This window comes from Oncorhynchus gorbuscha, linkage group LG20 (assembly GCF_021184085.1).
Source record: "Oncorhynchus gorbuscha isolate QuinsamMale2020 ecotype Even-year linkage group LG20, OgorEven_v1.0, whole genome shotgun sequence".
Lineage (NCBI taxonomy): Eukaryota > Metazoa > Chordata > Actinopteri > Salmoniformes > Salmonidae > Oncorhynchus > Oncorhynchus gorbuscha.
The window spans coordinates 21,019,501-21,163,679 of NC_060192.1; the positions used below are offsets into that span (position 1 = coordinate 21,019,501).

Consider the following 144,179-nt stretch of genomic DNA (forward strand, 5'->3'; position numbering starts at 1 on the left):
CATCAGTAATCTGCACACCTGTCCTGATCATCACCTCTCCCTTTCAAAAGCTCTGACCTGACATCCATTCCCTGCCGGATCGTTAGCCATGAACAGTATGTTGTGCCATAGTATCAGCCTGAAGTTGGATAGAATTTGTTTTGTTGTTTTTACGTATTGCTTGCCTTAAACTTACCTCCGTTTGTTCTGTCTTCAGTTACTCACCTGGATCATTTACCCCATTCCCGCCTGGTCGTCGGAGGATTCCGCTACCCCATTGGATCCACCTATTTACTCCCATCAACTCACCACCGCTGCCCGCTACGCCACCTGGATATAGCTACCCATTCACATTCACTTGTAAATAAATACTCACCTTCTTCCTACTCTCCTTGTCCTGGTCTGCTTCTGGGTTTGATTTTGAAAGAACGTGACAGAACGATCCGGCCAAGGATGAACCCAGCGGACCTGGACTCCGTTTGCCATGCCATTACCCAGCAGGGGAAGACATTGGGACAACATAAGACGGCGCTACAGGAGATAACGGGTTCAATCCAGAACTTATCTGCTAGCTTGACACAAATCCAGGATCAGCTCAGTTTGCTGGCGATTCATTCACCATCTGTTTCACCCATCTCACCTGCCATGTCTGGTGCGGTTTCCTTCCGTGAACCCAAGGTACCGACGCCTGATAAATATAAAGGGGATTTGGGAAGATGCTGTTCTTTTCTTATGCAGTGTGGGTTAGTGTTTGATCTGCAGCCCCATTCTTACGCCACTGACAAGGCTAGGATAGCCTTTGTTATTGAACTGCTGCGTGGAAGAGCTCTGGAATGGGCTTCAGCCGTTTGGGAACGACAGGAGACCTGCATGGCTTCATACCAGGAGTTCACGGGAGAGATGAGAAAGCTTTTTGACCATCCAGTCCGAGGTAAGGACGCAGCTAAACGTTTGTTCACTCTTCGCCAAGGAGCTCGCAGTGTGGCAGACTTTATGATCGAGTTCAGGACATTGTCTGTGGAGAGTGGTTGGAATGAGGAGTCACTACAAGCGGCTTTTTACCAGGGGTTGTCGGAGCAACTCAAGGACGAGCTGATCTCCTATCCAGAGCCTAGTGACCTAGACAGCTTGGTCACTTTATCTATGCGGGTAGATAAGAGAGTCCGAGAGAGGAGGGAGAAGCAGTGGGGTCCATCTAATCAATCTGAGACTCGGTTACCATTCGGGTCAGGAAGTGGACCAGAACGGGTTGATCATTTTCCCTCACACGGGATTAGTGGAGGAGTCCTGCCGCCTGATCCTGAACCTATGCAAGTGGGGTGGCACGGGTTAACTAAGGACGAGCGCCAACGTAGACGTGAGACCAACAGCTGCCTCTACTATGGTAGCTCGGGACATTACATCTCCGGTTGTCCTCAGCGCCCGTTAAACTGCTCGGCTCGTTAAGTTTGGGAGGTTTGTTAGCGAGCCAGTTTCAACCTCTCAAGAGCCCTGTCAGACCTCATTTTCCTGCTACCCTCATAAATAAGAATCAGAGTTTAGCGATTAACGCTTTCATCGATTCAGGTGCCGATGACAGCTTCATTGATGCCGACTTAGTGGAACAGCTGGGGCTTTCCAAGGAGCAATTACCGGAAGCTATTGAAGCAACCACTCTGAACGGCAGTAGTCTGGCACGGATCACTATGAGGACTGAACCGGTTAAGATGTTGTTGTCGGGGAATCATTCAGAGGTTATTTCTTTTTTCATTTTGCCTTCCCCCCATGTTCCTCTGGTTCATGGATACCCCTGGCTAAGAGAACACAATCCTTCGTTCGATTGGGTGACTAGTAAGGTAACTAGTTGGATCATTGAGTGCCATGCTAACTGCCTCAGGACTGCCTGTTCTCATGCTGTCCCCAGTCGGGTCAGTGAGTCTGCTCCTCCTGATTTGTCCCTGGTTCCTGAAAGTTGGGTGAGGGTGAGGGTGTACAGTAAGCAGAAAGCTCAGTCACTTCCTCCCCACCGACCTTATGATTATACAATTCAGCTGTTCCCTGGAGCTGCCTTTCTCAATGGACGGTTATACAGTATTTCTCGACCTGAGCGGGAAGCCCTGGAGACATACATAAAGGAGTCTCTTGCTGCAGGCCTCATTCGTCCCTCGTCATCACCCCTGGGAGCTGGATTTTTTTTTTGTGAGTAAGAAGGATGGCTCTCTTCGACCGTGTATTGATTATCGGGGGTTGAATGATATTATGGTCATGAACAAGTACCCCTTGCCCTTGATGAGCTCCGCTTTCGATTCTTTACAGGGTGCTACTGTGTTTACGAAGCTTGATCTACGAAATGCGTATCATCTGGTTCGGATCAAAGAGGGGGACGAGTGGTTGACTGGATTCAATACACCTATGGGACATTTCGAGTACCAGGTGATGCCGTTTGGACTTTCCAACGCTCCAGCAGTGTTCCAAAGTTTGGTGAATGACATGCTGAGGGATGTGATCGGTCTGTTTGTGTTCGTTTACCTGGATGACATCATGATTTTCTCCAAGGAGCTTTCCAGCCACATCCAGCATGTTAAGCAGGTCCTGCAACGGTTATTGGAGAACCGTCTGTTTGTGAAGGCAGAGAAGTGTGATTTTCACACCCACACTACATCCTTCCTCGGGTACATCATCTCCAGGGGTGAGATCAAGATGGACCAAGAGAAGGTTCGGGCGGTTCGGGATTGGGCCCGGCCCGGTACGAGATTGCAGCTCCAGAGATTCCTGGGATTTGCGAACTTCTATCGGAGGTTTATCCGTGATTACAGCTGGGTGGCCGCCCCTTTAACTGCTCTGACGTCTTGCACCAGAATTTTCTGTTGGACTCCTGAGGCAGACCGAGCATTTCTGAACTTGAAGAGCCGATTCACTAACGCGCCGATTCTCTCTCAACCTGACACTTCCCGTCAGTTTGTTGTTGAGGTGGACGCGTCTGATGTGGGGTTGGGCGCAATCCTGTCCCAGCGTAGCTCCACTGACGGTAAACTCCATCCCTGCGCCTTCTACTCTTGTCGTCTTTCACCAGCTGAGAAACTACGATGTGGGTAAACGGGAGCTTCTCGCTGTGAAGCTTGCCTTGGAGGAATGACGTCACTGGTTGGAGGGAGCGGAGCAACCGTTTGTAGTCTGGACTGACCACAAGAATCTGGCTTACGTGCAATCGGCTAAACGTCTCAACTCCCGTCAGGCCAGGTGGGCTTTGTTTTTTGGACGCTTCAATTTTTCCCTGACGTTCCGACCTGGGTCGAAGAACGGCAAAGCGGACGCCTTGTCCCGGATGTTCTCCAAGACGGATGAGATTGGGGCCAAGACTGAGACGATTCTTCCCCAGAACCTTGTCGTGGGAGCCGTTACATGGAAGATTGAGGAGGATGTGATTGCGGCCCTTCGGACGCAGCCCGGCCCCAGTAACGGTCCACCCGGTCGGTTGTTCGTGCCTGAGTTGGTCCATTCTGCTGTTCTTCAGTGGTCCCACGCCAGCAAGATAGCTTGTCACCCTGGCGTTGCTCGGACTATGGCGCTACTGCGCAGATGATTTTGGTGGCCTGCCATGGGAGAAGATACCCGGAGGTTTGTTGCCGCATGTCCTGTTTGTGCTCAGAACAAAAGTACCAATCGGCCCAGCTCTGGGCTTCTTCACCCCCTACCTATTCCTCGGCGACCTTGGTCGCATCTGGCCCTGGATTTTGTCACGGGATTCCCCCCTTCTGTTGGGAACACGGTCATTCTGACCATTGTGGACAGATTCAGCAAGTTTGCTCATTTTGTCCCTCTCTCCAAGCTTCCATCTGCCACGGAGACGTCCGAGATCCTGGTTAGGGAGGTTTTCAGGGTCCACGGATTGCCCAGTGACATTGTTTCTGACCGTGTTCCTCAGTTTACCTCTGCTGTCTGGAAATCGTTCTGTTTGGCCATTGGAGCTACAGTCAGTCTCACATCTGGATTTCACCCCCAATCTAATGGTCAGGCGGAGAGAGCCAACCAGAAGATGGAGTCCACGTTGCGCTGTCTTGTTTCCTCTGATCCCACCTCTTGGTCTTCTCAATTACCCTGGGTCGAGTATGCTCATAATACTCTCCCTTCATCTGCCACTGGGATGTCTCCCTTCCATGCCTGTACGGTTACCAACCTCCTTTGTTTCCTTCTCAGGAGCGGGATCTCTCGGTTCCTTCTGTCCAGACCCACATTCGTCGTTGCCACCGCAACTGGCATCGGGCCAGGAAGGTCCTCCTTAGAGTTTCTGACCGGTATCAGATCCAGGCGAATCGTCGCCGTATTCCTGTTCCCGCTTATACCATCGGAGATAAGGTTTGGTTGGCTACACGGGATCTTCCTCTACGGACTGAGTCGAGGAAACTGTCACCAAAGTTCATTGGTCCGTTTGTGGTGGAGAGAATCATTAACCTGTTAGTCCTACCAACACCGTATTCGGTAGCGTAATCATAGCCTCAAGCTCATTACCATAACGCAACGTTAGCGATTTCTAAAAATCGCAAATGAAATTAAATAAATATGCCTATCCTCAAGCTTATCCTTTTCTTAACAATCCTGTCGTCTCAGATTTTCAAAATATGCTTTAGAACCAGAGAAAATCAATAATTTGTGTAAGAGTGGTGATAGCTAGCTTAGCATTTAGCGTTAGCATTTAGCACGCAACATATTCACAAAAACCAGCAAAGGGATCAAATAAAATAATTTACCTTTGAAGAACTTCAGATGTTTCAATGAGGAGACTCTCAGTTACATAGCAGATGTCCAGTTTTTCCTGAAAGATGCTTGTGTAGGACACAACGTTCCGTTTTGTTACTATGCATTTGGCTACCGAAACTAACCGAAAATTCAGTCACCTACACGTCAAACTTTTTTCCAAATTAACTCCATAATATCGACTGAAACATGGAAAACGTTGTTTGAATCCATCCTCAAGGTGTTTTGTCATATATCTCTTCATTGAAATGCCATTCCTGGAAGCCTGCATTGTTCTCAGATTCGGATGGAAAAATACTGGTAGGTGACTTTTGCGCACCAATTTCCACGCAGACACCGTGCGGGACCCCTGGTAAATGTAGTCTCTTATGGTCAATCTTCCAATGATATGCCTACAAATACGTCACAATGCTGCAGACACCTTGGGGAAACGATAGGAAGTGTCCGTTCATTCCTGTCGCATTCACAGCCATATAAGGCGATCATGGAAAACGTGCCATCAGAAATCCTGTTGATTTCCTGGTCGCTCAAACATCTTGGTTTTGCCTGTAGGTTATGTTTTAAGGCACTCACAGTAAAAATCTTTGCAGTTCTGGAAACGTCAGAGTGTCTTCTTTCCAAAACTATCAATTCCAAGCATAGTCGAGCATCTTTTCGTGACAAAATATTGCGCTAAAAACGGGCACGTCTTTTTATCCAAAAATGAAATACTGCCCCTAGAGTCTTAACCGGTTAACCCTGTTGTGGTCCGACTCAAATTGCAGACAACGCTTCGAGTACACCCCACCTTTCATGTCTCCTGCCTCAAGCCGGTTCTCCTCAGTCCTCTGTTGCCCCCTCCTCCTCGTCCTCCTCGGATGATCGGAGGTGGTCCTGCCTACACGGTGCGCCGCATAATGGATTCCAGACGGCGGGGTCAAGGTTTCCAATATCTCGTGGATTGGGAAGGATTTGGTCCAGATGTTATGCAGGTGAATGAGGACCCAAAAGCGACTTGGCGAAAACAGAGTCTTTAATCCAGTAAAGTAAATCTACAATCATAAAGCATAATTCCACTCGTAATGACGAGAACAGACTGGAGACTCGATCATGAACTGCAGGTTGCCTCGGGAAGGCACTTGAACGTAGCAGACTCAGACACCTGCTCACCACGCAGCATCTGAGGGAAACACGACACGACAGGGCGATACACAGACACAGCACGGTGAACAATAGACAAGGATCCGACAGGGCAGAAACGGAAAACAAGGGGAGAAATAGGGACTCTAATCAGGGAAAAAGATAGGGAACAGGTGTGGGAAGACTAAATGATTGATTAGGGGAATAGGAACAGCTGGGAGCAGGAACGGAACGATAGAGAGAAGAGAGAGAGGAAGGGAGAGAGAAAAAGGGGAACGAACCTAAAAAGACCAGCAGGGGGAAAACGAACAGAGGGAAAAGCAAAATGACAAGACAATAAGACAAAACATGACACCAGAGGAGAGGAGTTGGATTCCTCGGCGTCAGATCCTTGATGACGACCTGCTTCGTGACTTCTACTGCCTCCACTCTGGCGCTCCAGGTAGTCCGCCCGGTGGCGTTCGTCAGAGGGGGGTACTGTCACGAATCCCGCTTCCTGAGTCTGTGTTTGCCTGTGTTTCTGTCCTGGAGTGTGTTTCCGGTGTCCAGAAACGCACCCTGTCTGATTGCCGGGCGAATTAGCTTGTTGGGAGATCGATGTTCAACAGCACCTGTACCCCATCAGTAATCAGCACACCTGTCCTGATCATCACCTCTCCCCTTCAAAAGCTCTGACCTGACATCCATTCCCTGCCGGCTCGTTAGCCATGAACAGTATGTTGTTCCATAGTATCAGCCTCAAGTTGGATAGAATTTGTTTTGTTGTTTTTTACGTATTGCTTGTCTTAAACTTACCTCCGTTTGTTCTGTCTTCAGTTACTCACCCGGATCATTTACCCCATTCCCACCTGGTCGTCGGAGGATTCCGCTACCCCATTGGATCCACCTATTTACTCCCATCAACTCACCACCGCTGCCCGCTATGCCACCTGGATATAGCTACCCATTCACATTCAATTGTAAATAAATACTCACCTTCTTCCTACTCTCCTTGTCCTGGTCTGCTTCTGGGTTCAATTTTGAAAGAACGTGACACAATTAGGGGGTTTACATCTAAATGTTGTGAAACGTATATGATTACAAATGAAACTATTTGTGAAAAGATTAAATGTGACGTTCTAAATGAGAGTATGGATTTTCATATAAAGTTTAACTAGTCAGTGGTCACGCCCCTGTGTCACGCCCCTCGGCGTCATGGAATCACCCCCATCTTCCACAGAGTACAAAACCCTCTCGTGACGAAAAGTTACAATAACAATTGAGTTAATAAAGCTTCACACAAACATGGTCTCTTTTTTGCTTTCTAGTGTAAGGCAGTTAAAAATGCAGGCGTTTCAGGCTAGCTCAGTGTTTTTTGGAGGACAAAGAACGCTGAGTTGCATCCAAAGAACACCATACCTACTGTGAAGCATGGGGGTGGAAACATCATGCTTTGGGGCTGTTTTTCTGCAAAGGGATCATGATGACTGATCCGTGTAAAGGAAAGAATGAATGGGGCCATGTATCGTGAGATTTTGAGTGAAAACCTCCTTCCATCAGCAAGGGCATTGAAGATGAAACGTGGCTGGGTCTTTCCGCATGACAATGCTCCCAAACACACCACCCGGGCAACGAAGGAGTGGCTTCGTAAGAAGCATTTCAAGGTCCTGGAGTGGCATAGCCAGTCTCCAGATCTCAACCCCATAGAAAATCTTTGGAGGGAGTTGAAAGTCTGTGTTGCCCAGTAACAGCCCCAAAACATCACTGCTCTAGAGGAGATCTGCATGGAGGAATGGGCCAAAATACCAGCAACAGTGTGTGAAAACCTTGTGAAGACATACAGAAAACGTTTGACCTCTGTCATTGCCAACAAAGGGTATATAACAAAGTATTGAGATAAACTTATGTTATTGACCAAATACTTATTTTCCACCATAATTTGCAAATAAATTCATTAAAAATCCTACAATGTGATTTTCTGGATTTTTTTCTCATTTTGTCTGTCATAGTTGAAGTGTACCTATGATGAAAATTACAGGCCTCTCTCACCTTTTTAAGTGGGAGAACTTGCACAATTGGTGGCTGACTAAATACTTTTTTGCCCCACTGTAATTTGGTATTGAAAATCACATCTTTTCGATTTAGTGTGATCCTTGTCCCTGCTTTCCTTCGCTAAGCCGCGTACTATCTGGGCTATATTTGGAGACTTTGAGCTGCACACAGGTCTCTGAGTGGTCCGTTGTCAGTCGCCTGCGAGGGGGGCTCAGGATTGACTTCATTTGTAAAAAGTTCCTTTCACATATATATGTGGATCCAAATGCTGAAGGCATTGCACATGCAACCTTCAGACTGTCAAATTTCATTGGCAGGCTCTTCCAACAGTGAATAAGGGAGGACCCTTGATCTTTCTCAGTCCCTTCCAGTTCTTTGCACAGCTCCGTGAATTTTGATGACCAAAGGGAGGATGCCTTAAGCTTGATCTGCTGCATTTCAAAGTCCTCGGTACACTCCGATAATGTCAGTACTGATGGTGTGTCGCGTTGACAGCCCCTCGAGTTACCTGAAGTAGCGAACTTTCCACTTTGAATATCCCGCAAGTAGATGTCTAGCTTGGCGACGATTGGCCCTTGAGCTCATTGAGGTGACCTGTTATGTCAGTGAGAAACATCAGTTTTTACAAGCCAATCCTCCTCCTCAAGCTCTGGGTAGTTTTGGCCCTTTTCAGACAGACAGGTTTGAACCGTATCCAAACACTTCACAAACCGTTCCAGAACCTTCCTTCCACTTAACCACCTGGCGCTGCAGTAGAGAGGCAAGTCTTTGTGAATTTGTTCCATCTTTTCCAGCAGTGACCGAAACTGTCTGTGTGTCAAAGACGAGCGAGCAACAAGGGAATTCACGATTTTAACTACATTATTGGAATTTGAAATCTTGGGACACAGATTCTCTTGGTGAATGAATCAGTGAAATTTAACCACTGGGTGGCCAATCTTATCTTCAATCAACTTTGCGAATCCTTTATGTTTCCCCACCATAGCATGGACACCATCAGTTGTAATAGAGAATATGTTTTTAATATCGACACCCTCTCCTCAAAATGATCAGTGAAGGCTTTTGCTACATCTTCCTCTTCAGTAGTACCATGCATGGGTTATAGACAAAGCAGGTCCTCATGTACCTGCTCTGAGTCACAGTATCTTGCAACACCTGCCAGACATGGAATGTCATTCACATCCACACTCTCATCAAGGTATAGACAATCTTGATGGGAAACTATTAAGAATAGTAGCATATCTTTAACCAAAACCTAAAGGAGTGTGTTTGTCCACATGTGTGGAAGGATGTTAAAGTAATTCTACTGCCTAAAAATAGTTAAGCATTATTTGCTGGCTCTAACAGCCGCCGATCAGTTTGCTGCCTGTTCTTAGAAAACTGATGAAGATAATTGTGTTTGACCAAATACAATGCAATTTTCTAGAGAGCAAGTTAACTGTGGACTTTCAGCATTCATACATCAAAATGTATTTGCCACTTGCACCGTATACAGCAGATGTAGCCTGTACAGTGAAATGCTTACTTACAAGCCCTTTTCCAAAAACGCAGAGTTAAAAAGTACGAAAAAAGTGCAAATAATTCACAAAGGAAATAGTAACTCAATAAAATAACAATAACGAGACTATATACAAGGAGTACCGAAACCAAGTCAATGTGGTAAAATGTACATATATCTGTCCTGTTGCCTTGCCACTTTGTCACTACCTACAGTACCAGTCAACATTTTGGACACACCTACTCATTAGAGTTTTTCTTTATTTTTACTATTTTCTACATTGTAGAATAATAGTGAAGACATCACAACTATAAAATAACACATATGGAATCTTTGCCTTGATGAGAGCTTTGCACACTCGTCACACTTTCGGCTGTAGTGTCTTTTTCGTTGTGTCGGACCCCAGTATGACTAGCTGTCACCATTGATGTCGGATAATGACGATTATAGTAAAATACATGAATAAATCAATGGACAAGAGAGAGGGTGACGGAGAGAGCAGGAAAGATGGATGTAGAGAACAAGAGGGAGAGAGACTACTGTATATGTACACATCTACCTCAATTACCTCGTTCCCTTACACATCGACTCGGTACTGATACCCCATGTACTGTATATAGCCAAGTTATCATTACTCATTGTGTATTCTTTCCTCGTGTTATAATTAAATTGTTGGGAAGGGCCTGTAAGTAAACATTTCACTGTTAGTCTACACCTGTTCTTTACAAAGCATGTGACAAATAAAATGTGATTTGATTTGATGTAGGTATGGGTAAAAGTAACTAGGCTATCAGGATAGATAAGAAACAGAGTAGCAGCAGCATGTGTGAAAGTGTGTATGTGTGAACTCGGACCCAGTGATGTACTGTGCCGTATGCACTACCCTCTGTAACTCCTTACGGTCAGATGCCAAGCAGTTACCATTCCAAGTGGTGATGCAGCCAGTCAATATGCTCTCCATGGTCCAGTTGTAGAACTTTTTGCCTAATCTTTTCAGCCTTCTGAGGGGGAAGAGACGTTGTCGTGCCCTCTTCACGACTCCGTTGGTGTGTTTGGACCATGAAAGGTCCTTAGTGATGTGGACATCGATGAACTTGAAGCTCTCGACTGCTCAGTCGATGTGAACGGGGTCGTGATCTGCCCTCCGTTTCCTGTAGTCCACGATCAGCTCCTTTGTCTTGCTGACTTTGAGGGAGAGGTTGTTTCCTGGCACCACACTGCCAAGTCTTTGACCTCCTCCCTATTGGTTGTCTCATCGTCATTAGTGATCAGGTCTACCACCGTTGTGTCGTAGGCAAACTTCATGACAGTATTGGAGTAATGCGTGACAATGCACTCAAGAAGGGCACACATTGTAGTGCACTAACTCAGATGACAGATGATTGGTTAAAATAAATGGATAATAAGATGATAGTTGGAGCTGTATTGTTAGATTCCAGTGCAGCCTTTGATGTTATTGAAGAAACTCACTTGCTATGGCTTTACATCACCTGCCATCACATGGTTGGAAAGTTATTTATCCAATAGAACCCAGAGATTGTTCTTCAATGGAAGCTTCTCTAACATCAGATATGTACAGTGTGGTATCCCTCAAGGCAGTTGCCTTGGGCCATTACTCTTCTCTATTTTTACATGATTTGCCACCAGTCTTACACAAAGCTAGAATGACTATGCATGCGGATGATTCCACACTCTACTACATGTCAGCACCCAAAGCCAGTGAGCTCACTGAAATAAGGAGTTACGATCAGTAACGGGTGATTAATAATAAACTGGTATTAAATACATATAAAACAATTGTATTTGCTTCAAAACATTCTCTAAGAATTGAGTTGTGCATAAAGAGTGTGACTGTTGAGGTAGCTAAACTTCCAGGTGTGTAACGAGTGCGCTGAGAGTCGGGAAGCAAGTTCAGGGAGTGAGTGTTTTAATAAATGAAAGAAACAATGAACAAAACACAACTAACGCACCGACATGAACACAGAGTTAATAACAGCTGGGGAAAGAACCAAGGGGAGTGACAGATATAGGGAAGGTAATCAAGGAGGTGATGGAGTCCAGGTGAGTGTCATGAGGTGCGCGTCATGAGGTGCACAGGTGCGCGAGAAGATGTTGACAGGTGTGCGGGATAATCAACAACCTGATGCCCTAGAGGCCAGAGAGGGAGTATACGTGACAAGGTGTAACATTGGATGGTCAATTATCATGGTGATAAGTTAAGTTGACCAAGTTACTGTGAAGAAGTGTGTCTGTTATAAAAAGATGTTCTGTACTTTTTACACAAAAAACAACTGTACTAGTTGTTCAGGCTCTGGTCTTGTCCCATCTTGATTACTGTCTGGTAATATGGTCAAATGCAGCAAAGAAAGACAGGACAAAGCAGCAGGCCTTGCCCTTATGTGCACATACAGAACTAACATCAACAACATGCATGCCAGTCTTTCCTGGTAGAGGGTTGATGATTTAACTACATCTCTTGTAGTTTTTATGATAAATATTACTGTGATGAAAATTCCAGATTGTTTGCATTATCAAATAACATTCAGCTCAGACACCCATACTGTACACGCCCCACAAGACATGCCAAGCAGGGGTCTCTTCACAGTCCCCAAGTCCAAAATGAATTTAGGACAACGCACAGTATTATACAGGGCCGCGGTCGCGTGGAACTCCCATCACCAATTACTCAAGTTGTATTTCAAATGTGTGTGACTGTCCTTGTCTGTCAGTGTATCGGTGTTTTGTTACTGGTCATGTGTTGTGTGCTTTGTGGACTACTGGAAGAGTAGCTTCTGCAAAAGTGAATAGGGATCCAAATAAACCAGTAATGAACAAATAAGGTACATATAGAACCCAAAAAGAATCAGTGGACTAGCCAAACCTCTCATTATATATCTCATCCAATCCCATGAAGTACTATACGATTACTGCATATGATGAATAATGTAAGAAACTGTAATTACTTTTAAGAGCTCCCAAATTAATGGAAGCCCTAACCAGGGGATGAGGTCGTTTTAATAAGAGATAAGAGAGAGAGTGTCTAGTGTTTACCGTCTATTATTGTGCAGGACAGCCCAACACATGAACATCAGCCACTCACATGTGAGTGATCCGTAGAGAGAGAGAGAGAGAGAGAGAGAGAGAGAGAGAGAGAGAGAGAGAGAGAGAGAGAGAGAGAGAGAGAGAGAGAGAGAGAGAGAGAGAGAGAGAGAGAGAGAGAGAGAGAGAGAGAGAGAGAGAGAGAGAGAGAGAGAGAATTCAGTTGTTGAAAGGCAATGTTGTTAAAGTGACCCCAGAGATTCATGGATAAGTAAGCCTACACATCCATAATGCATTCAGAGTAAATACTGTGCACAGAAAAGAGAAGTAGCAAATTCACTCCCCCCAAAACACATCCTTCTGAAAATGGTATCTGTTAGGAGATTTGGACATTGTTTTTTATTTATAGATGTTGATAGTAGTCCGTGGAAAAAGTTGCAACTCTTGTGTAATAGTACCAAATGCCATTTCAGAATGGAGTGTTCTGCTGCAGGCTCTCTCGCCAAGGCTTCAAAGTCATATGAGGTCCCGTTTACTTGACAATGGTTTAATATTGCAACACTCCAAGTACAACACATATTTCTATGCCTGTGAACACAATTTCAGATGTCTTTGTTTGAGAAGTTCTGGTGTTAATATTTCAATCAAATGTAATAACATATATGGCTCTGCTTAGAGCATATTGTTAGTGCAGGTGTCATTTCTCATTATCACTCTGATTTCATACATAATCACCAACTCGCTTGTTTCAGGAAGCAAATAAATTGTACTCTTCGATGAAATCTGTTCCTATCTAGCATTGGCAGGCAATGAAATAACCGTGATAATCCTCTCAATGTGAAGACAGCTGGCAGGGAGTGGTAACTGTTGTCGTGACTTGACTTTAACATTAATCTGAAGACTTATTTATTTCATGAACTAACTATGTTTAATTGTTACCCGATTAAATTCATCATGTAACAATTAACTCATTAGGATCTGGGGCACCACGAGAGCGGTTCTTTAAAGAGTTACCATCTTCCGAATTAAACTCTAAAAGGTCTTTACCTATCACATCTATAAACAGTCAACTTATTAATCATAACCTCGTATTATATCATCAGTCTGAACAGTCGTAACCTCCTTGCATCTGCAAAAACCTGAGCATTACTTATGATTCAGTACTACAGAAATTGGTTTAGTTATTTATTTACTAGCTAATTAAATGGGAACACAGGAAAAACATACACACTCTGTATCAGGTATCAAGGTAAGACCCAGATGCAGATCATGTTAAAGTAAGACTGTTTATTACAGCAACAGGGGCAAAGGTACAGGACGACAGGAAGGCTCAGGGTCAGGTCAGGCAGAGGTCAGTAATTCAGAGGTGGGGCAAAGGTACAGGATGGCAGGCAGGCTTAGGGTCAAGCAGAGTGGTCAGGCAGGTTGGTACTGAATCAGGACATGCAAGGGTCAAAAACCAGGAGGACTAGAAAAGAGAGACTGGGGAAAAGCAGGAGCTGACACAAAAACGCTGGTTGGCTTGACAAACAAGACAAAACTGGCAACAGGCAAACAGAGAACACAGGTACAAATACACAGGGGATAATGGAGGAAAACACAGGTATAAATACACAGGGGGGTGGAGACAATCACAAAGACAGGTGAAACAGATCAGGGTGTGACACTCTGCACCGGTTATTGACTGGAGACTTAATACACTGAAAACAGGTCCCTAGCGGAATGACAACAACATGGCTGCTTGTTAAAGAAGAGATGGAGATGGAGAGAGAGAGGGACAGAGACACCTAACATTGGTACATTCAGAAACAACTTTCCCCTACAGTAACCAAATACTTTGCACACGAACCGCTGCCCGCTTTGAGTAAAAAATGAATGTATTTACGTGAAATGCCTGGGTTCGCCATGGATCTCTCGGTGAACAGGGCAGCCTTGGAAAGGGGGTTGGACTTTTTTTGGCACACTTGTAAGGCTCTGATTGTCCGGAATGGTTCCATCAAGTCTTCTACTGTTGTCCTTCTTTGTAGTTGTCCGTTATCCGGTGACTTGTCGTGTAGTCCTGAGCAGAATTACAGAGTTGATTTTCACGCTTGAAAATTCGCTCTTGAAGATGCATAATTTTTCATATTACATGCACAATGCATAGTATGGAAACTTCATATATGTTGTGGGTATACTTTCCAAGTTACAGTATTTCCTTTATAACATTTTTAATGACATTACAAAATAACAAACAAAATTACATTCATGTTCTATATGGCCTCTGACTATTCCCCACATTCTACATTAGAAATATTGTTCAAGTATTTGCTTTTGAACATGTTAGAGTTTCAGCAGGAAAAAAGGTCTGTTGAGACAAGCACATTCCTTTGGTGAATTTGGAGAGCGCAAGCCTGGATTTTCTCCCTTGAATTACAACAGGACGTGAGTTTTTAATCCTCACAAGTTATTTTCTTCCCCTCTATGGGTGAAAGGGGGTCTGATTGAAGTTATTCATTGCAAACCTAATCTGACCTATTTGGAGTCTCATGGTCAGTCATGACAATGTCTTCATGAACTCTCCTTCCCAGGATCCACTTGGCCAGCACAGTGGTGTGGCTACATGGATGGGGCTATTTAGTCAGGTCAGAGGGCAGCCCTGGAGGTTGTAGCCAGGCTGTGGCCTTTCACCCTGACCCAGGAAAACAGGAGGCTGTGTAGCCTGCCCAGAACCATGACTCTGGACCATGCCAACCCACACCTTCCACATCACATCCTATTGGCTCAGCCACAGATCTGCAGAGTCTGGATTGGACAGGCTCGGGAGGTAGTGCTCTGGACTTTTGCTTTGTGGCAGCAAACCTCTATAGCTCAGTTGGTAGAGCATGGTGCTTGCAAGGATAGTGGGTTCGATTCCTGGGACCACCCATACATAAAATGTATGCACACATGACTATACAGTAAGTCACTTTCAATATAAGTGTCAACTAAATGAGGTACACTGAGTATACCAAACATTAGGAACACCAACCTAATATTAAGTTTCACCCGCCCTTTTTACCTCAGAACAGCCTCAATTCGTTGGGGCATGGACTCTACAAGGCTTCAAAAGCGTTCCACAGGGATGGTGGCCCATGTTGACTACAATACTTCCCACGGTTGTGTTTGGTGGCTGGATGTCCTTTGGGTGGTGGACCATTCTTGACACACATGGGAAACTGTTGAGCGTGAAAATCCCAGCAGTGTTGCAATTCTTTGACACGAGCCGGTGCACCTGGCACCTGCTTGTCCATTCACCCTCTGAATGGCACACATACACAATCCATGTCTCAATTGTCTCAAAGCTTAAAAATCCTTCTTTAACCTGTCTCCTCCCCTCTTTAACCTGTCCTCAATAAGGGATCATAGCTCTCACCTGGATTCACCTGGTCAGTCTACGTCATGGAAAGATCAGGTGTTCTTAATGTTTTGTACACTCAGTGTATATACTGAGTAAAAGCTCTGAATACTTATGTAAATTATTTCCAATAAATTAGCAAACATTTCTAAAAACCTGTTATTGCTTTGTCATTATCGGGTATTGTGTGTAGATTGATGAGGGAAGAAACCCAATGTAATCAATTCTAAAATAAGTCTGTAACCTAACAAAATGCTAAGAGTGTTCAAAGCTGTCATCAAGGCAAAGGGTGGCTGCTTTGAAAAATCTCAAATCTCAAATATATTTTGATTTGTTAACACTTTTTGGTTACTACATGATTACATATGTGTTATTCCACAAGGTAGAAAATAATTAAAATAAAGAAAAACTCTGGAATGAGTAGGTGTCCCAACTTTTAACTGGCACTGTGTATATATCACAGTGCCTTCGGGAATGATTCAGACCCCTTGACTTGTTCCAGTATTGAACTATTACCCCCCCCCCTCATCAATTTACACCCCATAAAGAAAAAGAAAAAACAGGTTAAGAATTTATTTTGCAATTATTATTATAAAATTTAAAAAAGATATCCGATTTACATAAGTATTCAGACCCTTACCTCAGTACTTTGTTGTAGCTAGCACCTTTGGCAGATATTACAATATAGATTATTCTTGGGTATGACACTACAAGCTTGGCACACCTGTATTTTGGGAGTATCTCTTATTCCTCTCTGCAGATCCTCTGAAGCTCTGTCATGTTCGACAGGGAATTGATGCTGCCCAGCTATTTTCCGGTTTCTCCAGAGATGTTCCATTGGGTTCAAGTCTGGGCTCTGGCTGGGCCACTCAAAGACATTCAGAGACTTGTCCCAAAGCCACTCCTGCGTTGTCTTGGCTGTGTGCTTAGGGTCGTTGTCCTGTTGGAATCGTCGCCCCAGTCTTGTTTCTCATGGTCTGAGAGTCTTTAGTTGCCTTTTGGCAAACTCCAAGCGGGATGTCATGTGCCTTTTACTGAGGAGTGGCTTCCGTCTGACCACTCAACCATAAAGGCCTGATTAGTGGAGTTCTACAGAGATGGTTGTCCTTCTGGAAGGTTCTTCCATCTTCACAGAGGAACTCTAGAGCTCTGTCAGAGTGACCATCGGGTTCTTGGTCACCTCCTTGACCAAGTCCCTTCTCCCCCAATTGCTCAGTTTGGCCGGGTGGACAGGTCTAGGAAGAGTCTTGGTGGTTCCAAACTTCTTTCATTTAAGAATCATGGGGGCCAGTGTGTCATTGGGGATCTTCAATGCTGCAAAAAAAATGGTACCCTGCCCCAGATCTGTGCCTCAACACAATGCAATCTCGGAGCTCTATACGGACCATTCCTTCAACCTCACGGCTTGGTTTTTGCTCGGTCATGCACTGTCAACTGTGGGACCTTCTATAGACAGGTGTGTGCCTTTCCAAATCATGTCCAATCAATTGAATTCACCACAGTTGGACTCCAATCAAGTTGTACAGACATCTCAAGGATCATCAATGGAAACAGGATGCACCTGAGCTCAATTCTGAATCTGATAGCAAAGGGTCTGAATACTTATGTAAATAAGGTATTTCTGTTTTTTTTTTTAATACATTTACAAAAATGTTGTCATTATGCTGTATTGCTGAGTAAAACATGTTGTTGTGTTGACTAAACATCCACTTGAGAGGGAAATGCCGTTGCTCACAGATATGTAAAGACGTTTAATGTGATTGAATTGTCTCTGACACGCAGTACAGTGCACACTCTGTTTGCTTTGTGGAAATGTTTTCATTTAGGGCCCGATTCCAACCAGAGTTCAGCGCAAGTAAATGGAAAGTCATTTATTTGTCGTGCATTTTACTCTCTATGTGTATTCTGACCTTGAATTTTAGCATGAGAATAGCGTGTGCTATTCACCTGCTATTCATTTTGGGAGGATATCTAAAAAATGAATGGAAAGTCATTTATTTGCATTTCGTGCCTTTCCTCCAGTCAATGACCAAAAGTGCCCTCTTTGGCCTCATGTGTGGAATTTAAAAATATTTTACATAATAAAGTTGTTGTTTTTTAAAGATGAAAATCCAATGTTTCTATGTAAAACCATTTTGTTTTATTTCAGTCTTCTGTGGTGTATATCAAGCGCAATATTGGGATGCAAACTTAAAATGTAATACATTTAAACTATATCTGACATGGTACAGGTGCCTTATTCTTTGTAAGCCCTTGTGTGAAGTGTATACTTCTGCTTCAAAGTATACTGAACAAAAATATAAACGAAACATGCTACAATTTCAAAGATTTTACTGAGTTACAGTTCATATAATAAAGTAAGCCAATTGAAATGAATGAATTAGGCCCTGATCTATGGATTTCACATGATTGGGCAGGGGTACAGCCATGGGTGGGCTTGGGAGGGCATAGGCCCAGCCACTGGGGAACCAGGCCCAGCCAATCAGAATACGTTTTTCCCCACAAAAGGGCTGTATTACAGACAGAAATACTAATCAGTTTCATCAGCTATCCGTGTGGCTGGTCTCAGATGATCCTGCAAGGGAAGAACCCGGATGTGTAGGTCCTGGGCTGGTGTGGTTACACGTGCCCTGCAATTGTGAGGCAGGTTGGACGTACTGTCAAAATCTCTAAAACGATGTTGGAGGCGGTTTGTGATAGAGAAATGAACATTCAATTATCTGGCAACAGCTCTGGTGGACATTCCGGTAGTCAGCATTCCAATTGCATGCTCCCTCAAAACTTGAGACATCTGTGGCATTGTGTTGTGTGACAAAACTGCACCTTTTAGAGTGACCTTTTACTGTCCCCAGAACAAGGTGCAAGAAAAAATACCTAGAATCACTCTGACCCTCATTTAGCCCACTGCAGTAAAAGGTTCATTCCCTAATAATTCTACCTCCTTTACGCACAAGGAAACCATGAATAAGGTCTAGCAAACCTACAGGTTCAAAGTGGAAAAAGCACTGACTAAATTTTTCCCGATATAAATAACACCATTCTCCATGCACTGTAATCTACAACTAGATAAGAGCTTTTGATAAGAACTAGGTAATTGAGTAATCTGTTCGGATAAGTGAAGGGCAAATGACACTTGTATTCAATATTTGTTTACCTTATAATCGCTGTAAACAAATGTTAAACTAGTCATATGGCAGCCATCTGAAGCATATCAACATATCAACTTTTCCACAGTAAAATGTAGACAATGCTGCAATTGTACAGCCTTTTATCCTGCAGGGATGGGCACTCTTGAATGTCTTAATTATAGGGTACCCCAACTTTCCTATTTCTATCCTGTTGTTTTATGATTCATGAAGACTTTTCTAACGCTAAATAATCTACAAAATCAGAGTATTTTTATATCTACCAATTGGTGCTGAAACTGAGAGGAAAATGCATATATTTAGATGGCTTTCTTACATCGATCCCAAATATTCTGAACCCGTTCTCTTGATATATTCTATTGAGTCTGTCATTAAATGTCTAACTTAAAGCTACACCATATTTAAAGGGATGGTTTAAGATAAACGTACTGAAAACCCTGGTGAATAAAAACTCCACACGAAGTATGTCGGAAAGACGTGTGTAAGAAAGATGTCATTTCCTAAGTCGGAATCGGGCCCTTAAAGAAATGTAATGCTTGTACCCTATAATGTGCAGGAAAAGAACTATACTGAAGAAAAAACACTTTTACATTTGACTGCATTGTACTGCTTGGTTCAATTCATATCATGGAAAGTTCAGCTCTTTTGAAATTGAAATTGAATGGCAATGTTCCTGCGATCGCAGAGACTGCATTCACGGTAAATGATGCATATGTCGCATATGTCAGCTCAATCGAAAATTACCTTTAAATTGCTCAACAAGCTGAACTTCCGTGATACGGATTGGATCGACCAGATTCCCTACAGTCGTATTAAGCCGTAAATCAAATCATTTCATAACATCAAATCAAATTATACAGTTTTCAGCCTCTTGAGTTATTCCATTAGAGAAGAATTCAGAAATGATTATAGGCTAACAAGATCAGTAGTGTGTCAAATCAAATTGACATGCATTTCACTCTCAAATGGCATGGACAGTACACCAGTAGAATGGTAAATAGGGGACAATACAACACGTAGCCTTCTCCTATGGTTTGTCTTCATTCTTAGAATATTCCACATTTCTTCATGTTTGCTCAGCAGGTAGTCATCAATGTAGGTTTCATTTGCATGAAATGAGTTATCTTTGTTAAAAAAGATAAATAAATAGATGGACGCCACACTCTCTTATCCTAGAGGACCACGCTCATTTCAAAACCTGATTTTGACTGGGTTTTGAAAAGCACATTTACGATATGCTGTTTTTCCCGAAGAGCAGCAAAAACCTTCTAACGCAGCTTTGGAGGATCGCCCGGCAGTGCTCACTCACTCATTCAAATACACACATGCACCCACCCACACACGCACACACAATGCACTTCCACTTGGATGAGTGTGAGATGGACGAACCAGTCATACAAGGATTACGTCCTAGTGAAAGTGATTTAATCGCTATCGCTCGATTGCACAGTTGATGGAAAAGCTTTTTTTGTAAGGCCCAGGCTCCCTGGTAGGGGTATATCTCACACCGGCGGTACTTGGTCTCCATCGGTGCCATGTCGTATTATTTGTCTCCGTTATCACTTGCTTGCAGTGGATCAACCGCTTGTTCTCACTGGTTTCGTTTAAACCAGTCCAATTACATTAAGCCAGCAGCACCACATCTCTGTGTGTCAATTTGTGGGCCCCTGGAGAGCCAAGATATTTTGGCACTTTAGACAGGAACCACAGGACAAATAGGTCCCGTGTGGGTCAGAATTCATTTCAATGTGCAATATGTGGGCATATGGTGTAGTATCTCACCTGGTGTACCTACTACCAACACACCAGTGGAGCCTGGTGACATGAACAATTTAGGAGTATGGGAGTCTGCGCTTCTTAACACGCACCCGCTTAACCAGCCGCACCGATGTGTCGGAGGAAACACTGTTCAAATGACAACCAAGGTCAGAATGCAGGCGCCCGGCCCGCCACAAGGAGTCGCTAGAGCGTGATGAGCCAAGTAAAACCCGCCCGGCCAAACCCTCCCCTACTAACCCGGACAATAATGGGCCAATTGTGCGCCGATCACGGCCGGTTGTGACACAACCTGGAATCGAACCCGGCTCTGAAGTGACACCTCTAGCACTGCGATGCAGTGCCTTAGACCGCTGCGCCAGCCCAAAGACTAATTATTTTAAACTAAAGCAATTAATAAAGACATTTATAGTGCAATGAGAGGGCTACTTACACGGTGTTGGGAAGGGATCACAGCAGTGATTGAATTAAGGTATGAGGCACGAGTTGAGGCGTTCAGAGGCTTGACCTCAGTGCAGGACAGGCTCATCATGGATAAGAAGAGATCAATTCTTCAACTGAGGGCAGGACAGGAATTGACTGGGGAGACAAAAAACAATAACATAATACACTACACAGTTAGACAAAGGAGCCAAGAATGAGTTAGTCCAAGCAAGGAGTCAAATCACTGATGTGTAATAATGTGATTGTGTTTGTCTATGTGATTGACTCTACAACAGTAATGAGAGAAAATGTACAGGTCTACTGACAGTGCTTGGAGAGGAAACATTCAATGTGCCAGTGGATGAGCAGGCACATGAGACGTGGCTTCAGTTCATGTCAGGAGAAAGTTGACAATGCTAGTGGAGTGGAGTGGTCATCACCTTTTATATCAGGGAAGAGGAGGGGACTTAGCTGTAAATACAAATAGCAGATAAGTTCCATTACAGCAGCAACTTTATGATAGGTTTGGGCAACACGTGTCTCCATGAAGTTAAACTTAGACGTCATAGAATTTCCAATGTCAAACACAGACTGCTCATCTCGCCCACTTGATACATCAAAGTAGTGTCACACCCTGATCTGGTTCACCTGTCCTTGTGCTTGTCTCCACTCCCATCCAGGTGTCACCCATCTTCCCCATTATCCCCTGTGTATTTATACCTGTGTTCTCTGTTTGTCTGTGCCAGTTGGTCTTGTTTGTCAAGTAAACCAGCAGTTTTGTCTCAGCTCCGGCTTTTCCCCAGTCTTTCTTTTCTTGCCCTCCTGGTTTTGACCCTTGCCTGTCCTGACTCTGAGCCCGCCTGCCTGACCACACTTTCTGCCCCTGAGTCTGCCTGCCATCCTGTACCTTTGCCCCATTTCTGGATAACTGACCCCTGCCTACCATGAGCCTGCCATCCTGTACTTTGTCCCATTTCTTGATAACTGACCCCTGCCTACACTGAGCCTGCCATCCTGTACCTTTGCCCCATTTCTGGATTACTGACCCCTGCCTACTCTGAGCCTGCCATCCTGTACCTTTGCCCCATTTCTGGATTACTGACCCCTGCCTACCCTGAGCCTGCCATCCTGTACCTTTGCCCCATTTCTGGATTACTGACCCCTGCCTACCCTGAGCCTGCCATCCTGTACCTTTGCCCCATTTCTGGATTACTGACCCCTGCCTACCCTGAGCCTGCCATCCTGTACCTTTGCCCCATTTCTGGATTACTGACCCCTGCTTACACTGAGCCTGCCATCCTGTACCTTTGCCCCATTTCTGGATTACTGACCCCTGCTTACACTGAGCCTGCCATCCTGTACCTTTGCCCCATTTCTGGATTACTGACCCCTGCCTACCCTGAGCCTGCCATCCTGTACCTTTGCCCCATTTCTGGATTACTGACCCCTGCCTACCCTGAGCCTGCCATCCTGTACCTTTGCCCCATTTCTGGATTGCTGACCCCTGCCTGCTCTTGACCTGTCTTTTGCCTGCCCCTTTTGGATTATTAAATTGTTGTTAACGCAGCGTTGTCTGCATCTAGGTGAAACCTGAAACGTTTCTCAGTAATACCCTGATCATCCACATACCTGACTATAACTGACAACTGCGAGTAGACTGGTGGCACCATAGGTCCCAGAGTGGTGGGGCATTTTTTTTGCTTATCTGGTAACCTAACTTGGGAAATTATGGATCATATAGGGTATGACAGTGATGGATCAGTTGTAAAAAGGTTTTATATAGACTATGATGGGATCCGTTTTTCTATTCCGGTCACATGGTTAAAAAAAAAACTCCTGTTAAAAACTTGTGGCCCTTGGGAGGATGAAACCCCTTTTAAACTGCAGCAACCTTATACTTGTATGAATTATATTTAGACTAGATTAACAGAGGTTCCTCTACCCAGATACGGATAGAACTCAAAGGGCTGAGCTTCCTTTATGCATGTTTGCATCATCCAGGCCTATGCAACTGTAGACCTAATTAAAATTGTACTCACAGTCCATGTCATCACTATTATGTTGATTGATTAATTCCAGTTAATAATTTTGACTTGAAAAAGTGTAGGCAGCCTAACCAGCCCAAGCTTTAATATAAACCAAATCACATTCACATTTTCTCCTGACAAACAAATGGATTATAAATACATAACGTTACCAATTTGTTTAGCCTGGATACGGCGCATAGGCTGTATAGAGCTGCTATTAAAAGTAGCCTACAGTTGATCAGACTGAACAATCGTCTCGTTCTCATCCCATACATCATGTCAGATCTCTAGTGTTTAATTAGGCTGCTGCAACATTCATGTAATGAGTTTTTGCTCGTCTGTCCGGAGTGATTGTGTTATCACCTTTGCTAAATAAATACTGGAAGAAAGTTGAAAGCCTACTTGAGAAAGAAATGCGCTGCGTTAAACTCTCTCTTCAATCTCACATTTAAGGAATGATTCAAATGCATTCTCAATTGATTTCGGCATCCCAGAGAAGTAGAAACGTTCATATGCTTAGCAAGTAAAGAATCGTAATGTGCTTTTACCTCTGCAAGCTCTTTGTAGTTGGCCTTGTTAGCTGAGCTTTCCCTCTCATTATGCCCCTGAGTAAAAGTAAACTCTTGCCGATAAGCTGCTTGCGACACTTTATTCTTACCTTCTCGTTGTGTTGCAGTTTGAATACGCAGCTGTTTGTCCGTTACAGGGTCGATGTGGGTTTTTCCAATTAGCTTGAATCTGATGTGGGTAATGAAAGGGGTTCTTAAAGAAAAAAATCCACGACTTTGGTTTAAGCATTAGCTAGCTATTCTGCAATTGAAGTCAATGTAGCCACAGGAGGATGATGAATAGCTGTCCTCCGGTTACACCATGGTGCTAGCCTAGAGTGTGAGTCTACTGTGGACATTCATTGAAAAACAGTGTGTTTTAATCAGATATTTGGTGACGTGAATATATTTAGTATAGTTTTATATAAAAACTACACTTTTTAAGTATTTAATTATTTTTTAAATGTTTCTGAAATTCACTGAGTAGGATGGTCCTCACCTTCCTCCTCTGAGGAGCCACTGCAAAACACCCACAAGGAGAGAAAAGAAAACCATATGCTATGGTAGGGGAATCTGTGTATCTCCTTTTTACAGTACACAATGTATGTCATTGGCAACTTAAGGCATGTATGGGGTAATTTGCCCTGTTAGCTGCTGTCTATGTGGTACTTTAATGCAAAGTGATTCATTGACTCTGTTCTGGGTGCATCACTGCCAAGTTACGGGCTGTTTCTTGAAAGGCTTTCTTGTAAAAGACATGGACAGGAAAAAGGAGCTACGGTCTTTCTGTCGGATCATGTCCCTGTTTTTCTGATGAACAGTAATGCTCATGGTATTAAAGTCTGTGCTTTGAAAATCAAGTCTATGAAAAGCTGAGTGTGAAAAGTTAAATATCTACAGTACCAGTCCTACGTTTGGACACACCTACTCATTCCAGGGTTTTTCTTTATTTTTACTATTTTCTACATTGTAGAAAAATAGTGAATAAATCAAAACTATGAAATAACACATATGGAATCATGTAGTAACCAAAAAAGTGTTAAACAAATCAAAAGAGATTTTATATTTGAGATTATTCAAAGTAGCCACACTTTGCCTTGACAGCTTTGCATCCTCTTGGCATTCTCTCAACCAGCTTCATGGGGTAGTCACCTGGAATGCATTTCAATTAACAGGTGTACCTTGTTAAAAGTGAATTTGCGTTTGAGCCAATCAGTTGTGTTGTGACAAGGTAGAGGTGGTATACAGAAGATAGCCCTATTTGGTAAAATACCAAGTCCATATTATGGCAAGAACAGCTCAAATAAGCAAATAGAAACGACAGTCCATCATTACTTTAAGACATGAAGGTCAGTCAATATGGAACATTTCAAGAACCCTGAAATTTCTTCAAGTGCAGTCGCAAAAACCCTCAAGCGCTATGATGAAACTGGCTCTCATGAGGACCACCACAGGTGGAGTTAACTGCACCTCAGATTGGAGCTCAGAGTTCAAGTAACACATCTCAACACCAACTGTTCAGAGGAGACTGCGTGGATCAGGCCTTCATGGTCAAATTGCTGCAAAGAAACCACTATTAAAGGACACCAATAAGAAGAAGAGACTTGCTTGGGCCAAGAAACACGAGCAATGGACATTAGACCAGTGGAAATCTGTCCTTTGGTCTGATGAGTCCAAATTTGGGGATGTTCAGTTCCAACCGCCGTGTCTTTGTGAGGCATAGAGTTTGCGAACGGATGATTTCCGCATGTGTGGTTCCCACCGTGAAGCATGGAGGAGGAGGTGTGATGGTGCTTTGCTGGGGACACTGTCTGTGATTTATTTAGAATTCAAGGCACACTTAACCAGCATGGCTACCACAGTATTCTGCAGCGATACGCCATCCCATCTGGTTTGCGCTTAGTGGGACTATCATTTATTTTTCAACAGGATAATGACCCAAAACACACCTCCAGGCTGTGTAAGGGCTATTTGACCAAGGAGCGTGATAGAGAGAATGCCAAGACTATGCAAAGCTCTCATCAAGGTAAAGGGTGGCTACTTTGATGAATCTAAAATCAAAAATATATTTGGATTTGTTTAACCCTTTTTTGGTTCGTACATGATTCCATATGTGTTATTTCATAGTGTTGATGTTTTGACTATTAACCAACAATGTAGAAAATACTAAAAACAAAGAAAAACTCTTTGTCAATAGGGTGGTCCAGCTTGTTTCTTTTTGTATTCAAGGATTGAGGGGAGTGTCTATACCGGTGCAAAATCTAAGAAAAATCTGATCAGACTGGCCTGAACCCACTGTGTTTTTTTTCTCTTGTTTGTTTGACTCAGCTGTGATTGTGTATGTAATTCATATTGCACCCACATGGAAAGAAATGTGGCGGAGTAGTACTTTCACAGTGTCAAGTTGGATTGTGTACAGTGTCACGACCAGAGTTAGTAAAGGCCACACCATTGTATTTTCCTAATAGTTGAACATACTCACTCTGGGTCCTTTCCGGAGGAAGAAATGTTATGGACTGCTAACTGTCTGGTCTGGACCCTGGTCCACACAGGGGCTATACAGCCTCATGCATTATTCAATCAGTGTAGTCACTTCAACACAGCACTCTGTCTGTGTTACCATCACTGAAGAGGGGGGAGAAAAAAATAGAGAGCGAGAGAGAGAAAGAGAGAAATGGGGGGGGGGGGGGGACAGGGAGTAAGGAACGCCACAGGGAATGCAAGGCATATTTGCCATCTGGACCTCTGAGCTGACAGCTTGACACGTTCCAAGAGCAGCGAAACGTAGAAGCAAATTCACAAACTTGGCCCCCTCTTGAGAAAAGTATTGCTGTGGTACATGAAGCGTAATTATTGGGCCGGTGCAACGGCTCGGCGCCCGTGGTAAGTGTCGCCATGAACAGTATACGGTCGAGCAGAGATCAATGCTCCACTCTCCGAATTAATGGGACTAATAATGGTGATGTGACAGGACCATCACTGAGAGATGTGTGGGGAATAGGATAGACTCTATCGAGCATTAACACAGACCAGACCAGACATATACAAATAAACACATACTGTGTGGCAGTCAGTCATTTGCAGTCTCAGTCACACGCATTTCTTGTGCTGATGTCTTGGTTTGCTGGTACAGTAGCTAGCAGGTACATTGAGTTCATCATACAACTTCATACACATACCCCCCCCCCACACACACACACACACTCAAGTATGGCACTAACAAGCTCATTCAAACACGATTGATATTTTCTCAGGTTTTTGTGCTCATGCTCACGTTTTCTTTGATTTTATTAAATGGTGTACACCCTGAAAATCCATATGCTTGAGAACAGCTTTGTAACCAATGTATATGGTTTCCATTACAGTATGGTAGAAAAGAAGGACCAATGACCATTTCTATTTGACCAATTCTTATTGCTCACCATTGATTCAGTTATTATTTACATTATAAAACAGAACATTTTTCAGTGAACAAATAATACAGTTAATTATAAAATGTTCAATACCTTTATGGGGAGAAAGCAGAAATATACAGTACAAAATAGTTCTCTTTTTATTGTAGAAATCCATTGATACTGTTTTGATATATGCCAAATGCCTCCGAGCTCAACCCCATTTGAACACTAATGAAGAAAGCAGTGAATATGAGTCCCCAGTCCTCTCCACACACACACACACACGCACACGCACGCACACACACACGAAAACTGTATTCCCATTCAAAATCCTATTTTCCCTAACCTTTAACCCTAAACCTAACCTTAACCTCTAAACCTAAAACTAAACCTAACTGCTAATCCTAAAACCTAATTCTAACCCTAATCCTAACATGAATTCTAACCCTAAACCTAACCCCTAAGCCTAAAATAGCATTTTTCTTTTTGGGGACCTGCAAAATGTCCCCACTTGTCCACACACCCACCCACCCACCCACCCACCCACCCACACACACACACACACACACACACACACACACACACACACACACACACACACACACACACACACACACACACACACACACACACACACACACACACACACACACACACACACACACACACACACCTACTCACCCACACACACACAAATTCCAGACATCCGTTTCAAGGGGATTTGACATATCCTTTTAAGGAGATTTTGATGTAGACACAGCATGTATTCAGCGTTACTCATAATTTGTTAGCGGTGGCATGAACCGTATTTGTGACACACATACATAATCTCTGGTTCAAAACCACTGTCAAGCATTGCAAGCACACTCATGAATGAAGTCAGACACGCTAGACACACACACACATACACCCACCCACACAGACATGCATGTTGATTTGGCAGAAGAGCATGGTAGTACTATAAGAACGTTGAGGCTTCATCCATCTTCAAAGATTCCAGAGAAATTGAAGGAAACCTCTCTGGAACGTTCGTCATCATTCAACATACACGCACACAGATAAAATGGCTGATACAGAACATCCATCTCTACAGTGCTCTCACCCTATGGCACTAGTCTCATATCAGTGAGAATATCCCCGAGCCAACTCCGCTTTGAAATGGTTCTGCTGTGAAATCCTCTGGTCCTTTTAATGAGACAGAACCACCAGAGCTGGAGTTCTCCCCAGTGCCCACGAGACAGAGAGATCCAAAACACCCACCACTAAAGGCCTTTGGTGTCAGAGAGAGATGGTAGCAACAAATAATACTGTAAATAATCATATACAGTTGAGAAGTTTGAGTCTCAGTTTAATTTTTTTTTTCTTCCTGTCCTGAGCCAAGATGTGTAATTACAGTTGTCTGTGTGACTGGGAATAGATTGAGTTCCTCCACCACCAGGTGTGATTGGCAGGAAGATCAGCTGTTCTCCTGACTAGATCCTCAGACTTCTCAGAAAAGTACCTCCAGCTATTGAATGCAGCTCTCCCCAGGGGACTAAAATGAACAATGTGAGCTTTACTCAAATATTACTCAACAGACAGGTACACGCTGTAAACTTATAAAGCAAACAAAATCCACATGAACACTTCTGAGCCGAGAGCGTAGATTGTTTTAAAGCCATCTTGGCAGAATAGAAAATATGAATCTTTTTCGAAACCACAGCTGCAAATAATGGGTTGTTCAACAGCAAAGAAAAACCAAGGACATGTATTTTAAATTACACACAGCAGTTTGCACATTAGAATTTTGCAAGGCAGTCAGAGCTACTTGTTCAGTGCACATCATCAAATCGTTGCTGGGCTGTGGTTGGTCCATATTCTCCACGGCCCATTTTCACTCCGCCAGCCTCCAGCAGAGTGACATCGCCCATCGTGGCACAGACCGCCACCATCAGAGTCCCAAGTTTCCATGGCAACGGTCAGAGAGGTGCTGCAGACGTGAAGTGTTCCAAACCCCCTCAATCTGGGACCAAAACACCCAGCCTAATTGGCCAATCAAAGAGTTAACATGGCCAATGCTTTAACAGCAACCTTAGTCATTGTTGGATGAACACGGCTGTAGGGCAGCTGAGAAACTAAGATACAGGAAGAGTGTATAGACCTTGTAAAAGAAAACTAAAATAAATATCCGGAGTGGTAGAAATCATGAAAGCCATTCTTGTTTCCAAATGACGTTGTCCATGGGCCTGTTGAGGTATAGTTTGACATATGTCTGTAGCAGATGTTTAGAGAGTGCCACCATAATGTCAGGACAGACAGTGACGGGGTAGCCATAGTGTTGTAGGCCCTGATTCCTCTGCTTGTTAGCAACTGGCTGGTAAAACGTACATGTCTCCTAGTGAATGGCGGGTACGTCTCCACGCCAAGCTCCAGGTAGTGGACGGGGACATGTGTATTCACTCTGAGGGGGAAATAAAGATACCAAAGTTAAAACAATATAGCAGCTGGTGAGTATAGTACACTGGTGGTGGTTACAACATGAAGTTAAGTAGAGTTCCTGGTTAATGTGATCATGCCACACTGCAGCCATGACAATGCAGGCAAAGCTCATTAGGATAAGCAATTAAGCAGAGAAGGAAATTGACACCGCTTGGACGGTTTAGAAGTTTGAAATGGAGTGGCTTCGCTTAATGATAGAGACAGAACTATGAGACTCCACAAAATTTAAATACTGACTCGTCATCCATGTTCATTTTCAAATATGTTAATTAAATCAAGTTATCCATTTTTCTTTTCAATTCACCTTGCATAAATTTGACCTTAAACACATTTTTTAAATCCTTTCTGAATACTAATGGTAATGTGTATTGTGAGCAATGATCATTATCTCCATTACCCTCTAGTTCGATAAAGGCCTCAGTGTAAAAAAATTGCACTGGTGCAGACCTACTGTATTAGGCTACATGATGTTTCCCCTTTGAAAGGCATCTGTAATTACATGACACATCTCAGCTAGCAGTTTTCCTCTCTGCAGATATGGGAATGAATTAACCCATGTTGCTCCTCTACAACCACAGATGTGACGACCGCCTTGATTTGGTCTTATGTAGCAAAATGTGATGTTGTGTTTTTTTTACTTTGGATAAAAGCAGAGACCCAGAGCTACAATATGGTATATCATACCCTGCTTTTGAGGAACAATGGGAAAGTAATTCTGCTGTGAAAGTTGATAAACTTGTAACTTCACTTTTGAGAAAATGGACTTTGGAATGTTTTGGTACCTACTGAAGAGCTCTTCTTTGTCTACACCCATTCAGCATCAATCACAACCTCTTAAGCTTTAGCTCCACCCATCTCTTGAAGGGTTGATCCGAGCGTTCTGTCCTAACAACAACAGTCAAGCACTCAAGCTAACTGGCTAACGTGAGAGAACCATTCACTGACCATTTTACTCGCTTTAGCGGAGCTGGTTAGGCTGTTTTTTAAAGTTATCCAGCGCGTTTGTGACTGCATCTATGCAGCTGGGAACAATTTAAAAAAAATTGCCAACGTTTACTGACACCGGCCATATTCAACGGGTGTTGTGTGTTTGTAAATGCATCAGTTATTCTGAGCTCTCAGACGAGAGTGCTCTGAAATTGGAGTAGAACGCTAGAGCAAAATTACCAGCTATGTCCATAAACAGTTGTTGCAGCTACAGTCTATTGAAATGGTTACTTGCATGGTGGGGTCTTTTGTTAAGACATGTAGATAGCTAGCTAGGTAAACAATGAGCCATAATCACAACTCATGACATTACTACCCTGCATGAATCTTCAGGTAGCTAACCAACAAGGTTCAATGTTAGCCAGCTAGCAGACCAAACTGAACTCATCTCTCGGCATGTCAAGCCCACTCCGTATCTCAGCCAATAATGGCTAGCGGGAAGGTTCCTTACTTTTTCTGTGGCTAAACCAACTAGGCTCGTAATTTAACAATTGTATTCGTATTTACAGATGGCATACAAGTCTGTTATTAAGGTCCATGAAAGTTCACGTTCCAGAAGGCATTTCTGCCATAAACTAAATTTGATAAAAAAACTTTAACTTAACTTCAAATGGTTCTCGTGTGAAGTAGTGACCCGCGACATACACCTAGTTTTCTGAAACGAGTCACACGTGTTTTCTCCCTTGGATTAAATGTCCATTAACCTGGTAAAAAAAAAAGATCTTCGTTCCTCCTGGAGTGTTTTGAATGCCAATGAAATTCGCTGAGCTCCACTCCAGCTTGTATTTAGGTAATGGAATCTCCACACTTACTCTAACTCCAGAGCCACAAGCTGTCAATTAATCTTAAACCCGAACAGTGGCAGTAGGCTCAGTCTCTGCCTTACCAAAGTTGCCTCTTTGCCTTTCCCTCCTTAAAACCCCTAGTTTTGCATTTTAACCTTTAAAAAAGCTTATTTTGTGGGCTTGGCTCCAGGTAAATCTAGTGTTAATAATGTACATGTACTGAGACACTTTGGATTTTGCAGTCCAAAGCAATTTCTGGACTTCTTAGAATCTGCATGGAATTATGAAGGTGAAGCGTTTTGGTGCCAGAGCTTAGATAACTGTGTGTGAGTGTCAGATCCTGTCTCCCTTTGACGTAAGGCTACATCTAGGACGCCCTGAGCCCAACTTTGATTAAGCCTGTTATCAAACAGCCAGACACAACTCACTCATCTCTCGCTGAATTTAATCATATAATATACGCCATTTCAGTCTCTCAGGTGGGGGATCTAACGGTGCACTGAGTGTGGTGCACTTCATGCAAGTTCAACTTTAACACACCTCCTACAGCCAGAGGGACACACACACACACACACACACACACACACACACACACACACACACACACACACACACACACACACACACACACACACACACACACACACACACACACACACACACACACACACACACACACACACACACACACACACACACACACACACACACACACACACACACACAGAGACTTTGATGACAGACATTCACAGAGACAACCTTTACCTCAGGACACTATAACAAATGAATTCACTGAAGCAAACATGTGACAGAAATGTTACTTATGCAACAGAGACAGATAACTCAAAGGGGGTTCTTGTAAAACAGCCTTCCCATTATTGAATTCAGACATACAGAAGCCTTTAAACAGCCTATAAGCCTATCAGAAGCATCTAAAGCCATGACATCATTTTATGGAATTTTCCAAGCTGTTTTAAAGGCACAGTCAACTTAGTGTATGTAAACTTCTGACTCACTGGAATTGTGATACAGTGAATTATAAGAGAAATAATCTGTCTGTAAACAATTGTTGGAAAAATTACTTGTGTGATGCACAAAGTAGATGTTCTAACCAACTTGCCATTACTCTAGTTTCTGGAGTGGTTGAAAAACTAGTTTTAATAACTCCAACCTAAGTGCATGTAAACTTCCGACTTTAACTGTATGCATAGGCACCCACCTCATGTCTTACCAGTTCTACCGATAGAGTGACCCTTCAGCTGTATGTTCTTAATGTCGTCGTTCAGCCACTACTCGGTGAAACATAAGATATTACAGTTTTTAAAGTCCCATTGGTAGGATATACACCACGGGACATTGGTATAAGCTTTCAGCTTGTCCCATTTATTTTCCAGTGATTGAACATTAGCTAGCAGGACGGACGGCAAGGGCAGATTAGCCACTCGTCATCTGATCCTCGCAAGGAACCCTGATCTGTTTCCACAAAATCTCAGTTTCCTTCTCCAGCGAATGACGGGGATCTGAGCCTGGTCGGGTGTCTGTAGCAGTATATCCCGCCCGTCCGACTCATTGAGGAACTCTTCATCCAGTTTGAGGTGAGCAATAGCAGTTCTGATGTCCAGAAACTCTTTTCGGTCATAAGAGGCGGTAGCAGAAAAATTATGTACAAAACAAGTTTACGAACAACGCGAAAAAAAAAAAAGCATTGTTGGTTAAGAGCCGATAAGACGGCAGCCCTCCCCTCCGGCGCCATCGTAATAATGTCATTTAATTTACAAACCCTGCCAAGGGTGTTAGCTGTGTTACAGATGTAGCATCTTAATTTTCTCACCTTGTTGCTGGATAACGTTCGTGCAATGCAGGACATTTCATATTTGTAGTGTATTTGAGGTTTAAAAAGGTGTCTAAAGTTTGTACTTTACACTTTGACATTTCAGATTAGATTTTCCCTTACGAAAAATGTATCAACCCCTACAAAAAATGTCCATTCATTATAATCCACATCATTATTCTGCAGGATTATTTTTCTGCTTGTAGCACTCTGGCTCAAATGAAGATTCTACACCTGTAGCTATGACGTAAGTGATAAAAACAGAGCACAAAGACGTATTCATCACAAACAAAGTACAGTTTAAAGATTCCTCACTCCAAAATTGTCAACACTTTTTAGACGTCTTCTACTTTACAGGACAAATTTAGAGAAACAAACAATATGTAATTAGCCTGTTAGTGTGTTCACTAATTAGGATGATATAAACATGAGGTAATTAGTTTGCTCTGTGCCAGAGTGGCGGGAGCTAACAAAGACATAACAGGCTCTCTTTCTGGGAGCACATGGTCCTCTCTCCCTCTCTCCCTCCACACTGGGCTCCAATTAGCCACCAATTTCTTGTACTACTTTTACTGAAGCTTTCACTCTTTTCCTATTCAACATTATGAGACGAAACAGCAAGCAGAAGAAATTAGAAGAGCTAAATCATGCTTCAGTGACCTGTGCATGGATCGTGGAGCGGATTGAGGTGGCAGTGGATGAACACGGCCAATGCTAGGTCTTTGTAGGGCATGTGATTAACAAGGTCTACTAGGACTGTGGAGGAGGTGAGTGTGAGGAAGCACACTTGGGACTGTGTGATTCACCCCCGCCAAGAAATGAGATCATTATGGACGTGTGGCAGCTCTAATCTTCTCACCAGAAAAGGACAAAAGAGAGAGGGATGAAAGGGGAGTAAAACTGAGCTTCTCTATCTCCTTCCCTCTGTCTGTCTCTGTAGAGGATAGCACATTGTTAATGATGCATCCTGCTGGTCATATATTAATATACAGTAAAACTCTGGAGCTTTTCACCTCAAATCTTTTTTGGATGCTCTATCTCTCTCTGTATTGCTCTCTCTCTCCCCCTCTCTCTTTCACTTTACACGATTCAAATGAGCATTTTGGAAATATCAAATATGTGACTAGTTTCAGGAAACAAGGTGTATGTCGCACGCCACTACTTCAATCAAATCAATCAATCAATCAAATGTATTTATAAAGCCCTTTTTACATCAGCTGATGTCACAAAGTGCTTATACAGAAACCCAGCCTAAAACCACAAACATCAAGAAATGCAGGTGTAGAAGCACGGTGGCTTGGAAAAACTCCCTAGAAAGGCCAGAACCTAGTAAGAAACCTAGAGAGGAACCAGGCTCTGAGGGGTGGCCAGTCCTCTTCTGGCTGTGCCGGCTGGAGATTATAACAGAATTTGGCCAAGATGTTCAAACGTTCATAGATGACCTGCAGGGTCAGATAATAATAATCACAGTGGTTGTAGAGGGTGAAACAGGTCAGCACCTCAGGATTAAATGTCAGCTAGCTTTTCATAGCCGATCTTTCAGAGTTAGAGACAGCAGGTGTGGTAGAGAGAGTACAAAACAGCAGGTCCGGGTCAAGGTAGCACGTCCAGTGAACAGGTCAGGGTTCCATAGCCGTAGTCAGAAGAGTTGAAAATAGAGAAGCAGCATAACCAGGTGGACTAGGGACAGCAAAGAGTCATCAGGCCAGGTAGTCCTGAGGCATGGTCCTGGGGCTCAGGTCCTCCAAGAGAAGAGAGTAAGAGAGAGAGAAAGAGAGAGAGAGAGAACGAGAAAAAGAGAGAGAGAATTAGGAGCACACTTAAATTCACACAGAACACCGGATGATACAGGAGAAATACTCCAGATATAACAGACTGACCCTAGCTCCCCGACACATAAAATATTGCAGCATAAATACTGGAGGCTGAGACAGGAGGGGTTGGGAGACACTGTGGCCCTGTCCGACGATGCCCCCGGACAGGTCTTATAGCAAAGGGTCTGAATACTTGCAGTATGTAAATAAGGTATTTCTGATTTTATGTTTAATTTCAAAAACAAATGTCTAAACACCTCTTCACTTTGTCATTATGTGATATTGTGTGTAGATTGATTAGGAAAAAATACAATTTAATCCATTTTAGAATAAGGCTGTAATGTAACAAAATGTGGAAAAAGGGAAGGGGTCTGAATTCTTTACAAATGCACTGTATATAGACATTTGATCGTTGAATATCTCATTCCAAAATCATGGGCATTAATATGGAGTTGGTCCCCCCTTTGCTGCAATAACAGCCTCTACTCTCCTTGGAAGGCATTCCACGAGATGTTGGAACATTGCTGCGGGGACTTGCTTCCATTCAGCCACAAGAGCATTAGTGAGGTCGGGGACTGATGTTGGGCGATTAGGCCTGGCTTGCAGTCGGCGTTTCAATTCATCCCAAAGGTGTTTGATGGGGTCGAGGTCAGGGCTCTGTGCAGGGCAGTCAAGTTTTTCCACACCATTTCTGTATGGACCTCACTGTGTGCACGGGGGCATTGTCATGCTTTTGTAAATGAGAACTTGTTCTCAACTTGCCTACCTGGTTAAATAAAGGTAAAATAAAAAATAAAAAAATAAAAAATGCTGAAACAGGAAAGGGCCATCCCCCAACTGTTGCCACGAAGATGGAAGCACAGAGTCATCTAGAATGTCATTGTATGCTGTAGTGCTAAGATTTCCCTTCACTGGAAGTTAGAGGCCTAGTCTGAACCATGAAAAACAGCCCTAGACCATTATTCCTCCTCCACAAAACTTTACAGTTGGCACCAGTGGGTGCTCCTCAGAGGAGAAAGGGGGGGACCATCCTCCTCAGTGAAATTTCATAAAAATAGTGAAACACGAAAAAAATTAGATCAGAGAATGAACCCAGTATGTTGTATTGGGGTTGTGCCGCAGAGCATTATGGGGGGGGGGGGTTGTATGTGTTGAGAATCTTGGTGAGTTGGTGACATTATTGTACAGGGATTGAGAAGTGATAGTTGAGCATTTTTTAAATATTATTCCTTTCAAATTAGTTTCTTGAAATTACAGGAGATGGAATAGGTAGATTATAAATTGTTTTCTTGGTTTGATAACATTATTTTTGTGTCCAGTTAGTGCAATTTATTTAAATGTGCCTTGCTAACTTCCATAGCAGTAGCTAGCTAGGCACCAGCTGGAGTGTGCACCTTTCGCCACCACAAATTTTGTGGACTTTTTGTTGAAGAACCCCTTTCATTCTCTGGGGTGCACGGAAAAGGTGCAAATTAAAACATTTTAATATTAAAACGTTTTTTTACAAGGCCTAGAGTTGCATAAGCCTGCATGATGCAAACATGCATAAAGCCCTGTGAGTTCTATTGTCTATCAGTTGTTGTCTCTGTGTCTGGGTAGAGGAAATACCCCTCCTAATCTAGTCTAAATACTGTATAATTCATATGAACAAGTGCAAGGTTGCTGCAGGGTTTTCATTTTTCACCCCACCCTTACTTTTTTAAAACCATGTGACCTCATTATGAAATATTGGTCCCACCATAGCCCTTATTAAACCTTTTTACATCTGATTAATCATAGTCATACCTTATAGGGTCCAGAGTTAGGTTAACAAAATTGCCCCCCCCACCCCACCCCACTCAGGGACCTATGGTACCACCAGTCGGCTTGCAGTTGTCAGGTACGTGGATGATCAGGGCTTTATTCAGGAACGTTTCTTGGGCTACTTTGATGTGTCATGTGGGCGAGATGCGCAGTCTGTGTTTAACTTCATGGACAAACTTGTTGTTCAAACCTAAGATAGCGCAGCTGAAATGGAATGTATCTGCTATTTGTAGTTCCGGCTAAGTCCCCTTCTGTTACCTGATTTAAGTGATGACCACTCCACTACCATTGTCAACTGTCTCCTGACATAAACTGAAGCCACGTCTCATGTGCCCGCTTATTGAATGTTTCCTCTCTAAGCACTGTGAGTACTCCTATCAATTTTCTCACATTACTGCATGTAGAGTCAATTACATTCACAAACACATTATTACACCTCAATGATTTTACTCCTTGCCTTGACTAACTCATTCTTAGCTCTTTTGTCTAACTGTGTAGTGTGTTGCGTTATTGTTTTTTGTCTTCCAGAGGCAGTTTGGAACTCTGTTATGAGTGTTGCAACCGAGGACAGACCATTTTTACGCTCTATGTGCCTCAGCACTCAGTGGTCATGTTCTGTGAGCTTGTGTGGCCTACCACTTTGCATCTGAGCCGCTGTTGCTCCTAGACGTTTCCACTTCACAATAACAGCACTTACAGTTAACCGGGGCAGCTCTAGCAGGGCAGGAATTTGACACTGACCTGTTGGAAAGTTGGCATCCTATGATGGTGCACATTAAAAGTCACTGAGCTCCTCAGGAAGACCATTCTACTGCCAATGTTTGTCTGTGGAGATTGCACGGCGGTGTGCTTGATTTTATACACCTGTCAGCAACAGATGTGGCTGAAATAGCCGAATCCACTAATTAGAAGGGGTCCACATACTTTTGTATATATAGTGTAGTTGGTTAGCTTTAGCTACCGGCAGATTAATGTATGGTGGCTAGCTATGACAATCAGTCTTCATTATTAAAGACACAAACATTCTGTGATATGTTTACTGATGAGGGGTGGTCGTTTGACCGCAGACCCATTACAGATGCAGGCAATGAGGCAGTGATCACTGAGATCTTGGTTGAAGACTGCGGTGGTGTATTAGGGTGCCCGTGTTTAAGGATTTGGGGTTGTACGTGGTAGGTTCATTTATAATTTGTGTGAGATTGAGGGCATCAAACTTAGAGATAGCCTGCAAAGTAATGTCATACTTTCCAGGTCCATACCCAAACAGTTCGAACTTGTAATTTTAAAAATGAATCTCTCCAGAAATAAGTCTCTCACTGTTGCCGCCTGCTACCGACTCCCCTCAGCTCTCAGCTGTGCCCTGGACACCATTTGTGAATTGATCGCCCCCGATCTAGCTTCAGAGTTTGTTCTGTTAGGTGACCTAAACTGGGATATGCTTAACACCCCGGCAGTCCTACAATCTAAGGTAGATGCCCTCAATCTCACACAAATCATCAAGGAACCCACGAGGTACAACCCTAAATCTGTGAGCAAGGGCACCCTCATAGACGTTATCCTGACCAACTGGCCCTCCAAATACACCTCCGCAGTCTTCAATCAGGATCTCAGCGATCACTGCCTCATTGCCTGTATCCGCTACGGGGCCGCAGTCAAACGACCACCCCTAATCACTGTCAAACGCTCCCTAAAACACTTCTGCAAGCAGAAGTTGAGGATGCCTGGTCATTCTTTAAAAGTAACTTCCTCGCCATCTTAGATAAGCATGCTCCGTTCAAAAAATGCTGAACTAAGAACAGATATATCCACTGGTTCACTCCAGACCTGACTGCCCTCAACCAGCACAAAAACATTCTGTGGCGGACTGCAATAGCATCGAATAGTCCCCGCGATATGCCACTGTTCAGGGAAGTCAGGAACCAATACACGCAGTCAGTCAGGAAAGCAAAGGCCAGCTTTTTCAAGCAGAAATTTGCATCCTGTAGCTGTAACTCCAAAAAGTTCTGGGACACTGTAAAGTCCATGGAGAACAAGAGCACCTCCTCCCAGCTGCCCACTGCACTGAGGCTAGGTAACACGGTCACCACCGATAAATCCATGATAATCGAAAACTTCAACAAGCATTTCTCAACGGCTGGCCATGCCTTCCTCCTGGCTACTCCAACCTCGGCCAACAGCTCCACCCCCCCCGCAGCTACTCGCCCAAGCCTCCCCAGCTTCTCCTTTACTCAAATCCAGATAGCAGATGTTCTGAAAGAGATGCAAAACCTGGTCCCGTACAAATCAGCTGGGCTTGAAAATCCTGACTCTCTATTTCTGAAACTATCCGCCACCATTGTCGCAACCCCTATTACCAGCCTGTTCAACCTCTCTTTCATATCGTCTGAGATCCCCATGGACTGGAAAGCTGCCGCGGTCATCCCCCTCTTCAAAGGGGGAGACACCCTGGACGCAAACTGTTACAGACCTATATCCATCCTGCCCTGCCTATCTAAGGTCTTCGAAAGCCAAGTCAACAAACAGATCACTGACCATCTCGATTCCCACCGTTCCTTCTCCGCTGTGCAATCTGGTTTCCGAGCCGGTCACGGGTACACCTCAGCCACGCTAAAGGTACTAAAAGATATCAAAACCGCCATCGATAAAAGACAGTACTGTGCAGCCGTCTTCATCGACCTGGCCAAGGCTTTCGACTCTGTCAATCACCATATTCTTATCGGCAGACTCAGTAGCCTCGGTTTTTCTAATGACTGCCTTGCCTGGTTCTCCAACTACTTTGCAGACAGAGTTCAGTGTGTCAAATCGGAGGGCATGTTGTCCGGTCCTCTGGCAATCTCTATGGGGGTGCCACAGGGTTCAATTCTCGGGCCGACTCTTTTCTCTGTATATATCAATGATGTTGCTCTTGCTGCAGGCGATTCCCTGCACGCTCGACTAGCATCACCAGATGTTTTGGAACTACTAAACATAACGCGCCAATGTAAACTCAGATTTCTGTATATAAATATGAACTTTATCGAAACAAAACATACATGTATTGTGTAACATGAAGTCCTATGAGTGTCATCTGATGAAGATCATCAAAGGTTAGTGATTAATTTTATCTCTATTTCTGCTTTTTGTGACTCCTCTCTTTGGCTAGAAAAAATGGCTGTGTTTTTCTGTGACTAGATGCAGACCTAACATAATCGTTTGGTGTGCTTTCGTCGTAAAGCCTTTTTGAAATCAGACACTGTGTGGTGGGATTAACAACAAGTTTATCTTTAAAATGGTGTAAAATACTTCTATGTTTGAGGTATTTTAATTATGAGATTTCTGTTGTTTTGAATTTGGCGCCCTGCACTTTCACTGGCTGTTGTCATATTGATCCCATTAGCGGGAATCAAGCCATAAGAAATGATTAAGCATGTCCCAGTTTAGGTCACCTAGCAGCACGAGCTCAGAAAATAGATGGGGTCAATCAATTCACATATGGTATCCAGGGCACAGCTGGGGGCAGAGGGTGGTCTATAGCAAGCGGCAACGGTGAGAGACCTGTTTCTGGAGAGGTGGATTTTTAGAAGTAGAAGCTCAAATTGTTTTGGTACAGACCTGGATAGTAAGACAGAACTCTGCAGGCTATCTCTGCAGTAGATTTAAACTCCGCCCCCTTTGGCAGTTCTATCTTGTCGGGAAATGTTATAGTTAGGGATGGCAATTTCTGGGTTTTTGGTGGTCTTCCTAAGCCAGGATCCAGACACGGCTAGGACATCCAGGTTGGCAGAGTGTGCTAAAGCAGTGAATAAAACAAACTTAGAGAGGAGGCTTCTAATGTTAACATGCATGAAACCAAGACTTTTACAGTTACAGAAGTGAACAAATGAGAGCACCTGGGGAATAGGAGTGGAGCTCGGCACTGCAGGGCCTGGATTAACCTCTACATCACCAGAGGAACAGAGGAGGAGTAGGATAAGGGTACGGCTAAAGGCTATAAGAACTGGTCGTCTAGTACATTCGGAACAGAGAGTAAAAGGAGCAGGTTTCTGGGCGTGATAGAATAGATTCAAGGCATAATGTACAGACAAAGGTATGGTAGAATGTGAATACAGTGGAGGTAAACCTAGGTATTGAGTGATGATGAGAGAGATATTGTCTCTGGAAACATAATTTAAACCAGTTGATGTCACCGCATGCGTGGGTGGTGGAACTAAAGGGTTAGCTAAGGCATATTGAGCAGGGCTAGAGGCTCTACAGTGAAATAAGACAATAATCACTAACCAGAACAGCAATGGACAAGGCATATTGACATTAGGGAGAGGCATACGTAGCCGAGTGATCATAGGGGTCTAATGAGTAGTTAAGCTGGCTAGAGACACAATGATTCAGACAGCTAGCGGGACTAACAAGCTAGGAGAAGGACCTTAGAGGGACGTCGCGATGGAAGAAGCCTATTAAAGCCTCCTTGTGTGGAGCCTCCTCGTTCGGTTGCGTTGGCAGACACGTCGTGATGGATTAGTAGCGTTCGGTGTAGTAAAGGGGTCCAGTCCAATTGGAAAAATAGGTGTAGTGGCCCAAGAAATTGGCCGATGGATCTCTTCAGCTAACAGTCCAATATGCTCTAGACAGCTAGCGGGCTGCGGCTAGCAGGCTAGCAGATGGGCATTCAGAGGACGTCATGACGTTGTAGCCAGTTGAAGAACCCCCTCTGGCAGATTACGTCGGTAGTCCAGTCGTGGCAGTAAAAGGGGTCCAAGCCAATTGGCAAAATAGGTATTGTAGCCCAGGAGTGGCTGATGGACCTCTTCAGCTAGCTGGGAGATGGGCCTAGCATGGGCTAGCTCCAGGATAATTGGTTCTTGCTTCGGGACAGAGACGTTAGCCAGGAGTAGCCATTCAGATTGCAGCTAGCTTTCTGCGATGATCCAGGTGAAAAGGTTCAGAGCTTACGGTAGGAATCCGGAGATATGGAGAGAAAATAAGTCCGGTATGCTCTGTTTTGAATCGCATTGTGCAAACTGGCGAGAGTTTTCCGAGCTAAAGGTTGATGACCGCTAGCAGTGGTTAGCTGACTACTAGCTAGTTATCTGGCTAGCTTCTGTTGGGGTTCCGGTTCAAAAGTAAAGAAAAATACTTTAGAAAAAGGCAGATCCACAGCACATTAGGTGAGGCGGGTTGCAGGAGAGTGTTCTGAAATTGAGGTTTAGAAAAATATGAAAAAGTTTTGCGAAGAAAAAAGATATAAAACGATATATACAAGGGACACGAAAAGACGATGACAAAGACTTCTGACTGCTACGCCATCTTGGTGGTTATGTTGTGTCTGTGCTCTTGTAGAATACTTGTTGAGGGGTGGAGATGATGTAGTTCATTATTCCTTGCCCACGGACATTCAACCACCCCATCAGAGATGATTGCAATACAGTCTGCTTTCTCTATGATTTGCTTGACCTTCACTTGAACTCTGTTGAACTCTGCATCCAGCCAATGAGTAGATAAAGCATGTCTGGTTGGGTGTATGCTGGGCAAAGAACATTCAGAAATCTCTACCAATACACATTGCCTGTGAGCATCAGAGGTGAACCAGTTGCATATACAGCTCCTCCATTGAGTAAAAAAAAACTTCTGATTTCAGGAGGACCATGAGCTGTTGCTATTGATACGGTGTATGATTCATCATTCTCAAATCAAATAGAAGTAGAGGGACTTTTGTCAGAGGTTGCTTGTTGTGAGCACTGAGGGAACTTTATGCACTTGGCCAGATGATTCTACATCTTTGTTGCATTCATAACTCAGTAAAAAAGAAATGTCCTCTCACTGTCAACTGTGTTTATTTTCAGCAAACTTAACATGTAAATATTTGTATGAACGTAACAAGATTCAACAACTGAGACATAAACTGAACAAGTTCCACAAACATGTGACTAACAGAAATGGAATAATGTGTCCCTGAACAAAGGGGGGGATCAGTGCATCTCCTCCTCATGGACTGCACCAGATTTGCCAGTTCTTGCTGTGAGATGTTACCCCACTCTTCCACCAAGGCACCTGCAAGTTCCCAGACATTTCTGGGGGGAATGGACCTAGCGCTCACACTCCGATCCAACAGGTCCCAGACATGCTCAATGGGATTGAGATCCGGGCTCTTCGCTAGCCATGGCAGAACACCGACATTCCTGTCTTGCAGGAAATTAGGAAATCGCACACAGAATGAGCAGTATGGCTGGTGTCATTGTCATGCTGGAGGGTCATGTCAGGATGAGCCTGTAGGAAGGGTACCACATGAAGGAGGAGGATGTCTTTCCTGTAACGCACAGCATTGAGATTGCCTGCAATGTCAACAAGCTCAGTCTGATGATGCTGTGACACACCGCCCCAGACCATGACGGACCCTCCACCTCCAAATCGATCCCGCTCCAGAGTACAGGCCTCGGTGTAACACTCATTCCTTTGACGATAAACGTGAATCCGACCATCACCCCTGGTGAGACAAAACCGCGACTCATCAGTGAAGAGCACTTTTTGCAAGTCTTGTCTGGTCCAGCGATGGTAGGTTGGTGCCCATAGGTGACGTTGTTGCCGGTTATGTCTGGTGAAGACCTGCCTTACAACAGCCTATTGCGGACAATCTGAGCACTGATGGAGGGATTGTGCATTCCTGGTGTAACTCGGGCAGTTGTTGTTGCCATCCTCTACCTGTGCAGGTGTTGTTACACGTGGTATGCCACTGTGAGTACGATCAGCTGTCCGTCCTGTTTCCCTGTAGTGCTGTCTTAGGCATCTCACAGTACGGACATTGCAATTTATTTCCCTGGCCACATATGCAGTCCTCATGCCTCCTTGCAGCATGATGAGCAGGGACCCTGGGCATCTTTCTTTTGGTGTTTTTCAGAGTCAGTAGAAAGGCCTCTTTAGTGTCCTAAGTTTTCTTAACTGTGACCTTAATTGCCTACCATCTGTAAGCTGTTAGTGTCTTTTTATTTGTTTAGAACAAATTCTTATTTTCAATGACGGCCTAGGAACAGTGGGTTAACTGCCTGTTCAGGGGCAAAAAAACAGATTTGTACCTTGTCAGCTCAGGGGTTTGAACTTGCAACCTCCCGGTTACTAGACCAACGCTCTAACCACTAGGCTACCCTGCCGCCCCAATAGACATTCATCCAGGAGCAGAAGACCAGATTCAAACCCATGCCAACCACTAGGCTACCCTGCCGCCCCAATAGACGTTCATCCATGAGCAGTGGACCAGATTCAAACCCATGCCAACCACTAGGCTACCGTTCCACTACGACCATTCCACAGCATGTTCATTAATTGTTTATGGTTCATTGAACAAGCATGGGAAACAGTGTTTAAACCCTTTACAATGAACATCTGTGAAGTTATTTGGATATTTACAAATGATCTTTGAAAGACAGGGTCCTGAAAAAGGCATGTTTCTTTTTTTGTCGATATGATTTGGTTGGCCGTTTGGGAAATGTTTGGTAAATTAGAGTATACCCACTTCTCCAGGAACCACTACACCACTGTATATTTCTATTGTACGGAATGCTTGTCAAATAGCTCAATTGCGCTTAGTCTGTTCAAAAAGGACAAAATTGTTCAGATTACAATACCAATCAGAGGGCGAACATAAATTGAAAGACTGATTGCAAGCAGGACTTGTGTAACGGCACGTGTATAACTACAACCAGTTAGCAAGTCGGACATTTCAGAGTTTCCTAGTTCTAGGTAACACCGACATCATCTTTTAGGGGGCGGTAATACGGTCACCAATAATGTTTGCAAATGATATCAGCCTGTGCTGATGGTTTAATAAGGCGTCAGATGGCGATAATCTAGTTCCATCGATGGTTGCAATAGGCTCCTTGTTAATTGATTAGCCTACCCATTGTCACATAATGAAAGGTGTGAAAACCCATAATAGGCTACAGATTGTGTGTCTCTGGCTGAGTTGATAAATTGATTTGAGCCATCCGTTGATTGACAGATGTAGGCCTACAGTAGATTGATCAACTTTCCTCCAGTGTGGATACTAGTCCACGTTTTATAGTTCAGCTATGTATAATTTGTCAATATAGTTCTGTTCTTTTGTGAGGAATGAAAGCATGTATTATGTGGCTTTAATATTTCATTTCGTAAAGCTGTCAAGATGTTTATGCATGAGCCTATCCAAAGACAATTTTGTTGAGGGTGAGACACTTTTGTTTGTGTAAATTATCATATTCATTTTACTTCTTGAAAATATTGAAACAAACACAATTAACTTGTGGGCCAAATGTAGGCTCAGGCTGGTCACTATATCGGCCAGCAAATTCCTGAGGCTCGGACCCAGAGGGCACTGCTTGGACCACTGCGCCACGGCAGTTCATGATGCTCTAGCAAGCATGATTAATACTGATGAAACGGAGGCATCGTTTTTAAATAATTTTGTTTGTCAGCCTTCCCCAAACCATACCACAGGATTAGGCAACTCTGTTCCTAGAGTGCAGGATGTTCCAACTAGGCACCACACCTGACCAACTGAGCTAATTGATCAATTCAGTGATGGCTTAAATTCAACACACCTGGTCTTCCAGGTCGGTTAAATCAAAAACATGAAGTACCTGCGGCCCTCCAGGACCAGGGTTGCCTACCCCTGCCATATCCCTAACCTTAATCACTCAGAATTAATGCATAACCTGTTAAACTTTGAGTTGTTTCTGTCTTAACCCAGCAACCACGCAGAATTAACCCTGTAACCACACAGAATTAATGCATCAGAAATAGACGTTCATCCATGAGCAGTGGACCAGATTCAAACCCATGCCAACTCTGTCATATGTGTGCTGGAGTCAGTGGCTGTGGGTATTGCGTCCCTTCAAAATATAATTAAACAATTGATTGAACAAAAACAGATTTTCCCTCACAAAAATACATCTACCCCTACAAATATGTCAATTTATGATAATCCACATAAACATTAACACGAGACGTGCTGTAGACTGCACGTAGCCTACATAAGGTACAACTATTTTCCTGCTGCAACGAAACGGGTCAAATTAGGATCTGACATCGGTAGATCTAAAAACAAACAAGCTAAACTGAGTATCAACCATCTGTAACTATACTGGAGGCGAATGTGATGTTTATAGGAACTCTTTTGATCACATTCTCATGGAGGTCCCTACTTACCGCCCAATATACTGTGCTATTACAGTGTTGAATTATTGTCTTATTTTGAATGTACACCATTTTCCCCCCTCCTTAAGAAAATAATAAAAGCACAGATTAATTGTAGTGCTGAAAGCATGAATGCATGAATATATCAATCTTGACAGCAAGAGTAATATTTTGCCCAGAGACGTGTATCATGACTCAAACTGGAACGCAAACTTCAGCGTGACAGGGTGCACAAATCTCCAGGAGCCTTACAAAGGTAGGCAGGCAGCCAGCACAGGCAGTAGCTGAGATATATTGGAACAAATTATCATATATAGGATTTGACTATGGACTGCTGCAGTCACTAAGTATGTGATAGAATAGCGATAAGATTCTGGTGGCGGTGGAGAATGACTGTGTATATACTGTACATGCATCGCAGAGGAGAGCAGATCAAAAAAGACACATGAGCCATGCTTTAGGAATGGTGGTGGCTCAAGGATCTCTCAAAGAAAATGGGATGCAATGTACTTGTAGGATCCAACCAAACATGTCACACTGAAATTGTGTGTGTGTGTGTGTGCCTGCGTATGTGTGCGTTATGATTTATGATTTATGACAGTGATGGACGACACGATTAGGAGCGGCAGCTTCCTTCCAACGCAATCTCACTCTATCCCTCCCTCTCTCAGACACATGCACACACAAAGAAATATCTTTCAAAAAATCCAACAAACTCTTCATCCCAACAAAGAACAAGGCAGTTACTAACCCACTATTCCCCAGTAGGCCGTCATTGTAAATACAAATGTGTTATTAAATGACTTGCCTAGTTAACTAACGGTTAAATACAAATTAAAATATATTACAAAGAGGTTCAAATAGTTTTCTGTCGCTGACTGAGTGTACCTCTTTAATCCATGTATTTATCCATTTATTCAGGTTTTATCAAACAACCTAAATAGGGATAAGCTCTCCACCTTGAATATCTAACAAAGAAATCAGCCTTCTTTAGCTGTAATTCCGTGGTTAAATTAGGGCAAACAAGGCTATCTCCTCCCACCATTATTCTTCAAGCGGCATCATTAATTTGTACACAAAGAAGGATCGTATTGTAATACCACTAAGTAGAAAAGTGGCTTTGTTGGAAAACTGGCGAAAAAAAGGAAAGAACACAGGAAGCGTGGGTTGTAATTCTTACTGTGATAGTGACTGTGGCCTCACACAAGCACCGAGTGAACGTATATGCCTATAGGGCACGTTTAAAAAATATGTGGATCCCGACAAATGTCTCCGTTCCCCTCTGGAAACCACCCTTTAATAATTCAAACATTTGCTAAGAAAGAGAGCCAACGTCTTTGTGAATTAAAATTCATGTGACAACAGAACAAAGCTGCAAATAGGTTCTGTAAAAACGTTACGGGCAAAACAATGTCCCCGATATAAAACATTTGAATCTTCAAAGCAGAAGTTAGTCGTGTTGATGCCTGCTGGTACTGTTGATCTGGTTTTCAATGACAGTCTTTCTATTCATTAATTTTGTCTTCGGGACATGACAGAGGTGACACAGGGCATTGTTTAGTCCATTGCTTTCAAAGGAATTGAAGCCCTCTAATATGCCTCCACTCAAGCAACCCTAGGAATGGTACAGTCAAATCATTTGATGTACAGTTAGTGGCTAGGAGGGGGAACCGACAAAAACACAGTTGCTTCATTTTAGAATCTCCTTATTAAATGATATTGTCTCTATGAGGCCTTGGTGCTCTGGACTCCTTAGCTTTGGGCTCGACAATTAAAATAACCACACTGTGAAGATGCCAAAATGTAACTATTCAGACAATACTACCACAAATGCGGTATGTGTATCTACGTATGAAAATACCTTACTTTGACTGTTCAGAAAATAGGTGAAAAGACAAATCCTGTTTCAGAAACTGCCGTATGTGACATGTAATTGTATTCAGCAAGTAAAAGGGAAACTGTATCCGCTTGTCAGATGAAAGTCCTTTGTGGTTCCCAGTGTTAACTGGTAAGGTTCATTGTCCTGTAGACCAGGCGTGCCTAGACGCAGATCCATATCTCCTCCTTTACCCTTCAGCAAAGGGACAGACTGAGCTGTAGGACTTTAAGCCTCTCTCAAGCGCTGTCGTTTCCTGAACTCTGATCATGTTTCCCTGATCAAAGTTCATTTAATGCCATCTCCTAGCTGATGGCACATTATCCTCCCACGTCATCTTGATATAAATAGAGTCTGGAGTGCAGGAGTCGCTCATTCTTTGCTTTCAATCACAGCTGAATCCCTGCAGGCTTTTCCCCCTCTGTCCATCAGCCCATTTAATTGACCTCTCCTTGCTTATGGACCAGAGGGATACAAGGAAGTGGGGAGGAGAAGGCAGCAAAATAAATGAGGTTGGGGTTTCTAATATGACAAATGGCTTGACACTGAAGACCTGTGTGGAGGCACTCGGGCAATACTCTAAAGTAGTTTTTGTCAGTTTGATAGAATAACACACTCTCAAAATCACCTGCTGTATGCGATTGGACTTTGTGTGTGTGTGCGTGCGTGCATGCGCAAGCTTGAGTGCTAGCCTGCGCGCACACGTGTATGTGTGTGGGTCTGCAACTCTGCGTTGCAGTATGTAGACTATAGCAGTGTGTGTGGGTGAGCTGGAAGGTGGGTGCATGTTACTGTTATCCGTGGACACAGAACAAGGTGTCTGCCAGCGCCGGTGGCAAAAGGAAACAGAAGCAGGTAGAAGATTACAAAATTCAATTTAAGGTAATGGAAGTGGTAGCTTTGATATACGGTGCCACACTGCCACTGCGTTTGTTTCCTTTTCGTGTCACAGCAGCAGATCAGTCTTAGAATCTCTCCCCTCACTGTCTTAGTCTTAGATTTGCTATAAAACAGGCCTACTTTCTCTCCCTATTTGTCTTAGCTTCAGGGCCCGTACGATCTACAATTAAGACTATCCTACCAACGGGGCATTACAAACTGTAATATCTTATGTTTCACCGAGACTTGACTGCACCCTGAACGACGACACGGTTAATATAGCGCTGTCTAGCTTCTCCATGTATCGGCAGGGCATGCAGTGTCACACCCTAATCTGTTTCACCTGTTCTTGTGATTGTCTCCACCCCCTCCAGGTGTTGCTTATTTTCCTTAGTGTATTTATCCCTGTGTTTCCTGTCTCTCTGTGCCAGTTCGTCTTGTATGTTTTCAAGTCAACCAGGTTGTTTTTCCTGTGCTCCTGTTTTCTATTCTCTTTTTCTAGTCTTCCCGGTTTTGACCCTTGCCTGTTTTTCTGGACTCTGTACTTGCCTGCCGGACCATTCTGCCCACCCTGACATCGAGCATGTCTGCCACTCTTTACCTTTTGGTCTCAGAATCTGGTTTTAACCTTTTGCCTGTCCACGACCATTCTCTTGCCTACTCCTTTTGGATTATAAATAAAAAACAAATCTGCCTCCTGTGTCTGCATCTGGGTCTCACCTAGTGCCCTTATAGTACGAACTGGCCATGACAGACCCAGCAGACTTGGCTCAGCTCCGCCACGCTGTCTCCATGCAGGGAGACACTATTGGGAGACGTGAGGAGCAGTTACAGGACCTTCTGGGAGGGCTCTGTTCCTTGACGGAATGCCACGACCAAGGGTTTAAGGAGATTATGGAGCAAATCATGGAGTTAGCTCGGAAGCTGTCTGCTACCGCTGAGAAACCCCAACCAGCCATTAATATTTCCCTATTAGTGGTGAGCTTGTACAGCCTACACCAGCTCCCCGAAAACCCCGCTTACCTCCTCCGGAGCGATATTCTGGGGATCCTGGTACCTGCCGGGGTTTTCTTTCTCAGTGCTCTCTTATTACATAGATACAGCCATCTTCGTTTCCTTCAGACCGATCTAAGATAGCGTATGTTATTACGCTAATGTCAGGAAGGGTGCTCTCCTGGGCTACGGCAGTTTGGGAGCAACAATTCACCATTTGTTGTCATCTGGAGAATTTCATGGCAGAATTGAGGAAGTTATTAGATTCTCCGGTATCCGGGAGAGAGGCAGCCAGTAAACTTCTTGAATTACGTCAAAAGTCCCGTAGTATGGCAGACTATGAGTTAGATTTTCGCACATTGGCCGTCGAGAGTGCCTGGAATCTGCAGTCTCTTTTCGATACTTTTCTTCACTGATTACCTGAGGTGGTAAAAGATGTGCTAGCTGCTCGGGAACTATCGGTGGACCTCAACTCCCTCATCGCCCCCACCATTGGAATTGATGGACGCCTAAGGGAACACAGGAGTGAGAGGAGGTCTGGTCTCGGGTACACTCGTTCATCCGCAGTGGCTCGCTCACATCCGAGGGAGGTGACCGAGGGATGTTTTTTCCGAGAGGATCCAAACCACCTGAGCTCCCTCGAGAATCATCAACGGCGGGTGAGTCGGATACACCAGAACCTATGGACCTGGGAAGAGCTAGATTATCGGCTAGGGAAAGTTCGCATAGCCTAAGCTCCAACAGTTGTCTGTATTGCGGTGCTGCGGGGCATTTCATTGCTACCTGTCCAATGAGGAGACCTAGATGATTAGTAGGTACAACTACTTTGGTGAGTCAGACTGGGAATTCCCTAATTCCTATTACCGGTACCCCTTTTGCTGTTTTTCAGCTGTGGGGAGACCAGTCAAAGTTTGGACGCGCGAAGGAGACAAGTGGAAGACTGCTTTCAATACAGCAAGTGGACACTATGAGTACCTGGTCATGCCATTTGGACTCACTAATGTTCCTGCTGTCCTCCAGGCTCTGGTTAACGATGTGCTCCGGGACGTTGAATCGGTTTGTTTTTGTATACCTCGATGACATTGTTTTTCTCCCATTCTGCCCTGGAACACGTTCTCCATGTTCGACAAGTTCTTAGCGCCTTCTGGAGAACCAGTTGTTTGTAAAAGCGGAGAAGTGCGAGTTCCACCACTCCACAATCACTTTTCTGGGATACATCATCTCTGAAGGGAATGTTCAGATGGATCCAGAGAAAGTGAGAGCGGTGGTGGATTGGTACCAACCCACGTCCAGGGTGCGGTTACAGCGGTTTCTGGGGTTTGCAAATTTTGTATTGATTTTTTCCTGCGTGTTTTTTCCCATGCTCCTCTTTTCTATTCCCTTTTTCTAGTCCCCCTGTTTTTCTGGACCCCGTACCTGCCTGCCTGATCCTTCTGCCTGCCCTGACATTGAGCCTGTCTGACACTCTTTACCTTTTGGATTATAAATAAACAATAGACTCGAACCATCTGCCTCCTGTGTCTGCATCTGGGTCTTGCCTTGTGCCCTTATATGCAGCTACGTCTGGTAAGACGAGGGGCGGGGGTGTGTGTCTATTTGTCAATAACTGCTGGTGGCGATGTATAATATTAAAGAAGTCTCGAGGTATAGCTCGGCTGAGGTAGAATACCTCATGATAAGCTGTAGACCACACTATCAACCAAGAGAGTTCTCATCTATATTATTCGTAGCCATCTATTTATCACCACAAACAGATGCTGGCACTAAGACCGCACTCAACAAGCTGTATAAGGCCATTAGCAAACAAAAAAATGATCATCCAGAAGCAGCGCTCCGAGTAGCCGGGGACTTTAATGCAGACAAACTTAAATCAGTATTCAACATCATAGTGCCCACAAAGCTCATCACTAAGCTTAGGACCCTGGGACTAAACACCTCCCTCTGCAACTAGATCCTGGACTTCCTGACGGACTTCCTGAAGGTGTTAAGGGTAGGCAACAACACATCTGCCATGCTGATCCTCAAAACTGGGGCCCCTCAGGGGTGCATGCTCAGTCCCCTCCTTTACTCCTTGTTCACTCACGACTGCGTGGCCAAGCACGACTCCAACACCATCATTAAGTTTGCTGACAACACAACAGTGGTAGGCCACCAACAACCATGAAAAAGCCTATAGAGAGGAGGTCAGAGACCTGGCAATACAAAGTGGCTTATCGTGGACTATAGGAAAGGAGGGCCGAACAGGCCCCCATTAACATCGACAGGGCTGAAGTAGAGCAGGTCGAGAGTTTCAAGTTCCTTGGTGTCCACATAACCAATGAACTATCATGGTCCAAACGCACCAAGACAGTTGTGAAGAGGGCACAACACCTTTTCCACCTCAGGAGACTGGAAAGAGTTGTCATGGGTCCCCAGATCCTAAAAATGTTCTACAGCTGCACCATCGAGAGCATCCTGAATGGTTGCATCACCGCCTGGTATGACAACTGCTCGGCATCTGAACGTAAGGTGCTACAGAGGGTAAAACGGCACAGTACATCACTGGGGCCAAGCTTCCTGACATCCAGGACCTATATATTAGGCGGTGTCAGAGGAAGGCCCAAATAATTGTCACCCAAGTCATAGACTGTTCTCTGTGCTACCGCACGTCAAGCGGTACCGGAGCACTAAGTCTAGGACCAAAAGGCCCCTTAACAGCTTCTACCCCCAAGCCGTGAAACGGCTGAACAATTAATCAAATGGCCACCTGGATAATTTACATTGCCCCCCCTCCCCCTTTTTTGTTTTTACACTACTGCTACACACTGTTTATTATCTATGCGTAGTCACCTTACAAATGACCTCGACTAACTTGTACCCCAAGACATTGACTCAGTACCGGTACCCCCTATATATAGCCTCGTTGTTGTTATGAACTGTAATTTCCTTGTGTTACTCTTTTTCTGTTTTTATATATTTTTTTCACCTTAGATTATTTAGTAAATATTTTCTTAACTCTATTTCTTGAACTTCGTTGTTGGTTAAGGGCTTGTAATTAAGCATTTCACGGTAAGGTCTACACCTGTTGTATTCGGAGCATGTGACAAATAAGATTTGCATTGATTTGTAGTGCGGGTGGATTGGGACGAGGGAATAACCTGCATAGGCCTGGGGTATCGTATCCATCAAGCCACAGTTTTCACACTGGGCGTCCTGAGAAGCTACTGCAATCTAGGCAAGGAGGAACAAAGCCATGGCCCTAAGAAATAGAGCTGAGGAGTTCAAGCTTGGGATAACAACATTGGCATGAAAGAACCATCAGGTGGATCATGCGTTTGCCTCACAGGCCTCAATGCTATTTAGTCTTGTTTCTGTCAGTCACTGTCTTTTTATAGACAGATTTAGACTCTCCTTGGCAGTGTGATGTAGAGATGGATGGTGAGTGTTCAGGGACTAGTTCATCATCCTCCACCTAAACCCTCCAACCGTGAGACTATCCCACACCCCTATTCTTTACGGAGACAATATTGACCTGATCACTGAATCAATTAATTGAATGAATTCATAATTAAAGTGTTAGAGGAAAAGAGAAGATGACGCACACATTAAGCAGCTCTCTTGCAGACCATAGATCCCGTAAAGAGGGATGAGACGGGATTTGATAAATGGGGACAAAATATCAAACCAGAACCTATTGGATATTCATTAAGAAGCCTCGGTGGAATGTGTGCGTTTAAGCACTTAATGGCTACTTAAAGCCGATGAGGCAGGGAAAGCGAGAGAGAAAGGGGGGAGAAAGAGATGGAGAGGCAGTGGAGAATGAAAGCATTCTGTAAATGGTGTTTGGAGGAATGCCTGTCAAGTCGAACGGGACTTGAAGGGAAATTGGCCAAGGGAGGCCTTTGTCGGGCTGCGTGACATGCCCCCAGTCTTCAAAGCTGTTTTAGGGGAGGAGGGGCATCTCTGAAAGTCACTCTGTGCTGCAGGGTAGTCCTGGTATGAAAGGGGACCCAATGGAGGACCCATTTATTTCCCCTAACACAAGATAGACATGAACAATCCCTCAATAGCGGCACTGATTTGACACTGATTTTTATTCATGTGTCTGCCTGATGTGATATTATATTGGAATTTGGATCACAATGCAAAGATTCCGATATATTGTACAAGATCATGTCAGCAGCGATATCTAGAATCTAGATACATATCCAGGGGTATGAAAACAAGATGATAGTTTATTTGAAATTAAAGAACATTTTACCTTCTTACATACATAGAGGGCTTTGAATAGGGGGCAGCTCTCTTTGAGTAGAGATGCAGATCAAAAAGGTAGTTAGTTATAACTGACTTAAAATCTTATGACATGGAAATATCTGACACAAAAATCCTAATACTGTACATTTATTTTTCAGTTGAATTTCCACGGCCGTTGAGGTAGCCTGTAACCTGTTCCTAGCACTCATATTGAGCAATATGTTCATAATTATAACAAACAAGATATCACACTAATAAACATACTGTAGCAACCTTAACCCCAAACCTAGCGACCTCGTCAAGCCTGCTGCTGTCAAGCCAACATCTTTGGGCTACCCCCCCGAAATTCGCTACATTGGTGTCAGAAGTGGGATGGTGCCCTTGAGGCCACCGGAAAGGCGTGTACATGTGAGGGACTTGGTTTATGAGAAGCAGTTCAATTTAGGTTTCAGGTTAAAGGGAACATAAAACTGCTCATACGCTGGTGACTGTTAAGTGCCTTTAAACGGCCTATTCTGACCATATCTATCGAGGAAGCAGACAATGTTCAATCACTTAACCGATGACTGAAACAGTTCTATCCAGTAGTGGTGAGCGGAGAGTAGCTCATAATTTCCTGATGAGGAAAAGTGGCTTACTCAATTGAAGCAATGCACCATACTAATACTCAAACTATCATGCTGATTGAATGCTTGTCATGATAAGCACTCTTCAATGTAAAATTATGTCATGTTTTGTCATTAATTATCATGTCTTGTCCCTGTGCTTCCCCTTCTATTCGTTTCCCTCTGCTGGTCTTATTAGGTTCTTTCCCTCTTTCTATCCCTCTCTCTCCCCCTCCCTCTCTCACTCTCTCGCTCTCTCTTCTCTCTATCGTTCCGTTCCTGCTCCCAGCTGTTCCTATTCCCCTAATCAATCATTTAGTCTTCCCACACCTGTTCCCGATCCTTTTCCCTGATTAGAGTCCCTATTTCTCTCCTTGTTTTCCGTACCTGCCCTGTCGGATCCTTGTCTATATTCACCGTGCTGTGTCAATGTTTTGCCCTGTCGTGTCGTGTTTCCCTCAGATGCTGCGTGGTGAGCAGGTGTCTGAGTCTGCTAGGTTCAAGTGCCTTCCCGAGGCAACCTGCAGTTCTTGATCATGTCTCCAGTCTGTTCTCGTCTTTAGAGTAGTATTATGCCTTTTGTTTTGTTAAGTATCTTACTGGATTAAAAACTCTGTTTTCGCCAAGTCGCTTTTGGGTCCTCATTCACCTGCATAACAGAAGGATCCGACCAAGGAATGGACCCAGCGACTACAGAGGCTCGTAACACTGCCGTCAAGATCCAAGGAGCCATGCTCGGCAGACACGAGCAGGAATTGTCTGCTGCTCGCCATGCCGTGGAGAACCTGGCCGCTCAGGTTTCCGACCTCTCTGGACAGTTCCAGAGTCTTCGTCTCGTGCCACCTGTTACTTCCTGGCCTGCCGAGCCTCCGGAACCTAGGGTTAATAACCCACCTTGCTACTCCGGGCAGCCCACGGAGTGCCGCTCCTTTCTCACCCAGTGTGATATTGTGTTCTCTCTCCAACCCAACACATACTCTAGCGAGAGAGCTCGGGTTGCTTACGTCATTTCACTCCTTACTGGCCGGGCCCGAGAGTGGGGCACAGCTATCTGGGAGGCAAGGGCTGATTGTTCTAACAATTACCAGAACTTTAAAGAGGAGATGATTCGGGTTTTTGACCGTTCAGTTTTTGGTGGGGAGGCTTCTAGGGCCCTGGCTTCCCTATGCCAAGGTGATCGATCCATAACGGATTACTCTATAGAGTTTCGTACTCTTGCTGCCTCTAGTGACTGGAACGAGCCGGTGCTGCTCGCTCGTTTTCTGGAGGGACTCCACACAGTGGTCAAAGATGAGATTCTCTCTCGGGAGGTTCCTTCCAGTGTGGACTCTTTGATTGCTCTCGCCATCCGCATAGAACGACGGGTAGATCTTCGTCACCAAGCTCGTGGAAGAGAGCTCGCGTCAACGGTGTTTCCCTGCTCCGCATCGCAACCATCTCCCTCCTCTGGCTCAGAGACTGAGCCCATGCAGCTGGGAGGTATTCGCATCTCGACCAAGGAGAGGGAACGGAGGATCACCAACCGCCTGTGCCTCTATTGCGGATTTGATGGACATTTTGTCAATTCATGTCCAGTAAAAGGCCAGAGCTCATCAGTAAGCGGAGGGCTACTGGTGAGCGCTACTACTCAGGTCTCTTCATCTAGATCCTGTACTACTATGTCGGTCCATCTACGCTGGACCGGTTCGGGTGCTACATGCAGTGCCTTGATTGACTCTGGGGCTGAGGGTTGTTTCATGGACGAAGCATGGGTTCGGAAACATAACATTCCTTTCAGACAGTTAGACAAGCCTACGCCCATGTTTGCCTTAGATGGTAGTCATCTTCCCAGTATCAGATTTGAGACACTACCTTTAACTCTCACAGTATCTGGTAACCACAGTGAGACTATTTCTTTTTTGATTTTTCGTTCACCTTTTACACCTGTTGTTTTGGGTCATCCCTGGCTAGTATGTCATAATCCTTCTATTAATTGGTCTTGTAATTCTATCCTATCCTGGAACGTATCTTGTCATGTGAAGTGTTTAATGTCTGCCATCCCTCCCATTTCTTCTGTCCCCACTTCTCAGGAGGAACCTGGCGATTTGACAGGAGTGCCGGAGGAATATCATGATCTGCGCACGGTCTTCAGTCGGTCCCGAGCCAACTCCCTTCCTCCTCACCGGTCGTATGATTGTAGTATTGATCTCCTTCCGGGGACCACTCCTCCTCGGGGTAGACTATACTCTCTGTCGGCTCCCGAACGTAAGGCTCTCGAGGATTATTTATCTGTGTCTCTTGACGCCGGTACCATAGTGCCTTCTTCCTCTCCGGCCGGGGCGGGGTTCTTTTTGTTAAGAAGAAGGACGGTACTCTGCGCCCCTGCGTGGATTATCGAGGGCTGAATGACATAACGGTTAAGAATCGTTATCCGCTTCCCCTTATGTCATCAGCCTTCGAGATTCTGCAGGGAGCCAGGTGCTTTACTAAGTTGGACCTTCGTAACGCTTACCATCTCGTGCGCATCAGAGAAGGGGACGAGTGGAAAACGGCGTTTAACACTCCGTTAGGGCATTTTGAGTACCGGGTTCTGCCGTTTGGTCTCGCCAATGCGCCAGCTGTTTTTCAGGCATTAGTTAATGATGTTCTGAGAGACATGTTGAACATCTTTGTTTTTGTCTATCTTGACGATATCCTGATTTTTTCACCGTCACTCGAGATTCATGTTCAGCACGTTCGACGTGTTCTACAGCGCCTTTTAGAGAATTGTCTCTACGTAAAGGCTGAGAAGTGCTCTTTTCATGTCTCCTCCGTTACTTTTCTCGGTTCCGTTATTTCCGCTGAAGGCATTCAGATGGATTCCGCTAAGGTCCAAGCTGTCAGTGATTGGCCCGTTCCAAGGTCACGTGTCGAGTTGCAGCGCTTTTTAGGTTTCGCTAATTTCTATCGGCGTTTCATTCGTAATTTCGGTCAAGTTGCTGCCCCTCTCACAGCTCTTACTTCTGTCAAGACGTGTTTTAAGTGGTCCGGTTCCGCCCAGGGAGCTTTTGATCTTCTAAAAGAACGTTTTACGTCCGCTCCTATCCTCGTTACTCCTGACGTCACTAGACAATTCATTGTCGAGGTTGACGCTTCAGAGGTAGGCGTGGGAGCCATTCTTTCCCAGCGCTTCCAGTCTGACGATAAGGTTCATCCTTGCGCTTATTTTTCTCATCGCCTGTCGCCATATGAGCGCAACTATGATGTGGGTAACCGTGAACTGCTCGCCATCCGCTTAGCCCTAGGCGAATGGCGACAGTGGTTGGAGGGGGCGACCGTTCCTTTTGTCGTTTGGACAGACCATAAGAACCTTGAGTACATCCGTTCTGCCAAACGACTTAATGCCCGTCAAGCTCGTTGGGCGTTGTTTTTGCTCGTTTCGAGTTTGTGATTTCTTACCGTCCGGGTAGCAAAAACACCAAGCCTGATGCCTTATCCCGTCTGTTTAGTTCTTCTGTGGCTTCTACTGATCCCGAGGGGATTCTTCCTTATGGGCGTGTTGTCGGGTTAACAGTCTGGGGAATTGAAAGACAGGTTAAGCAAGCACTCACGCACACTGCGTCGCCGCGCGCTTGTCCTAGTAACCTCCTTTTCGTTCCTGTTTCCACTCGTCTGGCTGTTCTTCAGTGGGCTCACTCTGCCAAGTTAGCTGGTCATCCCGGTGTTCGAGGCACTCTTGCGTCTATTCGCCAGCGCTTTTGGTGGCCGACTCAGGAGCGTGACACGCGCCGTTTCGTGGCTGCTTGTTCGGACTGCGCGCAGACTAAGTCGGGTAACTCTCCTCCTGCCGGTCGTCTCAGACCGCTCCCCATTCCTTCTCGACCATGGTCTCACATCGCCCTAGACTTCATTACCGGTCTGCCTTTGTCTGCGGGGAAGACTGTGATTCTTACGGTTGTCGATAGGTTCTCTAAGGCGGCACATTTCATTCCCCTCGCTAAACTTCCTTCCGCTAAGGAGACGGCACAAATCATCATCGAGAATGTGTTCAGAATTCATGGCCTCCCGTTAGACGCCGTTTCAGACAGAGGTCCGCAATTCACGTCACAGTTTTGGAGGGAGTTCTGTCGTTTGATTGGTGCGTCCGTCAGTCTCTCTTCCGGGTTTCATCCCCAGTCTAACGGTCAAGCAGAGAGGGCCAATCAGACGATTGGTCGCATACTACGCAGCCTTTCTTTCAGAAACCCTGCGTCTTGGGCAGAACAGCTCCCCTGGGCAGAATACGCTCACAACTCGCTTCCTTCGTCTGCTACCGGGTTATCTCCGTTTCAGAGTAGTCTGGGTTACCAGCCTCCTCTGTTCTCATCCCAGCTTGCCGAGTCCAGCGTTCCCTCCGCTCAAGCGTTTGTCCAACGTTGTGAGCGCACCTGGAGGAGGGTGAGGTCTGCACTTTGCCGTTACAGGGCACAGACTGTGAGAGCCGCCAATAAACGCAGGATTAAGAGTCCTAGGTATTGTTGCGGCCAGAGAGTGTGGCTTTCCACTCGCAACCTTCCTCTTACGACAGCTTCTCGTAAGTTGACTCCGCGGTTCATTGGTCCGTTCCGTGTCTCCCAGGTCGTCAATCCTGTCGCTGTGCGACTGCTTCTTCCGCGACATCTTCGTCGCGTCCATCCTGTCTTCCATGTCTCCTGTGTCAAGCCCTTTCTTCGCACCCCCGTTCGTCTTCCCTCCCCCTCCCGTCCTTGTCGAGAGCGCACCTATTTACAAGGTACGTAAGATCATGGACATGCGTTCTCGGGGACGGGGTCACCAATACTTAGTGGATTGGGAGGGTTATGGTCCTGAGGAGAGGAGTTGGGTTCCGTCTCGGGACGTGCTGGACCGTTCGCTTATTGATGATTTCCTCCGTTGCCGCCAGGGTTCCTCCTCGAGTGCGCCAGGAGGCGCTCGGTGAGTGGGGGGTACTGTCATGTTTTGTCATTAATTATCATGTCTTGTCCCTGTGCTTCCCCTTCTATTCGTTTCCCTCTGCTGGTCTTATTAGGTTCTTTCCCTCTTTCTATCCCTCTCTCTCCCCCTCCCTCTCTCACTCTCTCGCTCTCTCTTCTCTCTATCGTTCCGTTCCTGCTCCCAGCTGTTCCTATTCCCCTAATCAATCATTTAGTCTTCCCACACCTGTTCCCGATCCTTTTCCCTGATTAGAGTCCCTATTTCTCTCCTTGTTTTCCGTACCTGCCCTGTCGGATCCTTGTCTATATTCACCGTGCTGTGTCAATGTTTTGCCCTGTCGTGTCGTGTTTCCCTCAGATGCTGCGTGGTGAGCAGGTGTCTGAGTCTGCTAGGTTCAAGTGCCTTCCCGAGGCAACCTGCAGTTCTTGATCATGTCTCCAGTCTGTTCTCGTCTTTACGAGTAGTATTATGCCTTTTGTTTTGTTAAGTATCTTACTGGATTAAAAACTCTGTTTTCGCCAAGTCGCTTTTGGGTCCTCATTCACCTGCATAACAAATTATTCCATTAATTGCACCTCACCGCTGTTTTTCATCATAAAACCTTGTCTGTTATTTCCTGAGTGGTTCATTGTGTTTCAGACAATAAGATCAAATACATCTCTGTTGTGACTTGTACCATATGAAAAGGTATTGTGACTATGCTCTCAGTTTGCTATATCTCAGTGCTATTAACCTATTACCACTGCCAAGAAAACACTCTTTCTCTCTATTTGAAAAGAAATGTCAGAGGGGGGCACTGTACAGGTAATTAAATACAAATTCTAGTGTTTTGGAGCTGCCTGAATGTAAATCTCTTCTATTTGAGCTCTTGGGGCAAAATGCATGGTCGACTTCTTCTCAATTATTAGAGTTTTGAGAAGGAAGAAGACTTTCTGATTTAGTATGCAAGAGATATGCCTCCTTACAAAAGGTCGTTCCACGAAATAAGTTCCTTTTGTGACCCTTTACATATTTTAGGTAAAACATTGATTTTATTAAATGAAGTGTCCTTTAATATAGGCCACATTAAAAAACAAATGATATGAGGGTAGCCTAGTGGTTAGAGCGTTGGACTAGTAACCGGAAAGTTGCAAGTTCAAACCCCCGAGCTGACAAGGTACAAATCTGTCGTTCTGCCCCTGAACAAGGCAGTTAACCTACCGTTCCTAGGCTGCCATTGAAAATAAGAATTTGTTCTTAACTGACTTGCCTAGTTAAATAAAAATAAAATAAAGACTTGCTAAAGTCACGAACTGTAAGACTCTCACTCTGGATAAGAGTGTTTGCTAAATGACTAAAATATAAATGTAAAATGTGGTGAAACTACTTATTTTTAAAGGGAAAATCCCAAAAGTATACATCTATTTTTTTTCTTCAATAGTTCACTGTTGATACATTCCCAAAATGTTTCCATGTCAGCAGTCAAGTTTTCAAGATATTGTACTTACAAGAAACAAAGTATCACCGGCCACATCATCATGATGATACAAAACATCATCATTCTGAATTAAAGTTTTGGCGAGTCCGAACATAACCAAATTGAAACAGCCACAGAGGAAAAATCACACCATCTCTGATACTTTCTCCTCTGTGCTTTAATTGGGCTTTGACCCGGTATGCAGCATTTCTCTCTCATCCTGACTGTTTCTTATTTCATCACAGGCACAGTTGAGAGCATGCCGCAGCTCCCAGTCTTTCCCACCGTTCTCCGTTGGGACTGCCTGCACCGCACTGAGCCATAATGAAAGGCACAGCCAGCTGTGCCGGCCGGCAATATGGCTCTTTCATCAAGTTAAACCGAGCTGACGCCTGCTCCTCAATTATTAAACGTTCACCGAAATGAGCAACAACATAACATAGACAAAAAACCTTCTGCAGACCCCCTTTAGTACTTTGCAGAGAACAGGGAGAAGAGTGTCTGTGTTTGAGGGGATGAGATTCACATTGTCACTGTAATCGGGAGAAACACATTTGTACTTGAAATCACTGCCATGTTTCCATGAATAAAAAAAATCAAGTGCAGGGCTTGCGATCCACTTACGGGAAAATCTATGCATTGTCGGAGAGAAACTCAGATTGAATTAAATGAAGTTCCAATCAGAAATAATATGCCAGCCTTTAAAGTTGAGTTAATCACACTGCAGGTAATAAGAGGTCTTTCTATCTCCGTGGATTAAGGGCATAGCGCGATGACAGAGTGCAAAAATAATTAGTTACGCAACAGCTCTCCTTGTCATGGAGTTGCTTTGCCAGTCAGAGGAATTATAATGAATGGCTTGGTAGCTTGGTGCCTATAGGTGATTCATGTCATATTTCTGAAATAACTAATGAAACGTTAGGCATATAGAAATGACTAGAAAAGGTTTTGAGCAGAATACAAATTTGACATCGGTGCCATGGGAGTTCTGATATTAAATAAACGCCTTATTCCTTCAATACAATTAATGATGTTGGAGGCTTACGGAGCACAAATCTAAACTCTGGATAAAAGAATTGAGCAAACTGCAGTCAGCAGAAAGGCTAACGTTGAATGTGATAATTAATATGGACAACATGGGCTCTGTAGACTTGTTTTGTTTTGCAGCACTGTCATGGAATCATTCATTCAACCTGTAAAACCACTGAGTGTGTCAATTCATTTCCTCGTTATACAAACCAAACGTTTACAGGGTTTTAATTTTTGCTTCCTGTGATCTTTGGTTCCTTCCAGTGGAGTGTAAATAAACAGATTACTTTCTGTCATTTTTTCTCTCTCCTCCTTCCGAAACAGTCCCTCTCTGAACATAAATAATCCCCTTTTACGAAATCACTTCAGGTGAATATCCTGTTACAAAACAGCACATCTGTGTCGGAAAACATGCTTCCCGAGATCAAACGCAGACGCGGTGCGATGGCTGGTGTTTGTAATTACCCTGGTATTGGGTATAAATAGGTGCCTCATCTTGGCAGGCCGGGGGGATCCATCCGCATTAATGAGCATTTCATATGATTTGGGATTACACATATCGCTATGGCTCTTTTGAGATTACCATAAATCTTCCCAAAACAGGCGGGAGCTAATGCCCCTTCCACTATGCCCTCTACTATTTTACTAAACAGACTGTTGAGTTCAGTGGCTAAAGAGATTAGGCTAAAGAGGGTCGTAGCTACTGCAGCCTGGCAGGCAGGTGGACCATGTGGCTCGTACAGGGCCACTGAGGAAGTGAAATAAACCACCTGTAATGGGCATGCAGCCATGCGGACTGGGACATCTTCTTTTTCTACTCTGCCACATAAGAGGACAGGGAGCTGTTGTGGGGCATCCAACTGATGTTGATCAATACCTCATTAATCCATGTTGTGATTTGGCTTGAATCCATTTGGAGTTTGTTTTTTTGGCATCTCATGAGGTGGAGAGCTAACCTTTCCAGTTTAGGCAAGACGGGGAACGCTAGTGGCCTTAAGACAACCCCTGCCCTGTCTTTCATTTTGGCCTTGAAAGAAAAGCACCTATGGACGAAACACGCACACACACACAGACATTCACTTACTCACACACATCAAGTGTACTACACATAATAAACACTTGTACAAGCATACACAAACAAACACATATACAGTACCAGTCAAAAGTTTGGACACACCTACTCATTCAAAGTTTTTTCTTTATTTTTACTATTTTCTACATTGTCCTGTTGAAAAACAATTGATAGTCCCACTAAGCGCAATCTAGATGGGATGGCGTATTGCTGCAGAATGCTGTGGTAGCCATGCTGGTTAAGTGTGCCTTGAATTCTAAATAAATCACTGACAGTGCCACCCAGGAAAACACCCCCACGCTATCATACCTGCTCCACCATGCTTCACGGTGGGAACCACACAGGCAGAGATCATCCGTTCACCTACTCTGCGTCTCACAAAGACGCTGCAGCTGGAACCAAAATTCTCAAATTTGGACTCATCAGACCAAAGGACAGATTTCCACCAGTCTAATGTCCATTGCTCGTGTTTCTTGGCCCAAGCAAGTCTCTTCTTATTATTGGTGTCCTTTAGTAGTGGTTTCTTTGCAGCAATTCGACCATAAAGGCCTGATTCACGCAGTCTCCTCTGAACAGTTGATGTTGAGATGTGTCTGTTACTTGAACTCTGCAGCAGAGGTAACTCTGGGTCTTCCATTCCTGTGGCGGTCCTCATGAGAGCCAGTTTCATCATAGCGCTTGATGGTTTTTGCGACTGCACTTGAAGAAACTTTCAAAGTTCTTTAAATTTTCCGCATTGACTGACCTTCAAGTAATTACCTTAAAGTAAGGATGGACTGTCATTTCTCTTTGCTTATTTGAACTGTTCTTGCCGTAATATGGACTTGGTCTTTTACCAAATATGGCCATCTTATGTATACCACCCCTACCTCGTCACAATAAAACTGATTGGCTAAAATACATTAAGAAGAAAATAAATTCCACAAATTAACATTTAACAAGGCACACCTGTTAATTTTAATGCATTCCAGGTGACTACCTCATGAAGCTGGTTGAGAGATACCTCTGATGACAGCTTTGCACAATCTTGGCAAAGGGTGGCTACTTTGAAGAACATAAAATATAACGTATATGTTGATATGTTAAACACTTGTTTGGTTACTACATGATTCCATATGTGTTATTTCAGAGTTTTGATGTCTTCACAATTATTCTACAATGTAGAAAATAGTCAAACTAAAGAAAAACCCTGGGAATGAGTAGGTGCGTCCAAACTTTGACTGGTTCTGTATATCAAAGCATCCAGTGAGCCATGCCATGACGTCGTAGCAATGACTTGTGTGAGACCTTGAAGCAGGAACAGTGTGCAAGTATACAGGATCTGTCACTGGAGCCATAGAAGAAGTGTGTGCATGATTAAGAATTGTGCTTCAAAACGCTGCTGAAGTGTAACGCTGAACAAAAATAAGCTGATTGGCAAATAAACTATACGAACAAAAAAGTGAACAAAATGCATTTAAGCCAATAACACATGTGGCAGTGCAATAATGTAGCTCTCTGAACCTGAGCTAGGTTACCGTTGCCTCCTGGTTCTAAATGTCATTTTCATGTTTCCAGTGTCCAATTCGATTTATGAATGAAAACTGCAGAAATAATTGGAAACATTCAAAGTTCTAAGTCGAGCGTGATATGAACCAAGAGTCAAGGGTGCTTAGCCCTGATTCAAAGTCTCTCTACACAGTTCATGCCTGAAAAAGGATTTACCTCTCTCTCTTGAGCCTTTGTGTTTTTGCTTTTTGGGTTTTGTTTTTAAAGGCTGATGCGATGGGTCATACCTCGCATTCCCTGGAGCCGGAGATGGTGCAGGTGCAGGAGCCAGTCCCGTTGCCCAGTACCTCCAAGCCATCCGGGGTGGCGGCTGGATTGTAGCTCATGTAATACTCCTGCAGCTGGGAGCTCAGGTTCTGCTCAGGCTCCGGGCTCTTTCTCCGCCGCTTGCGGCCCACCACGGAGCGCTGCTGCAGGAGCCGTGCCGCATTCGGGTAGCGCCTCCATAACACGTAGATGACGGTCAGGACGAGTGACATGGTAAAGAAGAGTGCTACGCTGCCCACCACCACCTTGTGGAAGGACATGTGCTCCAGCTCTGGGGGGCTGAGTCACCACCAGGCTGCGGAGTGAGGGCGAAGCCCGGGGAGGGGAGTCTCTGGGGTCAATCCTTACCCGGCTGGGAAAAGTAGGATGGGGGGGGGACTGAGGCCGAGGTGGGGGTAGGGGGGCCAGGGTGGTAGGTGGAAGCAGGGGTGGAAGTGGGCTGGTGGGGGCAGGGGTTGGGTCAGGTGTCGTTTCAATGAAATCCGGGGTTGGTGAAGGGGTTTCTGTCTGGAAGTAATCAGTTTCCTCACAAATTCCATTGTTCCTCGTAGCCTCCATGATCTTCTCTCCCTGGAGCTGCTTTGGGCTGCTGCATATCATGGTCGTGTCTTTAGTGCCACGAAAGTTCCTCAGCCAGGCTACCAGGGGGCAGATGCCTGTCCCACAGTCCCACACGTTACCTGCAAGGTTGATAGAGTTCAGGGAGATCCATGCAGACACTGCCTCCTGGGACACGTTGGACAGCTTGTTGGATTCCAGGTTGAGGGTCTGGAGGTTAGGCAGGCAGTGGAACACGGCAGGGTCCAGGGTCTGGATCTCATTGCCAGACAGATCCAGTTTCTGCAGTGTGTGCCAAGTCCAGGGAAGGCCCTGATTGACTGCTCGGATGCGGTTCCACTGCAGGTAGAGCGCCCGCAAGTTAGCAAGACGTGGAAACAGAAAGAAGTTGATCCGGGAGAACTGGTTGTGCTCCAGGTGCAGCTCCATGAGCCTCTGTAACCCCAGGAAGGTGGTCCTGGTGAGGGCCCGGAGTCGGTTGTAGCCCAGGTCCAGAAACTCCAGGCTGCGGCATTCCAGGAAGGCCCGGATGGGGACTATGGTGAGGCCGTTGGAGCGCAAGTGCAGGTTCTGCAGCTTCTTCAGGCCGTGGAACTGCCCCGGCTGAAGCACCTGCAACTTGTTGTAGGACAGGTCCAGGCTGCGGAGGTTGGGCACCCCGTGGAAGGTGGCGTTGTGGAGCTGAGAGATCTTGTTGGAGCTGAGGATCAGCTCTTTAAGCCTGCGAACCCCCTGGAAGACCCGACTGTCTAGAGAAGAGATCTGGTTGTGGTCCATGTAGAGCCAGAGGAGCTGGTTGAGGTGGGCAAACTGGTAGGGGAGCAGCGTGTGCAGGTCGTTGTAGCGAAGAGAGAGGCCCTGGCAGCCCACTGAGATGTTCTCAGGGACGTCCAAGAAGCCAGCTGACTCGCAGTGGACTATCTTCCCCTCACAACGGCAGCTGTGAGGGCAGGTGCGTTCACCAGAGCAGAGCGGCAGCATGGCCTGGAGGACGAGGAGCAGGAGGAGGATGAGGTGCGCCGGTCGTCCATCACATAACCTGGAACCTACAGATAGAGAGACAGAGAGAGAGAAGAAGCAGTCATGTTAGAGATACATTTTTACTAATGGTGATCCATGGAAATACCCATAAAAGGATAAATACTAATAATTGTATAGTTAAATTAGAGTACGTTTATGATGGCCACATTCAAGAAAGCTCCGTACTTTGTAAAAGGCCATTCTGAAAATGTTTTGATTTGAAATGAATACATATACTGTAAGTATACACTTATACCTCCTGTTTTTAGATTCACGTTGTAATCAATTTTAAATTGATGAGAAATTAGTACATTATGTATCCCATAGCTTCAAGGTCTGTTGCTAGACAGCAGTGAAAAAACATGCCTACTTCATTTGCTATGACAAAGTGCACGCACAAAATGTTTGTTTTGGGTAACTGGTGTGCTCTCTTTTCACCCGGTAAACCTGTGCAGGGATCTTTGTCTTCTGTTACAGCTTTTTACATTTCTAATGCTGAAGCAGACATCACACAGACTAAGCACATGCCCTGATAAACAGGAGACGAGACCCTACAAATAACACCCCCTCTGTGATTCAACGCTTTGATCCTATTCTTTCTTTGCTTTGTTCTCTTTGTGCAGCAGACTGTAACGGGTTGTCCCCATTTTAAACCGTTTGCTGGGAAACAAGAACACCCGTAGATTTAGCTCTAATTGAGACACATTGCTGCCTGCTGTGTGATGTCGTCCCTTTGCACATAAAGACAGCGTGAAGTGACTGTGAGCAAAACGGCTGTGCAGGCAGGCTGAGGTAGCAACAGGATGGGGCTGTTCAGCTGAGCTCTCTCCTTAGACACACTTCGACCTGACACCTTCTTATTCTAGTCTCTGGCCTGGTTGGTTTGGCAGTGGAAGGAACCACTTACTAGGGAGAATGGGGGTGTACACTGGACTGGTTTGACAGTGGAAGGAACCACTTACTAGGGAGAATGGGGGTGTACTCTGGGCTGGTTTGACAGTGGAAGGAACCACTTACTAGGGAGAATGGGGGTGTACTCTGGACTGGTTTGACAGTGGAAGGAACCACTTACTAGGGAGAATGGCGGTGTACTCTGGGCTGGTTTGACAGTGGAAGGAACCACTTACTAGGGAGAATGGGGGTGTACTCTGGGCTGGTTTGACAGTGGAAGGAACAACATACTAGAGAGAATGGGGGGTATAATGATGTATCCCTTTTTCTCCCCAATTTCGTGTTATCCAAATTGGTTGTTACAGTCTTATCCCATTACTGCAACTCCCGTACGGACTCGGGAGAGGTGAAAGTCGAGAACCATGCGTCCTCCAAAACAACCTCATCAAGCCGCCACACTGCTCGCGTCTTGACACACTGCTCGCTTCTTGACACACTGCTCGCTTAACCCATCAGCCAGCCACACCAGCCACACCAATGTGTTAGAGGAAACACCATACAGCTGGCGACCGAAGTCGCCCGTCACAAGGATTCGCTAGAGTGCGATGGGACAAGGACATCATGGCCAGCCAGACCCTCCCCTGACCCAGACGATGCTGGGCTACTGCGATGCAGTGCTTTAGACTGGTGCACCACTCGGGAGGCCGCATACCCATTGATTCTTCTTTAATATAACTTATAAATGCCTCATGAGTGAAGTTCAACTGTCACACACCATGAGAAGCCAAAATAAAAGCATATTTCACCACAATGTTTGTAAACAATGTAAACGTAAATAAACAAACACTGTATAGCCTTGAAACATGGTTAAAACTATCATTTTGAAATCATGGATGGTCAAATCAAATCAAAGTTTACTGATCACATAAACAGATTTGAAGACGTTATCGCAAGTGTAGAAAAATGCTTGTGTTTCTCGCTCCAACAGTTTAGTTATAACTAGAAATCCAAAACAATACACAAAATCCAAAAGTAAAAATAAATACATTAAGAAATATCAGAACGAGCAAATGTCAGAGTCTGGAATATATATAAAATGGTGTGTATGAACAGTATAGAAAAGGTGTGTACAGCAGTAGTTGTATAGGATGAACCATGACTAGAATACAGTATATACGCATTATTAAAGTGAACAGTGTTCAATGACTCTATGTACATAGGGCAGCAGTCTCTAAGTTACCGGGTAGAGTACCTAGTGGTAGCTGGCTAGTAACAGTGACTTAGGTTTAGGGCAGAGTACTGGGCAGATGCCGGCTAATGGTGACTATTTAACAGTCTGATGGCCTGGAGATAGAAGCTGTTTCTCAGTCTCTCTGTCCCAGCTTTGATGCACCTGTACTGGTCTCTACCTTCTAGATGGTAGCGGGGTGAACAGGCCGTGGTTCGGGTGGCTGAGGTCCTTGATGATTTTCTTGGCCTTCCTGTGACACAGAGTGCAGTAGATGTCCTGGAGGGCAGGCAGTGGTGCCCCCGGTGATCCACCCCCTGTAGAGCCCTGCGGTTGTGGACGGTGCAATTGCCCTACTGGGCGGCGACACAGCCCGACAGGATGCTCTCAATGGTGCATCTGTAGAAGTTTATAGGGGTCTTACGGGCCAAGATGATTTTCTTCAGCTTCCTGTGGTTGAAGAGGCACTGAGAAGCTGTTTATCAGTCTCTTGTACCCAGCTTTGATGCATCTGTACTGTCTCTGCCTTTTAGATGGTAGTGCTTCCTCTCCTCTGCAGCCTTGTCGATGTGGATGGGATCGTGCTTTCTCTGCATTCTACTGCAGAGAAAGCTCCTTTGTTTTGTTTATTTTTCTGGCACCAATCTGCCAGGGGTCTCACCTCCTCCCTGTAGGCTGTCTCGTTATTGTTGGTAATCAGGCCTATCACTGTTGTGTCGTCAGCAAACCTGATGATCGAGTTGGCCACGTAGTCATGTGTGATCAGGGAGTACAGGAGGGGCCTGAGCACTTACGCCTGTGGGGCCCCCGTGTTGAGGATCAACGTAGCAGAGGTGTTGTTGCCGACCTTCTTCACTTGGAGTCGGCCCATCAGGAAGCCCATGACGCAGTTGCACAGGGATCTGGATCTGTTGGGGCGGTATGTGAATTGTAGTGGGTCTAGGATGTTGGGTAAGGTGGAGGTGATATGTTCCTTAGCTAGCCTCTCGAAGCACTTCATGATGACAGATGTCTTCACTATTATTCTATGTAGAAATAGTTTTTAAAAACTGGAATGAGTAGGTGTTTCCAAACTTTTGACTGGTACAGTATGTCTCGTGTCTGAGCCGCTGAATTGCGACTCACTTTGTCCCTATACTGTGGTTTTGCCTCTTTGATTGCCTTACAGAGGTCATAGATGGTGTGTTTGTACACGTCCATGTTCCCAGTCACCTTGCCATGGTTGAATGTAGTGGTTCGCACTTTCAGTTTTGTGAGAATGCTGCCATCTATCCACAGTTTTCCCAGTCCACGTGATCAAAACAATCTTGAAGCATAGATTCCGAGTGTTCAGACCAACGTTGAACAGTCCTTACTTTGTGTGCTTTCTGCTTAAGTTCCTGCCTATAGGTGAGGAGGAGCAGAATGGATGCAATGGCTACAGTGCGGGGGAGGGCCTTGTAGCCATCCCTGAAGGGAGAGTAGCAATGATTCAGTCCATGATGCGCGTGTAGGACAGGAGGTGTCTTGGTAGAATTTCGGAAGCTTTTTCCTCAGATTTCGTTTATTAAAGTCCAAGGTTACAATAAATATTGACTCAGGATACATGGTTTCCAGTTTGCACATAGTCCAGTGTAGTCCCTTTAGAGCCATTGTGGTGTTGTCTTGGGGAGGAATATACACGGCAGTGACAATGACCAAAGAAATTATCTTGGGAGGTAATGTGGTCGGCATTTGATGGTGAGAAATTCCAAACCCGGAGAGCAAAAGGACTTGAATTTCTGTACGTTACCACAATCACACCATGAGTTGTTAATAATCAAACAAACCCCTTTGCCTTCCTTTTTCCCGGAATGTTTGTTCTTCCTGTCCCGGGGATAATATATCCAGAGAGACCCATGATTCCGCAAAACAGAGTATGTTACAGTCCCTGTTGTCTGTCTCTCTGTAAGGGGATCTTCACCCTGAGATCGTCTACTTTTAGTGTCCAGGGACTGAACGTTAACAAGTAATATACTTAGAAGTGGTGGACGATATGCACGCAACTTGAGTCTGACTAGGGCACTACTTCTTCTTCCTCTTTTCCGGCATCAGCGTTTCGTTGCAGTCCCCGGGATGAATAGAGTTGCCTCGGGAAGTTCAAACAAAAGGTCCAGTTCAGAGAAGTCAAATTTCTGGTGAGTCACCACCGATCTAATATCCAAAAGTTATTTTCAACTGTAGGTAATAATACAAGTAACGTTCTGAGCAAACAATGTAAGAAAAAACACACGCAAAACAAATACTGCAAAGTTGTCTAGGAGCTAGAAACAGGGTGAACATGTCTATCAGCACCATCTTGTGATATTACAGTTCTTTCATCCATAGCTCTGTCTATGAATTTGAATGTTGTTACATTTCTCTAGGCCCATCCCTCAGATTTATACCAAAACAGAGGCGGGATGCCCGCTTTGTGATTCAATTAAGGATTATAGCCTCAGACATGTCATTGGATTCCCTTGAGCACTGATGTGTGTCCGTGAAGTGGCCCCTTCAGCTGAATTGCTGCTTCAGTTATCAAGGAGGTCTGTAGTCTACGGATGGTGGCTGCGTGTGAGATCAGATGCTCTGTACAGTACATTGACATGGTGCCTAGGCTTGGGCGGTATACCGCTGTATATACAGTATACCGGGGTATTTGGAAATAGCGATGGGATGGTTTTTCAATACCTTCAATACCATTTCAACTATTTATTTGAAGCTTTAAAAATGTATTTGAATATTTGTAGCTACTTGTAATGTAAATACCTAGTCAACTTGTGCAATACGTTAGGAGATAAAGCAGATTGCGTTCTTCATTTCACCTATTTCAATTTGAACCCTACCGGTAGTTTTACAAGCACACGAAGACAAGAGACCAGATCCTTGTGAGTCAGTCACTGCAGCACACGCCAGGTGATCTACCACAGTATGGAATCGTATAACGATTAAGTTAACTGTCTAAAATGTGCTAAATGTTCTGCAGTTGTGCATTTGGTTTGCTTATTTTGTAGCTAGTTGTCTAGCTAAGTGGTTAGCTTCTTGCAAAATCAAGCTTCTCTTGGTAACAGCAGGGAATCCCCTCCCTTGCTATCAAATATTTTTTTTGTGTGCAGCAAACTCTGAGTAGTATTTTTTAGTTATTTGTATAACTTTAGGAGCTGGGATGTCTGTCCTGCAAAGAGTTTGTCAGAGAATGTATAAAATGATTGCAATGCACTCTTTAGCATTTAGCTAGCATTCGCTATAGAATTGTACATGTACTTGTTAGTTTTGCTAATCTTCGGATTACAGTGGCACAGTGGGGATTGAAAATAGCACCCCTTGTGTTCAGTGCCGGTATTACCAAGTATCCTGAGATGGCAAAATGTCAGTATGAAGGTATGTAAGTCGCTCTGGATAAGAGCGTCTGCTAAATGACTTAAAGTAAATGTAAATGTATGACAAAGGTGGCCCCTGATCAGAGCAGCCAATTTTATAGAGCAGTGTTCCTCACTCGATATCCGTGAGGACATAAAGGTGCAACTATTATCTATTGACTGTCCTAATTACCACACCATGCCACTGATGAATGCTAGATAATCATGCCCTCAAGGACTTGTGCACAATGAAACTATTGAATATTGAAACTTAAATGTAAAATGTACATTTATGTTCTAAGTCATTTTAGCAGACACACTTACGCAGAGCAACTTACAGTTAGTGCATTCATCTTAAGGTAGCTAGGTGAGACAACCACATATCACAGTCATAGTAAGTTGTAAAAAATCATGAGATAAAATATTTTCTTTTGCAGCTTTAAAAAAAAAAAACTTAAAAAGACTATTTCCAGTAAGTGCAGGTTTTTCTTTTTCCAATGGAATATCAATCTCTCATTTGAAATGTCCTAACCTATATGGTAAAACCACAGCTCACTGATGAAAAGATGTATTGTTTTCATGATTTCATGTTTTTTTAAACACAGTACGTGTCTGGGCTTTGAATTGCATTTACATTCTGTGCTCCCTCAGTATTTCATCATGTTCTGACCTTGGTGGTTTGAGAGGCCAGACTATTGCCGTACATTGGATTTAGTGTCTATTAAGTTCTTTCTGTTTCTTTGTGTCCAGTGGTGTTAGTAACAGAACTGGACATGCACTAGACATGAAGAAACAGAAGCCTGTTAGTAGCCTGTTTATCACTCTGATCAGAGTTCTTGCTTGGTCTTGGATGAATAAATGCGCTGATGCCTTGTTTTATCCTTCATCTCACAGTCCTTTGGTTCTGTCTTTCAGTTGCCTTTCACCCATGTAAACTTGTTTAAACTCTGACTAACAAGTATGGTCACAAAATGATCAGTATCCAATTTGAGGCTGCATTTGATCAGTCACCCATTGCAGCCCCGAATAATCCTGATATTCTGAGGCATCCAAATTAAATCTATTACAGGAGAGGCAATTTCCTCCTATAATCTCTTTTCCCATGATTCTCTGGCTCATAGTTGGAGGAAAAAACTCCTCTGCGAGAGAAAATCATGCAGCCTCCAAAACTCCTTGCAGTTTATGAAATGATGATTCAAACTGTGTATTGGAAATGATGATTCAAGCTGCTGTGTAAATGAAGCCCTGAGGTCATTAAACCAATACAGTATGCCAGCGCCCTCACCTTCATTAAGAGTACACCAACAGAGCTGGCCAAGCATCCACTGCAATTTACAGACTCATCACTTTCAACTAAATGGTAATTCCATTGGTACGGTTAGCATGTCCCTCTTCTATTAGATCACTTACACACCATTTGGTGGCATGCATGAGCACTCGTGCCGCTCCATAGGGAGGAAATCAATAGACACACCTGGACATCCGGGAACATTCCCCAGATGTAACATGTAATCTGGGGCAGGACCATCCCCCCCCCCCCCCCCCCCCCATGCTTTGGGCTCATTGACATCTCCGCATGACGGCTACGCTAATTAGCACATGTCGGCACAACATCTCGGAACGGAGGTGGAGCGATAAAACCCATTGGAAGTGTCTTTACCGGGCTCCCTCTAGGGCTTTTAAAGAGCACCAGGCAGAGAGACGTGGCCACGCGTCTCAGATTGATCATCAGGTCATTACTGGTCATTAAATGTGACATCCTGTTCAGTCGTCCCTTATCACATGGATCTGACATAATATAGGGCCTGCCAGGAGTCCACCTTCCCAAGGCGGGGCTAATGCTCTCTAGAAACCACTTGCCTGACAGAGATTAATCAACAAGCCTATTAGATAAATAGAGTAAAACAAATTGTTATGCCCCTGCCTGCCTCTGTAGGCATACCGAGGGGAATTAAGAAAGAACATGAGAGGTGCAATGAAAAAGGACTACAATGACTTACAGACACAGAGACATGCACACACACACACACACACACACAGAGCGCACACACACACACTTGTTTTATATTCATCACGATGCCTAGCTAACATAACCATGACATAAAATAGTCTGAGCCAGGTTTTTATCTGGCACCCTCTCTATCCAATGATATAATGCTACACTTAGAGACTACGGCTACTTTTCCATCTGATTTTGGGATGAACACATTGAGATTGTGCCTCCCAGTGCTCTACTTCTGCCACAGTCATCAGTGAGAGGAACATCTCATAAAAGGATGAACACTGGCAGCTCAACTTATTCTAATGCCATTTCCAACCGCAACATTCTACTTCAAGGCCGTTGCAAAATGTTAGTACATTCCACAGAACCTTCTTTACATAGTCGAAGGCATGAAACGAGGTTCTGGTGTAAGCATAGCTACCACATCAGGGTTTGCGCCGCAAATGAAAAGGTATCCAAATTCCTCCAGCTTTTCCCTGTTGCTAAAATACTGTACATTGATGGCATCGAGCTCCTCCAAGGTCAGTTCATTTAAAAGCAACTCATTTAAAATCATCTAAAACAGAGGTTGGCTCTTTCATAACACTGAGTTGGATTCTGGCGGCCACGGCAGAGTCAGCTGTCATCTTCCTTGGCGAAGCGACAAGTTGATATTTCATTTGAATGCACAGTGCTCTTGTGGTGCGCTGACACGAAGGCTATTACCCAGAGTGCCCATGTTAATAGAGCAGCCAGCACCGTGCGAGCTGCACCGTGGAGCACTTCAGAGAACCAAAACATATTGCATATAGCCTAAACCCTCGGCATATAGCCTAAGCCCTCTGCATATAGCCTAAACCCTCGGCATATAGCCTAAGCCCTCGGCATATAGCCTAAGCCCTCGGCATATAGCCTAAGCCCTCAGCATATAGCCTAAGCCCTCGGCATATAGCCTAGGCCCTCAGCATATAGCCTAAGACCTCAGCATATAGCCTAAACCCTCAGCTAATAGCCTAATCCCTCAGCATATAGCCTAAATCCTCAGCATATAGCCTAATCCCTCATCATATAGCATAATCCCTCAGCATATAGCCTAAGCCCTCATCATATAGCATAATCCCTCAGCATATAGCCTAAACCCTCAGCATATAGCCTAAACCCTCAGCATATAGCCTAAACCCTCAGCATATAGCCTAAACCCTCAGCATATAGCCTAAACCCTCAGCATATAGCATAATCCCTCATCATATAGCCTAATCCCTCAGCATATAGCCTAAACCCTCACCATATAGCCTAAACCCTCAGCATATAGCCTAAGACCTCGACATATAGCCTAAACCCTCAGCATATAGTCTAATCCCTCAGCATATAGCCTAAACCCTCAGCATATAGCCTAAACCCTCATCATATAGCCTAATCCCTCAGCATATAGCCTAATCCCTCAGCATATAGCCTAAACCCTCAGCATATAGCATAATCCCTCAGCATATAGCCTAATCCCTCAGCATATAGCCTAATCCCTCAGCATATAGCCTAAACCCTCAGCATATAGCCTAAACCCTCAACATATAGCCTAAGCCCTCAGCATATAGCCTAAGGCCTCAGCATATAGCATAATCCCTCAGCATATGGCCTAAACCCTCAGCATATAGCCTAATCCCTCATCATATAGCCTAAACCCTCAGCATATAGCATAATCCCTCATCATATAGCCTAATCCCTCAGCATATAGCCTAAAACCTCACCATATAGCCTAAACCCTCAGCATATAGCCTAAGCCCTCAGCATATAGCCTAAACCCTCAGCATATTACCTAATCCCTCAGTATATAGCCTAAACCCTCAGCATATAGCCTAATCCCTCAGCATATAGCCTAAACCCTCAGCATATAGCCTAAACCCTCAGCATATAGCCTAAACCCATAGCATATAGCATAATCCCTCAGCATATAGCCTAATCCCTCAGCATATAGCCTAAACCCTCAAGCATATAGCCTAATCCCTCAGCATATAGCCTAAACCCTCAGCATATAGCCTAATCCCTCAGCATATAGCCTAAACCCTCAGCATATAGCCTAAACCCTCAGCATATAGCATGGGTCAGATACGGTATAGGATGTCTAAAAATACATCTTTTATTCAATCACACTCAGTAATAGATTTCCTGGATAAGTATAAATCAATATGGACGTTGAACTACTGGCAACGGGGAAATAAAATGTGGTCTTAAAATAACATGGCTCAAAATGGATTATTTCTAATGTGTCTTTGAAATGAAGAATAAGATACTCAAGTTGTATGTTAAGAGCTCCGTAAGAAACGTCAATGTCAGTGATTATCAGTGGTGTGATGTACGTACGTGCTTCTACACTTCATTGCTTGCTGTTTGGGGTTTTAGGCCCAGGTTTCTGTACAGCACTTTGTGACATCAGCTGATGTAAGAAGGGCTTTACAAATGAATTTGATTGATGAAGTAAAAATATGTTGTCGTTGTTTGGGGTATCTGAACTGTACTTTCCTATTTATGTTTTTGAAAATTGTTCTTTTACTTCACTACATTCCTAAAGAAATTTCTGTACTTTTTACTCTAAACATTTTCCCTGACACCCAAAAGTAGTCGTTACATTTTGAATGCTTAGCAGGACAGGAAAATGGTTGAATTCACACACTTATCACAAAAACATCCCTGGACATCCCTGCTGCGTCTGATCTGGCGGACTCACTAAACAGATGCTTTGTTTGTAAATGAAGTCTGAGTGATGGGGCGTGCCCCTGGCTAATGTATAAATAAATAATACATCAAAAATGGTGCCGTCTGGTTTGCTTAATATAAGGAAATGAAAATGATGTGTACCTTTCATTTTGATACTTACGTATATTTAAAACCAAATACTTTTAGACTTTTACTCAAGTAGTATTTTACTGGGTGATTTTCACTTTTACTTGAGTCATTTTCTACTAAGGTATCTTTACTCAAGTATGACAATTGGGTACTTTTTCCACCACTGGTGATTATGAACCAGGTAATTTTGGTCCTGGATGCTGATTGGCTGAAAGCAGTGTTATATCAAACATAAACAACTGGGTGGTTCGAGAGTTCTAATGTTGGCAACCAGTTAATAATAGCAATAAGGAACCTCAGTGGTTTGCGGCATATGGCCAAAATACCACTGCTAAGGGCTATAGCCAGGCACTCTGCATTGCATCGTGATTAAGAACAGCCCTTGCTGTGGTATATTGGCCATAGAACATACCACCTCGGGCCTTATTGCTTAAGTAGAACATCTCTGGTATTCTACCCTGAGCTGTTGCATACATATAAACATGTTATCCTCTATAGTGGATAGGTACCAGGGGTTAAAAGAAGAACAAAATGGAGGACTATTAAAAACGGCAAGATCAAACACTTCCTTTATAGTACATTACCCCAGGCTAACTCAAGGTCTCTGGTGTTAAGGTTAGTGAGTGGATAAGGAAAGTGATGGACGCAAGAGAATCCATAGTCTAGAATCATTCTCTCACCATTGTTAGTGTCTCCTTGCGACACAAGAGCAGACAGCTTAAAGTATGTGTTAGTGCTGCACGATATTTTATTGATGCTAGAACACGAAAAAAGGTTCGGTACTAGAATTGTTGTTACTTTCGGTACTTCTGTCAAATGTGTCTCACGTCAGATACGGATTGAGAGGATCGAGTCGGTCTAGTCATTTGTCTGAATCTTTTCAGGGGGATCAGTAGTAAGCTAGCCAGGCTACTTGTACATGCAGTTGACACAGCAAGAGCAACTTTTGAAGAGCAAGCGAGAAAGGGAGAAAATGTTGACAGCATGACTTCGAAAACATTATCTCTCGCCCGCATCTTGTTTACAAAAGTGTCTCCAGAAGTGAACTACGGTAATGATGATGAGGGCCAGCCCACCAAAACAACTAAGAAAGAGGTGTTACAAAGCAGTGCAACGAATGACATTTGCACTGTAAAGTTATTCTTCTAAATGAAAAAAATGTCAATGCCGACAGATAATTGGTTTGTATGACATTACATTTTTTTTATTTTTTTTTGTTGTCATTTAGCAGACACTCTTATCCAGAGTGACTTACAATTAGTGCACTCATCTTAAGATAACTAGGTGAGACAACAACACATCACAATTATATCAAGTACATTTTCCCTCAACAAATATTTATCAGCAAATTCAGTGTAAGTGGGATTAAAGAAGTACCTTTTTGGGGGGGGGTACCTCTTTATTATTTAAGATACTCTTCAAGGAGATAGGGTGTCAGTTATTTTAGAAAGATGGACAGGGACTCCACTATCCTCACTTTAGGGGGTATCTTGTTCCACCATTGGGGTGCCAGGACAGAGAAGAGCTGGGCTGAGCGGTAGCTGCCCTCCTCTAGGGGTGGACGGGCCAAGAGACCAGAGGTGACAGAACGGAGTGCTCAGGTTGGGATATAGGGTTTGAGCATAGCCTGAAGGTAAAGACGTGCAGTTCCCCTTGCCACTCAAAGTGGGGAGCCAGCCAACAGAGATTTGCAGTAGTCTAGACGGGAATTGACAAGTGCCTGGATTAGGACCTGCGCCGCTTCCAGTGTGAGGAAAGGTCGTACTCTACGGATGTTGTAGAGCATGAACCTGCAAGAGCGGGTCACTGGTTTGATGTTTGCAGAGAAAGAGAACGACAGGGTGTTGTCCAGGGTCACACCAAGGTTCTTTGCACTCTGGGAGGGGGACATCGTGGAGTTGTCAATCGTGATGGAGAGTTCTTGAAGTGGGCAGGCCTTTCCCGGGAGGAAGAGCAGCACCTGCGTTTTGTCAAGGTTGAGCTTGAGGTGGTGGGCCGACATCCAAACTGAGATATCTGCCAAGCGTGCAGAGATGCATGTCGCCACCTGGGTGTGAGAAGGGGGGGGGGATCTTTTTGTGTCTAACACCATAGGCCGTGTTGATCTCTGCACCAGACAGGATGCTCTTGCCAGCATACTTGGGGTCCAACATCTTTTTGATATTTCAGATCTGCAGTTTCCTCTGCTTGGAGCAACAGTGAAGTGGGCAGGGCAGTACAGATTTCTTCTCTTACATCTGCAAGCAGAGTCTGAACATCAGACAGGATGGCATTGTCTCCCTCAATCTGTGCAATGGCTACTGCTATGGGTTTCAGATGTTTCAGGCTGCTTACCACTCTCTCCCAACATACACCATCCAGGACGTTCCTCTTGATGTGGCTGTCCATATCGGCAGACTGTTACATGATCATTTCTTGGAGACTCCTTCCTCTTCAGGAGACTTTCAAACATGATGACAACACCACCCCAACGGGTGTTGCTGGGCAGCTTCAATGTGGTGCTCTTATTCTTCTCACTTTGCTTGGTGAGGTAGATTGCTGCTATAACTTGATGACCCTTCACATACCTAACCATGTCCTTGGCTCTCTTGTAGAGTGTATCTATTGTTTTATGCACTTGGCCAGATGATTCTGCATCTTTGTTGCATTCTCCACATATGATTTGGCACAGTATTTGCAAATGTACACAGCTTTTCCTTCTACATTAGCTGCAGTGAAATGTCTTCACACATCAGATAGTGCCTGTGGCATTTTCCTATATAGATTTTAAAAAGGAGTAATAGAAAAACCGAATACAATTCCATGTACAGATAAATAGTTAAGCAGTTAGATGAAACAACTGGAAACAGGTGAATTAACACTTTTCAGTTAGCAGGCTCAAGCAATCTAAAACCCACATGGTAGCAAAGAGTAACTAGCAGAAATTGTTTTACAAGCTATGATTTGAACACACTTTGCTGTAGGCTACCATTTACTAGTTCATGTAATCATGTATGTCATATAAAATATATTCACCACACCCAGCATTGTAAGCGAAACTTACCAGAACGCATGTAGTCCTTGGCTCAGACAGTGTAGCAGTGTGGGCTCAATAGCATCTCATTAGTGTGCAAGGTCTTGAGAATCAGCTGTACATGCGATGAAAGAATGCACTGTGCATGCAGAGGGTTGCAATTCCATTGATTTGGGGATAGTTTAACCATAATATGCAACAAGACCCAGAATTGCCGTATGTGTTTCCCACAAAAAAAAGGTTCACTGTTATAAGCTAACTTTTTGATGAATTTAAGCAAAATTCCCCAAATTCCCGGCTGAACTTCCCATGGAAAATTCCCCGTATTTTCCAAGAAAATTTCCGACCCTAATGGAAACACATCTCTGATGGGAAAAATGTGTATTTATGCTGATTTTAGAACAATTTGCATGAAAATCTGTCGCCAATTAGATGGAAAGCTAGCTACTAACATGAACATAAATTCTGCATGACATTCATGTGAGCATTATAATATGATGACAACAATATACTGTATTTAGTCTACTTTGCTTTCTAACAGTACCCAGCCAGCAGCCCTGTGAAGGCATTGCACCCTGGGAGTTGAAAAGCACTGAAAAGAATTGCAGTATCCTGTGTAAAAATCCATTGTAGACTATTGCAATATCGAAGCTTCAGAAATTAGCTTCAAAGTGTTTTGTTTATGTTGTTTTGGAACTAAACTCTTCATTTAATACATTAAATAATTTATCTGTAATAAATAATGAATCTTAGGTCTAATACAATATACCAAAATGATGGCCATAGATTAGCAAATGAACCCTGCTAAATATCAAATTAAATTTTTAAACAGTTTAGATGTAAAAAATAAATACAAATACTTTGTATGCTCTGAGTCCCAGAAATATTGTTCTGTTATTTAATATGGCATTTTATTTTTTTAAGAAATTGAATGTAGAAGACATTCTATTGGTTATTTTAGTGGTTCTACCAGTTATCAACATATTGTGCAATGTTTAGAAAAATAAAGCCAGTGGTTATTCTGTGACTAGCTAATACGTTTTCTTTATTTTTGGTGTGATATTGTTTCGGCATTGAGTATCGTGGTACTAAACCTAGTATCTGTATCGAAGTCGACATTCGGGTTTCACGACAACACTAATGCTGAGCCACGGTCTGGCTTAGCAGCACTGTATGTGATATACTGCAATACTGAGTGTATTCACTCAGATTTAAGACACATAGAATGAAAAAGACTTTCAAGCCACATAAGTCTGGGACATATTACCAATGCAGGACTGCCATCATGCAACACAGATTAATTGGTCACACTTAAATTGCAATATTGAAATGAAGTACCCCTTACACACTTTAAACCCATTATTTTACACCCATTAATTTAGAAATTGGAGAGAGCTGTAATTCTAGTTCACAGTAGAAGAAGGAAGCAGTATAAAATCGACTGATTTATGATAAAAAAACATATTTTATAGGTAGAGCTTACAGAAGGGTAGCAGCAAAGGCAGAGGTAGTGGAGGTAGAGGTAGTGGAGGTAGAGGTAGTGGAGGCAGAGGTAGTGGAGGCAGAGGTAGCGGAGGCAGAGGTAGTGGAGGCAGAGGTAGTGGAGGTAGAGGTAGTGGAGGTAGAGGTAGTGGAGGTAGAGGTAGTGGAGGTAGAGGTAGTGGAGGCAGAGGTAGTGGAGGTAGAGGTAGTGGAGGCAGAGGTAGTGGAGGCAGAGGTAGTGGAGGCAGAGGTAGTGGAGGCAGAGGTAGTGGAGGCAGAGGTAGAGGAGCTAAAGCTACATTCCTCGAAAAAAAGGTTCTCCAAAAGGGTTCTCCTTCCACCCTCTGTGGAAAATGTTCTTCATGGAACCCAAAAGGGTTCTTCAAAGAGTTCTCCTATGGGGACCATTTAAGGTTCTAGATACTGTAGCACCTTTTTTTCTAAGAGTGTATAGCACAGCAACAGCTTTAGATGTATGGTATAGGAGCTGGTTAATCAGAGAGAGTAATTGTGAGAGAAATTCAGCCTGGATTACAGTGCATAAATTATAGCCTTAAATGAAAAGAGAACCAACATCCTTAACCTTAATGATTACTATTTTTATTACCTTTATTTAACTAGGCAAGTCAGTTAAGAACAAATTCTTATTTTCAATGACTGCCTGGGAACAGTGGGTTAACTGCCTTGTTCAGGAGCAGAAAAACAGATTTTTACCTTGTCAGCTCAGGGTTTCGATCTTGCAACCTTGCGGTTACTAATCCAACGCTCTAACCACTAGGCTACCTGCCACCCGATTCTGTGTGGCTGGAATGAGGCAGATTTCTAACATCTCTGACCTGCCGAAGCAGAACTGAGAGAGAGAGGCCAACCCACACACATCCCTGGAATCCGAGTGGGAGGCTGGGGAAGGGATTTGCACAGCATAATAAATGATTTCAGAAAAAAACATATCGGGGAAGGCTCAAGAGGAGAGCAAGACCTGCCTTATGCACTCTCTTTGACAGCCTTTGGGGGGGGGGGACTAGTTTGCATTTAACTTTTTATGTTCCTGTGCCATAACTGTGCTTATTAGTATTTGTCAGTGCAGATGATATAATGGTATAGTAGCGGGTCAATTATTCCATATGATACTCTAAATTATGCAAAACGATATTTTCCAGAATTCCATACTGAGTAGAAAACAACTCAAGGGTTAAACGTTAATGCCAAGATTAAACTGCACAATTATGAGCATGAAGTGCTGATTAGATAATATAATCACAAGAATGAAAAGATGATATATAATTATAGTGTTTCATTAACAATGAGCAGCCCTGCAGCTGAACCAACAACTTGTTTTTTTTTAAAGCAGACAGGTATGAAGCCTATAACTTGTTATAAGCATCTATGAGGGGGTCATACATGCTTTACAATGCATTATAAACACATTATAATAACCACATGCGTTATACCTGTTTGCTTTAAGTTCATACAACAAAGCTTTAGAATAAATCATTAAGAAAACATTGCAACTAAATCAAAAACAGACCTCTCCATTGTTTCTTTGAAATCACGACCACAAAGTGTGTTAAAAATGTCCATAAAAGAAAATATCTTTAACCAGTAGGAGATTAAGTAGGGGGCTACATTAAGCCATATGTGATCCCAGGTCTCAATGAAGCTGAGAGCAGTTACTGCATGTCTTGTTTTAGTACACGTGCAAGGCGGAGGAGATTAAGCATGGATCCACACTACACTTTGTTTAACAAGCACAATGAGCCAGGAACAAGTAACTGAGCATGGCAGCAGACAGATAGAGCCATAGAGGAACCAACCATTCTACATCAGACAGCCGGCGATTAGACCATGTCTTCTTATGGCCCCAATGATCTCTCCCACCTTATCTGTCATGGTTTTCAACAGTCACTTGTAGGTAAGACCCACCAATGAAATGCTGATTGGTCTTACATTTCCCACCACACCAACTCGTAAAGAGGCCCTTGAGACATGCGCCAATGCATCTGTACATTCATTGGGTAGGGATGGGATTTTAAGGAGAAGGTTAGTGAAACTGTTTTCATTTGCTCCATCCCAGTTAAAGGTAAAAGGGCTTGATATACAGGTCTCAATTGAAAACGATTATTCATCTCAAGGGACTTTCTGGTTAAATAAAGGTTGAATAAAAACAGCTGCTTTTCATGTGTGTATTGATTTGTCTCATTGTGATGCAGGTTCCTATATGTTATGAAGCATTCAGAATTCATACAAAGCGAAGCAAGTATATTTATGAAAGCTTCCCAGTGCTACTAATGAGAACCAATTAGTTGGTTGGATTTCAGTCCATCTTTCCTCTGACACATGAAGCTATGACACACGAGGCGAGTCAAATGTCACCATTATTAAAGCACACGAATTCCTCATTTCTAGGACTTCCACTAGACTACAGTGCTGCCACGTGTGCAAAGATCAGGCTTCAACAGCCAAAACCAGGTCATATCAAAATACTCCCCCCTTTCCTCCAGTCATGCAACCTTACCAGCACTTGACATTTGTGACAGATGGGACAGCTCTTTCCACTCTTAATGTGGAGCCTGTCAGATCACTGGAACTTACATTTTGACGCACAGGTATCAGTAGGAATAACATATCCCATCAGAGAAGCTATCCATGGCATTGGTAGGTAGACATGTATGCCTAAAGCCCCAGTCAGACTCTCTCTCCCCTGCTATCCATACTGAGGAGTTAGAGTGAACTTAATGTGCAGTGATGTGGCCGGCAGCAGCAGCTGATTCCTCACTGAGTTATCTCTAGCCACTGATTAAAGGAGTCGATAGCCGAAGCAGTAATTGGGTTTAAAGGTTCAACGCAGCCGTTTTCTTTTATCTCAATAGCTTCTTAGAAAAATATTATTTCTCAAGGAAGAATTGTGCGAGGACTGTCTGGTGTCTGGGAGTAGTCAGAGAGTGGCTTAATTGGTGGAGCCTAATGGGAAGGATGTGTAACCTGAAAACTAGATAGTATTGGCAGAGAGGAGCAGGTTGCCTATATACACAGACTTGAAATCATTGGCCACTTTGATAAATGGAACACAAGTCACTGTAATAATGTAACTTCAATCATGTTTACGTATTTTGCATATATCGCACTCATCTCATATGTATGTACTGTATTCTATACTATTCTACTGTATCTTAGTCTATGCCGCTCTGACATTGCTCGTCCGTGTGTTTATATATATTCTTAATTCCATTCCTTTACTTACAGTTGAAGTCGAAAGTTTACATACACTTAGGTTGGAGTCATTAAAACTCGTTTTTCAAACACTCTATACATTTCTTGTTAACAAACTACTTCAAGGCCTACCTTCAAACTCAGTGCCTCGTTGCTTGACACCATCTAAAGAAAATCTAAAGAAATCTGCCAAGACCTCAGCAAAAAATTGTAGACCTCCACAGGTCCGGTTCATCCAATTTCCAAATGCCTGAAGGTACCAAGTTCATCTGTACAAACTATAGTACCCAAGTATAAACACCATGGGACCACACAGCCGTCATACCGCTCAGGAAGGAGACGTGTTCTGTCTCCCAGAGATGAACGTACTTCGGTGCGAAAAGTGCAAATCAATCCCAGAACAACAGCAAAGGACCTTGTGAAGATGCTGGAGGAAACAGGTACAAAAGTATCTATATCCACGGTAAAATGAGTCCTTTATCGACACTACCTGAAAGGCCGCTCAGCAAGGAAGAGGCAACTGCTACAAAACCGCCATAAAAAAGCCAGACTATGGTTTGCAACTGCACATGGGGACAAAGATCGTACTGTTTGGCCATAATGACCATCATTTTATTTGGAGGGAAAATGGGGAGGCTTGCAAGCTAAAGAACACCATCCCAACCATGAAGCACGGGGGTGGCAGCATCATGTTGTCGGGGTGCCTTGCTGCAGGAGGGACGGGTGCACTTCACAAAATAGATGGCATCATGATGTAGGAAAATTTGGTGGATATATTGAAGCAACATCTCAAGACATCAGACAGGAAGTTAAAGCTTGGTCACAAATGGGTCTTCCAAATGGACAATGATCCCAAGCATACTTCCAAAGTTGTTGCAAAAAGACTTAAGGACAACAAAGTCAATGTATTGGAGTGGCCATAACAAAGCCCTGACCTCAATCCCATAGAAAATATGTGGGCAGAACTGAAAAAGTGTGTGTGAGCTAGGAGGCCTACAAACCTGACTCTGTAACACCAGCTCTGTCAGGAGGAATGGGCTAAAATTCACCCAACTTATTGTGGGAAGCTTGTGGAAGGCTACCCGAAAAGTTTGACCCAAGTTAGAAAATGTAAAGGCAATGCTACCAAATACTAATTGAGTGTATGTACACTTCTGACCCACTGGGAATGTGATGAAAGAAATAAAAGCTGAAAGAAATAATTATCTCTACTATTATTCTGACATTTCACATTCTTAAAATAAAGTGGTGATCCTAACTGACCTAAGACAGGCCATTTCTACTAGGATTAAATGTCAGGAATTGTGAAAAACTGAGTTTAAATGTATTTGGCTAAGGTGTATGTAAACTTCCGACTTTAACTGTAGATTTGTGTGTATTGCGTATATGCAATTGTTAGATATTTCTGCACTATCGGAACTAGAAGCACAAGCATTTCGCTACACCCACAATAACATTTGCTAAACACGTGTACGTGACCAATAAGATTTGATTTGGGCATTTATTGTCCATGAGTATTGTCCTGGAGGCAGAACTGGGCGATGTCCCCTTGGAGATGCCAGCTGCAAAGACACAATTGGCTAAATTGTATAAATTCATGAAAACAAAAATTAGCTTTTTGGTCTCAAGGATAGGGTTGGGCATTAGGGTTAGCAGTGTGGCTAAGATTAAGGTTAGGTTTAAAATATGATTGTATGACTTTGTGGCTGGGCTAGCTAGTAACCACTCTGCAGAGCTGCCTCCAGAACAAGATTCATGACGAAAGACGCTAACCTGCCAGAGAGGAGGGAAAACTCTCTTTGTTATTTGTCTATTCACTTACACTGAGTATACCATATACCAAACATTAGGAACACATTCGTCAGGACATGGACGCTGCAAGGTGTTGAAAGTGTTCTTCAGGGATTCTGGGCCATGTTGACTCCAATGCTTCCCACAGTTGTGGCAAGTTGGTTGGATGTCCTTTGGCTGGTGGACCATTCTTGATACACACTGGAAACTGCTGAGTGTGAAAAACCCTGCAGTGTTGCAGTTTTTGAAACATACCCCGTTCAAAAGCACTTAAATATTTTGTTTTGCCCATTCACCCTCTGAATGGCACACATACACAATCCACATCTCAATTGTCTCAAGGCTTAAAAAATCCTGTTTTAACCTGTCTACTGCCCCTTTATCTGCACTGATTGAAGTAGATTTAACAGGTAAAATCAATAAGGGATCATAGCTTCCATCTGGATTCACCTGGTCAGTCGTTGTCATGGAAAGAGCAGGTGTTCTTAATGTTTTATATACTCAGTCTATACTGCCTGGTGATGCCACCCAGACAAAGAAGCTGAAAGAAGCTCTTTTCAAACAACTCTCACGCTAAATGTGCATTATCATAATTTTCACAATTTCACAGTATTATCCCAACCTCATAGTGTGAAAATATATATATATAAAATACAAGAAAATAACGTGTTTGACTGCATCGCCCCTTTGACCTGCTGGGTCCTGTCTCACTGCCTCGTATTTATAACCTAAGAACGGGCTTTACCAGGGTGCTGCAGACGGGCAGGGATGGCTCATCAGCTAGGTCCACACTGGATGACTAAGGGGGGCAGAGGTAATATATAGGTATATATAGGTATATATATATACTTAAAAAATACAAACGAGACCAAACAGACGTTTGAACAACTAGGATTAACAATGGGGCAGCAGGTAGCCTAGTAGTAAAAACGTTGAACTAGTAACCGAAAGGTTGCAAAATCGAATTCCAGAGCTGACAAGTTCAAATTCTGTCGTTCTGCCCCTGAACAAGGCAGTTAACCCACTGTTCCTAAGCCGTCATTGAAATGAAGAATTTGTTCTTACCTGATTTACCTAGTCCAAAAGTGTAATCCTCATGCAGAGCAACACTTTGGCAGAACTAGAATATCTCAAAAACTGTCCATAACGCATTAGTGCATAGCCTATGCAAATGAACAAATAAATCGTTAAGCAATTAGCAACATCCAAGGATCAGTAAACAAGTGCACCACACCTTTTATAGCCTTCCAATTAAAAGCAGGAGACATGCGCATGTTTAAACAGTGGTATAATGGTTCATATTATGTCCATTACGCTTCGACTCTTGATAATGACAAAATATGCATCTCATACCCCTCTATCTCCCGTTACCTGTGCAGACTGCAGCCACTCTACCCTTGTGAGAGAAAAAAATGTTCACTGACTCAAATCATCAGCTCTTGATTGAAAGATAGTGCTTGACTATTCATTTATTAAATTGAACAGTAGGCTACCAACGGGTCCCCGCCACAATCGTTTCGAAATCGGACGGTATCCACTCACCCATATCGGCGCCCCTGTCTTGTCTGCGGTGTTGGGAGGCGTAATCCCCGGCACAGATCACTTCGCAGTTCTCCACCGTTCTCCAACACTCCGCTTCGTCCTTTCCGCGGGAAATGCGCGCAGCGCCTCACTAGACAAACACGAAGACTGGCTCACCTGCTCTCATGTTAAACGATTAATCTACACGTTATTAGTTTATATACCCCAAATTCAAGTGTACCCCCATGACTATAGGCTATCCACGTTTTGTTAACTTTCAGTCATATTCAGAATTTCGTCCAACTTAGGCATGAATCTAGGTTATTTTCGACGTAGACTAAATACATTTTTATTACCGACGCACTGAACTCAAATTTTTGTTCGGATGTGGTTTTACCCACAGCAGGAATACACAAAATAACGATAATGCTAAAGGCAGGATGAAAAGTTTAAATAAAACTCTCTACATTTTGCTAAAAGAATAAGAACAGCTTTTGTCGATGCCCTCATAGCTGTCTTGCCACAAACATCCAGATAAATCGTCGAATTCTGAGGGAGAGCAGAGAAATCAGGGCTGGCATTGTTGTGTGCAGTCTGATGCGAGCGTGCGGCCGTGATAGCGCGCGCCTGAGCAAGTCTGTGTCCCTGATGCCTGTGTGTGTGCTGTGTGCGTGCGTGTGCGTGTGCGTGCGTGTGCGTGTGTGTGAGTGGGTGTGTGTGTGTGTGTGTGTGTATCAGGTAGAGCTGCAGCATTGGAACCGACAGTTTAGTCTGCAGATGTCTCTGTCAAAGACCTGCTCTACACAGCTCATGGTTTCCGATTTATGTTTAATGCAACCCTTTTCTTTCTACCTCCTCTTCCCAAAACACTCTGTATCGACCCACCGACTTGATTCAGAAGATAAACTCACACACATTGAGGAGTACTGAAGGCTATTTATGTGTATGTCATCGTTATGATTTACGTGAAGCGATCATTATACCATGGGTCATCATAACTCGCCGTATGTAATTATAGGGGATGAAAATTGTAGACCTGCGAGTCAAATCTGAACAAGGATAGACACATGCTGTTTGAAAAGCATCAAGGGCCAAATTATTCTCATTAATCTGCTGGTCAGACAAGCCATCGTATTTCCAAGCTGTTTCTGTGATCTGAGAGCATGTCAAAGATGATCTAAACTCAAGTTGAAAAGGTTAGGAGGAGAACAGGTGCAGAATGCAGAGTTCAGTATCAGACTGGCAGCTTTGACATTAGAAGTTGATTAGATGTACAATAACCCCCTTGGTGTTAGTTTCCTAGTTAATTAGCCACCATCATCTCGTGCAACCAATCATACACATGAACAGGTGTCATATCAGGGACAGGGACACCACTTTGATTCAAGTGTCTATGAATAATCTCAAGGCCATTGTTACATCATACATCACATACTGTACATTACCAGTACTGCAGTGCACAGAGAGCTTACTATCAGTATTTGTGGATGGTTCCTTTCAGGCCAAGCAGGGTTTAGCCCTTTCCTGCAGTCAATGAACAAAAGTGCCCTCTTTGGCCTCATGGGTGAGAATGTTATTCATATTTTTCATCATTTCATAATTCACTACGATTATTACAAATAAAATGACGAATATCATGTGTTATATGTTAAACAGTTTTGTCATATTTCAGACTTCTGTGATGTATATAAAGTGTAATTTTGGAATGCAAACTCAAAATTGAATACATTCCAACTCTGCCATGGTACAGGTATCTTCTTTTGTGTTGTTGCCCATAACCATGTGTGGGCGGTGTATACTTTTGTTTCAAAATAGATTTGTGTCCCTGATTTAGCCCACTGCAGTAAAGGTTAATCGCTTGTGTTTGAGGATCGACTTGTGAGGCTAAATGGCACATGTCACATGCATTCCACATAAGTAAATCTATGGGCACTTGTGTTATCTGATACTCTTGACAGGATCATTCAAGCACAAAAGGATCATTCGCGCACAAAAGGTCACAATTAGCATAATTAGCAGTTGTTATCATCGCCAAACCATTTCCTTCAGAGTGGGTTTATTCACAGCCATTAAAAGTGAAGTCGAGTACAATGGTTTTTGTCTCCGTTATTAGCTTATTCTCTCATTATTGAGCATTATTAGCTCTAGGCTTTGTTTTGAGTAGGCTGAAACAGGCAGCTTACTCCCACTCTTCACCTTAGTTTCACATTTCAGCATAAAGAATAAAACAGAATGAGATGGCTTGAAACAAGGTCTGTTGTATTGTGGAGAGAAAGTGTTTGATTCTATCTTTACTTACACATGCTTGCAATGTATTGTTATTTATAGCAATAACTGCAACTAGTGTCATTCAATTAAATGTAATACATTTCTACTGAATTTAATGAATTTCAAAATAACTTTGTCTCTGAAGGGTTGTTATAAAGCATAACGCACATCAAAGCATAGACGTTTACCATTCACAGAGTGTGACTAGAAACGACTGACATAGAAGGTTAGAAGGTTTGTGTCTTCTACAAAGTAATGAAGTCTCTTTCATCAGAAGCTCTGCTAATGTTAACTTTTCACAACAACCTCACTGTCAGCGTCACTCAATATTCAACTAAAAAAAAAGGATTCTAAAGCACATCGCACTCTCATAGACCCAGTGCAAACATTTTGGTTGCATATTACAGCTGTTGAAAGGCAGAAGAAATAAGAGGATCTTTAAAACCTCCTTCATTGCAGCTTGTGGCTGTTGTTTTTGTATTGATTGAGAGGACACAATGTATGAATCAGAATGATTGGGTGATTGGGTTGGAACGATAGTGAAGACTGACATTTCACTACATATGAGAGGCGAACCTGTGACCTGTTCAGATACTCTCAAGTCAGAGCAGACCCAAGGGGTTCCCCTCTCATGCCTGTCAGTAAACGGTCCTTACTAACATGAAATGTCACTTCAGCAGTGCCATGTGTGTACTGTATGTGTGAATGTCTTTCTTTCTTTCTTTCTTTCTTTTCTCACTAGAATCTGAGGAAATGGAATGTGGATGTGTTACTGTCACGCTGGTATAAAGGATTTGGAGACAGGCGCAGGAATGCACAAAAGGTTTTTTTAATACCCCTAAAACAAACACGTATACAAAAACACTGGGCTGTACCCAAACAAAAGAGCGAGGGTAAACCTCGTTGAACGACACGGGATGATACCCGTAATACACAATATATAAAGCATGCAGCATAACAGCTGCACCAACTTATAGGTACTCACACCACCAACGTATAGGTACTCACACCACCAACGTATAGGTACTCACACCACCAATGTATAGGTACTCACACCACCAACGTATAGGTACTCACACCACCAACGTATAGGTACTCACACCACCAACGTATAGGTACTGACACCACCAACGTATAGGTACTGACACCACCAACGTATAGGTACTCACACCACCAACGTAAAGGTACTCTGACACCACCAACGTATAGGTACTCACACCACCAACGTATAGGTACTCACACCACCAACGGACAAGGGAACAATAACCGACAAAGACAGAGGGCACTTATATGTAACATACTAATCAGAGGAAATGGGAACCAGGTGTGTGTAATCAGACAAGACAGGGGTTGATGATAATGAATCCCGTTCAGTGAAGCCTAGAAAGCCGGTGACGTCGTCCTCCAGAACTGGTGAACAGAATGAGCAGCAGTACCGGTGGGGATCCGTGACAGTTACTTTATGAACTATTCTCTCTGCTGAAGATTTTGGGGATTAGAAATTGTTGATACTACCCATAAAACTATAGGCTCGTAATTGAAAAAATGTTATCACATTTGGAAAGTTAAAGCAGAAAAGGAAAAATGCATTACTATTGTTAGTGTGTGTTTTCAGTGAATGTATGTAAATCACTAAGCTTCACTCATCTGCATGTCCTGCAGTGCAGCAAAATTGTCAGCAACAAAACCTGTTTATGATCTGATTCTAGGAATTTCTCACACTTAATGTTCAAGGTCAAAATCTCTGCAGCATAAAATATCAGAAAATAATTTACTTTGTTTGTCTAATTGCACAGTACTGTACTTTACTGTACAGCATCATGTAAATTGTTTATCTGCATTGCAACAATACTTCTACTGTTAAATCTAATTAGTAGTTTATTGACATGCCATGGATTCAAAATGACTGAACATAATTGCGTTCTGATGAACACAATAAGTCGTTGTACGTTTGTTTACTAATCTATTATTAATTAAGAGTAGAGCATAATTACTTTTGATATGAATAAACCACTGTGTGCCAGCCAACCTATCGCTCTACTGTTCCCACACAGCAGCAGAGCACATTATCTAAGAGCTCTTTTCAATCTATATCGCTGAAGTTCAGCGCTACACTGTGATTGTATTGATGGAGTTCAGATGAAGGTAAGTTGATGAAGGAGGAATGTAAACAATGTCTTCTGTTGTGGACGGCCCTGATTCTCTCTCCTCTGAGCCTGTGTTCCTCATGCGTTCACTTCTTTTACACTGAACCTGATGGTTTTACCCATCCCAAAGGTGTTCAGACTTATATGGGCCTTGTAAACTCATGAATTAGTAAAGACAGAGGGAGGCAAACGTGCTTAAATTCCATTTAACACATCTCTCATGGCTCCTTGACAACATGGTTCTCTAACCAACAACGACGAGTTAGCCCATAGGGAGGGGGTAAATGAACTGGCATTATGGTGCCAGGACAACAACCCCTCCCTCGACGTCAGCAAAACAAAGGAGTTGACTGTTGACTCCAGGAAGCAGAGGAGGAAACATGCCCGATCCACATCAATGGTACTGCAGTAGAGAGAGTCAGCAGTTTTAAGTTCCTCTGCATCCACATTACCGAGGACTCCACATTACCGAACAACACCAACACTCTGGTCAAGCGGCTCCCAGGTGGCGCCGCGGTCTAAGGCACTGCATCTCACTGCTAGATGCGTCACTACAGACCCTGGTTTGATTCCAGGCTGTATCACAACCGTCCGTGATTGGGTGTCCATAGGGCGGCGCACAATTAGCCCAGCATTGTCCTGGTTAGGGTTTGGCCGAGCTAGGTCGTCATTGTAAATAAGAATTTGTTCTTAACTGACTTGCCTGGTTAAATATGATTTTTTTCTTAAAAGCATTTCAACTTCCTAAGGCAGCTGAAGAAATTTGTTATGCCACCCTGAGTCCTCTCCAAACACTACTGCTGCACCACGACCTGGTACGGTAACTGCTCCTCTCGCGATCGCAAGGCCCCCCAGCAGGTGCTGAAGATGGCCCAGTACATCACTGGGACCGTGCTCCCACCCATCCAGGACATCTACTCAAAATGGTGCCAGAGGAAGGCCTGCAGCATCAGCAAGGTCCCCACACAGCCCAGCCACAAGCTGTTCACTCCATTTGATACCAACAGGCTCAGAGACAGTTCCTATCTACAAGCCATCAGACTGCTGAATTCCTAAACTGGACTGACCACCTGCTCTGATTCTCCGCACCTGCACTGACTCATCGAGGAACAAAACAAATCAAATGTAATAACTGCTGCTATACTCTTAATTTACGACACTCCAATCTTTCTCTGATTGGACATTCACCAGATAGTGTTGGTTGGAAAGCACTTAACTGTAGCACAGTTACTCTAATTCTCAGAGTAAAAACTGAACGGACACTATGAAAGCTTAACCCAGAGGGTCAATACAGCTGCATTTAGACAAAGACATTTTTCATACAAGCACTGATATTTAACCCTTCCTCTATGCTGAGTCTCCTCTCACACATCTGCACAAACATTGTATCTTTATTGCTTAAGCAGGAAACTAAGTAAAAAGGGCCATAAACTTTTATTTCTCCTTTAACGTGACCTGACCTGATCTCGACCCCCCTTCATCACTAATCCATGGCTCTCTCCCCTTATCAATTCCTGCCACATGTGATTGTTTTCCCTACACTCAGTACATTCCAAGCTTAATTGCCCCCCACCATATACTTTCCTCCTATAGATAACCATTCACTTCTGGTGTAGACCCTCTCAACCTGAGCACTCCCTCACTGACATGAATAAGTATATTTCATATTCTCAGAACCCAACAACAGTAAATGGCCTACATTGCTGACATGACCACATCAGAGTAAACCTTGATGACCTAAGGTCTCTTATTGCCTGTATCATTTGTGGAAATTTGTCTTATTCTGTGATTAGTGACAGACTGTGTTTGTACAGTATGTGCACTTTGCTCATACCTTGATTTACTGATGGCAATGTGAATACAACCTAAAGTGTGCATATTAGTATTAGACTTGTACAACTATTTTTACTGATAGCTGGTAAAGACGCTTGGTGTAGACACATTGCATTTGATGGTTATCATAATATCAGGACACATAGGCTTCGCCCTGACCCGGTTCCTGTCCAACACATAATGTACTTACAGTCCTTGGGACCAATGCTGTAATCCCTGTTTCTCCCTACTGCTTTCATGAAAATCCTCTGTGTGTGTTTGTGCCTTACAGCCAAGTCTTCTTCTACAGAATGAGATTAAGACTGGGAATGGCAGTGGAGCCTCTGGCCCCCTGAGACCAGTCTGACCCGTCATCTGGGAGATGTTGCAGGGGCTAAATGACTCCCTGGGGGAATTGGCCTCCTGGTAGCTCTGACACCCAGCCTGCCTGCCTACCTCAGTATCTGAGAAGAGAAGCACAGCACACATCCGAAGGGGATTCATTTCAGTCAGACACACAGCAAGAGACAAGAGACAAGGGGTAGCCGGCATTGATTTCTCAGCCCTTAACTATGGCTAAGAGCAGAATCATGCCCTGAGATAACAGGGTTGGAGCCTGACCTTGCTGCTGTCGAAGGGAATCTGTGTGTCGAAAAGGAAGGGAATTGCGTGTTGCTAGCACAGAGCACAGTGCAACACAAACAGAACAGGTTGACCTGACCCCACACCCTAACCTACACTCTACTCAGTCTTGCTCCTAGGCAAACAGATGTTGAGCTGCAGAACTCATCTTCAATGTGAGATGTAGAAGAGACCCTGCAGAAAGTGTTCACTACAGATGGTGGCCGACTAAGAGGTGCTGACTATTATAAGGTGGACATGGGTGGCAAAGTAATTGGTTACACTTGAATCAAGTCATCTGTGATTGGAGGGTTTGAACTGTGCATGCTTTCTGCTAATTGTTTGTTGTTAACAGATCTGGACAATTCCACCTCAACCAGGTCCTAAAAAGAAAAGGACCCTTATTATCAGCTGTCAGAGCATGAACTTGTTTTAACCATACCAGAGCCTGGGACTGCACTCTCAGTCTCAGAATACTGTATATCCATCTCCTGAGTACATCATATCACCATAGATAGGCCTCCCCATTGTTTCAATATGGATCACCACCTGCTTTCATGAATAATTTGAGAAACAATTAAATTGCACATGCATTCACTTCTGTTTCTGGGCGGATTGGATCCCAGCGGTCGGCAGATTGTACCCACGGCAACATGAGCCACTGTGGAGTGGTACAGTACATATGACTGTGGAACATAAAGACAGGTTTGTATTGCATGGGGTTATTTACAATACCACTGCAGGTGTAAGTAGGGATCAGGGTACTGCATGTGTACTGTTTCCTGCTTGGAGGCTGTATGAGGCTATTTCTAGTGCTACAGTGCTAGAGTGCGTCCAGTGGTGGTCAGTGCCGTTTAAGATGAGGGACGATTTTGTTATTTTCATGAGCATGGCCTCATTTCTATTATTGCATTTTGGATGACTGTCATTCATTATCCATTAACCCAGTTCAATGTAACATTGATAGGTTTAGGCTACTACATAATACTTACATTTTCCCTATTTCCATCATGAGGTTGCTACCAACTAGCTTATGAATGAAAGTTTACAATGTTGATTCACATAGGTCGAGAGAAAAATTGGAGGTGACACATGGACAGACAGTGACATATGCAATACTGCCTTGCACACTCTTGCCTGCATCTAGCTGATCTAAGGTGTAATCATTAGTCCACCAGTTGCAAACAAGAGTTTCTATTGGAGAAACGTAGGTATGTTTATCCCTGTTTGTTTCCGTTTCCGTTTTTTTATTATTTTTTTATCTGCGGAATAAATACACCCCTGATCATGCTTAAACACTGCTGATCATGCTGATCATGCTTAAACACAGTTCACTTTCATAGCAGCCACATTCTTGCATTCCTTCTTGCATCTATGTGCTCTCCTCCTCTCACCTTTTCCCTTTGTTTGTGGACTTCAATGCACAATACATCAGCTATATGTGACCAGGTGAAAAAAACTTTCTAAGCCAAACCATATCATAACCGCTGCACATCATTGTCACCATATTGGCGCCGACAGAGAAGGTCGCCTCGCTTCCTGTTGGGCTGTATCACCACCTGGTATGCCAACAGCACTGCCCTCAACTTCAAGGCTCTCCAGAAGGTGGTGTGGTCTGCACAACGCATCACTGGGGGCACACTACCTGCCCTCCAGAACACCTACAGCACCTGATGTCACAGGAAGGCCAAAAATATCATCAAGGACAACAACCACCTGAGCAACTGCCTATTCACCCCGCTATCATCCAGAAGGCAAGGTCAGTACAGGTGCATCAAAGCTGGGACCGATAGACTGAAAAACAGCTTCCATCTCAAGGCCATCAGACTGTTAAACAGCCATCACTAACACAGAGAGTCTTCTGCCTACATACAGACTCAAATCATTGGCCAGTCTAATAAATGGATCACTAGTCACTTTAACTAATGCAACTTTAATAATGTTCACATATCTTACATTACTCGTCTCACATGTATATACTGTATTTTATACCATCTATTGCTTCTTGCCTATGCCACTTGGCCATCACTCATCCATATATTTATATGTACATATTCTTATTTCATCCCTTTATATTTGTGTGTATAAGGTAGTTGTTGGAGAATTGTTAGATTACTTGTTAGATATTACTGCACTGTCGGAACTAGAAGCACAAGCATTTCGCTACCCTCACATTAATTAACATCTGCTAACCATGTGTATGTGACCAATAAAATATGATTTGATTTGAGCTAAAGTAATGTCATAGTCAACATAGCTAATAGAACACGTTAGTAAACACGCTACAATCATGCAGTAATGTTACAGTGTATAGTCAGTAAGCAGATTACCAGTTACACCGTTGGGCCCCGGTGGCAAAATGTTTTTTCAAACCAAAAGCTTATCTTGACTTTGAAGAGTTCCAGTGTTGTGTTGGATAGTCATAGCCAGCTAGCTAACATAGCATCCCTCTGTTTGAGTAGGGTGTTTGAGTAGGCTAAACTAGTTAGCTGCATTTGCTAGCTAAGTAAGTGAAACTGAAAGTGAAAACAATGACAAACTCTGTCTCTATTTTCTCTTCAACTATTGTCTTTCTGTCACCTTGAGTCAATTACTGACCACATTTTAATTAGCTGCGGTTTATGCTTTCAGTACTAGATTAATTCTCTGATCCTTTGATTGGGTGGACAACATGTCAGTTCATGCTGCAAGAGCTCTGATAGGTTGGAGAATGTCCTCCGAACATTGTCACAATTACTGTCTATGGAAGGGGGTGAGAATCATGAGACTCCTAGGGTTTTGTTTTGAAGTCAATGTACACAGAGGAGGACAGAAACTAGCTGTCGTCCGGCTACACAATGGTGCTACCGTACAGAGTGCTGTTGAGGCTACTGTAAACCTTCATTGCAAAACAATATGTTTTAATCAATTATTTGGTCATATTCAGTATAGTTTTATCTAAAAATTATAACTTTTGGAATGTTTTACCATTTTTATTTTTATGAAATTCACTGAGGAGGATGGTCCTCCCCTTCCTCCTCTGTGTCTAATGCACTCTTGGAAATGGTTTATGCAATGCTGTCTATTGCCTATATAACTACTGTATATATAGTAATATTCATCTTGTCATGTCATATATCTTTAATGATATCATATGAATCTGTTTTGGCCATGTTTAGGCCTTTGAATCTAAACCGTATTGAATGTTTGGGCATGATCTCACAATACGCATTATGGTCAACTGGATGTTGCCTATGGTGTTGTGGAGATAGGGGCTCTGGCAAGTGGACTTCGCTGTACCTCTGGGCGTCTTGGCCTTTCACCAAGATCCTGCATGGAATCCAATGCCTAACTGAGCATGATGCACTTCAGCACCCCACAGCAGTTGTCTGGTGCCAAATACTAAAGGAGATGATGTTATCGTCCACTTCCCTTGACCATGTATACATGGGAATGACATGGTATTCTCTAAACTTTCCTTTAGTAAAAGTCCAAGAGCCCTGGAGTTTCCAAACTGAAGATTTAAATACATATGACATTTGGCACAAAATTGTGATTTCTATTACCATAATAACTTTCAAACCAAATTTGCAATACATTTTTAGGTCATTGTTAATTATGTATTTCCTCTAGTGACAAACAATGAGGTAATCCCTTTCTTCCTGGTTAGTGCGATGGCTGTTGCGAGTGAGACTATTCCTGCCCTATGTGTAAATCATTTTCTTGAGACAATTTGAAAGTTTTTTTTAGATTTAGTCAACATTAGACACACACAACTCCCATGATATTCATCTTCATAACGAATACTAAATCCTTACATTATATCGGGGAATGTTATTCGATTAAAACGTGTCTCATGTACTACAGTGTCCAGCAGTGTCAGGGGGGGAAGTACTGTTTATGAGTAGCTGGGTGTCCATCCAATTTGTGACAGATTTTCATATAAATATTCTAAAATCTGCATAAAATAATGTGCATTTCCCCATCAAAATGATATATAAGTCTGTGCGTGTTAAAGTAGTGCACATAAAAATAACATTTGCAGGTAAAAACTTAAACCTATAAAAAATACAAGTTCATTCTTAAAAGTCTAAGTAGTTGGGGGAGGGGTGGGTTCTAAGAGAACATATTGAATTGTTTTAAAATGGTCATGCTATGGATTCTTTAGCTATTTGATTTAGAAATGTAGGACCCCTTTATGTATAAACAACTATTATATATTATTATATTTTACTGTTTTGTAAAATATTTAATTTGGCCTTAACTGCTAAAATAACCAGTGCGTCAATAACTGCAGGGGCCTAAATCAGTGTTTCTTGGTAGTCTTAAACAAATCTAATTTGAAACAAAAGTATACACCTCACACACATGGTTATGGGCTTGCTTATGGTCTATTCAATTTTCAGTTTGCATCCCAATATTACACTTTATATACTGTATATATACTGAACACAAATATAAATGCAACAGGCAACAAGTTCAAAAATGTTGCTGAGTTACAGTTCATATAAGGAAATCACTCAATATTAATAAATCCTTTAGGCCCTAATCTCTAGATTTCACATGACTGGGCAGGGGCGCATCCATGGGTAGACCTGGGAGGGCATAGGCCCACCTGCTTGGGAGACAGGTCCACTCACAGGGGAGCCAGGCCCAGCCAATCAGAATATTTTTTCCCCCCACAAAAAAACTAAGAGGCAAAGCACCACTCAATGGCACCCTGTGAATGAGGCGATGGGCAAAAAAGCACGGTGCGTGACCACTCTGTAGGGACGGCGACCTTCCAATTGCTCATTGCTAACTGGGATAACATCGTGTGACTCCAAGTTAACTTCAATATAATGGTTTATGTATCAATATTTGGCTTTTCCTCCACAATTTCCTGCATAATTACATTAACAGACACAACAAAAAAAAACACCACGTCCAACGAACAAATTGTCTGTCGGCATTTATAAAATTGTACCGGCACATCCTGTTTCCATTAGCCCGGTCGTGATTTTGTCATGCATCAGGTAATTCATCCTCATGAAATGGTTGGATGGAAACCTGGTTATTGTCACACTATTGGAAAATAATGTATCTTTACAACACATCTCTCTCGAAACAAGTAGTGCATTATATGCCAATGTTGATAAGACTAAGGGATCAATTCAATCCATATCACAAAAGTTCAGTGTTGCAGTGTGATTAACATTTAAAGACAATATTCCCACGTTAGCGGGTACCGCATTCACGGTAGACGCTGCAAATGTCGGCTCAATCAGAAATTACCTTTACACTTCTATCGCGCAATCTGTGACGCTTCAGAGATACAAATTGAATAGAGCCCTTAGGGCAGTGACATTATGAGCACGGCATTTTTATCATTTTGCTGCTGAAGAGTGTATTTAAAGAGAACGTGCTAAAGGAATTGTGTAATTATGTTAATTTAAAAGGATCTTATTAACAATATCTTACTGAACATTATCAGATATGAGGAAAAGCCTTGGGTATCCTGCTATATAAGGTCTATCTCTATATCTTGTACACGCATCTAAAGATATGGCTTCACAGGCTGTTAGTGACTGTATTTTTGTGCTACTTACTTTTTTATGAACCGAAACAATCTCTAGCTTTTTTGGGGGAAGATTTTGTGAACCTGAAGGAAAGTTAAAACATCCGAATCACAGTGTGAAATGCTGCTTTAATTCTGTGAAACGCATACTTAAGAAAACCCACGAGGGTACAAATCAGTTTCTTAAGCTGAAAATCATAACTTTTTGGGGTCCAATCAGTATTTGATGAGATGTCTTTTTTGCCCCTATCTTAATGCATATATTTATCTCTCTACAAGATAAGAAAATTATATTGACATCAAATATGATCTTATTGTCAACAAAATGATATTGAAACATCATGCAGGCCAGTACAGTGTAGATCTTCCTACATGTAAATGGTATTTAAATCATATGAAATTCTTTGAAAACTATACTTTAAAAAAAATCACACCTTTTTGGTTTATTTTGGGAATATCCCCACTATGTTTATGTAAAACCGAATACCACTGAATGACTAATTAAAAACATCTCAAGCTTACAAGCAAGCCAAGGTAGGGTGTATATTGGCAAGTGATAAGACACCTCTGGTAGCTGTACTGCTCTGACTCAGGTCGTATGTAACAGAATGTGTATGGCTTTCCTCCCTCAACTGAGAGGATGATAAGTGGGTGAAGTAGGCTGTAACACATTTGATTAATAACTTAACACACTTCTTCTTTTAATTGACCCTGACACTCTCCATTTTCTGCTCTGTCTACATTCCCTCCCTTCCAGGCTTGTACAATCTGCAGACATCTCCCTGGAAACTAGTCATGAGACAGGCCTTTTCAGGGCATACATTATGAAGAGTTTCCATTCCAAAAAGCTATATCCATTTCAAGAAATGTTGAAAGAAATTGGTGTGTTTTTTCACTATCTAGTCATGGCATATGGTTGTTCAATGGCATACTGTACGTATTTAATACGGTAAATCAAATCAAATCAAATCAAATTTTATTTGTCACATACACATGGTTAGCAGATGTTAATGCGAGTGTAGCGAAATGATTGTGCTTCTAGTTCCGACAATGCAGTGATAACCAACAAGTAATCTAACTAACAATTCCAAAACTACAGTCTTATACACAGTGTAAGGGGATAAGGAACATGTACATAAGGATATATGAATGAGTGATGGTACAGAGCAGCATACAGTAGATGGTATCTACAGTAAACAATGGAGATGAGTGTGTAGACAAAGTAAACAAAGTGGCATAGTTAAAGTGGCTAGTGATACATGTGTTACATAAGGATGCAGTCGATGTTGTAGAGTACAGTATATACATATGTATATGAGATGAATAATGTAGGGTAAGTAACATTATATAAGGTAGCATTGTTTAAAGTGGCTAGTGATATATTTACATCATTTCCCATCAATTCCCATTATTAAAATGGCTGGAGTTAGGTCAGTGTCAATGACAGTGTGTTGGAAATGCAGCCACTCAATGTTAGTGGTGGCTATTTAACAGTCTGATGGCCTTGAGATAGAAGCTGTTTTTCAGTCTCTCGGTCCCAGCTTTGAACCTGTACTGACCTCGCCTTCTGGATGAAAGCGGGGTGAACAGGCAGTGGTTCAGGTGGTTGATGTCCTTGATGATCTTTATGGCCTTCCTGTAACAACGGGTGGTGTAGGTGTCCTGGAGGGCAGGTAGTTTGCCCCCGGTGATGCGTTGTGCAGTCCTCACTACCCTCTGGAGAGCCTTACGGTTGAGGGCGGAGCAGTTGCCGTACCAGGCGGTGATACAGCCCGCCAGGATGCTCTCGATTGTGCATCTGTAGAAGTTTGTGAGTGCTTTTGGTGACAAGCCGAATTTCTTCAGCCTCCTGAGGTTGAATAGGCGCTGCTTGTCTTCACGACGCTGTCAGTGTGAGTGGACCAATTCAGTTTGTCTGTGATGTGTATGCCGAGGAACTTAAAACTAGCTACCCTCTCCACTACTGTTCCATCGATGTGGATGGGGTGTTCCCTCTGCTGTTTCCTGAAGTCCACAATCATCTCCTTAGTTTTGTTGACGTTGAGTGTGAAGTTATTTTCCTGACACCACACTCCAAGCCCTCACCTCCTCCCTTCCTCGTCGTTGTTGGTAATCAAGCCTACCACTGTTGTGTCGTGAGCAAACTTGATGATTGAGTTGGAGGCGTGCGTGGCCACGCAGTCGTGGGTGAACAGGGAGTACAGGAGAGGGCTCAGAACCCTTGTGGGGCCCCGTGTTGAGGATCAGCGGGGAGGAGATGTTGTTGCCTACCCTCACCACCTGGGGGCGGGTCAGGAAGTCCAGTACCCAGTTGCACAGGGCGGGGTCGAGACCCAGGGTCTCGAGCTTGATGAGCTTGGAGGGTACTATGGTGTTGAATGCCGAGCTGTAGTCGATGAACAGCATTCTCACATAGGTATTCCTCTTGTCCAGGTGGGTTAGGGCAGTGTGCAGTGTGGTTGAGATTGCATCTCTGTGGACCTATTTGGGCGGTAAGCAAATTGGAGTGGGTCTAGGGTGTCAGGTAGGGTGGAGGTGATATGGTCCTTGACTAGTCTCTCAAAGCACTTCATGATGACGGAAGTGAGTGCTACGGGGCGGTAGTCGTTTAGCTCAGTTACCTTAGCTTTCTTGGGAACAGGAACAATGGTGGCCCTCTTGAAGCATGTGGGAACAGCAGACTGGTATAGGGATTGATTGAATATGTCCGTAAACACACCGGCCAGCTGGTCTGCGCATGCTCGGAGGGCGCGGCTGGGGATGCCGTCTGGGCCTGCAGCCTTGCGAGGGTTAACACGTTTAAATGTCTTAATCACCTCGGCTGCAGTGAAGGAGAGACTGCATGTTTCCGTTGCAGGCCGTGTCAGTGGCACTGTATTGTCCTCAAAGCAGGGCAAAAAAGTTATTTAGTCTGCCTGGGAGCAAGACATCCTGGTCCGTGACTGGGCTGGATTTCATCTTGTAGTCCGTGATTGACTGTAGACCTGCCACATGCCTCTTGTGTCTGAGCCATTGAATTGAGATTCCACTTTGTCTCTGTACTGACGCTTAGCTTGTTTGATAGCCTTACGGAGGGAATAGCTGCACTGTTTGTATTCAGTCATGTTGCCAGACACCTTGCCCTGATTAAAAGCAGTGGTTCGCGCTTTCAGTTTCACGCGAATGCTGCCATCAATCCACGGTTTCTGGTTAGGGAATGTTTTTATCATTGCTATGGGAACGACATCTTGCACGTTCTAATGAACTCGCACCCGAATCAGCGTATTTCAATATTCCCATCTGACGCAATAGAAACATGTCCCAGTCCACGTGATGGAAGCAGTCTTGGAGTGTAGAGTCAGCTTGGTCTGACCAGCGTTGGACAGTTTTGGGAGCCTCTTGTTTTAATTTCTGCCTGTAGGCAGGGATCAGCAAAATGGAGTCGTGGTCAGCTTTTCCGAAAGGGGGCGGGGAGGGCCTTATATGCGTCGCGGAAGTTAGAGTAACAGTGATCCAAGGTTTTACCACCCCTGGTTGCGCAATCGATATGCTGATAAAATTTAGGGAGTCTTGTTTTCAGATTGGCTTTGTTAAAATCCCCAGCTACAATGAATGCAGCCTCCGGATAAATGTTTTCCAGTTTGCAAAGAGTTAAATAAAGTTCGTTCAGAGCCATCGATGTGTCTGCTTGGGGGGGATATATACGGCTGTGATTATAATCGAAGAGAATTCTCTTGGAAGATAATGCGGTCTACATTTGATTGTGAGGAATTCTAAATCAGGTGAACAGAAGGATTTGAGTTCCTGTATGTTTCCTTCATCACACCATGTCCCGTTAGTCATGAGGCATACGCCCCCTCCACTCTTCTTACCAGAGAGATGTTTGTTTCTGTCGATCGTGGAGAAACCCGTTGGCTGTACCGCCCTGGATAGCGTTTTCCCAGTAAGCCATGTCTTAAAGCAGAGAACGTTGCAGTCTCTGATATCCCTCTGGAATGCCACTCTTGCTCGGATTTCATCAACCTTGTTGTCGAGAGACTGGACATTGGCAAGAAGAATACTGGGAAGTGGTGCGATGTGCCCTTTTTCGGAGTCTGACCAGAACACCGCCGCGTTTCCCTCTTTTTCGGAGTCGTTTCATTGGGTCGCTGCATGCGATCCATTCCGTTGTCCTGTTTGTAAGGCAGAACACAGGATCCGCGTCGCGGAAAACATATTCTTGGTCGTACTGATGGTGAGTTGACGCTGATCTTATATTCAGTAGTTCTTCTCGACTGTATGTAATGAAACCTAAGATGACCTGGGGTACTAATGTAAGAAATAACACGTAAAAAAACAAAAAACTGCATAGTTTCCTAGGAACGCGAAGCGAGGCGGCCATCTCAGTCGGCGCCGGAAGACAAAAAAAAAAAAAAAAAAAAAAAAAAAAAAAAAAGATCTGCATGTAAAACATTTACACTTGACATTTTAGCCATTCAGCAGATGCTCTTATCCAGAGCAACTTGAAGTAAGTTCATTCATCTCTACTGAGATAGCTGGGAGAGACAACCACATCAGTGAAATATACAGGATACAAACCTTTCATTCTATCTAAAACAATGGACATACAGCGTTTTGCAAAAATCACGTTTCGATACACATCTAAAATCTATTAATACAAAATCTGAGAACAGTAATATTTTACAGTCACATGAAGGTACCCATTAGCAACCATTTCTGATGACAAAACACAAATGTGAAAAATTGGTGGATGTAGCTTTTCCGAAATGAGCTTAATGTTTATTCATATTTCATTCTTAACAGTCTAAACAAATGGTAGGGGTGTTACGCTAACATATGGAATTGTTTTAAGATGGTCTTACCAAGGATCCTTTAGCTATTTGATTTAGAATTTTAAGATCCCTTTAAGGTATCGACAAAATATATTCCAAAATTATGGTATGAAATATTTAATTTGGCATTAATGCTATTAGCCATTAATAACAGATTCACTACTTGAACAACAGATAGTCACAAAATAAATTGAAAGGAAGTTTGTTGTGAAATGTCTGTCCTATATCTGAGAGACATAAGATCAGGAACCTATTGTTTTAGGCACTAAACATTAGTATCTCCATATACAATACAGTGCATTTGGAAAGTATTCAGACCCCTTCACTTAATGCACATTTTGTTACAGCCGTATTCTAAAATTGACTGAATAAAAATGTGTCCTCATCAATCTACACACAATAATGTCAAAGCAATAACAGGTTGAGAATTTTTGCAAATTTATACATTTTTAAAAACACAAGTATTCAGTTTCCATTGATTATCCTTGAGATGGTTCTACAACTTCATTGGAGCCACCTGTGCTAAATTCAATTGATTGGATATAATTTGGAAAGGCACACAGTTATCTCTATAAGGTCCCATAGTTGACAGTACCTGTCAGCAAAAACCTAGCCATGAGGTGGAGGAATTGTCCGTAGAGCTCCGAGACAGGATTGTGTCGAGGCACAGATCTGGGGAAGGGTACCAAAAAATGTCTGCAGCAATGCAGGTCCCAAAGAACACAGTGGCCTCCATCATTCTTAAATGGAAGAAATTTGGAACCACCAAGACTCTTCCTAGAGCTGGCCGCCCAGATGTACTGAGCAATCGGGGGAGAAAGGCCTTGGTCAGAGAGGTGACCAAGAACCCAATGATTACTCTGCCAGAACTGCAGAGATCCTCTGTGGAGATCCTCTGTGGAGATGGGAGAACCTTCCAGGAGGACAACCATCTCTGCAGCACTCCACCAATCAGGCCTTTATGGAAGAGTGGCCAGATGTAAACCACTTCTCAGTAAAAGGCACATGACAGCCCGCTTGGAGTTTGCTAACGGGCACCTAAAGGACTCTCAGACCATGAGAAACAATATTCTCTGATCTGATGAAATCAAGATTGAACACTTCGACCTGAATTGTTATGTTTTGTCATTAATTATCATGTCTTGTCCCTGTGCTTCCCATTCTATTAGTTTCCCTCTGCTGGTCTTATTAGGTTCTTTCCCTCTTTCTATCCCTCTCTCTCCCCCTCCCTCTCTCACTCTCTCGCTCTCTCTTCTCTCTATCGTTCCGTTCCTGCTCCCAGCTGTTCCTATTCCCCTAATCATCATTTAGTCTTCCCACACCTGTTCCCGATCCTTTTCCCTGATTAGAGTCCCTATTTCTCTCCTTGTTTCCCGTACCTGCCCTGTCAGATCCTCATCTATAATTCACCGTGCTGTGTCTATGTTTTGCCCTGTCGTGTCGTGTTTCCCTCAGATGCTGCGTGGTGAGCAGGTGTCTGAGTCTGCTAGGTTCAAGTGCCTTCCCGAGGCAACCTGCAGTTCTCGATCAAGTCTCCAGTCTGTTCTCGTCTTTACGTGTAGTATTATGCTTTTTGTTTTGTAAAGTTTATTCTGGATTAAATACTCTGTTTTCGCCAAGTCGCTTTTGGGTCCTCATTCACCTGCATGACAGAAGGATCTGACCGAGGAATGGACCCAGCGACTTTCGTAACACTGCCGTCGAGATCCAAGGAGCCATGCTCGGCAGACACGAGCAGGAATTGTCTGCTGCTCGCCATGCCGTGGAGAGCCTGGCCGCTCAGGTTTCCGACCTCTCTGGACAGTTTCAGAGTCTTCGTCTCGTGCCACCTGTTACTTCCTGGCCTGCCGAGCCTCCAGAACCTAGGGTTAATAACCCACCTTGCTACTCCGGGCAGCCCACTGAGTGCCGCTCCTTTCTCACCCAGTGTGAGATTGTGTTCTCTCTCCAACCCAACACATACTCTAGAGAGAGAGCTCGGGTTGCTTACGTCATTTCACTCCTTACTGGCCGGGCCCGAGAGTGGGGCACAGCTATCTGGGAGGCAAGGGCTGATTGTTCTAACAATTACCAGAACTTTAAAGAGGAGATGATTCGGGTTTTTGACCGTTCAGTTTTTGGTGGGGAGGCTTCTAGGGTCCTGGCTTCCCTATGCCAAGGTGATCGATCCATAACGGATTACTCTATAGAGTTTCGTACTCTTGCTGCCTCTAGTGACTGGAACGAGCCGGCGCTGCTCGCTCGTTTTCTGGAGGGACTCCACACAGTGGTCAAAGATGAGATTCTCTCTCGGGAGGTTCCTTCCAGTGTGGACTCTTTGATTGCTCTCGCCATCCGCATAGAACGACGAGTAGATCGTCGTCACCCAGGCTCGTGGAAGAGAGCTCGCATCAACGGTGTTTCCCTGCTCCGCATCGCAACCATCTCCCTCCTCTGGCTCTGAGACTGAGCCCATGCAGCTGGGAGGGATTCGCATCTCGACTAAGGAGAGGGAACGGAGGATCACCAACCGCCTGTGCCTCTATTGCGGATTTGATGGACATTTTGTTAATTCATGTCCAGTAAGAGGCCAGAGCCCATCAGTAAGCGGAGGGCTACTGGTGAGCGCTACTACTCAGGTCTCTTCATCTAGATCTTGTACTACTATGTCGGTCCATCTACGCTGGACCGGTTCGGGTGCTACATGCAGTGCCTTGATTGACTCTGGGGCTGAGGGTTGTTTCATGGACGAAGCATGGGTTCGGAAACATAACATTCCTTTCAGACAGTTAGACAAGCCTACGCCCATGTTTGCCTTAGATGGTAGTCATCTTCCCAGTATCAGATTTGAGACACTACCTTTAACTCTCACGGTATCTGGTAACCACAGTGAGACTATTTCTTTTTTTGATTTTTCGTTCACCTTTCACACCTGTTGTTTTGGGTCATCCCTGGCTAGTATGTCATAATCCTTCTATTAATTGGTCTTGTAATTCTATCCTATCCTGGAACGTATCTTGTCATGTGAAGTGCTTAATGTCTGCCATCCCTCCCATTTCTTCTGTCCCCACTTCTCAGGAGGAACCTGGCGATTTGACAGGAGTGCCGGAGGAATATCATGATCTGCGCACGGTCTTCAGTCGGTCCCGAGCCAACTCCCTTCCTCCTCACCGGTCGTATGATTGTAGTATTGATCTCCTTCCGGGGACCACTCCTCCTCGGGGTAGACTATACTCTCTGTCGGCTCCCGAACGTAAGGCTCTCGAGGATTATTTATCTGTGTCTCTTGACGCCGGTACCATAGTGCCTTCTTCCTCTCCGGCCGGGGCGGGGTTTTTTTTGTTAAGAAGAAGGACGGTACTCTGCGCCCTGCGTGGATTATCGAGGGCTGAATGACATAACGGTTAAGAATCGTTATCCGCTTCCCCTTATGTCATCAGCCTTCGAGATTCTGCAGGGAGCCAGGTGCTTTACTAAGTTGGACCTTCGTAACGCTTACCATCTCGTGCGCATCAGAGAGGGGGACGAGTGGAAAACGGCGTTTAACACTCCGTTAGGGCATTTTGAGTACCGGGTTCTGCCGTTTGGTCTCGCCAATGCGCCAGCTGTTTTTCAGGCATTAGTTAATGATGTTCTGAGAGACATGCTGAACATCTTTGTTTTTGTCTATCTTGACGATATCCTGATTTTTTCACCGTCACTCGAGATTCATGTTCAGCACGTTCGACGTGTTCTACAGCGCCTTTTAGAGAATTGTCTCTACGTAAAGGCTGAGAAGTGCTCTTTTCATGTCTCCTCCGTTACTTTTCTCGTTTCCGTTATTTCCGCTGAAGGCATTCAGATGGATTCCGCTAAGGTCCAAGCTGTCAGTGATTGGCCCGTTCCAAGGTCACGTGTCGAGTTGCAGCGCTTTTAGGTTTTGCTAATTTCTATCGGCGTTTCATTCGTAATTTCGGTCAAGTTGCTGCCCCTCTCACAGCTCTTACTTCTGTCAAGACGTGTTTTAAGTGGTCCGGTTCCGCCCAGGGAGCTTTTGATCTTCTAAAAGAACGTTTTACGTCCGCTCCTATCCTCGTTACTCCTGACGTCACTAGACAATTCATTGTCGAGGTTGACGCTTCAGAGGTAGGCGTGGGAGCCATTCTATCCCAGCGCTTCCAGTCTGACGATAAGGTTCATCCTTGCGCTTATTTTTCTCATCGCCTGTCGCCATCTGAGCGCAACTATGATGTGGGTAACCGTGAACTGCTCGCCATCCGCTTAGCCCTAGGCGAATGGCGACAGTGGTTGGAGGGGGCGACCGTTTCTTTTGTCGTTTGGACAGACCATAAGAACCTTGAGTACATCCGTTCTGCCAAACGACTTAATGCCCGTCAAGCTCGTTGGGCGTTGTTTTTCGCTCGTTTCGAGTTTGTGATTTCTTACCGTCCGGGTAGCAAGAACACCAAGCCTGATGCTTTATCCCGTCTGTTTAGTTCTTCTGTGGCTTCTACTGATCCCGAGGGGATTCTTCCTTATGGGCGTGTTGTCGGGTTGACAGTCTGGGGAATTGAAAGACAGGTTAAGCAAGCACTCACGCACATGGCGCGCTTGTCCTAGTAACCTCCTTTTCGTTCCTGTTTCCACTCGTCTGGCTGTTCTTCAGTGGGCTCACTCTGCCAAGTTAGCTGGTCATCCCGGTGTTCGAGGCACTCTTGCGTCTATTCGCCAGCGCTTTTGGTGGCCGACTCAGGAGCGTGACACGCGCCGTTTCGTGGCTGCTTGTTCGGACTGCGCGCAGACTAAGTCTGGTAACTCTCCTCCTGCCGGTCGTCTCAGACCGCTCCCCATTCCTTCTCGACCATGGTCTCACATCGCCCTAGACTTCATTACCGGTCTGCCTTTGTCTGCGAGGAAGACTGTGAGAGCCGCCAATAAACGCAGGATTAAGAGTCCAAGGTATTGTTGCGGCCAGAGAGTGTGGCTTTCCACTCGCAACCTTCCTCTTACGACAGCTTCTCGTAAGTTGAAAAAAGTTCATTGGTCCGTTCCGTGTCTCCCAGGTCGTCAATCCTGTCGCTGTGCGACTGCTTCTTCCGCGACATCTTTCGCGTCCATCCTGTCTTCCATGTCTCCTGTGTTAAGCCCTTTCTTCGCATTTTTCGTCTTCCCTCCCCCTCCCGTCCTTGTCGAGAGCGCACCTATTTACAAGGTACATAAGATCATGGACATGCGTTCTCGGGGACGGGGTCACCAATACTTAGTGGATTGGGAGGGTTACGGTCCTGAGGAGAGGAGTTGGGTTCCGTCTCGGGACGTGCTGGACCGTTCACTCATTGATGATTTCCTCCGTTGCCGCCAGGATTCCTCCTCGAGTGCGCCAGGAGGCGCTCGGTGAGTGGGGGGGTACTGTTATGTTTTGTCATTAATTATCATGTCTTGTCCCTGTGCTTCCCATTCTATTAGTTTCCCTCTGCTGGTCTTATTAGGTTCTTTCCCTCTTTCTATCCCTCTCTCTCCCCCTCCCTCTCTCACTCTCTCGCTCTCTCTTCTCTCTATTTGTTCCGTTCCTGCTCCCAGCTGTTCCTATTCCCCTAATCATCATTTAGTCTTCCCACACCTGTTCCCGATCCTTTTCCCTGATTAGAGTCCCTATTTCTCTCCTTGTTCCCCGAACCTGCCCTGTCAGATCCTCATCTATAATTCACCGTGCTGTGTCTATGTTTTGCCCTGTCGTGTCGTGTTTCCCTCAGATGCTGCGTGGTGAGCAGGTGTCTGAGTCTGCTAGGTTCAAGTGCCTTCCCGAGGCAACCTGCAGTTCTCGATCAAGTCTCCAGTCTGTTCTCGTCTTTACGTGTAGTATTATGCTTTTTGTTTTGTAAAGTTTATTCTGGATTAAATACTCTGTTTTCGCCAAGTCGCTTTTGGGTCCTCATTCACCTGCATGACATGAATGCCAATTATCATGTCTGGAGGAAACCTGACATCATCCCTAAGGTGAAGCATGGTGGTGGTAGCATCATGCTGTGGGGATGTTTGTCAACGGCAGGGACTGGGAAACTATTCAGGATGAGGGAAAGATGAACTGAGGAATGTACAGAGAGATTCTTGATGAAAACCTGCTCCAGAGTGGGGCTAAGGTTCACCTTCCAACAGGTCAATGACCCTAAGCACACAGCCAAGACATCACAGGAGTGGCTTCGGGACCAGCCAGAGCCTGGACTTAAACCTGATCCAACATCTCTGGAGAGACCTGAAAATAGCGACCCTACCCATCCAACCTGACAGAGCTTGAGAGGATCTGCAGAGAAGAATGGGAGAAACTTCTCAAATACAGGTCTGCCAATCTTGTAGAGTCATACCCAAGAAGACTTGAGGCTGTAATCGCCCCCAAAGGTGCTTTAAAGTACCGAGTAAAGGTCTGAATACTTGTGATAATTTTTTTTTTTTGTCATTATAAAAGCCAGTTTTGGCTGTGTCGTTATGAGGTATTGTGTGTATATTGATGAGGGGGGGGGGACAATTTCATAAATTTTAGAATAAGGCTGTAATGTAACAACATGTGAAATAAGTCAAGGGGTCTGAATACTTTCCAAATGCACTGTATACTTCCATTCTTTTTAAAACTTCATACGGGTATTGTGAGGCTTGTGAGCAACCTAGAGCAAAATGGAGAACACCCTCGTGTTAGTGAGAGTCTCATAGAGTGGTCATAACAGTTTGTAGGCCACACTGTTCGGACGCTACAGATGTTTTCATCAGAAGACCAATTTTCTGGATGTCTCATGGTCTTACAAGCATCGCTTTAGCTCTGCCACCTTTCACCGCAGATGCGGAAGGGCGATATTGGCGGATGCCGTGGATTGAGATGCAGGCCATGCAAACTGATATCTCCCTGCTGCTATAATGGTCGCTTGGCCCCTAGTTTATTGGGTAACATGACTAAAGGCCTGCTTCTCTTTCATGTTGCATTCAGCATTGCACAGAGCCAGGGAGACTGCAAATCCCTTTTTCCACAGTGGGAGAGAACCAGGCAGCCACCCCACTCACTGGGCATGGTGCATGTTCCTCTGTGTGAGAAGTGGGATTGATAACCATGGAGTGTGGGAGCGACCCTCTCTGCATGCATTAGCGACGTCTTTGAAGGAATTGTGCTACAGCTTATCGCTACAATGATAGGTGATGCACTGACAGAGCTCCCCGGCTCTGACTTGACCTCCTCCCTCAGCTGGTAGGCTGAACAGCGCCCACACTGCCTCACTGACTCAGAGAGAGCCTCTACCCGTTCTCTACTGAAAAGATACACCATTTCACCAAGGCCCAAGACTTAATTATTTAGAAGGAGATTGCATGGTCCTTGGAGGAATGCCAGCATGCTACTGTATGCAGGAGTATATTCATGCATAACATAATACTTTATTAATCTGTGTGTAAACAGACTTGAACATTCGTTCCGACTGGCATGTACAGTATGTGGACAATCCAAAAGTGTTTTCTTCTTCAGTGCTGTAGTATGATTGACTTCCTGTGACCAACAAAGTGTGTCATCATACCATCTAGGCATCCTAAAATGATGTTCCACTAATGTATGTCCATGGTGAAAAAGTTGCCAATTATGATTTTATCCAACACTATTGACATTATATAAATACCATGAGTTTTTCCGTTATTTCCAGAAAAGGAGCATAATTTACTCCATAGCTCATCACGGACCTGTGCACAGAGCCAGCTGACCTCATGGTGGAGGGCATTAATGCCTGATTGGGCCCGACAGAGCAGCTACTGAACCGCAGAGCCTGCGGTCTCTCACCCTCAACCTCCCTCATCCTCCAATCATCCACTTGGGCACCCAGAGCAAGGTCACTCTCAGAGGAGTGCTCCTCTCTGCTCTCACAGTTTACCTCGGGATTAGAGGGCTTTGACCTCTACAACCTACTGCCACCCAGGCTCATCTTGTAGCCGTTTCCCTCCCAGAGCCCTCCCAGCCTGGCCCCAGATAGACAGGACCCTATGGTCAGTGTGGTGTATGCGTGGCAGAGCCATGCTATTCCAGACACCTCATTATCTGCCCAACCTTATTCACCCAATTACCACAACCAATTACTTCAATTTCGTTACTTAGCGCACAATCTGGTTGGTCCCTAATTCATTTATCATACCACTTCATGGCGATGCATTCACTAGAGCAGTTTAACTCTGGGAGCTATTTGGTCACAGGCCTGTGTGTCTAACTGTTAGACCTTTGCCACATGCTAATGAAAATTGTGTTGAAAATGTCACAGTGCCTGTCCGATCCACTGCAGTAGAGGAAAACAAGTCTCAAAATAGCAGATGAGAGAAAATGTTCATTTAGCAAATCGTTTTCAATTTAAAACCGAAGGGAACATCTGTAAAATTGGCTTTCTCATTAAGTGTAGGCCCAATACTACCAAAGACGGCTTGTGGCTTTTGAATTAAACATCTATCTTGTCACTGCCAGTTATGGTAACATTATGTAGGCCTACTTAGACAATCAATCATTATCAGCAATAACCTATTACTGATACCAGTTATAACATGCTCTACCAGTCATGCCCCTCTCAATCCTTTGACGTGCAACAATGTCAGGCTGTGAGATCAGGCTGGATATTACATCAATGCAGCTCTTGAGGCATTTGACAAAGTTTAGGAGAGGGAGGTCAATGTGTGTGTGTGTGTATGGATGTGCACTTATTCTTCTCTCCTTGTGGGGACCTGAAATCCCCAAATGTCCCCACAAGGATAGTAAAAGAAGGAACATTCTCCCCGGTGGGGACATTTCCCATGTCCCCATTAGAACAAAGGCTTTAAGCAAAATAGGATTTTGAATGGAAATACATTTGAGGTCCCCACGAGGATAAAACGTGTGTGTGTGTGTGTGTGTGTGTGTGTGTGTGTGCGTGCGTGCGTGCGTGCGTGCGTGTGTGTGTGTGATTTCACTTTTTCATAAGCCTCCAGGAACTTTATAAATAAATTATAAACTTAAAAAATGCCTACAAAAAAGTTTATGTAAATCGCTACGTTAAAAATAAGTTTACATTATTCAAATGCTAATTCACTTGTGCGGTCAATGAAACTGAAACTCTTTTGTTTATCACTAAATGGCCAATGTGTTTTTATATTCAAACCACTACCCACTCCTGCTTTGCAATTGCCTTCAAGGATCAAGAGTGGTACAATAACATTTGTTATCTCTTGAATAATAGAAAAATGTGAATAAGTATTTTGTACATTTTGAGAGTTGAATGCACAAAGATTTTTCAGGGATTTATTTTTCACTTTTGCAGTGAGCAGAGATTCTCAAGTCTTGTCAAGTCTTGTTCATTACCATACCTACATTTAAAAAAAAATCAAAGTCCTAAAAACCCAGAAAGTCATCAAGATTCCCATAAAATCATTTGAGTTTATTGAGATTTTAACCCGTCAACCATACAATCAAAGGACTAAGATGCTTTACTTACTCCTGTACCTCTCTCTCTCTCTCTCTCTCTCTCTCTCTCTCTCTCTCTCTCTCTCTCTCTCTCTCTCTCTCTCTCTCTCTCTCTCTCTCTCTCTCTCTCTCTCTCTCTCTCTCTCTTAAATGTTTTTATTTTGAAAATGACATAAAAGGTACACCCCTGGAACTCACCTAATAGTTTAATCAAAGGATTCATAGACCAAATTTCCCTTCAAGGCCATCAGGCTTTTATTTATTTACATTGAACCTTTATTTAACTAGGCAAGTCAATTAAGAACAAATGATTATTTACAATGACAGCCTGGCCAAACTCTAACCTGGCCAGTGTGTAAGTTCTGTACCATTAGTTTACCCAAGATCATTCTGTTCTATCCTTTACTGCACTAGTCAGAGGTAAGATGACACGCATCTTACAAAGGGCAGATTTAAAAGGTTTCTTTGTGCAATTTGTCCTATAGGGTTGGAAAGCTACTGGTAATCTACTAAAGTTACCAGAATCTTCAGTCATTTTTGGTAACAGAAAAGCTTTGGCAATCTGTCATAACTTTGGAAATGTTATACTTGAATAACTTTTTAAAAGTTGTAATTTATTTATTAAATCTGTGCCCATATTGTCCATGAGTTTCTAGTAGAAGGACCATATGGTTCAAGTGTTAATAGTCTAATTAACGACGAAAGCATCCAATCAGAAATGGCATTGTTTTCAATTAACTCTACAGCTCGTCCTACTATTGACTTTTTTCACAATTGCCACCAGTTTGACGGCAAAAACATTGACAACAAATACATATCGATATAGTAAAATAAATAAAGATGGTACAAATGTATAAAAGATATCCCTCTATGCTATTCACTAAGTTGATGGTTTATATTTATTTATGTAAATCTTTTACAGTTTTGTCATTTAATTTATTATTTCATTTATTTGACATGTGATAAGGCCACACAGAGGGCCAGAGATAATTACAGACACTTATGATAATCTGAAGTACCCAAAAGTGCAACTAGGTGTCTTACATAAAATCTTTGAACGATGCCAACATTTTGGTAGTTTACTGGTAAACTTCTACATTTTACAGTAGTATACCCTCCCTGTGTAACCCTAGTCCTACTTAATGGGTATGGTTTGAAGGGAGATCATCCATTGACTGCAACAAACCCTAAAACATATATATTTGTTTATAGTCAATTTAGTGATGGATCAAAAGTGTTTATGCTGAAACCCTTTGATTTAGTATAGTAAAACAAGTCCAGTGTGTTAATTATTGCAAACATTATTCGGAACATTAATTCTCATCTAACGGGGTAAAGATATTGTTTAGAATCAAGCACGTTTTATATTTTTTACCAGCAATCATCAGGAAAAAGTTAAGAAGCTCTCAGCCATTCTCTGACGGCTTCATTGAACAAACTAGAGGCAAATCCTTTCTCCTCGCTCATCACATCTGTTTGATGCTTAAGGACAGCTTTGCATGGATTCCAACATGTAAATGTGGGATGATAATAACATGAAAAGAGAGGAGAACCTTTCACCCTGCTGTGTCTAAAACTAGAGGTGCCGCTGTAATCACACAGCACAGTGAGAAAGCTCATGAAGATGTGATTCAGGGTGACAGTTCCTAGAGTGATCTTTCCTTGTCCTATCTAACGAAACAGAGAGGTAAAGCCTGCCAGTCACACTGCTGCAGCAACACCTGAACCCCTCACCCTGTGGAACATTACGGTCAACAGCACTACCATGGCTACCGGTGGGCATAGAGATGGAATAGTACCATAAACACCACCATCAGTGTGTTCGTAAGAGAACTCTTGCAAATCTGAGGAAATGATTCAATGTTTACTCAAGAGTAACAGAATGACATGAAAATGTAATGTTGTAGCATTGGTAATGCCACCTTACCAGGCACGCTACTACATTTGTAGGGTCTTGTGGTGTATTTGAGGTTTAAAAAGGCGTCCGAAGTTTGTCATTTCAAATTGGACACTTCAGACCTGTCGTTCCCTGACAGAAAAATGATCAAACCCTACAAAAATGTCCAGAGGAAAAAGAGTCGACGTCCATGCCCCTGTGCAAATCGAATTAGCATAATACAAATATAAAAATCTGTCTGTTTAAGCTCGAGATTATTGCATGAGCTGCATCTCAATTCACCTCATCCGCAGATGTCGGCGTTCCTCGTCTGCGTGGAAGGTGGCAGAGCTACAGCGCTGTTTTTCAGACCAGGAGACATCCCGAAAGTCTATCTTCACACGAAAATAACTGTAGCTCCGAATGGTTTGGGCTACAAAATATGGAAAGGTGAGACTCTCGCGAACATGATGTTGTTCTCTGTTTTGCTCTACGACCCCCACTGGTGTCACAGGACTAGTCTAAAGGTAACTCGGTATATGGACAAAAAATGAATGGAAGTGAATGGGGTATTTCCTGGCAGATGAGCGAATTTTGTCAAACAATTTGAAATGAAATTAAACATGAATTTCGTTTAAATGAAATTTGTTTGGCATATTAGTAATGCCATTTAGTAAAATGAGCATGTGGTTTTCATTATCGGAATCCTTTATTTTTAAACCCGGAAGTGAATTTAGCAAAACCAAACCACATTAATCACACATTTTGAGTAAAAAATGGGAAATTACAAGACTGTAAAATGTTGTTGACCTCTGAAGCATCACTTTGGAATGATTTACATGTTTTATCATTTTAGGAACTCTTGAAAAATATGCTCCACCAGGCAGTTGAGTTGCCCATTAAGAAAATGCAATTTAGTCAAAGCTAGCTATTTTGGACTATGGAGAAATATTGCTATGGTATTATTTTGTTGTCTGTGCAAATAGAAAACTATTTTCATTATCAGTTCAGTATTTATTGTCTGCCTGCTATCTTAAATATGTTTCACAATATTATTATTAAATATGTTTCACAATATTATTCAGTACATGACGTTTTACAGGTATAATGAGTTTATATATATATTTGTATTTAATTCACCTTTATTTAACCAGGTAGGCTAGTTGAGAACAAGTTCTCATTTGCAACTGCGACATGGCCAAGATAAAGCAAAGCAGTTCGACACATACAACAACACAGAGTAAAACATATAAACAGTAAACACATTCATTTACATATTTAAATGTTCATTTTCATACAAATTATATTTTATTAATATTTGATATCAGTCCTCATTTAACGAGACATGTATTCTAGTATAAGTAACTGAAACAGACATAATGTTAATAATGTCAATGGAAATTCCAATACAAAATGAGTTTACCCTAAATGGGCAACTCAACCGGCTGGTTGAGATTTTTGAGATGCGTCATCTATCAAATTTTAAGTCAGGCAAATAAAAAATATTAATTTATGCCCTACATTAAGGCTCAACACACATACAGTATATCAACAAAAGTATATGGCCACCCCTTCAAATGAGTGGATTTGGCTATTTCATCCACACCCGTTGCTGACATGTGTATAAAATCGAGCACACAGCTAAGCAACCTCCATCGACAAACATTGGTAGTAGAATGGCCTTACTGAAGAGCTCAGTGACATTCAACATCGGAGCGTCATAGGATGCCTCCTTTCCAACAGGTCAGTTGGTGCATTTTTTGCATAGTGCCAACTGTAAAGTTTGGTAGAGGAGGAATAATGGTCTGGGGCTGTTTTTCATGGTTCGGGCTAGGCTCCTAGGGGAGGCTAGGCTAGGCCCCATAGCTCCAGTGAAGGGAAATCATACAGCATACAATGACATTGTAGACAATTCTGTGCTTCCAACTTTGTGGCAACTGTTTGGGGAAGGCCCTTTCCTGTTTCAGCATGACAATGCCTCCGTGGACAAAGCGAGGTCCATACAGAAATGGTTTCTCAAGATCGGTGTGGACAACTTGACTGGCCTGCACAGAGCCCTGACCTCATCCCCATCGAACACCTTTAGGATGAATTGGAACGCCGACTGTGAGCCAGGACTAATCGCCCAACATCAGTGCCCGACCTCACTAATGATCTTGTGACTGAATGGAAGCAAGTCCCAGGCCGCAATGTTCTAAAGGAAAGCCTCCCCAGAAGAGTCGAGGCTGTTATTACAGCACAGGGGGGACTAACTCTATATTAAGTCCCATGATTTTTAAGTCCCCCCCCCCAATATTTAAATCCTGATGTGCCAGTTAAAGGGTTATATTTCTCAGATATAGGTCAGACAATTCCAAAACATACTTATTTTAATTTTATTTTTGAGTATCTGCTTTTCCATGTATAAATATGTTATTAAATTAAATGATATATATATATATATATATATATATATATATATATATATATATATATATATATATATATATATATACTGTAAATATAGATTTTTTTCTCTCCAATTTTATGATTACAAAACAAAACAAAAAAACAAATGTATTTATATAGCCCTTCGTACATCAGCTGATATTTCAAAGTGCTGTACAGAAACCCAGCCTAAAACCCCAAACAGCAAGCAATGCAGGTGTAGAAGCACGGTGGCTAGGAAAAACTCCCTAGAAAGGCCAAAACCTAGGAAGAAACCTAGAGAGGAACCAGGCTATGTGGGGTGGCCAGTCCTCTTCTGGCTGTGCCGGGTGGAGATTATAACAGAACATGGCCAAGATGTTCAAATGTTCATAAATGACCAGCATGGTCGAATAATAATAAGGCAGAACAGTTGAAACTGGAGCAGCAGCACAGTCAGGTGGACTGGGGACAGAAAGGAGTCATCATGTCAGGTATTCCTGGGGCACGGTCCTAGGGCTCAGGTCCTCCGGGAGAGAGAGAAAGAAAGAGAGAATTAGAGAGAGCATATGTGGGGTGGCCAGTCCTCTTCTGGATGTGCCGGGTGGAGATTATAACAGAACATGGCCAAGATGTTCAAATGTTCATAAATGACCAGCATGGTCGAATAATAATAAGGCAGAACAGTTGAAACTGGAGCAGCAGCATGGCCAGGTGGACTGGGGACAACAAGGAGTCATCATGTCAGGTAGTCCTGGGGCATGGTCCTAGGGCTCAGGTCAGTTGAAACTGGAGCAAGTCCCAGGCCAATGAGTTTTTATGTACGGCCAAATTCAATGTTTCATAAAATACATTATTATGTAGACCATTATTATTAGACCAAACTCTTGTTTGGAGAGCCCAGTGGTGAAAGTGGTGAACACAAGCCAAAAGCCGTCCTTGTTTTTTGTGTATTACATCATCAAAGTGGGTACTACATCATCCATGTCATATGTTATGTTACCTCCTGCAATTCATATAAAATGTTACGAATCCGAATTACACAGTTTTTGTACTTCTGATCCTGGAGTGCAGATTTATTTACAATCCACATAATAATTATCCTTTCCTATTGCTGCAGGATTATTTTTCTGCTGTAGGAAACTGGCTCAAATTAAAATCCTACATATGTACATTGTGAAAGAACTACTGAATTAGTTACATGGTTTTGAAAGGAGTTAATCTACCACCAAGTTACTGGAAAATATGTTGTGAAATAGGTCTACTACAGCCTGAAAGGACTGCTTCAGCAAACAGATTTTCTGAAACTTCGATCTCTTGCTGTCTGTATTGTGAGTGCTCACTAGTTTTAATTACAGAAATGTCAACAACAATGCATCTGATTGGATGATAGCTGCAGGCATTTATTGAATAAGGCAATACCTAATCTCCTCCTTGTACTCATTAATTAAATACTTTTTCAGGAATGTTCACACATTCAGATATGCAGTGAGGCCAGATTGTAAGTCTCGACAACAATAGAAGATTTGACTACAGAACATAAAGTATGGGAACAGGCCTATGAAGACAACAATAAAACCCTGCATAAACATGAATGTTCACAATGTGAATCCACAGGGATTTCCATACTCTCTTCTGCTTACACATTTAGTATTTTTTTATGGCTACACAATATTGACAGAGGAGGTTCAGAGAGAGTGTTTTTATTCCCTCTCCTCAGCTAACAGAGGGTGAGTTTGGTTTGTGGGCAGTGTTCAGAATCCTCCACCGCACCGTTCCATCTCTTCAGCTCAGCGCCCACAGACTGCTGTGGTGGTGGTTTCTATAGGGGAGGGCATGTGGGAGGAGGCGTGTATGTGCGCTTGTGTCTGTGCACCTGCGTGTGCGCATGCCTTTATATCACATCTCCCTCATTGCAGATCCATTGTGGAGCCAGAGCTGGGGCTGGGTTGGCGAGAGAGAGAGAGAGAGAGAGAGAGAGAGAGAGAGAGAGAGAGAGAGAGAGAGAGAGAGAGAGAGAGAGACTAACAGGCAATGTGCTGGTGCTGCATCTTTGTTTTCTCTCCAATTTATTTTGGGCTGTTGCTGTGCGATTCCAACCAGGAGCTGCAGAATGAAGGCATGGCTTCTCCATTTTTCTCTGTTTTTCTATGACAGAAATATACAGGGGAGAGAACAGCAAAGGGCTATTCCCTTTTTGCCTAGGTTGTAATGAGAACAGATAGTGTAGGGGAGGTTCCTTGGTGCTAATGGCCAGGTCCACAGGCCATACTAATTGTATAGACCCATTCAGCACCATTGTTTACGGAGTGATGTGTTTGTCATGGTGTCTTCGGGGCTAGATTCAATCAGATCAAGCGTTAACCCGCGTTAGCCAACACCCTCATAGCTGGTGTTTTGGCGGTGTCGGAGGTGGTGTAACTGCATTGGAGCCGTCAAATCTGTGAGCAGCTTGCTCTTGATCATTGTCATGAAGCCACACCGGTTTCACCCGCGTTAGAAGTTCAGAACGATATTGAACTAAATGATAAGGATTTAATATCAGGCTAATCTAAGTTAAGTTCATCTAAGATGACATCACACGTGCCATGCCAAACTTGAAACACGGTTGAATGGGATTTCTACTAATGTAACACGATGCATCCAATGGCAATGTCGACTGCATGTGAATTTGACAGCTCTAAGGCAGTTCCACCTCTGACACCGCCAAAACAACCGCTATGCAGGTGTCGGCTTGCACAGATATGATTGAATCTAGGCTTTTATCTCTTCAGCCAGAATATATTGAAGCTGTTGACAAGCTGCCCAAATGCAGGGTGAGCTCTCCGATCATCTGTCTGATCTGAATCCAGCATCGACATTTTATTGCCACACCAGACTACTAAAATGGTTACAAGACTTGTTTACTTCTCTTATGTTAGAAATAAGTAGAATGATGTATTTGTATTGATCTAGTTTACACTCTTCAGTCATCTTCAGGAAGTGCTTACAGCCTTCTTTCAGCAACAGGTAACTGCCAAAATAATGGAAACTGGAATAAATAAAGGATTCAAAGTATATTGAAAGCAGGTGCTTCCACACAGGTGTGGTAGCTGAGTTAATTAAGAAGGCCATTATTTTGGCTACCATGGATATGCCCCCATACGATGACAATGCCCCTATTCACAGGGCACGAGTGGTCACTGAATGGTTTGATGAGCTTGAAAATGATGTAAACTATATGCCATGGCTGTCTCAGTCACCAGATCTCAACCCAATTGAACACTTGTAGAACATTCCTGTGAGGCGCCTGTAACAGCGTTTTCCACTTCCATCAACAAAACACCAAATTATGGAATGTCTTGTGTAAGAATGTTATCGCATTCCTCCAATAGAGTTCCAGACACCTGTAGAATATTTGCCAAGGTGCATTGAATCTGCTCTGGCTTGTGGTGGCCCAACGCCCTACTACGATATGTTGGCGTTTCCTTTATTTTGGCAGTTAAACTCTATACAAATGTTGATACTAAAGTACATTCCAGCTGACCTACACATGCTTGCCTGTAGAGCAGGTGTCACCATACTACAGGGACTTCTCAACTGGTGTTGATCGAATCCAGGTACAATCACCAGAGACCTATTTTATCTCCAGGAATCTTTGTATATGCATAATTTTTCATCCCAAAAGAGTTTGGTTAAGCTGTTGCTGCACGTATGCTGTTGAGCTGCCCTCAGTGGGCACAGTGAGAGCATGAATAGTCCTAATGAATACTGCTGTTTGTCTCTGCAGAGAATGCACCCAGTGTTTCTTCATCTCAAAGGAGGCAGGGATGCTACTTGCTATTTAATGCCAGTTACTGCATGTAGGACTTGATGTAGAGAGCTATCTCCCAGGGATTAATGTATTTCAAGAGCCAATTAATGGAAGGCACAAGTTTAAACTGAGGCAAGCAAATAGCTGAGAGCCAAACAAGTTATTCTAATCCACGCTTTTTATTTTGCCTAATGAAATCACGCTCCCTAACAGGAAACAATTACCAGAGTACCCAAGGCCATAGAGGGGCGGAGAGGAAGTGAGAAACATGCTTTTGGAGGAGAACAACAAGACTGTATACAACGTTGAGATTCCTTTATTCCTGTATAGGGGGTACAGAAACACAGGTTTAAATGCATAAATTCCATCCTCCAAAGATGGAGGTGAAGGCAAATGAAAAGACAATTTCTTATCAACGGTCGTATTTTAACAATCTGTAGCAAGGGATTACATGCATATTTTGTTCAGACAGACTCCTAAATCCAATGAATCTCCAGACTTCATCACGTGAAAGAAGCTGGAGCTGAAATCTTTGTATCCAAATGAGTTGGACACTCGCAGTCCAACTCTCACAGGTTGTTGCATGACATGTAAGCAGACGTGTGTGAGTTTAAAATGCACACGTCACATCGGTTATGACAGAGAAACCCCATCTTGCAACAACGTCTCATCCCCTCACTCCCATTAAACATGGATAACTACAGGGCCCCATTAAGACGCACAAAGGGAGTCGCAAGTCATTTGTCTGTAAGATACTTCATCATCAAATTCAATTAACATTAAGCGAAAGCCTGTGAGCTTGTATCTTCACTACCCCTCTTTGCATAATGCACAACTATTAGCTGTTTTGACAAATTGAAAGGGAAGGCAACATGCTGTCGTCTAATGTAAAAAAGAAATGAATGGGAGAGAAGAAAAGAGGAAGAAATCTTCCTCTTCTGTAAATTTAGTGCGTTGAACGCATCTTGACATACTTTACAGTCATCAGTGTCAGTTGAGTGGAGGCAGTATGAAAATGCTCATCCCGGCTCATCCAGTCTTTAGAGCGGCTTGTTTGCAGGTCAGTGGATACAGATGTGGCACTGAGCAACGGAAGTGAAAGACAAAACTGTACAGACATGAAGTCATAACATGAATACAACTTGAATTTGGTCTGAACTGCACACACAGAACTAACATTAACAACATTAATGCCAGTACTTCCTGGTTGAGGGTTGATGAGAGATTAACTGCTTCTCTTCTAGTTATGATACATATTACTGTGAGGAAAATTGTCTGCATAATCAAATAACATACTGCTCAGACACCTATACATCCCCTGCCAGACATGCCACCAGTGGTCTCTTCACAGTCCACAAGTCCAAAAAACGAAATCCCGGCAACGCACAGTATTATACAGAGCCATGATCGCATGGGACTCCCTTCCATCTCCAGTTACTCAAGCAAACAGCAATATCACCTTAAAAAAAGGATAAAATAACATCTCATGGCTTAATAGGGATTGTGAAATGACACACACACACACACACACACACACACACACACACACACACACACACACACACACACACACACACACACACACACACACACACACACACACACACACACACACACACACACACACACACACACACACACATTATTTGGTAGTTGTATTCTTTGTATAATTTTTTAGACGTATTATGTGTATATCGTTGTATTTTAAATGTGTGTGACTGTTCTTGTCTATCATTGTATCTGTGTTTTGCTACTTGTCGTGTTGTATGTTTTTGTGTGGACCCCAGGATTAGTAGCTGCTGCTTCTGCAAAAGCTAATACGGATCCGAATAAACCAATAACCCAAGCAATTTCCTTTGTCCTTTTGTGTAAGGATTTTCATTCAATAATACATAATGGTTATTGTTACTATTGTAACACAATGGGAAGAAATACAGAAGGACCGAAGAGGTTGTGACGGCTTAGTTAGTTGTAACAATTTGTTTTCCGACACCACAGTTGTAGATGATTTGATTTGCACTTTCTTTGCGAGAGGATTTTCTTTCAAGAAGGCTTTTATATGGAAGGAACCAACCAATATAAACATGATGTATATTACTACTGTAACACCAAGGACAATCAGCAGGACAGAGGTGGTTGTCTAGGCTTATTTGGTTGGAAAGTGTACAACACCAGAGTTGAGGATTTGATTCCAGCATCGACCAGATAGTGAACATAATAGGTGCTAACTCTAAATCGATCTGAATAAAACATGTCTCCTAAATAACCATACCATAACCATCTATGGATGATTCAGTGAATGGGGTTGTTAAAAGGTAAGGAAGAAAAAGGGGCGGATCCTTAAGAGGTTTTTAATAAGGATGGACAGTAAACATTTTTTGGGGGATCACCTAAAAGAAGGTGCAGAAGAAGTGTACTGGCAAGAAATGTGTGTGGCCAGAAACGTGTGAGTAAAAGACATGGCATTTATGTTTGTGTTTGTTGATTATGCACAAAAGCAACTTATTTAAACTCAACTGAACACAATTCCACCTCAATTGGAATATGGAGTTCGTTCCAAAGAGACGAAAAAAGAAACTGGAACTCAACAGTCGTAGACACGTCATTATTCTTCAACAACGGCCAGTAGTACGCCTACATTATTCAGTGTAATCCTTAAGAGTCTATTCACACACCTGTGAGTCAATATAATTAACATAATACAAAAATACCCATCGGAATCTGCCAGTTAAGATAGAGATACTGTATCTTTTTTTTTGTTGCATGGGCTGCGTCTCAAATTATCCGACTATGTAGGCCTCCTGCTTCTATGGAAAGAGGAGACTCTCACGAACATGATAGTTGTCACGTTCTGACCTTCATTTCCTTTGTTTTGTATTCATTATTTAGTATGGTCAGGGTGTGAGTTGGGGTGGGCAGTCTATGTTTGATTTTCTATGATTTGGGGATGTCTATGTTGATTGCTTGTTTCGGCACAGTTCTCATTAGCTTCACGGTTGTTATTTCGTTTATTGTTTTTGTATAGTGTTTCAGTGTTCAGTGTTTTCTTTATTAAAATTCAACGATGCACACCTACCACGCCGCATTTTGGTCCTCCGATCCTTCTCGCCTCTCCTCTTCAGATGAAGAGGAGGATGACCGTGACAATAGTGTTCTCCGTTTTGTTCTACAACTCAAAAGTAACCAAGTACCAAATTAAAAATGTATGGAAGCAGAGAAGAAGAGGATGAGAGAGGCCTAATTCTGCAGAATATCTGTCTCATTCCAGTAAGTGCTGTTTTTTCATTGTTTTGCTCATGGAGGTCAATGGGAGAGTGTAGAATGTTGTCAACAGAAAATGTAATGACTATAGCTACTTTTTTTTATTTTAATCTAATACAAGTTTTGTAATGCTTAAATTGTTACAAGTGTACTGATATAAGTAGGACATGTGACATCCCGGCAATTTTGAGAAAAAAACACTTTATGTCGTTGTATTGAGATGGCTATGCATATTCATAATATGAGGCTAGTAGCATAGCATCCATCTCAATTGAATACAGGCGGTTGAGGGGGGCGGATGAGGGGGGGATAATGATATTTATACTATGGCATTCTTTAATACTCATTTCTGATTAGCTTCAAGAGCATTCTAGAGTGTGCATTATTTCCCTATAACGCACTGTATATCAGCACGGTAACATTAAATGGCTATTGTTCATTCTTGTTCCATCAAATGAAAACATTGGTATTGTGGAATTGGATTTTCATAATAGCAAGCTAGGACTGATGGTTTGGTTTGGTAAACTAGCAAGTCTGTTTGTTTGGTTACCATGTCAACTACTGTAGCTATTTACATAGTAAACTTGCTAGCTACTTCAGTCGATGTTGAACACATTTCTACCTGCAAATGAACACATATCGGGCGAAAAATGTGTTCAATTATAGCCAGGGTATAAGAGGGATGATAAACTGGGTGGTTCGAGCCCTGAATGCTGTTTGCCTGACAGCCGTGGTATATCAGACCGTATACCACTGGTATGACAAAACCTTTATTTGCGCTGCTCAAATTGCGTTTGTAACCAGTTTATAATAGCAATAAGGCACCTCGGGAGTTTGTGGCCAAATAAGGGCTGACTCCAGGCACTTCACGTTGCGTCGTGCATAAGAAACGCCCCTAGCCATGGTATATTGGCCATGTACCACGCCCCCTCGTGCCTTATTGCTTAATTATCAACTCCCTTGTTGATTATCACTTACGTATCCACCAATCCAAAGAAAGGATATGCCAGAGCTAGACTGCCCCCTGTGCCGCTTTGTTGACAACAACTCCCATTGTTAGGGTAGAGAGACTTGTATCTTGTCAGTAAATCCACAATCTTTGACGGAAGTATGGAGGTAGTTTTGTGCCAAGAAAACAAAACATGTTAAACATGTGCCCATAAAACTTAAATATTTCCTGAGCTTTCTTACAGTATAACTACTAGATATGGGACAGACACTTCAAAACCTTATTTCTTATTCAAAAGTTTCTTCATGTGCCTTTTATCCAGACGTAGAAGCACTATCATAAGTTGAGATGAGCTATGAGCACTGTATGGAGACTAGGCCAACAGGGCTAACATAAGTTAGGTCAAGAGCCTCTCAACTAGTTGTGCCATGGAGCTCGGAAGGCTTTTAGATCCGAAACAAACCTATAGAGGAAAAAGGATGTCCTTGTCTAAGAGAGCGGCACCTTAGCACTCATGATTATTTTGGAGTTTTGGTAGATCATACCTAGATAATAATGGCTGCTGTGGTGTGTACTGTATAATTTCCTATGTGCAACCAATGACATTCTGTATAATAATAATAATAATATATGCCATTTAGCAGACACTTTTATCCAAAGCGACTTACAGTCATGTGTGCATACATTCTACGTATGGGTGGTCCCGGGAATCGAACCCACTACCCTGGCGTTACAAGCGCCATGCTCTACCAACTGAGCTACAGAAGGACTCTACATGTGTCTGGGATTACAGAATACTATGTTACCATTTGTATCCAAGATGGCGTAGCAGTCAGACGTCTTTGTCTTGTCTCGCGTTGTCTTGTCTCATGTTCTTTTCAATATTTTTCCTAAACCTCAACTTCAAAATACTCTGACGCAACCTGCCTCACCCAATGTGTTTTTGGACCTGTTTTTTTCCCCCTAAAGTATTTCTATTTACCTCCGAACTGGAATACCTAACTAGCTAGCAGCTATCAATCAGCTAACCACTGCTAGCAGCTATCAATCAGCTAACCACTGCTAGTGGTCATCAGCTAACCTTTAGCTCGGAAAGCTCTCGCCAGTTCGTACAACGTGCTTCAAACCAGAGCATACCGGACCTATTTCTCTCTCCATATCCCCAAATTCCTACAAAAAACTCTAAACCTTATCATCTAGATAATCACAGCTAGCTAACCGCAACCCGGGTTGACTACTCCTGGCTACTCCTGGCTAACATTTCCATCCCGGGGCCCATGCTAGACCCATCTTCTACTGCCGGTACGGGGCACGGAACCCCACCGATCCTCTACGACTGGAATACTGACATAATCTGCCCGAAGATTCCAACAGAACCTTCAGGCGCGACACACGCTGAAGGCCCTTTCTGCTAACCTGCTAGGCCTGCTAGCTACCTAGAACTACTTGGAACCCTACTAAAGGCTAACTTCCTAGCCCCGGTCTACTAACTGTCAGCTTGCCTGCCCCAGTCTGCTAACTCCTGGCCCCTATTAACTGCTTGCTTGCTAATCCGGTCTGCTAACTGTTAGCTTGTTTAGCCCCGGTATACTAACTGTTAGCGTGTTAGCATCAGCCTGCTAACTATCTGAATCGCCGTGTCCCCCAGTCAGCCCAACCACTCACTGGACCCATATGTTCACATGGCTACGCATGCCGCTCTCTAATATCAATATGCCTCGTCCATTACTGTCCTGGTTAGTGATTACTGTCTCATTTCACTGTAGAGCCTCTAGCCCTGCTCAATATGCCTTAACCAACCATGTTGTCCAACCTCCTACATATGCGATGACATCACCTGGTTTAAACGTTTCTAGAGATCACTCTAATCATTACTCAATGCCTAAGTTTACCTCCAATGTACTCACATCCTACCTTACCTTTGTCTGTACACTATGCCTTGAATCTATGCTATCGTGCCCAGAAACCTGCTCCATTTACACTCTGTTCCAAATGTGCTAGACAGCCAGTTCTTATAGCATTTAGCCGTACCCTTATCCTACTCCTCCTCTGTTCCTCTGGTGATGTAGAGGTTAATCCAGGTCCTGCAGTGCTGAGCTCCACTCCCACTCCCCAGGTGCTCTCATGTGTTGACTTCTGTAACTGTAAAAGCCTTGGTTTCATGTATGTTAACTTCTTAAGCGCACCCGACACGCAGGCGTCCCATCTAGCCATCTGGAAATGCAAATGCGCTACGCTAAATGCTAATAGCACTCGTTAAAACTCAAACGTTCATTAGAACACACATGCAGGGTACTGAATTAAAGCTACACTCGTTGTGAATCCAGCCAACAAGTCAGATTTTTAAAATGCTTTTCGGCGAAAGCATGAGAAGCTATTATCTGATAGCATGCAACACCCCAAAATACCTGAAGGGGACGTAAACAAAATAATTAGCATAGCCGGCGCTACACAAAACGCAGAAATAAAATATAAAACATTCATTACCTTTCACGATCTTCTTTGTTGGCACTCCTAGATGTCCCATAAACATCACTATTGGGTCTTTGGGTCTTTGGGTCACATCACTATTGGGTCACTAATCTATCAAATTGATCATGGGGCGATGTGTATTCAATAGCTCCACGTTATTAAAATCATGGTCGGAAATTTCTCATCCAATACATCCTGTCGGAGACCGGAAGGAATGGGCTCTCTCTCACTCGTTTGACCAAGAAACAAAGGCCAGGCAATTGACAATAATATATAATAATATATGCCATTTAGCAGACGCTTTTATCCAAAGCGACTTACAGTCATGTGTGCATACATTCCACGTATGGGTGGTCCCGGGGAGGCAAGACTGGCAACATCCTGTGGAAGCTGTAGGACTTGCAATCTCAGCCCCATGTAATTTGGTTTCCCATAAACAATACATGCAAGTGGCGCATTGATATATTTTCCAGATTTTGGTGATCAGTTTTTCTTCCGCTTTTCGATGAAACACACGTTATGTTATAGTCACAGCCGTGATTTAACCAGTTTTAGAAACGCCAGAGTGTTTTCTATCCACACATACTAATCATATGCATATACTATATTCCTGGCATGAGTAGCAGGACGCTGAAATGTTGCGCGATTTTTAACGGAAAAGTAGGGGGTAGGCTTAACAGGTTTACATTAGAAGCCTACTCCCTAAGTTTGTCTTACTCATTGCTTTAGCACACTCTGCTAACCCGGATGTCTTAGCTTTATCTGAATCCTGGCTTAGGAAGACCACCAAAAACCCTGAAATCTCCATCACTAACTATAACATCTTCCGCCAAGATAGAACTGCCAAAGGGGGCGGTGTTGCAATTTACTGCAAAGATAGTAATACAGAACTCTGCAGGCTATCGAAGTCTGTACCCAAACAATTCAAGCTTCAACTTCTAAAAATTAACCTTTCCAGAAACAAGTCTCTCACTGTTGCCGCTTGTTATAGACCTCCCTCCGCGCCAGCTGTGCCCTCGATACCATATGTGAATTGATTGCCCCCATCTATCTTCTGAGCAGATGCTACTAGGTGACCTAAACTGGGACATGCTAAACACCCAGCCCATCCTACAATCCAAGCTTGATGCCCTCAATCTCACACAAATTATCAATGTACAACTCCAAATCTGTAAACACGGGCACCCTCATAGATGTCATTCTAACTAACTCGCCCTCCAAATACTCATCTGCTGTTTTCAATCAAGATCTCCAGGACTGTTTCCAGGTATGGCCGTTTAGATTCGTGGTTAGTGGACATATTCCCCACAAAGTGGAGTGGTCATTCGGAATGACGTGATGTGCCATTTCTGTTCAAGGTGGAAGCAGATTGACTTTTCCGATTTTGAGCTTGGCTTGGCTTTAACGAAGCGTTTGACCTTTTTCTTTGTCACCTTTGTATCAAAGTCTATAGACAAAGCCCGGGGGCTTGTTTCTTGATCAAACCGGCCCTGGATAGGGTCTTGAATGAGAGCGGGAGAAATTTGAACTTTAACGTCCTTGCTATGTCATGTTTTGTCATAGATTGTCATGTCTTGTCCCTGTGCTTTCTCTTCTATTCGTTTCCCCCTGCTGGTCTTATTAGGTTCTTTCCCTCTCTCTATCTCTCTCTCTCTCTCTCTCTATCGTTCCGTTCCTGCTCCCAGCTGTTCCTCATTCTCCTAACTACCTCGTTTACTCTTTCACACCTGTCCCCTATTTTGCCCTCTGATTAGAGTCCCTATTTCTCCCTCTGTTTCCGCTTCTGTCCTTGTCGGATCCTTGTTTGATGTTTGCTGTGCTGTGTTCTTGTTCCGTCATGTTTTTGCCTTCATCAGATGCTGCGAGTGAGCAGGTGTCTCTATCAGCTACGGCCTGCGCCTACCCGAAGCGACCTGCAGTCTGTGGCCGCTTCTCCTGTTGTTCCCCTCTACAGACTAGAGGATTTCTGTTATTCCTGTTTGGACATTACCTGTGAAAGAATTCAGGATTAGTCGTTTTCTGTTAAGACTGGAATAAACTCTGTTTCTGTTAAGTCGCTTTTGGGTCCTCATTCATCTGCATAACATGCTATGGGTGTTAATTCCTGCGGACCTGGTGTCCGGTAATTCCTCATCTAGTCCTTGTGACTTATCTTTTTACCCTTTTCTCAAATTGTTCTCGCTTTAGTTCTTCCCGTAGTGTAACTTCTGGAGAACATTGGTCTATGTTTTGATCGTCCTTCAACCCTTTGTTACCCTTGTGCTCTGACACTTTTTGTGGGCTGGGTGCAGGAATGTAGCGAACAGGTCGATTGTAGCGGTAGTCATGTTGATGGCGACGTACTTTACAGTTATTTAGACCGCGGAGGTTATTGGAATCATGGTTTCGTGGTAGAAACTGTTGTTGTGCGTCATCTCTCAACGCTCCAATACCTGATAATGTACCCTCTAACGGTAGTGAGTGCTCCTGGTTGTGAACTTTTGATGCCTCAAAAGCTGTGCTTGCAAGCTCTCTGAGTTGTAAGATAGGCAAGCCAACGTGGGCGGCAGGGCCCAAGTAGGTAATGAAGGTAGGATACATGTTTGGCGGAAACATTTGTTTAAAAGGTAACAGGTCTTCCATGCCTATTTCAGTGAGTAGGCCAAAGTAAGCTGAACGACGCGTATGGTAGTAAGCTTGTGGGTGTTCGTTCCGAGCATGTTTGAGGGTGTTAGCCAGTGAGCTATCGTGTTTGCGAGTCGCAGAACCACTGAATTCTAATTTCAAAGCTGTGGCAAGTTTAGCGTAGTCGTTTAGTGCGTGTTGGTGTTGTAGACGAATGAACCTTGTCACGTGTCTATTTAACGTTCGATTCAACAAGTAAACCCTGTCAACAGGTAAACCCTGTCAGCTAGGAACGTCTCAGTATCGTTTGGCTGACCTGGAACGGGGTCAAAGGTGGGGAAATTCTTGATGCATTTGTCAAGGTGTTCCGCGCCAAGCGGGCGGAGAGGGTTGTCTTCATCCTGTGGAAAGATTGGGGCCGAAAGGCCATGAGGAGAAGCCAAGCGTTGTTGTTGTTGGAAAAGAGGCGCAATATTACTCAGTGCAGAATGGCCAAGAGGAGAGGACTGAGGGACACATGAGGGAGGCAAGGTCTGAAACCTATCGTCTTTACTCCTGTGAGTACAGGGCTCCGGTTGTTTGGAATGGTAGTCATGCTGTAGAGCGTGACCATTCTGGACTTCCTCCAGATGATACCTAAGGGTGGTATTCTGCTGCTTTGCAGAGTCCACTTGAGCGCTTAGAGTACTGATTTTGGACATGTGAGTGTCACACTTGTTCCTTTCGGGCTCAAACTTATCTGTCATGGTTTGCAGATAGAGGTCTTGAGTACGGAGCGAGAGATTCAGTGATGAGGTATCCTCCACTTGCTTAGAAATCAATATTTCCATCTTCATCACCGGAGTTCTCTCATCATTCATTTGGTCAGCGACTTCAATGAGTTCTGCTGATTTGTCATCCAACTTTGTCATTGTGTTCATTAACTGATCAACTTTTGTCTGCAGCGTTTTGAGTAGAACCGTGTTACTTTGTGTAACGTTCAACAAAACTGCATGCATGTTATCAAGTTGAGCGCTCCTGTTTGTAGATAACTCTTCAGATTGATCTAGTTTGGCGTGGACATCATCGTATTTAGTTTTGGCTAAATCGAGTTGTTCCTGTAGCATATGATTTTGTTCCTGTAGAAGACGATTTTGTTGAAGAGCTTGTGCTTGTTTATCGTCATACGTTTTGGCAATTACATTTAATTGTTCAGTTTTCAAGCGCAGTTCCATAGCTAGCAGAATTTTTACCTTTTCTGCATTTGTCATTGGTTTCCCGGTTCTCTCTACCTGACCCTTTATGTCTACCATTACCTGCTCGTGCTTCAGCTGTGTACTACGGTTTTGGACAGATGCCAATTTCGGATAGCAAGACATCAGGGCTAGACTGGAGAGAACCTTTACGAGGCCTGCGCCCGATGGTTGGTTTTGGAAAGTGTTGTTGCCTGCTTTTCCACTAATGGCATAATTAGGGTTGGTATCGCTGCTGAGGTCAGAGATCAATCCATTTGCAGGTGGAGGTTCACTAATTCGCGGGCGAGTGGGGACTACCCCCTCTGATAGCTTGCACATTATTAAAACATTTGAAAGGAAATTGTTTTTCCTAATTTTCCAAAGTTTGGTTTTGGAATATATTGGGAGCTGCAAAAACGATTTTAATCTATTTATAGACGTTAATGAACCATCAGTACTGAACAGTACTGTGGAAGATGGACGTGAATGAATTTGCAAAAGCAAATTGAATTAATCAATGATAATGATTAATCATACCTGGATAGGCTATCTGGGAATTAAACTTTAAATTAACCTGGGAAGTTGGTTCATCTAAATTACTATTGCAAAGATTAAGGTGTCTCATTTAACTGGAAGAACCTAGAAAGATATGTTCGACATTTTAAATAAATAAATTGAATGAGACGATAATACCCAAGCAATTGAGATTGCTGGATTATCATAAAGGTAATGTTAGGTACATTTACCACTGTGGTACACTTTCTCCTCAGGCCAAAGCCATATGGGATTCCCGCTTGAGGCAGGACTGATTGATTGTGCTTTGCAGAAGCAGATTTTACTGATTGATCAAATTTTTATGAATAATCAAACCTGTATAGGCTATCTGGGAATTAAACTTTAAATTAACCTGGGATGTTGGTTCATCTAGGTTACTATTGCAAAGCTTACGGTGTCTCATTTAATTGGAAGAACCTAGAAAAGTATGTTCGACAATTTAAATCAATTGAATGAGACCCAAGCAATCGAGATTGCTGGATTATTTTAACGTGATCCACATTTGAATTTCCAACGCTTCTTTTAAGAGATGTACTTGTGATTCTTCACCACCAGTGATGCAGAATGCTGAATTTAAACGGAAGACAGGAAGTGAATAATGTTCCCTCTCTGTTAGCTTAGCCTCTCGTGCCAGCTAATCCTACGTTGTTCAGAAATATCACGTTCTAAGCACAAAATAGGGTCCTCTCACCATGGAAACGGAGGGTTTACTAGTGACGTCTCACATTAAACCATTCGGCATAATTTGCTAGCATGATGTTGACCGGAGTGACACGGCACATAATGCCTGTAGTCTGTCCACACTGGTATAGTGCGGTAGGCGGACAGAAATACTTTGGCTCAAACACCGAAGATCTATCCTCGAAATCCGAAACTTACTGGTTCTATGAATTAATATTGACTGACAGAAGTAGTAATCTGGAATTTATCACTCATTGCTCTGAAGCTAACAACCACGACCGGAGGCGCTCTGTAGCCTCTTCAAATGGGAACACACACACAACCAATTTGAATGTATACAAAGCAGTCTGTTTGTACCATTCGGTTTTCACAATTGATATATAGAATTCCACAGCAAAGTCTAATTCTATCTTAGATTCCTCACAGGGGGCACCATAAATGTCATGTCTTTACTATCAATAAATTGAAGAATTATCGTTTTATCAAAGATTCTCTGTCATTTGTATTATGCGACCAAACTGGTTAATCGTGTAACTGTAATTAACTAGGAACTCGGGTTCCTTCACAGAAATGCATAAACAAACAGTAAATATGGTTACAAGAAATGATAGGAGAATGTGAATAGGGTGTGCTCGGCCTTCCTTTTCCTGTATTCACAGTCAGCTCCTTTGTCTTTCTCACATTGTGAGAGATGAGGGAAGTGAATAATGGGAGAAGGTGTCTGGAGAAGGGGATGGGGGAGTCGAGCAGGTTGTTGGGCGGGGAGACCTCACTAGTCACAGAATTTCTTCTGGCGAGGGGGCAGCAGGTAGCCTAGTGGTTAAAAGCATTTAGCCAGTAACCAAAAGGTTGCTGGAGGGTCTAGGGACTGAAGGGCAGCATCGGCTGAAATGAACTCAGTGTTCTTGACCCCAGATCAGCAGTTCCAAACGTTGCAGAAGACCAGGATTTCCACATGGGTGGTGCACGCAGGTCATACTAAATTAGAAGGGTTTCAGCCAAGGGTGGGGACCGTCTGTAAAGCCTACTGGTAGAGGAGCGAACGGGTATAGAAAACATACAAATAGTTGACAAAGCTACAAAAGAGAAAAATGAGATAATTTGAAAATAACTAGGTAAAATACTCAAGTGAGAGAGTGGTATGCCTTCCTCTCTTTCTTTCCTTGAATAACTCTGCAGAACCGCCTTTGTTTCAGCAACAGTTTTGGTGATGAGGCTGCTGCTGAGAAACAGGGTAGATTGAAGTACTAACACAAATTACTAATTGCCTTGCAGAGGTGAAGGGCACACCTCACGGTACTAATTGCTGATTGCCTACGGGAGGAGAAACCACTCCCCCTCCAATAGAGCCACAGATTACCAAAATCAACAATGTCACAGTTATTTATGCCTGACTTATGCAGTACAAATTCTCTCCCCAGTTTTGGACAGGTAGGAAGTGCTTACTCGCTGACTCTTAAATAGGCTTTCCAAAATGAAAATGTCTCATCTGACCTGAGCAGGGTGTGACTCAGTGGTGCACTCTCTCTCTCTCTCTGACAGGCCCATTGTTTTGCATAATGGCCTAGCTTTCCTCTGCTCTAAGATGGGTTGACTGATGGGTGGCCCGAGGTCCCATGCTTTTGCAACTCTCCCGAGTGGTGCAGTGGTCTAAGGCACTGTATCTCAGTGCTAGAGGTGTCACTACAGACCCTGGTTCTGACTACAGACCGGCTGTGATTGGGAGTCCCATAGGGTGGCGCACAATTGGCTTAGTGTTGTCTGGGTTAGGGGAGGGTTTGGTAGGCCGTCATTGTAAATAATAATTTGTTCTTAACTGACTTGCTTAGTTAAATAAAGGTTAAATATATATGTGTGTGTGTATATATATATATATATATATATATCCAGGCCTACAGATAGATGGCCTGAAGTTTAAAAGATGATCATGTAAAAGTTTTGTCAAAAATAAACTTGGTCCTACGACCATGGAAGTGTGAGTCTTATCTGTAGTGGCACTACACAGATAGTCTAAAATTATAAAATGTTCAATTGTTTGGAGCATACTCTACAGTATAAAAAGTGTGCAACTTTCTTTTTATACAGTTAATTCTCCATTAGTCTGCACCTCTACAAACGTTTTTGGGTGTGTGTTATTGTGAAGTGGAAACATCAAGGAGCAACAACGCTCAGCCACGAAATGGTAGGCCACACAAGCTGACAGAACGGGACCGCGGAGTGCTAATGCGTGTAGCATTTGTTCACTACCGAGTTCCAAACTGCCTCTGGAAGCAATTTCAGCACAATAACTGTTAGTCGGGAGCTTCATGGAATGGGTTTCAATGGCCGAGTAGCCTCACACAAGCCTAAGTTCACCATTCGCAATGCCAAGCGTCGACTGGAGTGGTGTAAATTTTGCCGCCATTGGACTCTGGAGCAGTGGAAACGCGTTCTCTGGAGTGATGAATTCCGCTTCACCATCTGGCTGTCCGACGGACGAATCTGGATTTGATGGATACCAGGAGAACGCTACCTGCCCAAATGCATAGTGCATTGTAAAGTTTGTTGGAGAAGGAATAATGGTCTGGAGCAGTTTTTCATTGTTCGGGCTAAGCCCCTAAGATACAGTGAAGGGAAATCTTAATGCTACAGCATACAATGACATTCAAGACGATTCTGTGCTTCCAACTTTGTGGCAACAGTTTGTTGGAGAAAGAATAATGGTCCTTTCCTGTTAAAGGCCCTTTCCTGTTTCAGCATGACAATGTCCGGTGCACAAAGGGAGGTCCATACATAAAAGGTTTGTTGAGTTCGGTGTGGAACAACTTGACTCACCTGCACAGAGCCCTGACCTCAACCCCGTTGAACACCTTTGGGATGAATTGGACCGCCGACTGCGAGCCAGGCCTAATTGCCCAACATCAGTGCCCGACTTCACTAATGCGCCTTTGGCTGAATGGAAGCAAATGCCTGCAGCAATGTTCCAACATCTAGTGGAAAGCCTTCCCAGAAGAGTGGAGGCTGTTATAGCTGCAAAGGGGGTACCAACTCCGTATTAATGCTCATGATTTTGGTATATTCGACGAGCAGGTGTCCACGTACCTTTGGTCATGTAGTGTATATTGAGTTATGTATTGCTTGAATAATTCCCATATCTCTATAGAATACTGTGGCTTTTATGGTTGCATTGAGGGTAAAACTCATCACCGTACTGTCCTTGATTTTTCTATACTTTAAGAATGCTTTTTAACTACTACCCTGCAAACTGGTATGCTGGTCTTTTACATAAGAGGTTCATTGACATTGTATGGGTCAACACTGGATGTTATGCAGAATTATTTTCATGGGTCAATGATTGCCAACTATCAACGACACATGATAAGCTATGATATGAGGGTCAGTACCCTTGTCACCATCAACTTTCAGCTTTGTTATGCAAGTGTAATAGCATACAGACTAAATAAATGTATGAATAGTGAATTCTCCTGCTCAGATCACAAGCTCCTCAGATACAGGTACTTATTAACATCCAGGACTCTACTGAAGTATTCAATACACCATTGTTTTTTGTAAACACGCACTACACTCTACAGGAGGGCTCTCATACTCAGGTAGAAACCATGTTGTTTTTCTCAATCAGGCACAATCAGTGTCTGCACCTGCACTGGTTATCCTCTATAACATCTTGCCATGACTGTCCGGGATCTGAGGCCTCAGATCAGCTTGGCAAAAGGGTAACAGATAGCCAGACCCCCCTCTCTCCCACAGGAGAAGAGAGGGGGTAATGGACCTGATTTATGACACCTCTTAAGCAGCAGAGAACCCTCTCCTGTTCTTCAGTACCAACCAAAGGAATGCCTTTATCCTCCAGGAAACTTTTGCCGCCAAAACTATAACGTCCCAAAAAGTTAATATCGTATCACTATTTCTAAGATAGGAATGCTAGGAATGGTCAGTGGGGATCTAAAGAATAATCATGTCATATTGCTTTTTTAACCCTAACCATTTTTGTTAAGATAGGAATGAGATCATAGTTTTCATGTCCCTTGCACATTAACTAAGCCATGCCCGAATGAGGTCAGAAGAGCGTGTCAGTGTGATGGAACCGCCCTTTTTGACCAGAGTGCTCTTACAGCTACCCCCCTACTTTTTTTCAATTTCCGCCTGAAGACATACCCTAATCTAACTGCCTGTAGCTAAGGCCCAGGATCAAGGATATGCATAGGATATTCATTTGAAAGAAAACACTCTGAAGTTTGTGTAAATGTGAATTGAATGTAGGAGAATATAACACAATAGATCTGGTTTAGATAATACAATGAAAAAAACATATGTTTTTTCATTTTTATTGTTGTATCATCATCTTTAAAATGAACAAAACAAAACAAACATTCAGATAGGATGATGCCGACAATTTCAGTGAAAAACATCAGAGGGCTTCAGTACTTGTGCAAAGTTTCAGAATGATAACTTCCAAAATGAGTGTGCTACATGACATTTATCATGAAGTCACCCAGGTGTCCCACACAAGTAGCCCAAATGTACCCAAGTGGCCAAATTGGTGAAGTTATACATTTTGAATGGAATAACTATATACAAATTACCAAAATGGTGTTTTATTTAACACTTTCAATATTTGAAAGACCCTCAGTCCTCTACACAATATTGTGCTGCTGATGCCAGGTGCCATAGCAGTCTCTTTCTGCTGTAAAGCAGAGGGTCACCAAGCATGTGGTGCAGGTGATGAGGGACTTCATTTTGCAAAGAACACAGCGACGCCTCCATGCTGTGCCCTTTTGGCCCTGAGGCACATCCATGCCTGCAGAAATACATTTGGGCAGATGAACACCACTTGTGGCAGGAGCTGGATGAACCAGCTTCAGTGGGGGATGGACACCTTGGCACTGGGGGCTCCCATTCGGAGTCAGTGTCACTGTGAAAGAAAATGTTCAGTTAGAATAGTTTCACATATGAGCCCTGTATCAACAGGTATAATAAACAGATATATATAGAGTACAGGGAACATAAGGTTGAATATATTATTATAGACCTGCTAGATCTACTGTCTATTTTATATTATGACATTTCAGCTAGATCTACTCTTTATTATATTACAACAGACCAGCTTTATCTACTGTCTCCATTTCACTTTGGCCATTGTTGTGGGCCTGCCCTCCCCTCAACAGCCTCAAATAGGCTATTTCATGTGGGGGCGGGGTGGGGTGGAGCGGCAGACACACGCATCTCTGCCATGCACCCTCTAATCCACAATATGTATATATACACACACAAACATAGTCTATGTGTCATAAACATACATACAAACATACCCCCACCCACAATGTATAGCCAACATGTACTTTACACATTTCATATTTTTATATATTGCTACTAAAATATAAAAATCACAAATAATATTTTATATTATTAATTTCAAACAACGGCATTAGCATGAGAAGAACTTACCAGTCCAAAACAATGTCCTTTCCGTTCCAAAAATATTCCTCCATTTGGGAATCGCTAAATTAATCGTCCTCCAACGATCTCTGTCTCACTTTCCCGATCAATTTCTTCTAAAATGGTGTGTACATCTGTATATCTAGACTTAGATATAGCTTTCCCTGACTTTGTCGCCATACTGATTGATATATAAACAGCTGAAGATGCGCTTTACCAAAACAATGCTGTGCATAACATGCGTTGCTCCTTCCGGTATGAATCGTCAATTGCGAATGAACCTCTTTACTCCGGAGTTTACTACATGGGTTGGTCTTCCAACACATAAACATTACATATTGCTGTTTACCTCAGCTCATTGTCTATCTAGCCAGCTATATTTCAAAACAATCAGTGGTCATTGCGTTAAAATACAGTCAATCAACGAAACAGCGGTCATATCATTGGTGCACAATGATGTCATTACTTGTTGTCTTCAAATCGGTTTCTTTCAGTCAATACGTCCCGCGAAATGACCCATCGGGTTTGGTTGTGTTACAAACAAACCACTTGATTGGAATGAAACCAAACATGACTGGAAAAGTCACGTTTAGTGTTTGTATTTACATCAAATGTGTCATCGAAAATGGAATGAGATGGAATTCACGACACAAGCGGTTCACAAAATGTTTCGTGTTAGGCTATAAAAATGGATTTTATCAAACAAAAGACCATTCATTGTGTAAAAATGAGCATTGGGGTCGCTCTGGATAAGAGCGTCTGCTAAATGACTTAAATGTAAATGTAAATGTAAATGCAAAAAGAGGAAGATCGTCAAAGGTAAACCATTTATTTTATTGCAATTTGTGATAATGTTACGCCTGTGCTGGTTAAATAGTTTTTTTATGGGGCTTTGTTCTCAGATAATCGCATCGTATTCTTTCGCAGTAAATCCTTTTTTAAATCTGACAACGCAGTTGGATTAGCAAGATCCTAGGCTTTCGACCCATGTGAAACACTTGTATTTTCATGAATGTTTAATATGACTATTCATGTAGCGATCACCGTATGTTGTCGAATTTAATCCGGCTAACGGGTTCATTGCGCAGAGAGGTTAAAAGGACTATTCAGACCAGCAGACATGAAGCTGTGCCTATACATTGAAATGGTTGGAAACTCTGAAACTCAACACGAGGTGAAGAAAAACTCACTAGACCAAAACATTGACAGTCTGCAGCTGTGCATGTAAAGGGATCTCGAACTTTGACTAAAGACTCGAGGTGGGAAGGAAGGAAATTCCATCTCAGACAATCACGAGTATCTGTTCCATTTGAACACTCCACGACAAGACCAAACCTAAGAAGGACATTGTGACCTCTGGTGGACAACCAGAGCATTACACCCATCAAGCCATTCACATAGAAGGATCAATTGGTTTCAACAGAGAGAGGACAGATAAAGACATTTACACGAAAACATTGCATTTCTTACCAAAATGGGGGGCGGCTGGTGTGCAAGGTATATGGTTACTGTGAGCGTAGTTACCAAATGTATAATAAATGTCCCTTTCTCACTATCTCTCTATTTTCCGCACCCCCTTCTCCATCTCTGTGTGATAAGCCATCATATCTTGTAAGTCCACTAGGGACTTTTGTCTCATGTAAGTGTGTATGTGTGTTCTGTGTTATTATTGAGTTGGTTAGTGAATAAATAATTAAATCAATTTGTGTAGAACTGAATAATCAGAAAAGGATGGTGTTCTTGCGAATTCAAGACGTCTGCAAAATTCAATATGAGACTGATATGAGGTAAAGATTAATAAGTGACTGTTATCGATTTATAACTTACTGTTGAAGTCGGAAGTTTACATACACTTAGGTTGGAGTCATTAAAGCAGACTCGTTTTTCAACCACTCCACAAATTTCTTGTTAACAAACTATAGTTTTGGCAAGTCGGTTAGGACATCTACTTTGTGCATGACACAAGTAATGTTCTCAACAATTGTTTACAGACAGATTATTTCACTTTTATAATTCACTGTATCACAATGCCAGTGGATCGGAAGTTTACATACACTAAGTTGACTGTGCCCTTAAACAGCATGGAAAATTCCAGAAAATTATGTCATGGCTTTAGAAGCTTCTAATAGGCTAATTTACATAATTTGAGTCAATTGGAGGTGTACCTATGGATATATTTCAAGGCCAACCTTCAAACTCAGTGCCTCTTTGCTTGACATCATGGAAAAATCAAAAGAAATCAACCAAGACCTCATAAACAAATTGTATCCCTCCACAAGTCTGGTTCATCCTTGGGAGCAATTTCCAAACGCCTGAAGGTACCAGGTTCATCTGTACAAACTATAGTACACAAGTATAAACACCATGGGACCACACAGCCGTCATACCACTCAGGAAGAAGTCTCCTAGAGATTAATGTCCTTCGGTGCGAAAAGTGCAAATCAATCCCAGAACAACAGCAAAGGACTTTGTGAAGATGCTGGAGGACACTGGTACAAAAGTATCTATATCCACTGTAAAACCAGTCCTATATCGACATAACCTGATAGGACGCTCAGCAAGGAAGAAGCCACTGCTCCAAAATCGCCATAAAAAAGCCAGACTACGGTTTGCAACTGCACATGGGGACAAAGATCGTACTTTTTGGAGAATTGTCCTCTGGTCTGATGAAACAAAAATAGAACTGTTTGGCCAAAATGACCATCGTTATGTTTGGAAGAAAAAGGGTGAGGCTTGCAAGCCCGAAAAACACCATCCCAGTGGTGAAGAATGGGGGTGGCAGCATCATGTTATGGGGGTGCTTGCTACAAGAGGGACTGGTGCACTTCACAAAATAGATGGCATCATGAGGATGGAAAATTATGTGCATATATTGAAGCAACATCTCAAGACATCAGACAGGAATTTAAAGCTTGGTCACAAATGGGTTTTCCAAATGGACAATGACCCCAAACATACTTCCAAAGTCGTGGCAAAATGGCTTAAGGACAACAAAGTCAAGGTATGGGAGTGGCCATCACAAAGCCCTGACCTCAACCATATGGAAAATGTGTGGGCAGAACTGAAAATGTGTGTGCGAGCAATGAGGCCTACATACCTGACTCAGTTACTCCACCTCTGTCAGGAGGAATTGGCCAAAATTCAACCAACTTATTGTGGGAAGCTTGTGTAAGGCTACGTGAAATGTTTGACCCAAATTAAACAATTTAAAGGCAATGCTACCAAATATTATGTGAGTGTATGCAAACATCTGACCCACTGGGAATGTGATGAATGAAATAAAACCTGAAATATATTTTTCTGACATTTCACATTCTTAAAATAAAATGGTGATCCTAACTGACCTAAAACAAGGACATTTTACCAGGATTAAATGTCAGGAATTGTGAAAAACAGAGTTGAAATGTATTTGGCTAAGGTGTATGTAAACTATCGACTTCAACTGTATATATATATAGAGAGAGATTCTTGAGTTTAATTCGGGAGATGGTAACTCATTAATCAACTTCTTCCGTGGTGCCCCAAATTCCTAATGAGTTAATTGTTGCATGATTTATTTAATCGGGTAACAATTAAGCATAGTTAAATGATTCAATAAATAACAGTCATCACATTAATCAAAGTCACATCATGACAATCTTATGTTGTAATCTATATGTGTATACTGTATATAGCGTTGCCTGGTATCACCCAGGTGGGTGCTACATGATGTTTGAAAAGTGGTTTTCCACGGTCTACAGAGAGCTGGGCATGCGCTGATGCCCTGATCAAAGGCTCTAGTCCAGACCTGTCCTCCCACACTTTTAGAAAAAAAGTGCTATTTAGAACCTAAAAGAGATCTTCGGCCGTCCCCATAGGAGAACCCTTTTCAGTTCCAGTTAGAATCTTTTTGAGTTCCATGTAGAACCCTTTAAAGCAATAATTTGCCCATAGTAAGGAAGCAAGAAGAGGCGTGGCTTACTGTATATACTACTTCAAATCTAAATCTAAGATGTGGTTGACTGCTATTACGGGTAGAAAGAACACTTCATTGGAGAACATAGGGGATCCTTCCTTCATTCATATAAATGGTCTGTCAGCCAGGTAAAGTACAACACCTACAACAGAGAGCAGTAGTGCAATAGAACATCATTCCACCTCAGAGTCATTCCACCTCCTAAAGCACAGATTGTTTCTGTAGTTAAAACCAGATAAGATTAGCATTCCTAAAACCTTATTTTGTTGAAATAATACAATAATTTGGGTCCAAATTAATGTTTTAATTGTAATTTTATCCATTTTAATTTATAGGATTCATATAATCTTCAGTAAATATAATACCTAATATCCGATTTAGACCGTAATTCTTCCTAACAAAACAAAAGTGTTGGTCCAAATTGGATGTTGGGTAATTATATTTATTGAATATTATCTGAATCTTATAGATTTAAAGGGCAAATTTGAGTGCAATCAATTAGCTTAATTTCAAATTAAATTTCAATAAAATAATGTTTCAGCAATCTTATCTAACTACAGAAACAATCCCGGACAATCTGAGATGGTGGGTGTCATGATGGCTTGCTGAAATGAAATGACCCATCTGTGAACATTTTATTAACAGTCTTTACAGATCAGTCCGTTTTCCTCTTTTAGCTGACATCGAT

The 144,179-nt window shown here is 43.3% G+C and overlaps 1 pseudogene; it reads right to left on the reverse strand.

The window, feature by feature from the left end:
• Positions 1-27,727: 27,727 nt before the first annotated feature.
• On the reverse strand, positions 27,728-88,288 carry LOC124006709 (annotated as a pseudogene).
• Between the last annotated feature and the right edge of the window lie 55,891 nt (positions 88,289-144,179).